This window comes from Canis aureus, chromosome 1 (genome assembly GCF_053574225.1).
Source record: "Canis aureus isolate CA01 chromosome 1, VMU_Caureus_v.1.0, whole genome shotgun sequence".
Taxonomy (NCBI): Eukaryota; Metazoa; Chordata; class Mammalia; order Carnivora; family Canidae; genus Canis; species Canis aureus.
This window is the reverse complement of record NC_135611.1, coordinates 42,359,914-42,504,092: the sequence shown is the minus strand read 5'-3', so window position 1 is coordinate 42,504,092 and position 144,179 is coordinate 42,359,914. Positions and strand designations below refer to the sequence as shown.

The 144,179-nt window shown below is 39.8% G+C and overlaps 1 protein-coding gene and 1 long non-coding RNA gene across 9 annotated transcripts; one reads left to right on the top strand and one right to left on the bottom strand.

Moving 5' to 3' along the window:
* Positions 1–38,492: 38,492 nt before the first annotated feature.
* On the bottom strand, positions 38,493–137,507 carry CCDC170 (coiled-coil domain containing 170). Of its 8 annotated transcripts, XM_077896895.1 has the most exons (12): positions 137,390–137,507; positions 115,419–115,533; positions 97,457–97,585; positions 95,451–95,707; positions 91,153–91,297; positions 85,053–85,238; positions 75,370–75,687; positions 66,620–66,820; positions 60,052–60,225; positions 57,112–57,354; positions 42,814–43,050; positions 38,493–40,526 (listed from the first exon to the last, which is right to left on the bottom strand). In XM_077896895.1, exons 2-12 carry the CDS (start codon positions 115,449–115,451, stop codon positions 40,326–40,328), a joined length of 2,124 nt encoding a protein of 707 aa, XP_077753021.1. In that variant the 5' UTR covers positions 115,452–115,533; positions 137,390–137,507; the 3' UTR covers positions 38,493–40,325. The 8 variants fall into 8 exon arrangements, 7 of the variants coding, with proteins under 7 accessions (XP_077753021.1, XP_077753011.1, XP_077753037.1 ...); XR_013379332.1 differs by lacking the exons at positions 115,419–115,533; positions 137,390–137,507 and having other exon boundaries at positions 38,493–38,715; positions 40,157–40,526; positions 97,457–97,980; XM_077896885.1 differs by lacking the exons at positions 115,419–115,533; positions 137,390–137,507 and having other exon boundaries at positions 97,457–97,980.
* LOC144313723 (uncharacterized) lies at positions 94,273–96,450 on the top strand. The gene is made up of 4 exons (XR_013379351.1): positions 94,273–94,791; positions 95,341–95,546; positions 95,650–95,756; positions 95,869–96,450. It is a non-coding gene; the product is annotated as an uncharacterized LOC144313723 (long non-coding RNA).
* Positions 137,508–144,179: the final 6,672 nt, after the last annotated feature.

Below are 144,179 nucleotides of genomic sequence, written 5' to 3'. Positions count from 1 at the left end.
TAAATGGTCTTAGGTAAAATGGAAATGCAAATTAGGTCCTATAGAAAATTGTGCATTATTTTTTATAATAGAACAATCTTTTGGTTGTAACGAATATTCAAATTAAGCATATTGGGGATACACAGTCTTTAAAAAATGGAAAAGAATGACATGGAATTTTTTATAGATTATCTGGATAAACTCAAGATTGAGATATTATAGTCTTAGAAAGATGAATCCAAAGGCCCGCTACTACATGACAGAAGCAGAGGTGCCTATGAGCTATTAAAAAGAGTAACGTTAATACTATACCATTTTGGGCAGCCTGGGTGGCTCAGCGGTTTAGCGCCTGCCTTTGGCCCAGGGCGTGATCCTGGAGACCCAGGATCGAGTCCCGCATCGGGCTCCCTGCAAGGAGCCTGCTTCTCCCTCTGCCTGTGTCTCTGCCTCTCTCTCTCTCTCTCTCTCTCTCTCTCTATGTCTATCATGAATAAACAAATAAATAAATCTTTAAAAAAAAAGAAAGATGAATAGATAAAGAAGATGTGGTCTATGTATACAATGGAATATTCCTCAGCCATTAGAAACGACAAATATCCACCATTTGCTTCGACGTGGATGGAACTGGAGGGTATTATGCTGAGTGAAGTAAGTCAATCGGAGAAGGACAAACATTATATGGTCCCATTCATTTGGGGAATATAAAAAATAGTGAAAGGGAATAAAGGGGAAAGGAGAAAAAAATGAGTGGGAAATATCAGAAAGGGAGACAGAACATGAGAGACTCCTAACTCTGGGAAACAAACTAGGGGTGGTAGAAAGGGAGGTGGGCGGGGGGTGGAGGTGACTGGGTGATGGGCACTGAGGGGGGCACTTGATGGGATGAGCACTAGGTGTTATTCTATATGTTGGCAAATTGGACACCAATAAAAAATAAATATAATTTTTTAAAAAAAGGAGAAAAAGAAGAAAAATAAATTAAATAAATAAAAATATACCTAAACAAAGAAAAATAAAATAAAACAGAATTCTCAGGCCCCCTCTCCAGGAACTTTCTTCTCCACTCCCTGGGGGCATAGCTGCTCCATGTTCTCTATGATTCTGTAAGATAATCTTTTGAGATCTATTCTGAGTGCAGAGCCTCAGTCTCACCCCTGTCCTTTCTTTTTTTTTTAAGATTTTATTTATTCATTTGAGAGAGAAAGAGAGAGAGTACAAGCAGAGGGGAGGGGCAGAGGGAGAGGTAGAAGCAGACTCCCTGATCAGCAGCGAGCCCAATGTGGGACTCAATCCCAGGAAGTCCTGGGATTAAGACCTGAGCTCAAGGCAGAGGCTTAACTTACTAAGCCACCCAAGTGCCCCCTTTCCCTCCTTTCTACATATTATTTTACTTCATGATTTACAGAAAAAGAAGAGTAACATGGCTCCAATTCCTCAACATCCTAACTCTCCACTTCAAAATCTATCTTTACCTATACTTGCTTCCCATTTTTCTCCCATATTCATTCATTCACTCCCACTGTGTGTGTAGAAGGAAACCATGACTGCAAAATATAAGAGGCCCCTGCCCCACTGAAGCTTATATCTGGTGCAGAGAGGCAGACATTGAACCAATAAATAAACAAGAAAACATTGAGTGGTGAGAAATGCAATGTAGAGATGGAAAGTGAGTAATGGGATAAGCACTGCACAGCTGCTTTGGATTGGATACTTAGGGAAGGTCTTCACAAATTTAAAGAGAGAGCTAACAATAACAAAGGGGCCAGCCAAGTAAGGACCTGAACAAAGGGAAGTGAGCAGAAATGAACTTGCTGTAACACACATCCAGCCACCTCCAGAGGCTCAGTGGTTGAGCATCTGCCTTTGGCTCAGGTCATGATCCGCAATTCCTGGGATACAGTCCCGCATCAGGCTCCCCATAAGGAGCCTGCTTCTCCCTCTGCTTATGTCTCTGACTTTCTCTCTCTGTCTCTCATGAATAAATCAATAAAAGCTTTAAGGAAAAAAAAAAAGAATAATCTCCACAGGGCTGAGAAAACACAAGAAATATAAAAGACAATAGAGTTATCCCCTTTATCCCCCAGGGATATGTTCCAAGACCCCCGGGGGATGACAGAAACTGCAAATATTACCAAATCCTAAATATGCTATCCTATATATACACTCCTACAATAAAGCTTAATTTATAAAGTAAGAGATTAACACCAATAACTAATAATAAAAGAAAATAATTATAACGACATACTGCAATACAAGTTCTGTCAATGTGGACCCTCTCTCCATATCTTATGGCACTGCACTCACCCTACTTCATGCAATGATATGAGATGATAAAATGCCTACGAGAAGAGATGAAATGAGGGAATCACATAGGCACTGTGACGCAGTGTTAGGCTGCTGTAGACCTGATGCTGTGTCCAGAGGGTCATCTACTTCCTGATCAGATCACAGTTGACCCAAGGAACTGAAACCGGAAAGTGAAACCACCCCTAAGGGGGAACATCTGTAGGGAAAAATGGGAGGAGTTATAGCTGGAAAGCTGACAGAAGCCAGTTCCTAGGTTACTTCCAAGGCCCAGGTGAAGAGCCTAGATTTTATTCCAGGAGCAAAGTGGGGCCATTCTTCCTCCCTCTGGAACTACATTTACCCCCATGGACTTACTCTATAGCCTTTGGCCTGTGTCTGAATTTACTTCCAACAAATCCTCTTCTCTAGCTCCCATTTCTCCCCTCTTCCATATGTCCTTCCCTTCACCTTTAAACATGCTTAAAGATCTCCCACTAATTAAAGGAAAGAAACTCCCCTTGATTCTGCTACTCATATCAGCCAGACCCCTTTATACCTGTTTTCAATGAACTCTTTAAAAAGCATCCTAATGATAACAGACACAGATAGTACAAAGATTTATGTTTAGTAACCCATTTAATCCTTACAACAACCCTATTACATGGCTATTCTTGTTATCCCCATCTTACAGATAAAGAAACTAAGGCTTACCCAAGTTCACGAAGCTAGCAAGTGGCAACCCGTGATTTCAACACAAATGTCTTAGTGTCAGGGTGCCTGGGCAGCTCAGTCAGTTAAGTGTCTGACTCTTGGTTTTGACTCAGGTCATGACCTCATAGTTGTAGGATTGAGCCCCACATCAAGCTCTGGCTCAGCACGGGATCTACTTCAGATTCTCCCTCCCTCTCTCTCCCACTTGTGCTCTTTCTCTTTCTCAAATAAATAAACAAAACAAACAAAACAAAAAAACTTCTTAGTGTCAAAGTCTTCACTCTTAATCCAGACTTGGTGCCCCTGGGGCTTGCGGAGTATGTCCCCTCCCTCTTTGGAATCAGACTTTTGTCTCAAGTTCCTCAGACAATTTTCTCAAGGGTGTTGGGTCCTTTTCTCCTTTACCTTCCTCAAGTCCTCTGTAGATTTCGTATTGTTAAAGACCTACTCCACTCCTCCTGTGGTTCCTCTGTAGCCCACATTTAATTGTTCTCCTTCCTCCACAATGGCATGGCCTCATTTCCAGAAATCTGCACCCCAACCTGGACCTCTATAATAGTTTCCACACGCATCCTATTCCCAGCTCCCAGCTTCCCCACCACAGCTGTTGATCTTTCTGAAACCCAGCTGCAGCCAACACCCTACTCAGATAACTGCTGTGATCCCACGGATTCCTATAGATCAAAGTCCAAATGGCTTTAGCCTGGTCACAAGCCACCTTTCCAAATTAATTTGCCATGAGCCAGCTTCGTGTAATCTGCTAGAGCTGAATGGGACTCCCACCCATTCCCAGAAATGCCAGGTGCTTTTCCATTCTCCTTGCTTCTCTCTTTGGGATGTCACCTCTAATCTCCAAATGCCTAAACCCCACCATTCTTAAAGGCCAGGCTCAAATATCACTTCTTTTGTCACGCAGTAGGAGGTAACATTCCTTTCCCGTTAAAGCCTTAACAAATGGGAAAACCAAATGGGGAAGACTGACAGCCAGGAGGAATATCTGTCTCAGTCCAGTTACCATCGTCTTTGCTATATTCTCAGTATGCATAGGTTTTTCCTCCCCCACCAGATTTCATTATCCTTGAAGTCCAATTTATCTCTATCCCCTTAGCACTTGCCCAAGAGTAGAGTCAATAATATTTGCTGGCCAAACAAATATATACATACAGCAGTATATGCAAATAGATATAATTCATTGCCCTTTCCTTTTCTGGATCACTGTCCCTGATCACTCTGAAGGATCAGGCTTGTCTCTGCAGTGAACTTGCCGAAGTTCATCAACATATCTTCACATTCATGATAGATTGATGGGCAACTCGGTCTTTCCATAGAAATGACTCATTCCTCTCTTCCTCTCCCTGATAATAAGGACTGGTCCTACCCTCCACACCTCCCCCCACCCTGGCCCAGGTGAAGCTCATGTATGAACAGTCTACCAGGCAGCCACAGTTCGCATCCCAAGATCTTCAATGTCTTTACAGACAACATCCCTGTTTTCTTGGGTACCATGTAAGTACAGAGTCATAGAAGACCAATGCTAGGCTGGCATGTTGATTTATCAACCTGACCAATTTCTTCATAGTGCAGATAAGGTCCATGCAGTCCAGAAACCTGAAATGACTTACCCCAAATGCTAGCCTTTCAACAAATATTTAGTTATTTACGATGACCAGCAATCACTGTGCTAGGTGTCAGGGTCATTATGGTTTAAAAAAAAAAAAAAAAAAAAAAAAAAGACCCTTCATGAAATTGTCTAACAGGAAAGAAAGCTAACAAAAAGCAATTTTAATAAAATGTCAACTAGTGTTCTGATATGCAAAGCATAGATTTACATGAGAACCTACAGCCTCCCAGTGGAAGAAAAGCAGGTGGAGGTAAAGGGTGAGCAGAGATGAGCCCGCAGGGATCCCTGGGTGGCTCAGTGGTTTAGCACCTGCCTTTGGCCCAGGGTGCGATCCTGGAGTCCTGGGATCGAGTCCCACGTCGGGTTCCTGGCATGGAACCTGCTTCTCCCTCCTCCTGTGTCTCTGCCTCTCTCTCTCTCTCTCTATGTCTATCATAAATAAATAAATAAATCTTAAAAAAAAGAAGAGAGAGAGAGATGAGTCAGCAAAAAGGAGAGAGGATGTAGTTAGCTAGTGAGATCTGGACCAGGTAGCAACTCCATGAACTTTTGTCTCTTGCACTGTTTTTGACTCTAGCTCTGTTTTCCACTAATCCTCCTCTTCTAGCTCTGAATTCCTATGACATTCCAACTACTCTTCCATCTTTCCACTGCCTCCCTCCCGTCCTCCTTTCCTGCCTCTCCCCTAACCCCTCCCATCCATCCTCCATGTATTCCCATGAGCATACAACAGTCCCTACAAAAAGAGTTCAAGATACTTCATGGAGTTGAGGGGCTCTGAGAGTGATAACAGAGCCTTCTTTCTCTAGCACCTGCAGTGACACTCACTGCCAACCATGTGTCTCCTGGGGGCAGTAGAAACATCATCAGGGTGGGTAGGAATTGGCCAAGCAAAGGTTGGCCCCACAGTGGACATGCTTTTGGCCACAGAAGCAGATGTGTGAAGACCAGGAGCCCCAGCACCTTCCAGGAACTCAGAGATCATAGAGCTAGATCATTTGACGATTGCAGTAGGCATGGCAAGGTCAGTAGAGGTCGGATAGAGGAGACAAGTGGCCCAGGAGCTGTGGGTACCTCTGGGATACTCATCCACTGGGAACCTGATTATTACTTCCACAGGACAGCAGGAACATGCAGCTCTCTACAGAAATAGTTGAGATTATTAACCAAAAATTCTCTTTAAAAATACTTTTCAATACAATAACAGTTAAAGGAAGCATGTTTCTCTCCCTCCACACCAGCTTTGTGACTTCTTTTTCTCACTTCTGAACCAAAGGGCCAGTATTTGGGATCCTTTAGGCAGGAGACTTTTTTTTAATATCTCCAAACCTAAGATTTAATTTTTTTCAATGTAGCTTTTCTTCCCCTCTACAGCTTGAAATCAATTTCAAAATGCCAGTTACTTAGGGTTGATACATTTCAACAATTTTCTATGAAAAGCCCAAAGAAAGACACTGAAATTAGCCAATTTCTTCTGATCACGATAGTTGTGCTAATGGAATTCTTTTTCAATAATTTCTTAGTTTTTCAATGCAATTCTTTAGACCTCGACAAAGTAAAATATAATTTTTAAGTGATACAAGAAAATACAGAAGGAAGTAGCTGTCCAAGAGATTTGGAGGAATTGAAATAAAATAACTGAAATGATTTGAGAAGTAGAATGGTGCAAAATTCTTGTCTCTATCTCTTTGGAGTGATAATTTGGGATAATGTCTCTATATCCCTAAAAGAGAATATGGATAAGAATGAAATCACTTCTTAATATGCCATTCTGCTTTTGGAAATGTGATAAAACATTTTATGTTAGTAGTCTGAAGTGATTTGGAAATCATTTATTTTTGAAGTATTTGAAACTTTTTAAGTCTTGCCACTAGAAAAGAGAGGAAAGATCTATTTTTTTTAAGAAAAGAAGGCATCTTAAAGGTGCTGGGAATGGTGGAAAGAACAGAGTTGGCCTGGTGAGATGACGGCAGAGCTAGCCATCCCCGTCACTGTGACCAGCTGGTCGTCACGCCTTCCCCTCACCTCCAATTAGGGCATCGATACAAAGAGGGAGCACTAACTCAATATTTGCCAAAAATCAAAATTCACCCTGAATATAAAACAGTCAACATTAACTTCCACTAAGCTCAAGGCAGGCTGAAAGAGGAGGGAGAGGAGGCATGAGCAACTATAAGTAAAAGTTTGTGCAGAGGGGAGTGGGACCCGCAGACAGGAAACAAACCTCTGGCCCCAAACACCTGGAGCTGCACCTGCACAGGTTTGCAGGTTTAGGGCTTCCAGCTCTGGAATCCTGCTCTTCCCAGTTTGGGGCTCAGGATTCTCTATTTGCATTGTCTCTTTAAAACAAAATGTCTCTAGGGGCAGCCCCGGTGGCGCAGCGGTTTAGCGCCGCCTGCAGCCCAGAGTGTGATCCTGGAGACCCTGGATCGAGTCCCACATCAGGCTCTCTGTATGATGCCTGCTTCTCCCTTCTGCCTGTGTCTCTGCCTCTCTCTCTCTGTCTTTATGGATAAATAAATAAAATCTTTAAAAAAAAAAATAAAAAAATAAAACAAAATGTCTCTAAAGCTAGTTTAATGATGACCTTAACAATGATTTATATGTCGTGACAGACTCTTCTAAAAAACAAACCAGTTAAAAAAATCAATGGACTGGAAGATACTTGAGTTCAAGTTCAAATTCCCTGTTACCTGCTATGTCTCTGACCATCTCACCCCCCTCCAAACCTTGTTCTCTTGAGTTAATAGAGGGGGCTCCCAGCCAGGAAAATGAGATCATGAAAGCAATTGTGCAGGACACAGCTGTGAACAAGGAAGAACATTATTTCTGTTACTTCAAAACTACCCTCCCCACCACCACCCCCCACACAAATGGAATTTGGGGTGTTCACAAAACTTCATTTGATTTTTATCACTGCTATTTCTGTTCATAATAATAATAGTAATGTTACAAAAAATATTTAGGGACTGCAAGTTTTTTGGCAGTTAGATTTGGCATGTTTTCTACCTAATTTACAGTTGAAGGCAGTAATTTGGAAAATGCTTTATTACTTTGTAAACCCAAATTTTTCATAAGAATAAAACAATTATGAGTGTTATCTCTTTTTTTTTTCAAAGACCATTTTAGAGACAATTCATAGTCTTCCTTTCCTAATTTCCTTCTCAATTTAGACATGAGAGAGTTCTGTGAGGGGTGTTTAAGAGTTGAAGGCAGAAAAAACCAAACACATCACACTCATCTTCATTGATGCTCAGAACAACACTGACCTGTCTCTAATATGAAAAAAAGAAAATAAAAATTTACATACAAGATTGAGAAATTCAATGTATTGTTTTCCAAACTCTAAGAAAATGGCGCAATTTGGGTCAGGAAAAACAATTTCACTGTTTTTGTCAGGCAGGTGCTGTGTGTATGAACTTGTTTGGGTGTTCAGTCGTTGACCTTTATCAGATGGGCTGGAGAGCAAGGATTTGGGCAGGTCACGTTGTCAAAGATAAATCTGTGCCTGGTATTTTTCTGCCTAAAGAAAAATTACCTTCTCATGTTATCTAAAGCTTTGTCCTTATGATAGCCTGCTACATTTGAAATAGTTCTTTCGTGGTAATAGTTTTCCAATAAGCTACTGGGTTTAATAGTAGATCATTTAGAAACTATGATAAAATCAGTATTACTTAAGTTCTCCAAATTAATTTACTTGAAGATATGGTAATGGTGTCCTTGTTTATTTGCTTGTACAGAAGGTTGACCTTGTCCCAGTAATCTGTAAAAGCAGCGTTCACTTCATCTGGTGGTAATATGAGTTTTCAGCATGGTCTACAATCTAAAATAAATATGATTTTCTCTATGGGATCTGTATTTACTCTGTTCCATATCACCATTGTTATCTCTTTTGTTAATTGTCCTTTAAATTATGCTTACCTTTACTCACCTAGAAGAGTGTGATGCAGCTGGCATGGCACCAAAGAACCTAAACCACAGGGCAGTGGGAAAACTGCTGAAACACATCCATGATCCTTCAGAGAAAGGACATCTCCAAAGAACAGCGTGTGAGGCAGAGAGCTCCATCCAACACAGCCACCACTAAGAATAGCCCACACTCAACAATAGAGCTTCGATGAAACTTACATGTTCTGACTTCTCTTTTAATTCATTTCACTTCTAGGTTGCCTATTCTTTAAGTCTTATTTCTTCACAATCTGGAAGAACTGGTGATTTGTTTTAGACCACAGTCATAAAGCACATACAACCCAAACTTCCATTATGTGTTATTCTGTCTCCTGTTCTTCTTCCCTTGTTGTTCCATGTGTAAGGCTTTTTATTCCAATGAGACTGTCATCTCTTTGAATATAAGACCCTACTTTTTTAGGTCATGTTAGCACATCACACAATTCTAGGAACACAGTGAAAGCTCTGTAGGAAATGAAAGGCATTGAACAAAGAAGAACAAACCTAATTTTCCTGTCAGTGATTAATAACCCAAAGGAACTGCACCAATGTTTCAATCATTATGGGGAATTAATGTGAAAAAATTTAGAAACTAAAGGTACCAACCGTTCGGAGGGCAGAGTCTGCATCTGTACTAGCCTAGTTCTTCCTAAACATCCTGAGCTGATGTGGATAATTGTCCAGAATTCTCAGTCACAGCCGAAGAAAAGGTCTTGAAATAAAAGTGATGAGTAGGTAAAGGTGAATGAGATTTTGAAGTGCCCAACTCCTGTAATGATCCACAGGCCCCTATTTATTTAACTAATTTCTAAGTCAACTCCTTCCTATAGTGGAGACACAAGTTCAACGCCCTGTGTCCCAGACTCTGTATAAATGCTCTTCTTTTATTGCATCATGTAACTGAATAATCACTGAAAAGGAAACCGAGGCTCAATACATGAAAGAACATGTCCAAGAGCCTGCAGTCAGCAAACCTTGCCAGTAGACTAGCCCAGGCCCTGGGTTTATTGGATGAGAATCATGAGGCTCAGGTAGTTGAAGTAACTTGGCCAGTGGCAGGGAATTGGGGACTGAACCATTCCGAACACCAAGTCTCTTGACTCACACTTCAGGCACTCTTTCCATTACATAGAATAAACAATGACTTCATTTACTAGCTGCACAAAGGTTTAACAAGAATTTTCCAGAGAAGCCTGGGAACTCTCCACATATTTTTTTTTAATAAACAAAAGCCTTTGTTTTCCAAACACATGTTAAAGACTTTAATTGTATTTTGAGAGAGAGAGCGAGCGAGCAAGCGAGCATGGGGCATGAGGGTGTAGGGTGAAGAAGGAAAGAGGTAGAGAGAGAGAATCTTAAGCAGACTCCACGCTGAGCATGGAGCCCAATGAAGGGCTCAGTCTCACGACCCTGAGATCATGACCTGAGCTGAAACCAAAAGTCGGACACTTAACCGATTATGCCACCCAGGTGCTCTTTTGCTAAAGATTTTTTTTAAAAGATTTTATTTATTTATTCATGAGAGACACAGAGAGAAAGAGAGGCAGAGACACCGGCGGAGAAAGAAGCAGGTTCCATGCAGGGAGCCCAATGTGGGACTCGATCCCGGGACTGCAGGATCATGCCCTGGGCAGAAGGCAGGTGCCAAACCACTGAGCCACCCAGGGATCCCCTGCTAAAGATTTTTAAATCTATTGCTTTTTTAAAAATTCAATTTAGTTAACACATAGTGCATTATTAGTTTCAGAGGTAGAATTTAGTTCACAACTTATTTTGAATAGAAACTGAGAAGTGGTGCAATTGTTACTCATTTCTCTCTACTTCCTGAATCCTGGGGCCAAGGGCTGCTCCACAGAAGAAAGAACAGAGCCTCTAAGCACTCTTACTGATCTGGGTCCTCTGACTGCTGTCACTCACTCACCTGTGGCCTTCTCTGCATTTCGTGTCATGACCCATTGATTTGCTGATGCAGAAGTAAGGGACAAGGAGCCAGAGAGAATTGGCAGCAGCACTCCTGAACAACATGCTACCAACTCCAGACTCAGCTCAAGTCTCATACAGACCTGGGTTTGAAGTGTGCTCCTTTCACTTCCCAACTGATGATTGGGGGCAAGTTATTTATCTGTTTCCTTCTTCTTTAAAATAATGCTTATCCCAAAGGTTGGTGTGAAAGTGCAATGGAACAATAGATTCTCAAGAATGTTAACTATGACTATTATTTCTCAGAACTGGAAGTAATGTTGTTGCCCATAAACTGCATGCTAGTGGATAAACAAATGGAGAAAGAAAGGACTTGCAGTCCATAAGTGGCAGGCAGAGCTAATAACTACTCTGTACACACCAGGAAGGCCATGTGGGTTGTTAAAATATCAAAATAAATATCCACACACCAGTTGTTAAAAGGCCACTAACTTAAATGCCTGGAGTGCCCTTTTGAGCCACCCTAGCTGCCAGGGCTCCTTCCATCTGACCCCTCCCAGGAGCTCAAGGGTTCGTACCTGGCACGGGGGTCAATGAGCGGTGGGAGAGACACCCCAGCCCCTGCTCATGTGCCACTGGCCACATCCCTTCTAGTTGGTTGGTGTCTATACTATTCAGGCTGTGCCTGTAACTATTATGAATATCTATTTGTGTCTCAAAGAATATTTTGTGACATTCAGTAGTGGTCTTAAGCACCAAAATGAAAGCCATGCCTATGGGGCTTAAGTAAGCAAGCACCTTTGGAAGCTGGGTGTTAACAAGAAAAAGCACTATTTCCTCCTCTTGGACGCAACCCCACACTAGGAGACACACATTGAGGAGACAGACACTTTGGGGAGCCAGCCAGCTAGACTTTAGCTAGCCCTTACCTTTCATCTAGACACCCTATTGCAAGACACGGTCTCATTATACAGCAGCTCTCCACATGGCGCCCTAATCCTCTGTATACATACTTCAAAACAGAAGCAACACTAAGTTGCAAAATCTTTATAAGGAAGTCCAACAAAGTTACGGTTTTTCCCATGATATCTACATGAGTGCTTTTTAAAAATCTGTAATATTGAACTAGTTTAATTAACCCATATTGCACTAATTCTTATTTTTTTTTTTTTTTTTTTTTTATGATAGGCACACAGTGAGAGAGAGAGAGAGAGGCAGAGACACAGGCAGAGGGAGAAGCAGGCTCCATGCACCGGGAGCCTGACGTGGGATTCGATCCTGGGTCTCCAGGATCGCGCCCTGGGCCAAAGGCAGGCGCCAAACCGCTGCGCCACCCAGGGATCCCTGCACTAATTCTTATAAAGCAATTCCAGTATTGGTTAATTTTAACCTCATGTGAGAATCTCCTGGAAAGATTTGATACAAATATTAATGCCTGGTCCCAACCCCAAATCAATTAAATTAGGATGTTTGGGGGTGAAACCTGAGCATCACTATATGTGTTAAAGCTCTTCAGAAAAAAAAAAAAAAAGAAAGAAAAAAGCTCCTCAGAAGTATCTAATGCAAGTGAAATACACATACAAAAGATCCCACATGATATATGTATATATTTTTTGAATTACAACAGGAAGAAGAACAGCCAAAACACTCAAATAGTTGAGTGGACTCAACTAAAGAACTGGAACATTTCAAAATCTGTAAAGCCTATTTTTTATTCCCCACTTTAGTGTTCTTTGTTCTTTCTGGCCAGGTAACCACTATCTAGAATTTTGCTTCTTTCCTTCCTTTTTTTTTTCCTTTATGATTTTTTTCATAGATTTTGTACTTCCAAAAAAATATCATTTGCTTCTGCCAGTTTTCAAATTTTTATAACTTATTTCTACTAGATATATTCTTCCGTGCCTTGTTAGTTTTTGCTCAAAATTATATCTGATTAATTTTATACATTTTTCATTTAATGCCCCCAAAAATCTCAATATGGGTTTGACACAGAAGCAAACTGAAGCTTGAAAGAGCCACTCTTTTTAAAAATTTTATTTGTTTATTCATGAGAGACACAGAGGCAGAGACATAGGCAGGGAGAGAAGCAGGCTCCCTGTGGGGAGCCTGATGCGGGACTCGATCCCAGGACTCTGGGATCATGACCTGAGCCAAAGGCAGATGCTCAACCACTGAGCCTCCCAGGCATCCCTATACTATATGTTGGCAAATCGAACTTCAATAAAAACAAATGAAAAAAAGAAAAAAAGAAGGAGCAAGTACTTTGACCAGAGCCACATTCTAACAGTAGTAGAAATAGATCTGAACATAGATCTGTTCATCTCAAAGCTTACCTGTTGAACTATACTAGCTAACCATCGTACCGAACTTGCCACATAATTGTGAGGAACATGGGAAGTCAAATCTCTGGATAGCAAAGCTGAAAATTTAGAAACACAAACTATGCTATTTCACCATGCCTCAACTATGCTATGCTTACTTAAGTTGCCAGAGCAAGCCACACAGTTCTGTGCAGAGTTTATTGGGAATTTTACATCTTTCCATAGAATGGATATATGCATTTCACCTACCAAGCAAGTGTATAGAACTGATGTCCATTCTGATTTCTTTGAAACTCTTGAAATTTAAAGTGCTACACTGGTGACTTACACAGACATGTCTACTACTTAGATATATTAGGTATAAATGCTATCAATTCTCTTATCCTTTTGCCATATTAAATAAAGATAGGTTTTTCTCACAAGCAACTGTGAAAAGTAATGTGTTGTTTTAAAGGCAAATTATGCCTAATAATTCCTTTTCTTTCCATATCTGTTGCCTCCTTAATTTGGCCTTAATGATCAGCCATAATCTGCTATAAATTTCAGTGGTAAACATTATGACTTGACATATACATCATGTATATTCTTTCCTGGGTTGTTGTGTTTTTTTGGTTTTTTACTTAGTTGAGATTCACCCTATAAACCTTCAAACTTGTTTTGAAAAGAAATGTCTTGGTGAAGTTAGGAGTCTTGACCAAGAAGACTTTTGTTTTGATTAATTACTCCAATCAAGGATCTAACCCCCAGACCTTGCCTATAGCTAGGGCGTGAAGCCATCTTTAACAGGCTGGTTTACAGAGTCCTACAAATAAACCCAAATACCAATTTATTCCTTAGCCATGAGAAATTCAATGGTAAAAATCTGGGACACTTGCATCATTGGGCAAACCAAATAGGAAATCATTTTATGAATGGAAGTTTGCAGGAAAAGCAATGCAACCAGAAAAGCGTGGGAGTTGCTAGCTGATTCTATGTAGGAAAGGCTGCCACAGGGACTGAAAAAGTGTGGGGTTCTGGTCTCCCTGTTTATTGGTCAAGGTTTGCCTTAGTGCTTCCTGGTTGATGCTCCTTGCATCTCCCTTTAGTAAGCCCTGAGCTGGCTATTTTCAGGAAAACTTTTTCTAGCTTAATCTATGCACATTTGAACTATAGTATTTAAAATTGGATTTAGATGTGGGCTTGGCTGCTTTGCTAACTCTGTAATCTTAGTTAGATATAAAGGCTTTAAATCTGAGTTTCCTCACCCATAAAACGACAATAACATTCCTTCCTCTCAGGATTGCATGAGGATTAAATGAGATAATAACTTTAATGCACTTAGAACAGTGCCTACAACACATTAGGTGCTTACTATACATATACTATTATTTTTTATAAAACAATTTTTAAATAGAAACAGATATTATTTACAAATATCTATTTAATACTGGCATCTAACTTTTTCACAGAAGGAAAAACAAAGCAATGTTACCAGCTCATTGAAATGAACAACAGTCTTTAGAATAGTGCTTTGTGCAATCCTGGGGAATCGCTGATTTTTATTTTAAAAAAGGACTACTCATGGGCACAATTTTAATAAAAGAAGAAAACAACAACACTGTGTTTGAGTGTAAGGATTATAAAATACATCTTAAATTTAGAGTTCAGAAATGCAGAAAGGAAAAAGGACTGCAGAGTTAAGAGGTGCTTTTGTGGGTTGTTTCCTCTATATGAAAGAGAATATTTAGAGAAACTAAAAAGGTCAAAGTAACCTGAACTCAAATTTTATTGACAAAAGTTTAAGTTACCTTTAGCATATGTCATCACACCATAATCACGACCATCAACTAATATTTACTGAGTGCTTACTGCACTCAAGACATTTTTGGTTAAGTGATTTGGAGAATTACTAAGAAGGATACAATAAGGTACCTGTCTTGAATGATTACAACCTAATTTGAGGGAACAGAATATAATACAAAAATAAATCCATTAAATAAAAAAAGCATGGTGAAAAAAAGCCAGCCTCCAAAATTTTCCAATGTTTTTTAGAATGTGCCTGTATCACTCTAACATAGAAAAAATATTTTAAAACATAAAGCTTCTGAGAGAAAGAGTAAACAGTTCTCTAGCTATTACAAATTTTTTGTCAATGGCCTCACAAAAGAAAGATTTTAGATCGAATGATATAAAAAATGCCAATTTCAACCTTTTTTTTTTACATGAGCAACTAAAACTTTTATATGGTTCAACTTTCATTTCAACGTGTTATTTTTTTTTTAAGTCGGTACATACCGGTCTACTGTATCCGCTCTAAACTCTTGCTTATTTCTTCTAGAGCCTTTTCAGATTTGAGGGAAATTGGGGGGAGAAAAAAATTACATTATGTTTAAACTCAGGGATTGAAAAACTAGCACAAAAAGTTGATCAGTTATGCAGAAAAATTTCACCCAACACATTTCATAAAAAACAAAAATAAACGTGCATGGTAGATCTACTCCAGTAAACCATGTTAGTGCAGTGAGATCATCTAACCATCAAATTTGAGAATAATTTCCTCCAAAAAAGAATTGTTTTGTTTACAAGATTATGCAGATTGTGAACATATATGGACTACAATTGCCACCCTAAATATTTAACTTCACAATGAATAGTTAAATGTTTCAATTTTCCATATAATAGAAAAAGGTTTTTTTAAAGGTTCATATCTTCAGAAGTTGTGCGATTTGACCAATGTCCCTTTTTCCATGGTGCAGTGGATCTTAAAATCTGAAATTCATCTATATTTTGCTATACATTTTAAAAATAATTTTAAATTTCCACACAACAGTGAGTTATTTACAACCATAAATCTAAAATCTGAATTTTTAAGAATGACAGGTGATAACCTTCCCTAAATAAACAAACAAACAAATTAAAACAAGCAAGCCAACAAAAGATATTGACTTATTTAATATAGTTAAAGAGCTGTTTGGCTTTCATTCCTTGATAATCTAAAAATTCTCCTAATGAAAAAGACTGTCATTATAATTTATGAGCTCTGAAAATCTAGGAATCATATATCAAATCCTTGAAGACACCAACCACTGTGCCTACATATATCCCACATTCATGTCTCAGCATCATTTTGTAAGAGACGAGTACTCTTTCTGCTTTACGTGATTTTAAGATAATATGCAAGGCCATGGTCTGATTACATCTTTTCCTTGCAATTCTAATATTTGATTATCTGAGGTAAATTTAGTAGCATAGGAAAAAAAATATAAAACTTACCTTCTAAAAAAAAAAAAAAACTTACCTTCTTTGAGAGCTACAGAATGTAATTCCTAATCAAATGGATTGGTACCAGATTCTGAAAATATTTGAAGCTACATGTTCATTTATCTGACTGACCAGAACCTTAGAACCTACCAAAATAAGATCTATAAATCAAATAATTTTTTGGACAAAGCTAACACTGTTTATTTAGGCATTGATAGCATGCCTGAGAGACTCATTTCTGCTTTCAGAAAGCACAGAACAACTATCTCAAAATACACCAGTAATTTTTTTTCAAAAGATGGCACAGGGAAAGGAGGTAGAGATGGCCACTGGTGTTCAGGGTAGACACAGCACAAGCTAGTGAAAAAGTTGGAGTAACAAGTAACAAGTATTTTGCATTCTGAGCCTTAGAGGTGAAAATGTATATTGAGAAAAGAGATGCTGCAAAATACTAATTATAACAGACAATGGCATAATATTTTTACTATATAAAGTGCTCTTTTAAATATTTTTCTTTTTTTTTTTAGATCTTATTTATCCTTTGAGAGAGAGAGAGAGAGAGAGAGAGCTCATGCACACCCAAGCAGAGACAGAGAGAGAGAAAGAGGTTCCCAAGCCGATTCCATGTAGAGCACAAAGCCCTAAGTGGGGCTCAATCCCAAAACCCTGAGATCATGACCCAAGTCAAAATCAAGAGTCAGATCTTAACCAATGGAGCCATCCAGGCGTCCCTGAATCTATTTTAAAAATGGAACATGTGTAAAAATAGATATGCCCTACAGCCCAGCAATTGCCCTGCTGGGGATTTACCCCAAAGATACAGATGCAGTGAAACGCAGGACACCTGTACCCCAATGTTTATAGCAGCAATGTCCACAATAGCCAAATTGTGGAAGGAGCCTCGGTGTCCATCAAAAAATGAATGGATAAAGAAGATGTGGTTTATGTATACAATGGAATATTACTCAGCCATTAGAAACGACAAATACCCACCATTTGCTTTGATGTGAATGGACCTGGAGGGTATTATGCTGAGTGAAGTAAGTCAATCAGAAAAGGACAAACATATCGTCTCATTCATTTGGGGAATACAAAAATTAGTGAAAGGGAATAGAGGGAAAGGAAAGAAAATGAGTGAAAAATATCAGTGAGGGTGACAAAACATGAGAGACACCAAACCCTGGGAAATGAACAAGGAGTAGTGGAAGTGGAAGGGGAGGTGGGCAGGGGGTTGGGGTGAGTGGGTGATGGGCACTGAGGGGGGCACTTGGCGGGATGAGCACTGGGTGTTATTCTATATGTTGGCAAATTGAACTCCAATAAAAAAAATTTTTAATAAAATTAAAAAAATTAAAATGGAACATGTGACCAGAAAAACTAGCAAAAGACTTACAGAAGACTGAAAACTTAAAGTCTTTAAACTTAATTTTTTTAAAGTTCAACCCAACTGGTAATCAAAGAATTGTAAATTTTTAAGGCTGTATGTGATCATTTGTGAAATTACATTTATGGTCTGATGATGTAGGAAATAAGCACTCTGACACATTATCAGTGGAAGCACAAATTGTTATAGCCTTCCTAGAGAGAAATGACTTCAGCTCAAAATCTCAACATTGAAGGGGGAAAAAAGCTTTCCTATTGTCTCATCTACATTTCAAAATAATATAATTGAAAAAATACCTCATTCATGAAAGCAAAACCAAAAAAATCTATACACATAGAAAATCTCTAAAAATACACAATGTTATAGACTCAGAAACTTAGTATTATAAATGTGTTTTTATTTTCAAAATTAGTTTCTAAATTGAGGCCTCCTGAAGAAATAAGCACATGAGAATAAGCCTAAATATATCTGAAATGGAATAAGAAGAGTTACCCTACAGGTTATAATCAAGCATTGCTTAAAACTAAGATTGATGCAGTGAAAGACAGTTCATTCATGTGACCAAATTATAAGTTTGGGTTTTTTTTGTTTGTTCATTTGTTCTTTCAAGTAGGCTCCACACCCAGTGTGGAGCCCTACACAGGGCTTGAACTCACAACCCTGAGATCAAGACCTAAGCATTAAGAGTAGGACACTGAACTGACAAGGTCCAGGTGCCCCAAATTATAAGTTTAAAATGGAGCTGTTATGGACTAAACTGTACCCTCAAAAAATTCATAAGTACCTCAGAATGTTGATTGTACTGAGGAAAACTCTTTAAATAGGTAATTAAGGTAAAAGGTCATTAGGGTAGGCCCAATCCAACATGACTGACATCCTTATAAGAAGAGGAAATTAAGACACGTCAAAACCGGCAAAACCAGAATAATGTCTGTAGTTCAGTTAATAATAGTATTTTACCAATGACAATTTCCGTATTGTAATAATGTTCTATGGTTTTATATGAGACATTATCATTGGGGGAAGCCAGATAAAGCTTCCACGGGAACTCATTGTTCTGTTTTTGTAACTTCTTGTAAGTCTAAACTTATTCTAAAAGAAAAATATTTCAGAAGTATACATTGTAATGGGCAATTCTGAGGGGAAAAGGGGGCCTGCTTAAGCAGCCATTCCTTCTTTCTGAGATCATTTCATTTCCTTTTGGAGTAAAATGGTATAAATATTCCCACACTGCACACAAGGCAATGGAATTCTCAATCAAGGAGCTTTTATACTTTCAACCCAAATGCATCTAGATTGGCCATCATATGTGACTTCAGTAAGAAAATTCTTCTCAGAGCCAAGGCCTAGGGACTCAATCCAAGCTGGTCTAACTCGACCATCTCTCCAGGGCTTTACATCTGATGTAATGAAGGAAAGACAGTCAGAGATTATTCATTCCTGAAGGGTCACATGGCACTTGCCCTGCTCTTCCAATGGCTTGTAAATCCTGTGATCTCCCGAGCATTCTTCCAGTATATTCCCTTTTGTTTGAGTTACCTGAAGCTGGTGAGCAAAGAACTATGACTATAGTTATATAGAATTATAATGGTGTCTTATCCAGGCTTATTTTAAGTAAAGTGTTAAGTGAATTTTCCTCTCATAAATTCTCCTCCATTTAGGGACAATTGGTCATAGATTATAATTTCTTTGAATAATAAAAGCTCAAATTAAAATATTTCCAACTCTGCCAAAAATTAACAGCAGATCATTTGTGTCTTATGGGTCTCCAGACTGGAACTTTCACCAACCAGTTTTCTCTCCCAGATCAATTTTTTGGTCAGATGGTCTTCATTCTCTGGCATTTTATTTAAGCAAAGGAAATCAATAAATTAATCACAAGTAAGGCTACAAAGTTTGGAATCCAACAGACCTCACTGGACACCCTGGTCATCAATCACTGTGCTGGTATTAAGAGCTTGTGTGACAGACCTGACCTCTTTGAGCTTCTGTTTCCTTCTCCAAAAACTGAAGGTAATATCACTATCTCATGGATTATTTGGAGTACTAAATAAGAGTTTCTATAATAATACTCCTGAAACTGTCAGGCACAAAGTAAATATTTCTTAAGACTTTGGCCATGCATCAGATAACTTAAAGATGAAGGAAGAAGAAGAGGAAGAGGAGGAAGAGGAGGAGGAATGAAGAGGGGAAAAAAATGCTCCTTCCTGTCCCCTAAAGACAAAAGAACTTATGATGCTTTAAGTTTTCATGTCACTTTATCTATATCATTCATTGTGTCCTTGCAACAGACACATGAAATAAAGCAAATATTCTTTTTCCTACTGTAAAGGGAAAAACTGAAGCATCATGTTGAGTAAAGGACAGAGCCAGGTCCAGAATCAAAGTTCTGACCCTACTTTTCTGATTTCCCCTGCCTGGTTCATATTTTTTTTCTGGAACAATTATTTTTGGCACACCTACAACTGTCTAATTCAGAAATATCCAACTCCCATGCCAAAAATCACGATATAACTATTGCTGGTATTGTGACTTAAATAATGTCTTTGGCTATGTGTGAAGAAAAAAAAGTTTTATATGTGTATAAAACAAATGGATACTGGAACTGTTCCCTACTCTAGTCCTAAAACTGGGACAGTTATATACAAAATATTTTGGGTTATGTTACCTAAAGGACATAAGCCTCAATGGTACTCTACAAGGATGGCATATAATATGACATATCATTCTGCACTGCATCAGCTGTCAAATAGGCATGGACATTTGACTGTGTGACAGTATCAGGCCAGAACAGAATCTGGTTTCTTAGTGCTCCTCTGTTAGAGAAAAGATGGCCTTGTAAAAATTCTTTCTCCATGTTTTGTATTTTGCGATTTCAACAATATCCCATTTGGGGTTGGAAAAATAGATCATTCTAGCAAATGTATCTTGCAATAAAGTACATCAGTGAAACGAGACATAGGCCATAAAATAGGAGCTAGCTCTCATGATGATTTCAATAATATAATTAAGAGCCCAGAGTAATTTATTAAAACTTTTTATCTATAAATGGAAATTCAATTCAAGGTAGGCTCATAAAATGTTAAATTTGAAGAACATTAGAAATTGTTACTCTAGCCATCATACCCCTCCTCTGTTTTTAGATCATGAACCTGAAGATCAGAGAGGTTACGTAACATTCCAAGGTAACATAGACCCAGAGAAGATAGCAGAAAGATTTCAAAATTTAGGATCTGGAATTTGAGTTGTGTCTCTGCTTCATGCCAGTTCTATCACCTTTTGTATGCCATTTAATAATATATACATAATCTGTAATAATTTATGTTTTGACAGTTGGGGAAAATAGTCCAACTGTTTTCTCATAGCAAAATGGTATAATGAAAAAAAACACAAAAACAATATGTACATTTTAGGTTGTAGTGAGAATTAACCAAAAACTCCCTCTATTAAAAAATTTCTTTTTTTTAGAGGGTTTTTAAAATTAATTTATTTATTCATGATAGAGAGAGAGAGAGAGAGAAGCAGGCTCCATGCTGGGAGTCTGACGCAGGACTCGATCCCGGGACTCCAGGACCACGCCCTGGGCCAAAGGCAGGCGCCAAACCACTGAGCCACCCAGGGATCCCCAAAACTCCCTCTATTAAAAAGCACTTTGTAACCTATAAATTTCCACACAAATGTTGGTTATAAGTAATAGAATGCTAAGTGATGGAAATTTCTGTTTTCTCAACCTGTTGGATTCCACTGAGAGTTCCTAAAGAGCCAAGACTGTCTTATTCATCACTGTGTCCTGAAAACCTATCACTGTGCCTGGCATATAAAAGGCAGTCAACAACTATTTGTTAAATGGTTATTTTTGGAAATTATGTTGTCAGATAGAGATTGAATAAATCTTGTTTCCATAATTCACATGACAAGATAATTCTATGATGACTTTCTTTTTTTATCTCAAGGAAAATGTCTGTGTCCACCAGAAAGGTTTTTTAATTAGGTAGGAGGGAAATAAGATGGTGGACTGAACTGCCTCTTCCCAATTGCACATCCCTAAAATTGGGGTGGAAAAAAAAGGAAAGGTCTAGTTCCTATTTCTTATTTTTAATGTCCTGTGGACAGGAAGTAGACATTTCAATGGTCATAATACAAATATTTCTAAACCCAAGCAAGGTGTAAGAGCAAATTATCAAACTTGCAAGGTTATAGAAAGTTCATTAGTCACCAACTATCATTTAAAGCATTACTGGAGATGTTTTAAAGAAAATAATTAATCCAAGACAGAGATGTGAGACCAAAACCAATGATGATAAGCATAATGAGAGACATAGATAAATGGACTAGAACTGAAATAAACACATGCAGTTATGGTCAACTGATGTTGGTGAGGGCACCCAAATAATTCAGTGAGAAAAAAGAAGCGTCTTTTCAATGGGGTATTTCTAGATAGTGGCATGTAAAAGAAAGAAGTAGGGCAACCACCTTACCTCTATACAAAAAACTAACTCAAAACAGATAAAATAGCTAAATGTAAAAGCTAAAATTATAAAACTCTAAGAATTCAGAGGTGTAAAACTTTGTGGCCTTGGATATGCTGTCTTAGATATGACACTAAGAAGAAACAATAAAAATTTAAAATAATGATAATTAGGACCGCATCAAAATTAAAACTTGGGCAACCCTGGTGGCTCAGAGGTTTAGCACCGCCTTCAGCCCAGGGCATGATCCTGGAGACAGGGGATTGAATCCCATGTCAGGCTCCCTGCATGGAGTCTGCTTCTCCCTCTGCCTGTGTCTCTGCCTCTGTGTGTGTGTGTGTCTCTCATGGATAAATAAATAAAAATTTTAAAAAAATTAAAACCTTTGAATTCAAGCATACTATCAAGAAAATGAAAGACAGAACAAAGAATGATAGAAGATATTTTCAAACCATATAGCTGATAAGAGACTTGTATCTAAAGAGCTACAACTCAATAAAAAGGAGACAAATAATCCAATTTTACAAATGGCCTAAAGCTCTGAACAGGTATATTTCTAAAGAAGATATACAAATCTCTAATGAGCACCTGAAATAGGCTGGATATCACAAGTCTTTAAAGAAATTCAAATCAAAATCACAATAAGATGTGGAGAAATCAGAACCCTCATGCATTGCTGGTGGGAATGTATTACAGTGCAGCTGCTTTGGAAAACACTTTGGCAGTTCCTCAAAAAAGATAAACATAAAGCTACCATATGACCCAGCAGTTCCAGTCCTAGGTGTAGAAACAGGAGAAATGAGAACAGGTATCTACACAAAAACTTGTACAAAATGTTATAGCAACATAACTCACAAGAACCAAAAAAGGTAAAACAATCCATATGTTCATCAACAGATAACCAGATTTAAAATGTATTTATTGTGTCATCCATACAATGGAATAATATTTAGCCATTTAAAAATGAAGCACACTGTAGTACTTGGGTGGCTCAGTGGTTGAGCGTCTGCTTTTGTCTCAGGTCGTGATCCCACACGCATGATGGAGTCCTGCATCTGGCTCCCTCCTCAGCAGGGAATCTGCTCATCCCTCTACCTATGTCTCAGCTTCCTCTGTGTCTCTCATGAATAAATAAAAATCTTTTAAAAAATGAAGCCCTGATATATTCTACAACATGGATGAAACTTAAAAACGTTATGCTAAGTGAAAGAAGCTAGTTACAAAAGGCCACTTTTTATAGGATTCCATTTATATGAAACATCCAAAATAGGCAAATTTATAAAGACAAAAAGTAGATCAGTGGTGGCTCAGGAGTGAGGTAACGGAATGGGGTTTCTTTTAGGGGAGACAAAGAAAATTATAAAATTAGATTGTGGTAATAGTTGTACATGCTGCAAATATGCTAAAAAATTGAATTCTACAAAAAAATTGAATTCTAAATTTTCAATGGGTAAATTGTATATCATATGAATTATAACTCAATATAGCTGTTTTTTAAATAACTAGATAGTTCCATAGATAGTATTATGAGCATTGGTGTATAATGAAAAGGATTACAATAAACTATGAAGAGAGGAAAGCCAAGGGTGTGCCACTAAAGCAGTATTCAGATAAAAAGTCAGTGACTTAAATGTATTCACTAGAAAATCAAAAAGACTAAAAAAAAGAAAAAGAAAAAGAAAGAAAACCACAAAGACTAAAAAATGAGGTAAGCCTCAACTCAAGAAATTAAAGAACAAAACATTCCCCCCTTAAAAAAATACAAGAAAGGAATGAATAAAGAGAAAGGCAGAAAAAATAAATCTACAAATAAACTAAATAGTTAATTTTTAAATAACTGACCAATCAGACTTACTGCTTTTATTTTTCTTTCTTTTCTTCGAAAAGAACAGTAAGGTAGGATAATAATATGAGGAGGTGCTCTCTGTATGACTTGCTTTTTTTTCTATCTCTCACTGCAACACTCCCCAAAGCACTGTCCTCCCACAACGTACCTTTCCCCCAACCCTGAAAAATCAGCATCCATGTGCTTTCACCATCATCTCCTCTGATGCTCATGGAAACCACCTCAGCCAATGTGAAAGTTCTCCCACATTACAATATCCTGAAGGTGGTGAGAATACCCAGAATGGGGAGTAAAAGACCGTCAGTGGGATGGCGGGGACCACTGATGGGCCTCACTCTGAGACCTCCTCTTAGAAAGCCCTCAGCGATCTCTGGTATTGACACAGTCATGAACCCACATTTGCTTAATTTCACAAAAGAACTTTACCAAATGCACATTTATGATTATGTAAAATGAATCAAAGTCAAACCCAAGGAAACAAAACCATATGGAGTGCAACCTTTACAAGCAGAGCTGTGGAATTAATAATATGCCATCAATAGGTAGTACTTAGGCATGTGGGGCATAAGTCCTTTATGTGTATTAACCCCTTTAATTGTCAAAATATGGCTATATAAATGCTATGGTTGGTTCCATTTGACAAGTAAGAGCTTGGACGGAGCAGTTAGTTCATTTGCACTAGTTCACAACGCTAGTAAATGGTAGAGTCAGGATTTGAATACAAGCCTCTGGCTCTCCTGAATCAATGCTCTTAGCCACTTTAAATAATCCCAGTACTTTAAAAAGCTAACAGACATGAATCAAAAGAGCAGTAGAACACCTTGACTCAGTAAATGATTTTATTTATGAAGATTTTTAAAAAAGAAAAATATTGGGATGCCTGGGTGGTTCAGTGGTTGAACATCTACCTTCAGCTCAGGTCGTGATCCCAGGGAGCTGGGATCAAGTTTCCCATTGGGCTCCCAGCGGGGAGCCTGCTTCTCCCTCTGCCTCTGCCTATGCCTCTCTCTGTGTGTCCCTCATGAATAAATAAATAAAAATATTTTTAAAAAGAAAAATATTAACAAATTTGGCTGATAAAATTTCAACATAATGGCTATTACATTTCCTCATCCACAGAACAACAAGATTTAGACAAATGAATTGATATCACCTTGAGCTCTATACATTAATTTTGATTTATATCTATTTGTAATTAAGGCTTTTAAAAAGAGTTAATGTTGGTTATCCAAAACTAAAATATCAATTTTTTTTAAAAGTAGAATTAAAAAGATGGTAAATATAGAGACTTTGAAAAGTAAGGGCAGTCAAGGTAAAAACTGGTAGCAAGAAAAGTGAAATCTATGGATTATGATTAACTTCAAAAAATATGAATTATCAATATTGGTACATAAATAAATAAAGCTAAACATTCCAGTAATTACAGAGTAAAGTAGAAAATTAGTCAAAGTCTATCTCCTAAGAAACACACTAAGTCTGAATAGTTTTACAGACAAACTCTACAAAATTCTCAAGTAATGGGTAATATAAACTAACCAACACTCAGGGAACTACATAATAGGTTGGCCCCTCACCTGCTTTTGTAAATAAAGTTTTATCGGAACACAACCACACCCAGTCGTTTTGCACACAGGCTAGGGCTGCTTCACTGCTACAAAGGCAGAGGCCTAAAATATTTACCATCTGATCCTCTACAGAAAAACTTTACCTAGAGGAAGGAAATCAAATATTCAACAAACATACATGGTGACCATGAAAATGCACCACTCAGATCTTCTGCTGTGGTTGTGTCAGTTGTGTCAGCACAACTGACAGACATCCTGGCTACTGTGGCCAAATCCACTGCTGTGTTCACACTGAGGCCATGATTCCCTTACATTGCTTCAAGTCAGTGACTAAGAAAGGCAAGGCTGCTAGGCACAGATTTCCTGCAAGGCACAAGCACAGGATTCCTCTGACAGGTGACTTTGGCTCAAGGGTGAAGGGTTCTTATAACCACACGCTACCTTAAGAGTCAGTCAGCCTACCCTACTTGCCTTCTCCCTTGTCCTCCTCCTCCCCCTCCCCCTCCCTCTTTTGTGAGCCTAGACCTGCATGGTGTTCTGACCACCACATCCTTTGCTCTCTCCCCTTTTCTCCTCACAAGAATTATCCCTAATAAACCTCTTGCACATTGAACCTTGTCTTGGTTTCTGCTTCTCAGATGACCTGAACTAGCATCACATGTAAAAATTGCTACCCCTGACTGTTTTTGCATTAGGGAAATGCAAAATAAAACAACCACACTCCATTTTTCACTCACTGAGATCAGCAAAATTTATCAATTGGACCATATCAATTATTGGTGACTGTGGAGAAACAGATTTTCTCATACTACTGGAAGTAAATTGGTTTAGCCACACAATAAAGCAACTTGAGAAGTGAGTACACATGTTAACCTAGCCATTCTGCATCTTCATAACCATCCTAGAGAAATATGTGCAATGAGGATACATAAGGTGTTTCACTGCAACATTTTTGGTAATAATGTAAAACTGGGAATATCTAACCGTATCATTATACAGGTCATGAAATATCTATGTTATGAAATTCCATGCAGGACATTATAGGAAGGAAGATAGATCTACATGTACTGAAAGATCCAAGACATCCTATTAAGTGATGAAAGTAAGATGTAAAGCAATACATACTATGTAATACCATTTATGTTTACAATACATTCAAAAATCTATACCTCTCCTTCCCTCTTCTCTCTCTCTCTCTTTTTCTCTCTCTCTCGCACACAAACATACACACACACACACACACACATTTACAAACTGGTATCAGTGACTGTATTTAGATAGAGGAATGGAACTAAGCATGGTGAGGGAAATTTTACTTTACCTGGTATTTTGTTAATTTTCATATTTTATTTTCATGGGGAAAATATACATATTTTTTAAATTCAAGTGATAGCAATTCTTCTCTCCCTTCTCTCCTTGAGGCTCTGGGCAATATCTGAGGCTTCATGAACAATGCATGTAATGGTATATATTACACATATGGGATCTAGAAACTCCTTCAAAGATCAAGGCTGCAAAGAAATCACATTATCTAGGAGTTCTGTGTCTAATTCGAGAGAAAAACACTGCATGGTTATTGGAGAAGAATCCATAGAACATTTAATTCTAGAAAACTTTAAAATAGCTAAGAGAGGATTCATTCAAGATTAAGTAGGTGGATAGATAGACATATTGCTGATAGACAAGAAGAAACACATATATTCAATAGCTATCTAGATACATTAAAATACACATTACACATAAACATTACAAATTGTTTGTAATTTATATTTCTTGTGATCCAGCTTAGGCATCAAGTAGAAAAACCTGACAGGTCAGGGGCTGTAAGAACCATTGGCTGTCATTCTTTTAATGTGGTTAATGCTTCTGTCATTGAGACTCAGAAGTAGATAAAGAATTTAGTGAAGAACATGCCTGGAACCACAGAATCTTACCCAGAATGGATCCAGTTCTGTCTCTACTTAAGTGGCCTCACATTCATGGGACTCTTTATTGAAGAGGAATAATTATTTATCTGCCTGAAGTTATCCATCTGCCCCTATTATCTCTTCAGTGAAACCTTTTAATACTACATGAGCCGCACATCAATTCCTAATAGTAGCAAAAGCACATATCTTGGCTTCCTCTGTAAAAACATCAATAACTCTAATAGTTAACTTCTTGTCACCCTTAGTACTCTCTTCCATATTAGGCCACAGAGAAAACTGTGGAGCAGGACTGAAAATCACGTAATCAACAATGTTTTCTTAGTTTTTGGGGTTTTATGACTGTCGATAGCAAACTAAGAAATCACCGGTTATCATGAATCGATCCGAATCCCAGGAGCTAGGGACTCGGGGTTCTGTAGGAGCCTTGTAGGGTCTCTAAAGACTAGTGGGTCACTGTAGGATGGCAGTGACTTCTAGGATTGAAGTTGGCTCATAACCTTGCCCCTTTACCTACTCCTGCCCTGCCTACAGTTAGGATATGCCTGTGTCACAGGAACCCATAAGAGCAGTGTCCTTGCCTAAATTTAACTACGATATAGAGAAAGAATCTCAGCAGAAAAATATGCTCACCCAGTGCACCCTGTACCAAGGCAAGGTTCACTCTTGCTTCCTAGAATTTTGTGTTATTCTAATTTTACCTTTCGACTCCTGTCCCTACCAGGAGTAGGCCTGCCCCAATCAGTAAGAGTTGGCATTCCTCCTTCAGCTTGTGTAAACACAATTTTATGATTGTTTATGCATCAGATTAGTCTATTTTATTTATAACATAATAATGGTCACCATCTGTTGAGCTTCTACCATAGGCCAGGCACTTTCCACCATTCATTCATTGCTGGTGGTAATGCAAAATGGTACAGCTCCTTTGTTAGACAGATTGGCAGTTTCTTACAACACTAAATATGCTCTTACCATATAAACCAGAAACCATGATTCTTAGTATTTACCCAAAGGAGTTGAAAACATGTCTACATGAAAACTTGCACACAGATGTTTATAGCACTATTATTCATAACTGCCAAAGATTGGAGCAACCAAGATGTTCTAGGAGTAGGTGAAAGGATAAATAAACTGTGGTAATCCAGACAAGGGAATATTATTCAATGCTAGAAAGAAATAAGCCTACCAAGCCATCAAAAGACATGGATAAATCTTAAATGCATATTTCTAAGTGGAAGAAGCCAAACTGAAAAGGCTACATATCATATGATATGATATGAAAGGCTATATCATATGATTCCAACTATATATGACATTCTGGAAAAAAACAAAACTATGCAGACCACTAAAAAAAAAAAAGACAAATGATTTTTAGTGGTTGAGAGGAGGAAGGGATTAATAGGTAGAGCACAGAAGATTTGTAGGGCAGTGAAACTACTCTGTCTGCTACTATAATGATGGATATGTGTCATTATGAATTTGTCAAGACTTCATAGAATGGACAAAAGCAAGAGAGAAACTTAGTGTAAGCTATGGACTTTGGGTGATAATGATGTGCCAATGTTGGTTCATTGATTGTAACAAATGTACCACTCTGGAGGGAGATTTTGACAGTCAGGGAGGCTGGGGGGAGGGAGAAGGAAGGGGAGGAGGAAGTATGTGAGAAATCTCTATACCTTTCACTCAGTTTTGCTGTGAACATAAAACTCCTCCAAAAAGTAAAGTCTATTTTTTAAAAAACTATTCATTCAAAATTTACTTTATTTACTCTATCCTAGTCATGGATTATTTAATCCCTAAGGATTTTTCCCCTAAGGATTTATAATCCTCTCCAATGGCCAAACTACTCAATTCATTCCAGCTAAATGCAATGAATAAAAGAAGTTCCAGAAAGGGAATATGAATCATTGAGATCAGTATGGTTCAGTGCATGTACCTGAGTTGGCCCATGTAGGAAGACTAAGTTGCATGTCACATCTATTCAACAGCCACAGTACGAACGCTCTCATCCCTTCAAAATACAAGAATGTCCAATATTATGTAGTCAACTTCTTGGAGCTCTCTGGAAATGACCGAGTCCTTACTCTACTCTTCTTACTAACCACATGTTTTGGAAAAAAACCATTAGGGTGCAACTGGCACTGATATTTTCCAAATAAAACATTTATTTCTGAAAGTATAAATTGTCTTATTTTTCTGTTGTAAGCACTGGTTTTGTTGGCAAATGGAAATATGAGTTACAATTATTGTGGCAAGGCAGTTGGAGTGCCTGCGGTTTTCTTTTTCTTTTTCTTTTTTTTTTTTTTTCATATTTCCATAGGCTGGTGGCCACAGTGATGGCTTTCTCATCAAGCAGGAGTCCTGGCAACTCTCCAGGGACCTTCTGATAGACTTCTTGGCAACAGGACCCAGGCTCATGATGCAGATGTGCTACTTTAAGGTCTTTGAAAACTCTTCTCTTTCTCCACAGCTGTCCATATGCCATAGGAATTATAGTATTCATGCTGTATTCTTATTACTACAGGTTTGGCAAATAGTCATGTTTCACAGTATTATGCATGCAATCCAGAGGATGTTTCAATCATGTACTGCTGCACAGCAAACCACTCCCCAAAAATCAGTGGCTTGAGACAACACTGACTTTTCCTTTCTCATGATTCTATGGGTTGTCTGGGCACTCCTGTTCATTAGTTAGGTCCCCCATGTAGTTGCATTCAGCTGAAAAAAATTACTCTCCATGTGATCTTAGGATCTCTTTCCAGATCTGACTTGTGGGTCCCAAGAGGGCAAGCCTCAGTGTGTAAGCACTTCATCAAACTTCTGCTTACATCACATCTGCTAATGTCCCATGGTCCAAAGCAAATCACATGGCCAAGCCCAAGGATTATACAAGGGCATCAATAGCAGGAAGTGTGATTCTGTGGTGGCTGTCCATGTAACAGTCTACCCAGAGGGAGGAAAAAATAATTATCTGATTGAATGGATTTAGTTTAGGAACAAAGACATTAAATATAAAAACAATGGTTGGACATATAAGGGCCTAATATCAATAATAACTAATATACAAATTGACAGTTATGACATGCCAGGCATTGAACTAAATATTTCATGTTTACTATTCCACTTTACCCTCATTCCAACTTTACAAGATTAGTACCTTTACAAATCCTCATTTTATGGACCACAGAACCAATGCTCAGATATGGAAGCCAGCAGTAAAAGGTAGGGTTCAGGGTGAGAATCCAGTGAGTACAATTCCAAAGTTCATGCTCTTAATCCCCATATTATCATACTTTGAAATAGATGGTATAGAGGTCCCCAGTGTAGTGACAGTGGCATGTCTTTAAAAATTACTCTTTAACTTTAAATTGAAGTCAATCACCCCAAGTCCCAAACTAGTGAGTCAGAATGGCTTCCTGTCAACAAAGACTTCTGCTGAGCAGACTTCTATTCTCCTTGTCCAATTCACCTGACTTCAGGTGACACACATCTAGATACAGTTCCCTCTCATTTAGGGTAGAACACAACCTGGCCAGCCACCGCCGCTTCAGAGCCTGGCACTAGGCTCCTCTGTGGAGGAAGCAGAACAGCACAGTAGGAAAAACACCGGTTAGACCACCCAGCAGCATGATCTGACACCAGTCACTTAACCTCCCTTGGACTGTTTCTTCAGCTTATAAAAGAGGCTAATAACAGTGTCTGCTTCAGGGAGTTTAGGGCAAGATTAAATTAGATAAAGCTTACAAGGAACTCAACTGCAATCTCTAGAACATAAATAGATGGTAACTATTGTTATTAAGATTAAGTGCTTTTCAGAACTTCTTTGGAAGTCACCTTTTCCTTGCCAGTCATATACTTTGAGAGAAGCATTTCTGGGGCTTTATCATTCCTGTGGTGATCCTTCTAAGGATAATCAGCAAAAACATGTAGATTCTATATTAGCTTATTTATAAGAAATAATCAAAGGAAACTTTTAAGGAAGCTACTTGACTTGGCCAGGAAAAAAAAAAAGAAAAGAAAAAAACAGGCAACGTGATTCTCAAAAGTATGCAAACCATGTTTCCAAAGTCATAGATTATATATCCTGTCTGTTTGTATGTCAGCTCAACCTCTGTACTAAGGGTAATAAAATCAAATCACATGGGTGAAGAATCACATGGAAATGCATTCTTTTAAATCTAATATTTTACTTAATTTTATGTATTATTGCTAAAAGAAGAAAAATTCAAAAACAAGTACTGAGTTAAGAGTCTAATGTTTAAAGACACATAAACACTTTGTAGATTTTCTCATGTATTTTACAAGACTAGCATTCCTCACATTGCTACAATTATGCACAACTAGAGTTCCACATGTATGATGGGCATTGTGTGAAGTTTACAAAATGAAGGTGCCTAGGGAAGTTTTTGTGTCACGTACAAACTCTTCTGGTCCCTTTAAACACTGTCACAAGCAAAAGGAAGCCATGAAAGATATGAAAGCAGAATAATGCCCACAAATAATCTTCACAATTCCCTGTTGCTTACGGAAATCAAGGTCCTCTAAAGAGTTGAAGGATGGTTTAGGAAACTTTTATATAAAGTGGGAAACGTAAGTATCCATTCAAATGTCTCTTTTTCTAAAACATGAAAATTTCAGTCTTCTCAATAAGGTCTGTTTTGAATTTTTTTCACTTTCACGCACCTTGAACAAATAATGAAAGCAATTGAGACATCCTGGTACAGAAGGAAAAGCGAGAGCTGAATCTGCTGGAACTAACTGCAAACTCCACATTCATCCACTTGCTAGTTTAGTGACCAAGAGTGAGCCCCTTTATCTGTAAAAATGAGAATCATAATTCCTCCTTTGAGAATTGACGTGAGAATTATATGAGTCATTGTGGATGAAAATGCTTGGTACACCATTTGGCACAGAACAGGCATTTATTAAATGTTTATTTTGTTCTGCCTTCTTAATAGGCTTTTCTTTCTTAACACCAATTACCTTCAAATCTGCACATTAGAAAAAAAAGTCCTTATTAAAAGCCTTAGTCATTGGCAAAATATAAGCTTTTACCTAAAAGCTCTACATTAAGGGATTAAATTCTTTGCAAACCTTAACAGAGAAATTAACAGTTGCCTTCCAAACATGGAGCACATGAACTAATCATACAGTTCACCAGTACCTACCATCATGCTTCTAGAATGAATCATTAGATTTTACACCTATGTGCATAACCAGGAACATAATAAAAGCCAACTAATACTTTTTAGGAGTACAACAGTTGATGCAAAAGTGCATTTGCTGCCAAGAAGGCCTCATGAGCTTCATCCATCCTCTACAAAAAAAAAAAAAAAATCACAAGATACCAATCACCCTTTCTCTCAGTTTTTCCAGGTATGGATCAGTTGGGTCATTAGCACACAGAGCTTTGCAATGCCCTCATTTACAGAAGGAGAGACAGCTGCTGGAAGGCCTGGAACCCATTCTCCTGATTCTCAGTCCACTGCACGATATGCACTAAGTCCCTCTATAAGCAGCCTTCAATCCTTTTTGTTAACTTAGGGGCAGAAGAGGGAATAGTATAGTGTAATGAATATTGTGGATTGGCACTCAACATCCACTCCTCCCTTCTTGTGGTCCAGTATTTTTTTTTTCCAAACTGCTGGTTGCCATCCATTAGTCTGCCATGAAGTCAACTTAGGGAGTCAAGATTGGCATTTCTTAATGGAGTGGCATATCCTAAAGTAGCAATGAATTGCACAGCAAATACTAAAATAGAATCTATCAGGGCATCCCATTGTCTTGTGAATCTTTTATCTCAGGTAGATATGAATGTGACTGTGTGTACGTGTGAATTGAATTTTAGAGTAGAGTTTATCAAACAGCTTGGAAAACACTGTTCTGGCACACATTTCTGTACCTCTGACATTGAGACACTAGATACAATATTTCCCAGAATCCCTCCAGAAAAGACTCCAGGTGTAATTTGGGTTTTGCCAGTTAGATGCCCGTATATGAGATCTGGAAAATGACAGTGGTAATGCCTCTACTCCACAGCTATTTCTGTTGGCAAGCACGTGGTGGACACTTGTGGATTTCTGTGGCATCCTTGGCGGAGGATGCAGCATACAGTCATAAGACACGTGGATTCTGAGAGGCAAGGCACAAGGCATCCATTTCCTGTTGGTCCAGATGGCAGCAGGAAATGGATTTAGCAGGAGAGGAGGCACTGTAAAAGTGGTAGCTTCCAGATCTTGGTAGTATCAATGAGATTCTGGATCCTCTGGTGTTCTGACTACAGAAGTAGCAGCAATCTTGGTGGTTTCATTCTACGATGTGCCTTTGGGAATTGCTGTGGAAAACTCAACCTCAAGTCTATTCTTCAGCCCTCACATGATTCTGCAAGCCACTTAATACCCTATAATAAATCCTTTCTTGGTTAAGCTACTTGGAGTAGTGTCTATTCTGTACTCTACACTGTTAAAACTAACAGGAAATGGAAAAATAGAATAAAATCTTCTTTTGGTACTCAACACTATACTGGAACCTAGTTATGAATCTTAACAGAGAATTCTGAAAAGAAGGAAAAACCCAAATAATTTAAAGTCATAGATATTTGGGGAGTTTTTGTTGTCGTTCTGGTTTTTGTGGGTCCTATACCATCAAGTGATCAATAAACAATTGTTCATGGATTAAAAAAAAAACATACACAATGGAAAAACACCAAATGGCTTCATACTTTCATAACTAGTTGCAAGGAGAATGAATGAATCTGTCTGAACTAAGACCGTAAAAAGGGGTCCTGGAAAGATCCTGAGATGGGAATATGGAGGCAGGGGGTTTGTTGAACTGCATGCTCAGGATGAAACCTATACGAAAGTCAGAAAGCAGGACTAAGCAGAGGAAGCAGTTGAAGTGTGATGCAGGTGCCATGAAGGCCTTGGCTGATCTCATGGGCAGGGAGACAGGCGCAGGGAGGTGTAGTTCTGAATCTGACATGACCCTTCAGGGTAGTCCTGAATTGAGGCAAGAAGGCCAGGTCTTTGTAGCCCCACATTGACCAGTCACTAAATACAAATTGCCTTTGGGAAAAGTCTGTAACCCAGGATGAGGTAGCTCCCTTCAGTAAGAACAAGTCCTTGCAAGGAACTCAGCCATGGGTTGTCAAGAGCCAACAGCTCTGGGAAGCTGAAGAAGGAGCACTTTGATCCTAAAGGGGGAGACCTGGGTGGTGAATCACAGCATCTTCTCAGAGCCCAGAGAGGTGTGAGTGAGGGAGAGAAAATGAGGTATAAACTATTGTTGTATTAATGTGGAAGGAAAGAGTAGACAGATAAAAGACAGGAGGTAGAGTAGAAAGGGCATTGTGATTTATCAGCTATGGGAGGAGGGAGAGGGACAAGTCAGAGTTCCCTCCCTTAACCCTGCCTTGGACATTTGAGCAGATGCCAGGCTGTTGGCTGAGGCAGGGAGCCCAGGAGAGTAATAAGTTATCAGTGAGAAGAGGATGGAGGCAGAAATTATAAATTCACTATTGCCTATGTCAAGTTTGAGATATCTGTAGGATGTAACAACATTCACTGAGCACTTGCAACATCCACGTTCTAAGCTACTCATCTTATATACATTGACTCATTCAATCCTTATATAAGGATTCCTTGGGCAGCCCCAGTTGGCTCAGTGGTTTAGTGTCACCTTCAGCCGAGGGCCTGGTCCTGGAGACCCGGGATCGAGTCCCACATTGGGCTCCCTGCATGGAGCTTGCTTCTCCCTCTGCCTGTGTCTCTGCCTCTCTCTCTCTCTCTGTGTCTATCATGAATAAATAAATAAAATTAAAATATATATATATATATATAAGGATTCCTCATTGACTCATAGACAAAACTAGTCTTATTATTCCTATTTTAGTCTTGAAGCACATGGGTTTTCAAGTGGTTAATTACCTGGCCCAAATTACTCAGCAGACTTTATTTTTGAACCCAAGTCTATTTTGCTCAATTCTTACAGGTGTCCTCTCCACACCATCCTACAGATGAGAAGAGAAGGACAGGAATCTGATCTAGACAGATAACAGTTGGCATCATCACTGCATAGATGGTCATCAAAGCCACAAGAATAGTTGGAACTAGTTAGTGGTATTGACAATAATGTATTTGCTAACATGCAGTGAGTACTCTCCACGTGCCAGGATATCTTTTAAATGCTACATTACTTAATCCTTAGAGCAATCTTGTAAGGGCATAGGTTCTTAAGACTACAATAACAAAATCCCAAAAACTGTGTGGTTTAAACAACATAAACGTTTTGTCACAGAGGTTTGGAGGCCAGATGTCTGAGATACCAGCTGAAACAGTAGAAGCAGAAACAGAGGGAAGTTGAGTCTTCATGGCATCAAAGGAAACCAGGATGTATAGGACAAGCAAGAGCATCCAGCCATGAGAGCCTCACTGTATCCTGCATTTGGCAGTTGTTGGACCATCAACTACATTCTGGTTTCTGAGATGTTAACTGATCCTCACTCAGTTCTGACTATGAGGTCAAGATTCCCACCCACACTTATACCCATACTTCTCCTTACTTTAAACTTTCATTTCACTTCTGCTTCTTATAACCTTAAAATAATTTGACTTAAGCACCCAGAGAGGCAGGGGGATAGAAATGAGTGAAATGCCGCATCATAGAAGCTAATGGGAAAGAATGGTTGAAAAAGGAAATGGTCAATTGTATCAAATGTTACAGAAAGACCAAGATAAGCACATTAAAACTAACAGAGGTTTGCTAACAAAAAATGTGAGAGCTGGGTGAGTGGAGACCAAAGCCATGGATGGTGGCAGGAACCAGTTGACCAGAAAGACAGCCACAGAAACCACTTTCAAGTACCTTGACTCTGAAGAAAAAGAGGGAAGTATGGCCCTACATAGATGTTGTTGCAGAGTAGAGGGACTGATTTAAATAAATACATTTAAATGCAGAGGGCAAGGAGGCATAAACAAACATGAGGTTGAAAACACTTTGGAGAGAGGACAACTGATGGGTGAAGTTGCTGAGGATTTGAGCAGCTGGGTGGAAGGAAGAGTCAGAGACAGGAATGGGGAAGGAGACAGTGATGGGTGTGCACACACAGCAGGCTATTTTAGGATCTGATATTGAAGATATTTCCTGTAATGACTTCTATTTTGTGGGTGAAATAGGAGACGAGATTATCTGCTGACAGTGAAGAAAGAGACAGGTTAAGAGCCTTGAGGAAGTGAAGAAGATTTGCAACAGTCATTTTGGAAAATGGCAGTGAGCTCTAACTGGAAAAGTGTGAAAGATTACCAGTTAGTACAGAGGGCTCAGGTGAGACCACAGGCTTGAGTTTGGCATGCCCACCTGTGATTTCGTCCAACTTCATCTGGCAGGGAGGGAAAAGCAGCAGAAACATTGTTAGTTGGGATTAATTGAAATCTGAGGGGAAAGGGGCTAGGGCACAAGGAGTTCAAGGTGTTGGGAAAAGAAATAATTGAAGAAAGGAACCAGAGTATCTAGACAGACCCCAGATGGCAAGGCTACTAAAGAGAAAATATGAGAACCAAGGATACTCAAAGAATAGCTGTGTGGGAGTAAGAGATAGAAGTCTGCAATAAGACTTTACGGAAATTTGAAGATTCCAGAGGTGGAGAAGTTGTAAGTGATTAGAAAATCCTAAATTTGACCATGTTTCATAGATGGGTGCTGTGTGCCTGTCCAGCTTCTCTTCCTTTGGGAGCTTTCCTTCTGTCCTTGCTGAACAGATCACCCCAGAACCTCACCCCACTTCACCTCTGCTGCAGAGGGGTTGGCATGGGATGCAGGCCAGTGAGTTCATCCCCTGGCTAAAGTGTTTAGTTCAGGGATGAGTACATGACTAAGAAAAGATGATCACACTATTCTTTCCTGACATCCCTTCCCTGAATGTTGGAGGTGGACAGTCTCCCATTTTCTAAGCTCATGAGTTGTAAAGACCATGTAGCTACTTGTGACCAACTTTCCTGGCAGCATGGAGGAACCACCTCCAGAAGGAGAAAGTGAGACCAACATGCAAAGATAAGCAATCAAGGAGAAATGAAAGATGGGTAGAATCAAGAAAAATCCAAATAGCAATTTGAAAGTGCTAGATCTAGCCATGCTGAAGCTAGTCTACCCTCTGAATCTTTCCAATGAGTGCCCCACCCACCTGCCACCACCACCAATTCTCTGGCTTTAGGTAGTCTAAATTGGATTACTATAAAACTGCAATCTAAGGTTTAAGTAACTGAAACAAAAGGAGGTAAAGGTCTGAGGGTCAAGGTCAAGAAAGCCAAGGAACTAAAGACAGTGTTGTATGAGTTTTCCTTATGGGCACTAAAGTCATCCAAGATGAAGGCAGTATTTAACGGGGGTGAAGAAGACACCTCTGAACCACCTGCAACGGTCTTAAGTAGGAAGAAGAGACAGGATGTTAGTAGGTAACTACAATGAGGGCAAGAAGAAAGTTATATATCAGTCAGCAGGAGACTCAAATGAGCAATGGTTTTCATACAAAGGTGCAGGCATAACAGTATGGAGGTTGCATAGGGGAGAGAGAAGTGTCCAAACCCCACTTACTGACGAGAAGCTAAATGGAGTTGTGCATACAGTGGGCAGAGCCTTCCTGATCCAAGATTATATAGCCATGAAATGCTTCCCAGTGAAAAATAAACTCCACTTCTAAGTACTAAGTATTATAACAATATAAATAACAGACACCCTTTAACCACTTTTCAGCCCACCACACCTTGACCTTGAAACACTCATTGCTCATCTGTAAGACTAGAAGGTAGAACAGAAAATTTAGATAGCTCAGGCTTAATTCTTTTTTTCTTCCTAATTGAGGTTTTTATGCATACATTTAAATGTCTCAGACAATGACCAGAATAATAATCTCAAAGGCAATTATCACTCAAGTGTATTCGGTAGGAGAGTTAGTGTTAAATATTTTAAAGCTCTATTTAGAAAAATCTCATCAGCCTAACACATTTTATTGGCCAACATAAAATATACATGGATATTATGGAAGAACAAAATCTAACACAAAAATGTGAGGCTGGGCTGCCAACTCCAGAGTGAATGCCACAGAGAGAAAGCCAATAATCAACTGGCATTTCAACAAGGAGGGAGATGGCTTTATTAGGGATTTCAATTTGTCCAAATGACAAATAGTTAATGTGCATATGGCCTATATACATAGGCAGAACTTACCTTTCTTACGCCATGTAGTCTTTCTGCCAGAAATGGAAAAAAAATTATGACAGTTGATGTTTTTTTCTTAAAGATTTTATTTATTTATTCAGGAGAGACATAAAGAGAAAGAGGCAGAGACACAGGCAGACGGAGAATCAGGTTCCATGCAGGAAGCCCGATGTGGGACTCAATCCCAGGACTCGGGGATCACATCCTGAGCCAAAGGCAGATGCTCAACCGTTGAGCCACCCAGGCATCCTGACAGTTGATGTTTTTAAAGTGATGTTGTCAAAAGTGTCTTTGAAGAGTGTTGAAGATGAATTTACGGAGAAAAGAAATGAAGTTCATTAAAGACTGTATTTGGAAAATGAAAACAGAGGGAAGGTATAAAAACAATCCCTGCATCTATAAACACCTCCACCTTTCCATGGTGTGGATGAAGCAGAGCTATTCAGCAATTCAGGCTTCCAGAGACCCACATGGTAAAATCACTTCCTCCACTCTGGGTGAATGTGGCTTTGAGCAGCAGCCACTGTATCTCTGGATCATGTGAGGGGTCTCCAGAGACTGCAGACCTTCTGCTGGGAAAATACAAGGCCACCTCTCCTGCCTGTTGCAAGTCTAGCTCATGTCCTCAATCAGGGCTGTGCAGGTATGTGTATTCTATCATAAATACTATTTCATACTGTCCTTGCACAAGAGGAAGAGGCTGGGTGACCATGATCCATCCCCCAGGGAACATATCCTTGATCACTCTCCCTCTGTGTGATCTGTCATTCAAACTCTAAGTGTCAAATGCATTTCCTTTCCTCTAGAATTTGCTTTTCCTCTTAATTTTGGGTCTAATCTATTTTCCCCTTTCCCTTAATCAGACCCTAGTGCTTTCTTTAGAGACTCTTAAAAAAATTCCACATGGCAAAAATAAGATAATCACCCCCAAAACGTAAAAATTTCTGTCAATAAAGTTAAGAATACAGTTTCCTGGAAAAATACTTGTGGAATAGAAATTTAAAAAGAAGGCAGAAAGCGATGGAAATTCATAATAAAACCCCGATCCTTAAAAAGTACTCTTGCCATCAGTACATGTGATATATTGGGGAATAAACCTGTGCAGGATTCTTTCATTTTATAAGGTTTCACATTAAAGGTTTCATTCTTAAAGGACAGAGACCAACCCATCAAACATGAAAAATTACCACCAAAGGCAATCTGGCAGCAACATTTAAAACAGGTAAGTTTCCTATAGGACCTCAGACCTATGTATGTTTTATACAAATAATTAGGTAAACTGCTTTTTAAAGAAATCATATGGGTAGCAATCATGAATCTCAGTCACTTTTCAGACATCCTCAGTCCCTTATGGGGGCAATTTTCACCAGGATCACAGGATCTCGGGAGAAGCTAGAGGAGCGTGGAATAACAGAGAAGGCACAGCCTTTGATTTAGAGCCAATGTGGTAAGACTGTTGGTTTAATCACCACCAATTGCGATCTCAGAGTAGGTAACACCTTCTGAGCCCCAGAGAGGTTGTAAAATGAAACATTAAAGCTTCTCCATGTGGCTATTATGAGAATTAAATTGGGTAGTAAAGCCCCTAACTTATAAAAGGAATCCCATAAATGTTAATTCCCAACTGCCACTGCCCATCTAGATATTCAATCTACTGGAATCCTTCTGGGTCCCATAGTGCTAGCAAATAAAATAATAGGTGTGAAACATTTTAGTGTGAAACATTTTACCTACAGCTAGAACCTCTGAGATCTTCTTTTGCAAATGATGGATTCTCACTCCATCATCAAAGTATATATGCTATTCACACACTGATCACATTTCAAAGGTTTGGGGAATTTGTGAAATCAACAGTTGCATCCCATCTCTTAGCTCCACTTCCCCCAAGAGAGATGGTATTTAATGAAGAAGTTTTAAGTGGCTCTGTGTGTGCCTCTCTCCTCTAGGCGGCACATCTTGGAGGCAGGCACAGGTGACAAAATAATGCTGATGTGAATGGATCAGTCTTTCAAGGCATCTGATGATTTCATAGTCAGGAAGTGCAAGACTGGTCATGTTCAAGCCCAGCATCTTGGAAATCACCTCTCTGAAGTCCACCAGCTGCAGTATCAAACACACACATTAAGGGTGAGGACTACTGCTAGTCCAAACAAACAAACAAACAATAAAAAAATTAAAAAACCCTGTGGAAAACCCAGGTGTGCATGAGGTAGGTAAATTACTCACCATCTTTAACCTTAAAATAAGAAGGCACATCTACTAAATTACTTCTAAAATGCTTTCATCCCCAACTTTCAGTGATTTCATAACTTCTTTTCTGATGAGCCAATTAGTGTAGCTTTGGCTACCAAGTCAAGAATCTCAGTTAAGCAACCATGAATGAGATCCTCCATATTCTCACTTTCAGGTGGGAATAACCATATGTCTACTTCCCAGGGATGTTCTAAAATTTGGATCAACTGAAACAATGACTATGTATGTGTTCTGCATACTAAGAAGTGCTTTACGAAGGTGTGGTTGTGTCCATGGGTGATAAGTACCTACCCACTGGAATTTTATTTATTTTTTTAAATACTTAATTTATTCATTCATGAGAGACACAGAGAGAGAGAGAGAAAGAGAGAGAGACAGGCAGAGGGAGAAGCAGGCTCCATTCCATGCAGGGAGCCTGACTTGGGACTCAATCCCAGGTCTCCAGGATCACACCCTGGGCTGAAGGCAGTGCTAAACCACTGAGCCACCCAGGCTGCCCTGGAATTTTTTTTTTAAGATTTTACTTATTTATTTATGAGAGACAGAGAGAGAGAGAGAGAGAGAGAGGCTGAGACACAGGCAGAGGGAAAATCAGGCTCCATGCAGGGAGCCCAACATGGGACTCGATCCTGGGTCTCCAGGATCATGCCCTGGGTTGAAGGCAGGCACTGAACCACTGAGCCACTCGGGCTACCCTGCACTGGAATTTTAACTGAGCATGGAACTTTTTTTTTTTTTAAGACTGATTGATTGACTGATTGATTTTAGAGAAAGAGAGCACATGCATGAGGGAGAGGAGAGGGACAGATGGAGAGAGAATCTCAAGCAGACTCCATGCTGAGCGTGAAGCCTGATGTGGGGCTCGATCTCACAACTGTGAGATTATGACCTGAGCCATAACCAAGAGTCAGACACTTACCTGACTTGAGCCACCCCTATGCATGGAATCTCTTAAACTAAAAGAACAAAGGGCAAGAAAGTCTTAGCTGATAAACACAGAAGGACTTCTAAATAATGACCAGATCACATCACATAAACAGCCTCCTTCACAACCCATAACAACCATCCATCACGAGAGGAAAAATGAAGAGGTAGGGGGTTGGAGACAGTGGATGAAGATGTACCTCACACCCTTTCAAATTCTCGTAGACTGGTTGCTGTGATTCTGTGCAAAAGTGGAAGCAGGTAAGTCAGGGCTATCTGGGTAACCTCTTGCTAGAGGTACCTTCCAACAGATGTTCCCTCCAGGAAAACTGCCTTCCAAACATTTTCACCATGTGTTTATTCACTTCCCAACCTCCTTCCTATGCTGAGTCCAATTTAGGGAACATAATACTCTCTCCAGCCTAATGTCCCTGATGAAAAAGTTCCCCTCAAACTTTTCTCCACTTTCAAATACAGTCAAAGATCTTAATTCCTGGGAGGTTTCTCTCTGAGAACACGCACTTTATAGTTTAGCCTTCCTCAACTTTGCCTGACACATGAGCCAAAGCAGAGGCAAAGAGAAAAAAATATCCTAGGATCAGAGTCCACTCCCTGCCCCTTTCAGCTTCAGAAAGAGAGGGAGATAAAAGCCAAAAGCAACGGGGGTCAGGCTGCCCAGTACAGTCTCTTTATGACTGACCTCCCGATGTGCTCACCAGATAAAACTCTCCTCCTTGCAACCAGCCAGCGAGTACTGTTTTATGGCTTACATCTGGGCTAGATTGGCCATCGAGTCTGAGTGCCACTGTTTCAGAGTTGGGACTGTTTCCTGCCACTGATCTCTCCTGGAGATAAGCTTTCCATCCTAAGGTTGAAGCCTGGGATGATGCAAACTTCAGAGGTCATCAGTGAACATAATCAAAACCTCTCCACTACCAGAACCTGGCTCTCCATAGGCTTTCCACTGCTTTGATGAGAATGTCTTTTTGTTTCCTAAGATTCGTGTCATGAAAATGTGAATTGCTTTTCTTAGCAGAATAAATCATAATGGTTATTTTAATTCTAAAAAGATGCCAGAGGGCAAGCAGATACATTGGAATGATAAAGCAAGCTTTGTAAATTGTTTTTGAAGAAACCTATGAATAATTATCTAGCTTTCGAATTGTCCTATCTTTCCTAAACAAGATTTCACCCCCAGATTTCTACCCACCTGCTTTTCTCTCCTTTCTACTTCTTCCAGAGATTTTTTTAGTGTCTTCATTTCGTTGGTTACCACTTCTATCATGTTCTTGGCTCTCTCTTTATCCTCCTGAGCCTCGCGCTCTGTGGTATCCAGTTCTGACTTGACAGACGTTAGCTTTTTCTCAGCTTTCTCCTTCATCTTCTCAAGTTTGTCTCTCGATTTATTTAGATCTTCAATGGCTTTGGTCTGTTCCAAAGTTTTAATCTAAGAAATCAAGGGAATGCTAATAATTTTTTTCATATTTGTTTATGACAATTGTATCAACAGGATACACTAAAAGTCAATGAGATTCATTTAATAACTTTTTATGAATTAAGAATGGAATCCATCCCAGTTAAACAGACTTTGTTAAACATACACACTGGACAAACATGTCTTAAGGCAGTTACAGTTTATCAACATGTCAGAGGACCATTATTTGGAAAATCAATGAGACAAATGGTAGGATGATTATGGGGTTAAATATTAAAATAACGTCTGCTGGTACTTATACAGACTCTCATGAGCTCCATAGGCAAAAGCAACTTGTACTTTTGGCCCTACCAAAGGGTCATCCCTGGCATAGAAACACTACAACAGTAAAGTATCTCCCCTCCAAGTAGTCTATGACAAGGAAGCTCATCTAAAATCCCCTCAGTAAGTCTTCATTACTGATGTAAGGAAAACTTAGAACAGTGGTATTTCAGAAGGTCTTCTGAGTTTACCAATGAGTATGGAAGGCTTGAGGCAGCCATAGCATTCCACTGCAAACAAGGGGGGAAGGGTCTCTCTCTAGGAAGCTGTCCCAGGATCTTAAAGCCAAAACAAAGAGCATCCTGGAGCATGAGGTACATTTTCTTTATTAGCTTAGTATTTAAATTTTTGCCACATCTGCTTACAAAAAGAATTTGAATTTGAATTAAAAAGAATTTGAATTAAAAAGTTGAAATTCTGACAAAATTCAAAATTCTGACAAATACTACAACATGGATGAACCTTGGACATTACAATAAGTAAAATAAGCCGGACACAAAAGGACAGATATTGTATAATTCCATTTATATGAGGTACCTAGGATAGACTAATTCATAGATAAAACGTGGAATAGAATTCCATCCCCGCGGGAGGAAGGAGGAGTTATTTAATGGAAATTGACTTTCAGTTTAGGATTATTAAAAAGTTCTGAAAACGGATGGTGGTGATGGTTGCAAACACTGTGAATATACTTATTGCCACCAAATTGTACACTTAAAATGGTTTAAATGGTAATTTTTATGTTACAGATATTTTACCAAAATTTAGAAAAAAAAGAATTGGAAGTAGTTTTATATATCTGACACAAAATTTTTAACACTGACCATTAAAAATAAAAATGAATGGGCTACCATTTAACATCCACTACGGCCACAGTCAAAAAAGAGAGACAGTGACAAGTGTTGGCGTGGGTGTGGAGAAATCAGAACCTTCACGTTCTGCTTATAGGAAGGCAAAATGGTGCAGCTGTGAGAAACCATTTACCAGTTTTCAAAATAAACACAGAGTTAACACATGAGCCAGCAATTCTACTTCAAGGTTTATATATTCAAGATAATCGAAAATGTCTGTCACACACAATCTGTACACAAATGTTCACAGCAGCACTATTCACAATCATCAAAAAGTAACAATAACCCAATATCCATCAACCAATGAGTAGATAAATAAAATGTTGAATTTCCATGCAACAGAATATTACTCAACAATAAGAAGGAGTGAAGTACTGATACAAACTATGGATGAACCTTGAAAACCTGCTAAGGGGCAAAAGCCAGTCACGAAAGACCGCTCCTTGTATTATTCCATTCAAATGAAAGATCTAGAAAAGGCCAGGGACTGGAGGGAGGGGAGATGGGAAGGAACTTGGGTTGTTTTCAGGGATGATGAAAATGTTTTGAAATTGGATAATGGAAATGTGCTTTCATCTACTATCATACACACAACTTAAGATATTTAGCTCCTTTTCCAGCAGACAGGAGGCCAATGGCAACCATACTTTGAACAAGTTCAAAGCTCTGAACTGATTTCATTCAGGAGAGAGGAAATCCTTGAGAAACTGACAGCGGCAAGAAAGGTGGAAAGCACCACTGCAGCTTGAGAAATCTGCCAGCAATACTATCCCAACAATAGTTGGGGGAAGGAACACGGACTCAGTTTTTGAGCCAATGATATGACACTAGAAGACCCAGCACCTGAGCCAAGTTAATGCCACCGACTAAGCACAGGTCTATGAAGCTGACCTTGAAGATCATTCATGGATTCCAAGCTATCAAAACCCATACTGGAAAATGAACAGCACGATGGACACAGTATAATAAACAATTGCCCCAGCATTGCTTCCTGGGTATGACGATGTACAGGGGTCACATCGGAGAATTCTCTCCTTCGTGCCACTGTTCTATAGATGTGAAATTTTTCAAAATAAAAAGTCAAGAAAGGGAACTGTCCCATGCATGACCAATACAACATGAATCCTGCCAGTAAAGATTTTGAATATACATGTATGTTTATTTATAAATTACATAAGCAACTGTTCTAAATAATATAGTCTGTGGATTATCAAACATTTTACAAATTGAGGGACATTACATGAATGAAATCTTTATCAATTTTAAAACAAAGTTATCTCACTTTAAAATAAGGAGCTTCCCTTCGTGTGCAAACTATCACACTGTTGCAGAGAAAATATGTGGCCAAATGGGAAGTTGCTGGGAATGGAAATATTGAATTCAAAACCTTGTATTAACAGATATGTTCAGCCTTTCTGCTCAGATTGGAAAAACATTTACAGTGGGCTATCTACCAAAAGTGATGGAACACAGCTTGGAGAGCTAGAAGTCCATAAATCAGGTCCTAATGAGAAGAATCCATAGCCAAGAATGTCTGAAAAATATGAGACTTTATCACAATCTTAAGGGCTGCCTCAATACTTGTCATCAGTGAGCAAAGGCAAGTAATAGAGCTCTGAGCCAAGCCACCAGAACAGAACTGAAAGCCCGAGGATGATAGAGACCTCGGATTCCTAAATCAAACCCAACAAACAAGATTCCTGGAAGTGGGGCGTGGCTAAGGAGCTTCCCAGATCCAGCCCAAAGTTCAACAAGAGCCTGTGCCCCTAATGTTCTTCTAGGGGGGCCAGAACTGGTCATAAAGAAGACCAATATGCCACCCAGACCCCCCAGCAGAGATGGAGAAGGCTCCAAGTGTGCTTAACTTCCGGTAAACACCATATGTGGTGTCAGCCTCCTGGAGTGAAAAAAATTCCAAAATCTGGTGAATAATTTTCTCTCACGTTAAAAGGGCCCAAGGCCCTGAAAGAGATGGTGATTGAATTTAAAATGTAGTGTGCTGAATCCCCCAGAGGATCTGAAGCCTCTAGCTGGAGGGTTTGAAAATGCAACCCTGCAGGAGTGAGGCAATGTCCACAGGCTCCCTGAAGACAGTGGGACCACCAAGTGGGAGACTCTCCCCTAGGCCCAAATACATGTGGTGTCCCTACCATAGAGAACCACGAAGATTTTACCAGAAGGAAACTGAGGCAGACCACAAAGGAAGGTGTTTGACTTTGCAGCCTAAGCACACTCCCATACCATTCTACAGCCCAACGAGTTCTTACTATAGGGTTCTTCTTGGTAGGGAGAGCTCAAAGCAAGTCCAGGTCCAGGATGGTAGATTACAAAAAATGCATATAAAGAAAGGCTGCACTGACTGGGCTGGAGAAGTTCTAGAGCAGAGAAGGAGCATGGGGAGCAGCTGTCTTGCGTGGGAGATTATCAAGAGAGGTAGCAAGGGGAAGAGACCTTTGCTGTTGGCTAAAGGATGTTATTCCCTTTCAGTGTTTCCTTGGGAGACTACAGGGAAGATAACAATGACTTTCCACTAGTTTCTGGTTGTCTGGCTACTGATTTGGGGACACAGCTCCCTACTAAAATCGGGCCATATGATACAGACTGAAGCTGACACCTCGCCACCAAGTATCTATTCTTTCTTTTGTTCTTACTGCCCAGGGTAGATCCATTTCTCAGGCTGATTTCATCTCAGTGAGGCCCAGAGACGGTCTGGCCAGTGGGATACAAAGCATTGTACTGTTCCTGGAAAGTGGCCTACAGCATGTCCTCCCACCTCTCCTCTGTGCTGGTGGCTGGGATAAGGCCAGAGCCCCAGCAGCAAGCTTGTGTTAAGAAGCAGCATTGAGGGATCCCTGGGTGGCGCAGCAGTTTAGTGCTTGCCTTTGGCCCAGGGCGCGATCCTGGAGACCCGGGATCGAGTCCCACGTCGGGCTCCTGGTGCATGGAGCCTGCTTCTCCCTCTGCCTGTGTCTCCGCCTCTCTCTCTCTCAATGTGTGACTATCATAAATAAATAAATAAATAAATAAATAAATGAATAAATAAACAAACAAATAAATAAACTATCATAAACTATCATAAATAAATAAATAAATAAATAAATAAATAAATAAAATAAAATAAAATAAAAATTAAATTAAATTAAATTTAAAAAAAGAAGCAGCATTGAGCAGGCACCTGGGGACTCAGTCTGTTAAGCATCTGCCTTCGGCTCAGGTCCTGATCCCAGGGTCCTGCATTAGGCTCCCAGCTCCACAGGGAGCCTACCTCTCCCTGCCTCTGCCTCCTCTCTCTCTCTCTGTCTCTCATGAATAAATAAAATCTTTCAAAAGAAGAAGAAGAAGCAGCAGCATTGAGGATGAAAGCTATCACTAGGACAATGAAGGAGAAAGAACAAGCCAGGGTTGCTGATGACCATAGAGCCATCCTGCTAAGCATGGCAGGTCTTCTTTTCTGTGAGAAAGTAATAAATATCTCCTCTGCCTAAGCCACTGTTATTATGAGATGTTTAAATAATTTTAGTGGAAACAAATCATAACCAATGCAGGCTAAGAGGCAACTAGTGTTATATGAGTTACACAAAGCATTTTCTGGATCCTCTGGAGTTCTATCATATGATTTCAGTGTCTGTATTTGCATTTGTGCAAAAATCTGTTTGTGCCAATTAGTAGTACTACTTTAATTATTCTAGATTAATGAGAAAAGAGCAAAGGTGGAGTTAATACATAAATAATGTATTCATGCCAAGTGAAGGCCAAACTATGTCACGGTACATATACAAACAAAGTATCTGCAGCATTCTATTAAAGCACAGAGTAGAATAAATGCTCTGTCCTTAGACAATACAAACCACAGGCATGCCAAACTCAAAAGAACCTGTACCACAAGCAATTGATACCACACATTCTTAATGGTGACTGTAGTGAAATAACATAATCTAGCATATTGAATCAATAGCATTAATATTTTTAATTTGATTTTTACACTTCATTTTGTTTTCCAAATTGGTTTGAATTTTATAATGGTAAAAAATTAGCAAGATTGGAGCATTTATGTGGCTCAGTCAGTTGGGCCTATAGCTCTGGGTTTGGGCTCGGGTCGTGGTCTCGGGATCATGGGATGGATCCCCATATCACACTCCATGCTCAGCAGGAAGTCTGCTTGAGATTTTTTCCCCTTTCTTCCCCCTACCCAACTTGTGTGCTCTCTCTCTTTCTAAAATAAATAAAATCTCTAAAATGGTGGGGGGGAAAATCTGCTGACCACTTTTAAAAAATGTAGCAAGATTAAGAAATTTTTTTAAAGATTTATTTATTTATTCATGAGAGACAGAGAGAGACAGACAGACAGACAGAGGGAGAAGCAGGCTCCATCCAGGGAGCCCAACGTGGGACTCAATCCCAGGTCTCCAGGATCAGGCCCTGGGCTGAAGGTGGCATTAAACCGCTGAGCCACCCGGACTGCCCAAGCTTAAGAAATTTTTATATGCTATTAAATTTGTATATATGAAAGCAATATTATAATAAAATTATTTTGACTCAACACAGAAAGGGCAATCCATGAAAGAATATTTTTCTTTCCAAAAGATTTTCTACAATCATCATGTTTGCCTGCCAACTTAAAATTTAATAGTTTATCTGGAAAGGTCCACATTTTCCTGGTTGAGAATTCAGGGAGAAATGTACTGCATGAGTCTTAAAAAGGAAGACTGGGATGACCTAGAAGTCAAGGTCTTCAAGCATAGTTTTGCAACAGAGAAATGCACACAAAAACTCCATACAAATGTTCCTAACAGCCTTGCTCATAATAGCCAAAAAATGGAAACAATCATGTCCATCAGATGCTGAATGCATAAATGATGTATGGTATATCCAAACAATGGAATATTATTCAGCATAAAAAGGAACTGTGATGGCTAACGTTACATGTCACCTGGGCTGGGCCACAGAGCCCAGATATTTGGTGAAACTTGGATATTTCTGTGAGGGTATCCAAGAGAGAGGTCAACATTTAAATTAGTGGACTTTCAATAAAGCAGATTTCCCTTCCATCATGTGGGTGGGCTTCATCCAGTCCATTGAAAGCCTGAATAGAACAAAAGTGACTCGCCCAGAACAAGAATGAATTCTACAAGAATCCAATCTTTAGACTTGAATGGCAACATCAGCTCTTCCTGCCCATCTATTCTATAGATTTTGAACTTAACAAATTCCATTATCATGTGAGCCAATTTCTGAAAATCAACTAATCCCTGTCGCCTTCACTATCGCCCTCCTCCACTTCTTCCCTCCCTTTCTCTCTGATATAATATATATGATATATATATATTAAGCCTGCTCCTCTGGAATGCTTGGATGAAATACATGTTTCATATATATATCAGAGATAGATAGAAGATATAAATAAGTATATAGAGAAAAACCCTATTAGTTCCTACATATCCTATTAATTCTGTTTGTATGTAACAGACAGGGTGGGGAGAGACAGACACCTCCTATTAGTTCCGTATCTCTGGAGAGCTCTAATATAGGAATGAAGTCCTGACACGTGCCCAATGTGGATGATCACTGAAAGCAAACTAAGTGAATGAGGCCAGAGGCAAAAGGCCACATGTTGTACAAAACATTTATAGGAAATGCCCAGAATACGTAAATCTAAAATAAATTAGTGGTTTTTAGAGGTTGGGGAAGGGGAAAATAGGAAGTAACTGCTACAGGTATGAGATTTTGAGGGGGAGTTGGGAGCAGAGTAGAAATGTTCTAGTGTTAGGAAGTGGTGATGTCTGTACAACCCCATCAATGTATTAAAAACCAGTGAATTGCGGGGCACCTGAGTGGCTCAGTCAGTTAAGTGTCTGCCTTCAGCTCAGATAATGACCCCGGGGTCTCGGGATAGAGTCCTGCATCCTGCTCTCTGCTCAGAGGGGATCCTACTTCCTGCTTCTCTCCCTCTCCCTCTGCTCCTCCCTCCCACACTCTTTCTCAAATAAATAGAATTTTTTTTAAAGTGAATTATACACTTTAAAATGGCAAATTCTATGGCAAGTAAATTATATCTTGACTTTTTTAAAGGCACAGAAATGTAGTTCAAATTATTATTTTTTATATCAACCTCCATAAGTGGTGAAATTCATTCTTTTTTTGGAATATGAAATTTATAATTTAAATTCAATTTGCCAACATATAGTGTAACACTCAGTGCTCATCACATGTCCTCCTTAATGCCCACCACCCAGTTACTCCATCCCCTCACCACTTCCCTTCCAGCAGCCTTCAGTTTGTTTCCCAGAGTTAAGAGTCTCTCATGGTTTGTTTTCCTGATTTTTCCCCATTCAGTTTCCCCTCCTTCCCTTATAGTCCCTTTCACTATTTCTTATATTCCACATATGAGTGAAACCATGTAATTGTCTTTCTCCAATTGACTTTGGTGAAATTAATTCTTAACTTAATAAGTGTAGTGAGCTGAAGTGTGTGTCTCCTTTCTCCCAAATAATAAATATATATCCATCCAGAACCTCAGAATGTGACCTTATTTTGAATAAGAGCCTTTGGGGGTATCATTAAGGCAAGGATCTCACGATGAGATTATCTTGGAATAGGGTGGCCCGTAAAACCAATGATGGATGTCCTTATAAGAGACAGAGAAGGAGGGACACACAAGTGGATGGTCATCTACGGGTGGCAGCAGATAGGAATCCTGCAGGTGCAAGGTGAGGACTGAAAGCAGCAAGCAGAAGTCCAGAGAGAGGATGGAGCAGATGGGCCCTCAGCCTCCCCAGAGGGAATCAACCCTGCCAACACCTTGATGTCATATTCCTGGCCTCCAAAATTATGGAAGAAAAAGTTTCTATTGTATTAAGCCACCCAATTTGTGATCACTAGTTATGGCACCTGTAGAAAATTATACAGAAAAGCCATCTTTGCTAACATTCAGAAATGTTACCTTATGAATAATAAAGTCAATAGAAGGACAAGCACAGACAACATACAAAGATAAATAGTTGATAGTATTAGTCTTTCCTGGACACTAATATATGTCTCAAACAAAAAAAATAAAAAGTTATTTGTACCTAAGATCTCTGACAAATTCATGAAGTCAGCATTCACCATGTTAGTAAGTTAGAGAGATCTCTATTCTCTAGTGGAAGGCAGACTTAGCATCCTATTTGGCAAAGGCCTGAATAATTCCTGACTCAGTCAAATCACACCTCTCCTACACCTTTCCCATAATCTTAGCTATAAAAAGGTGTGGATCTCTTTATGCAACATAAAGCAAATAAACAAGCCAACTTTATTTTCCCAACTCTTCCCCTTTTCATCCAAGTATCCCAGAAGAGCAGGCCACTGACTTTTGTTTCTATTTATCCTTCATCCTTCAGCATACTGGAATTTGGTCTATTCTCAATGCCCTCACCCACAATCCCAACTATCTACACTACAGGTGCTTGAGCCATAGGTGTCCCAGCGCCAAGTACAGTGGATAGTTGTTCAACCTCTACCTTACTGCTGCACATGATGCTGTTGGTCACAGCCTCATTCTGGAGACCCCCTGCTCTCCCATGTCTTTGTTTCCTTTTTCCTAGTCTCTTCCCAGATGATTTAACTCTCATGCCTGAAAGTCTGCAATGGCTTTCAGGAACCAGAGGACAAGTCCAAGCATCTTAGGAAACACATGAGGCCCTGGGTGATCTGGCCCCTATGTGCTGCCCAGCTGCTTCTTCCACCACTCCCTGACTCTGGAAATCATCCTGGTGTCAGGAGCAACTGGCCAGAGCTTCTGTTCACCTGCTTACTGCATCTGGTTATCACTGGTATCATTCCCTTCTCCCATCTATTTGTCTGTAGTTCTGTTACTCCCATTCCACACCCACAATTCTTCCCATATCCACATACCACCTATGAAGATAATTTTTTAACTCAACCACCTTTTGAACTTACCCAAATTTATTTCTATTAAAAAGAATTCTGTATGATTTCCATAGAATTTTCCACAACTGGAAGATAACAAAAAAGCAAATACTATACAACATACCATGGGGAGCACTGAGTAATGTATGGAATAGCTGATCACTATATTGTACACCTGAAACTAATGTAACTATATGTTAATTATTCTGGGATTAAAATGTTTTAATACAAAGAAAAATGGGTGCCTGGGTGGCTCCGTGGTTGAGCATCTGCCTTTGGCTCAGGTCCAGGGTCCTGGGATCGAGTCCCACATCAGGTGCCCCACAGGGGCCTGCTTCTCCCTCTGCCTATGTCTCTGCCTCTCTCTCTGTGTCTCTCTAAATAAATAAAATCTTTAAAAAAGAGAGAGAAGAAGAAACCACTGTATAATAAAAATAAAACAGTATTACCAGGTACTATTGCTTGTTCCCAGCACTGAGCTTAAAGGCTTATTCTTTATTTAAAAAATAGACTAGTAAATGTTCAAGGGGCATAAAAACACAGTAACCTCTATGATTTTTCTCCTTCATTGTGAAAGAATTGGAAGAAAAATGAAAGGGAATCCATTTTTCACCTCATGACTGAACTCTATAATGCACCACCTAGAAGCATTTTATATGCCACAAGAGCTATGTGCCCCACACTTGAAAACGTTGCTTTACACCACTGACACTGGCATAAGAAATTGTTAAGCCTGACACTGTCAATAGAACTACATGTTGTGTAATCACATCACCCAAAGAACAAAATTTAATTACAAGAATCAAGTTTGCTTGTGAAAGGTTAAGTGGAAAGACCACTTGTACATAATTACAGTAATCCAGGCAAAATATGATACAGATGTGCAGCAGATGTTGGGACCAAACAGGAACATATTCGAGAGATAGAGGGCTCAATTCCCACTAGCTGTTTCCCTTCTTCTGCTACAGAAGAAAGTGTGGGCTACTGTCTCCCCAACACCACTTCCAGTTTATGGGGCTGTCTTGACTAAGGGTTCCCAGCACTACTCTCAATACACTTAGCCTAGAAGACCCCCTCCTCAGACCCACACCCCCAATGGACCCCCCACACTGCCATTCACCAAGAGCTGCCCCACTTCTAAAACCACTCTTTATCCACTCTCCCCCAGCAGATGCTGGGCCTGGTTCCTGGGTGTCACCTGGGGGGAATCTCTTGTTCTGTCATTATCTCCTTAGTGGCTGAACTGTGGGCTGCTACACTCCACGCAGGCCAATCTTACTCAGGCTCCTCAACTGTGGCAATTCTAAGGGCTCCTCCAACCCCACAGTACAACTGCCACCCTCGGCAGTGATAAAATTAGCTATAATGGCAACTAATGTTTGCACCAGCTTTTATAGTATCTTCATTCACCATATGATTCTATTTTAGCTTTCCAGTATCTAGAAACATGCAGAAAGTGAGCTGGAACCTGCAAGGTAATGTCACGGAGTCCTGACAGCCCTTCTTGGGCCCAACCCACTTCATCCAGAGACGGAATCTCCATTCTTAGCAACTGGCAAAAGCAAGGCAGGCCTCTCGTATCAAGGGAAGCAAGGTTCTCTGTGATTATAAGGGGATGGGTGGAGTAGAAAGAACACAACAGCCACCCAATTATGGAGAATAGATGCTCAGCCACAGAAGCGATGCAGATTTCACAACCTAGGTTAGCAGTAAAATACACAGCGAGGTTGAGTCAACCCTGACTTTTTCAATTAAGCTTCTTAATTTCTCCTGAGGACAGAAAACCACAGTATATGAGAAGGGGAAAATTTGTTGGTAGGGACCAGATGTCCCTAGCTATAGGGTGGAGGGAGTTTGGGATAAGAAACCAGGCAGCTCATACTGTACCTTCCAGAACCACCGCACCTTGTTTCAGAAACACAGTGTGGGGATCCCTGGGTGGCGCAGCGGTTTGGCGCCTGCCTTTGGCCCAGGGCGCGATCCTGGAGACCCGGGATCGAATCCCACGTCAGGCTCCCGGTGCATGGAGCCTGCTTCTCCCTCTGCCTATGTCTCTGCCTCTCTCTCTCTCTGTGTGACTATCATAAATAAATAAAAATTTAAAAAAAAAAAAAAGAAACACAGTGTGGTCATTTTTTTTTTTTAAGATTTTATTTATTTATTCATGAGACACACACAGAGAGGTAGAGACATAGGCAGAGAGAGAAGCAGGATCCCTGCAGAAGAGCCTGATGGGGGACTCAATCCCATGACCCTGGGATTAGGACCTGAGCCAAAAGATCCTCAACCACTGAGCCACCCAGGTGCCCCACAGTGTAGTCTTATTAGGAAATCCTCACTCAGGCCCTTCCTCTGGGAAGTGCTAGTGCCCCCCACCACCACTGCTTAGTTATCCTTAGCAATCACTCAGACTGTTCCATGTCACTCCCTTCTTGGGCTTTGTGGAGTTCTGCAGCTCAGTGTATGAAAATCCGCAGTGCTATTTGCCCTTTCTTCCTGTCACAGATTTCTTTGAAGAATTTGAACTATTCCACAGACATATGCTTACAGTGAAACATGTCCCTTCCTTTATGGCTGAATTTACTTCCCTGTTTTCAAATCTAAGTTCACTTTGTTTATGCTTCTAGTCTGTGTTTTGCTACCTGCATATTTAACACCAATTATGGGAACTGTTCTTATCTTTCCTTCACCACGAGGAAGCCAATGAAGAGAACAGATTCTTCCTAGGCCCAAGGCCAGTGGTATAGCAATAGTAATAGTAAAGACACAATAACTTCTAATTAAGATTTTCTCCTTGACAATGGAAGAATTAGAAGAAAAAAAATTAAAAGTAACCCATTTATCATTTAAGGACGGAACATTATATTATGCCCCATCATGCACCACCTAGAAACACTCTGTATCCACCATAGGACATTTGAAAACCTGGCTTTACAACACAGATGCTGCCTCAACACCTCCTGCAGCCCCTTCCAGACCTTGCTGGGAGGGGTGGCTTGCTGACTCCAACCCCAGCACACCACCACCCTCCCCCACCCCCACTGCAAAGATCAGTCTCAAGGTGTGAGAGGGTGTGGAATACATTTACCCTGATATTTGCTCGCCAGCTTTTGCACCCCATCAGATGCTTGCTTTTCCTTGCTTCCTGCTTTCCTTATTTTTAATTCTGTTCCCTCCCCTCGCCTATGTCTGCCCTTTTTCCTCTAGGGAAATAAGCCTCAACTTAGAATGGTTTCAGAGGAAAAGAGCTAATGATTCAGGAGAAAAAAATACAAAAGGAAATATTCCCTAAAATAATGTCCTCACAACACATATGTAAGTGCTAACTTAATACCAGATTCCCGGGCAGCCCTGGTGGCTCAGTGGTTTAGTGCCTCCTTCGGCCCAGGGTGTGATCCTGGAGACCCAGGATCGAGTCCCACGTCAGGCTCCCTGTGTGGAGCCTGCATCTCCCTCTGCCTGTGTCTCTCGTGAATAAATAAATAAAATCTTTAAAAAAAAAAAAAACAGATTCTCTTTCCCTACTAGTCTGTTTCCTGATTCAGAAACATTCCAAAAGTCCAGTACAGAGCACTCATCTGCGAAGAACCAGGACATTTTTCGCATCTGTACTCACAACACACACATCAGCCAGAAAGGATATGTGCATATGAAGTAACACATTCTTTCCAGTGGCACACATACAGGACATTTCAAGATTTTGATTAAATTCTTTTAAGTGTTCGGGACACCTGGATGGTTCAGTGGTTGAGCATCTGCCTTTGGCTCAGGGCGTGATCCCAGGGTTCTGGGACCGAGTCCCACATCGGGCTCCCTGCAGGGAGCCTGCTTCTTTCTCTGCCTATGTCTCTGTCTCTCTCTCTGTGTCTCTCATGAATTAATAAATAAAATTTTTTAAAAATTCTTTTAAGTTTTTTTTTAAGATTTTATTTATTTATTCATGAGAGATGGAGATAGAGAGAGAGAGAGGCAGAGACACAGGCAGAGGGAGAAGCAGGCTCCACGCAGGAAGCCTGACATAGGACTTAATCCCGGGTCTCCAGGATCATGACCTGGGCCGAAGGCAGGCGCTAAACCGCTGAGCCACCCAGGGATCCCCTAAAAATTCTTTTAAGTTTTAATGCCTTTCTTATCCATAGTGATTAAGAGTTGAACACTTCAAAAAAATTAAAAATAAAAATAAAAAAAAGAGTTGAACACTTCAAATCCAGGAAGCACACTGTCCCGACCTGGGTACCAGCCTCACTTCATGGTGCAAGTCATCGCATGGAGCTCATGAAACACTGTTACCTGGCTGACTTCTCAGTGAAGAGGTGTGCTCATTTGCTCATTTCTTCCTGAGCAAATTCCTACATAACTCCCTACATGATCCCAAATATCAGTTACCCACATTAGGAAGAAACGTTTATATTTTCTGTACTTAATATCACCCCTTTTTTCTTTTTCTTTTAATTCCAGTACAGCAAATATGCAGTGTTATATTCCTTTCAGGTGATAAGACAGTGACTCCACACTCCCATAGCTTACTCAGTGCTCATCACAGTAAGTGTCTTCATCCCCTCCACCTGCATCACCCTTTTTTTCACGTAGCAACTATGGCTTCATTTCAAATATGGAAGAGACACTCAGTTGATCTCATATGCTGATTTGTGGGCACCTGGGTGGCTCAGTCTTTTGAGCGTCTGCCTTCAGCTCAGGTCACAATCTCAGGGTCCTGGGATCAAGCCCCACATTGGACTCCCTGCTCAGGAGGGAGCCTGCTTCTCCCTCTCCTCTCTCCTCCACTCATGCTGTCTCTTTCTCAAATAAATAAAATCTTAAAAATAATAATAATTTGCTGATTTGTGTAGCTTTTGCATTTCCCCCACAACTCTAGAAAATCAGAGGAAGATTTTGTCCCTTTTTCTCTTCTGGTTGTTGTAAGACTGCTGCTCTTTCACATAAACTAAAAGAGTAACTTGCAAAAAGCAATAAGGGAAGGAAGCTGAGCACTTGCCTTAAGCTCACTGGTGTCAGCCAGCTTGGCTTTGAGCTCCGTGTTCGCTTCTCGACACACACTCAGTTCCTTCTGCAGCCTCTCCACCTTCTTCTGCAACTTTCTTAGGGTGAGACTGGCTTCATCTCTCTCCACTGCTAGGGCCGAACGCACCTGCTTTTCCCCCTCCAGCTGGGCGATTTTCTGCCGCAGGAGGCTCATATGCAGTTCTTTGCTCTCCAGTCTTTCTTTCTGAGTCCTAAGCTGATTTGATATAAACAGGGTTTTTAAAAAAATAATCATTGAACAGGGGAACTTGGGTGGCTCAGTCAGTTAAGCATCTATCCTCAGCTCAGGTCATGATCCTGGGGTCCTGGGATTAAGCCCTGCTCAGTGGGGAGTGTGTTTCTCCTTCTCCCTCTGCCCATCCCCCTGCTCATGCGCTCTCCCTCTCTCTCACTGAAATAAATAAAATCTTTTTTAAAAAAATAATAACTGAACAGTAAATATAAATGAATCACTCAGGTAATGTTGATCTTTATCTACACTTCAATCAGACTAATTGGTAAACCATCAAAAAAGGCTATTAGATTCCTTTTCCTGGTTGCATTTTTAATTCTTATTTTTCCAAGAATTAATTTTGTAGCTGGAAAGGATGAGACAAAAGAGCCACAGAATGCACAAAAAAGTAAGCTTTCAACATGTGGTTCCTTCCAACACTACGTACATCATAACAGACATGTAAAATTACTTTTAAAACTACTAAAGAGGGATCCCTGGGTGGCGCAGCGGTTTGGCGCCTGCCTTTGGCCCAGGGCACGGTCCTGGATATCCGGGATCGAATCCCACGTCAGGCTCCCGGTGCGTGGAGCCTGCTTCTCCCTCTGCCTGTGTCTCTGCCTCTCTCTCTCTCACTGTGTGCCTATCATAAATAAAGTTAAAAAAAAAATTTAAAACTACTAAAGATCAGAATAGGGTAGAGAGACAAAATCCTCTCCACCACCCCATGGCAACTACATTCACACTAGTCTTTTTAAAAGAAGAGAGAGTGCAGGTTAATACCAAAAACCTAGACTAATTTCAATCCCTTAGGTCCAGACCAAGTGACACCAAACATGAGAGTTGATACGTCTGTAAAGTAAATAATACCAGGGAGAATTTAAAGAAAGCTTTGTTTCATGTTTAAAAACTCTGAAATAGAAGGGACTTCAATAAGATTTTAGTTCATTGGTGTTTATTATATGCCTGGCCTGTATCATCCACAAACCAAGCAGAGAACAAGTTTTTCAAACAGCACTTATCATTCACACTCAAACTTGATGAAAGAAATTATAGTGGTTTTTAGAAAAAGATTATGGACTCTAAGGGTGGAAAAAACCCTCTTAGGCTTCAAATATCACAATTAGTGAGTAGAATATTAAATGCAGAAACCTCTTTCATCTGTTGCAAACATCAAGCTTTGGAATCTAGAATGTTAGAGCATAAGACTGTCGCATTTTCCCTAATTATATACTCTGCACACTTGTAAAGTGTTCAGAGATGTGCAGGGCAGACTGAAACACAGGCTTATAGATCTTGTCTAACCACGACAGCATGGTCTATACCCAGATCCATCTTCAACAAAGCCCTTTTCATGTTTCTCTAACCAAGTTCCCTTCCTTGAGCTTCTTCACGTCAAATTCCACTCGCCTGCAAAATTGTACTGGTAAGTTCTGTACACTGGTAATTTTAATAATTATATAATACTTAAAGAACAGTGTTGGATATCAAGGAAGAAATCAATGATCTGAGAACTGAAAGAACTGTAGCTCAATTCAATGTCTCTGGTGGTATTGGGTTATCTACTTTCTTTAAAAATCTAATAAATGGAGAGTAGGTCAAATGTGAATAGAGTACAACCTATAAGCCAAGAGTTTAAAAATGTATTTTATTAAAAACGAACAACCTCACAAGGAAGACATTATCACTATCTTAAATATGAGGAGACAGAGAGGTATATAATTTGCCCAAGGTCACACAGCTTGGTGGAACCAAACTGGGGTCCCAGATGTGACTCATTACACAGTCTGTACACTATAATTCCACCATAGAATTTTCTCCTAAGAACTATTATAAGAACACATCTGTGTTTTGCTCTTTCTTTCACCAATGCCAACAATTATATAACTAATAATTATATTTTTATCCTTTTCATCTACTCATTCATTTCTTTCATCTAAACTGTTTCTAACTCTTCTTTTGGGTGAGTGGAAAATAAGCTCTTCTTGCTTTACTATCCAAAGCAAGAGGGTTTATCCAAATGGAAACTGCTACATGTTCCCCAGTTCTCCTCATCCCTCTTAACAACAGAAACAGTGAGTTTCTTAGCTAGGCAGGTGGCTACCCAGAGTAAAGACTACAGTTTCCAGCTTCCCTTGCAGTTAGTTTCAGCCTTCGGAACTGTGGAATATAAATACAAGTTCACATAGCAAACTTTGGAAGGCTCCATCAAAAGACAGCTCACACATGCTTTCGCATCCTGTTCTTCATCCCTTCTCCAAACTTCTGTCTGGAACACAGACATGATGGTTCTAGGTACCATTCTGAACCATAAGAATGGGGACCACCCTAGGGATGAGAGGTTAAGGAGCTGGCATCAACCTGACCCTTTGACGACTTTACAGAGCAGACCTACCGCACTCACCCTGAGGCCTACCTCCAGAAATTTATGTGAAGTGGGGGAAGGGACCACTTCTAGTCATTTAAGTCACTTTTATTTGGGGTCTCTATTACTCACAGTCAAATATAACCTTAGGTGATACACTTACCATCCCTCACACTTGAACAGAGACTCTAATTCTAAATACATATTTTCATGTTTCCAAACTACAGTGGCAAATATGAAGGAGTAAATTATTTCTCAATATTTAAGTATCTCAGCAATTCCTTCTATCAACACTAGCAAGTTTCAATATCCCCTACCTTTCTCTGTAAATTGTAGGCAAGTGTCTTGTTTTCAATGACTGCATTGCTCTCAAGACGGACCAGCTGCTCCGTGCGAGCTAAAACTACATCCAGACGCATGTCAAAGCCAAGTTCAGCAGCCATCTGGTCCAGTTTCATTTTCTCTGAGAGCTGATCCAGAAACTTAAGATACTAAACCCAAGAACAAAAATAAAAATGAGACACAAAAACAAAGTTATCTGGTGATCTCACAGCATCCTTCTCTTCATCTGAAGCTTACAGACTGGTCTCATTAAACCCAGCACGTAGCTTAGCTCCTGACCCCAGTGTTTGGTAATGAAAGCCTCAACATCCTGCCACTTCCATGTCCTGCTTCTTGTCCAAATTCACTTGACTCTCCTAGTCGGCGATCTTGATGTTCAAGCTAACATTACACACTCGTCTGGCACTGCCCTGACTACATCTACACATCTCTGTTTAGGCTACTTGCTGCTGTCACTATGCCTCTCCAGGTTAATCCAGCCCCTGGGATCTCCTCACCCACAAATCTTCCAAGGCAATTTTTCTCACCTAAGTGGACTCTGGCCTCAAATGTGAAAAAAAAATGACAACAGTCACCACTGTACTTTCCTTGGGTTCTACAGATCACTCCAAAATCAAAGCTCTCCATAAAAACACACGTGGACAACATTTTTGCTTTTTTAAGTTAAAATCCTATACCAAAGAAAATGTCTTTAAGAATCTTTAATGTATCACACTTTAAGGAACACCACCATAAAATAGAGCTGTATTGAGGAAGTCAAGGTTCATAATTTAATAGGTTAGCATTACAAAACTGTTCTAGGATCTTTATCCACTTGATTTCCTTTTTTCTTCTTCCAAGTTTTTCTTTAAATTCGTTAGTTAACATATAGTGTAATATTAGTTTCAGGTGTAAGATTTAGTGATTCATCACTTACGTACAGCACCCAGTGCTCATCATAAGTGCCCTCTGTAATGCCCATCACCCATCTAGCCCACCCTCAACCATCTCCCTTCCAGCAGTCCTCAGTTTGTTTTCTATAATTAAGAGCCTGTTTGATGGTTTGTCTCTCTTCCCCCCCCCCTTTATGTTCATTTGTTTCTTAAATTCCACATATGAGTGAAATCATTTGGTATTTGTCTTTTCTGACTTATTTGCATAATACTCTCTAGTTCCATCCATGTTTAATTATCTACACACACACACACACACACTCCCCTCCCCACATCTTCTTTACCCACTCACTAGTCAGTGGACATTTGGGCTCTTTCCATATTTTGGGTATTGTTGATAGCGCTGCTATAAACACCAGAGTGCATGTATCCCTTCAAACCAGTATTTTTGGGGTCCTCCATTTGATTTCTGTGGTTTATCTGGCCATATCAGACAGAGGAATGCTTCTTAAGTGCTTACTGGATGAGTGAACCAATCAATGAGTTTTCTGTATCATCACTTCATGATTTGGGTTCTTTGAGCTTTCCTCTCATTGCAGTAAATCCTCATCTATCTGGCATTTTTGAGGCATTTATATGTTTAAATAAGTATAATTTCTTGATGACTAAAGCATGCCAGTGTGAAGCCCAGAACTATCTATACTTTTAGGCATCAAGATGAGATGAAATTGTATTTTCAAATTTTGCTGAATGGCATATTTAAAATTTAATCTCTTCTTCGAGAGGCACAGCCATGGCAAATATTGTTTATTTTCTGTGCTACCAGATGCAGGTTACTGTGTTGTGTTATAAGACCATGGGCTCCTGTGTTGTGCTACAAGACCACAGGTTGCTTTTGTTTCCACGTTATCAGTTTATTACTTCTTAATGCTCTTAGCTCTCCCCTTGGAATTACTCATTTATTTTCTTTTTTTTTCCTTAAGAGAGGGAGAGAGCCCATATATAAGTTGAGGTGGAGGCAGAGAGAGGGGGAGAGACAGAAACCTAAGCAGGATCCATATCCAGTGCAGAGCCCAGTGCAGGGCTCCAACTCATGACCCTGAGATCATGACCTGAACTGAAAGCAAGAGTCAGATGCTTAACAGACTGAGCCACCCAGGTGCCCTTGGAATTACTCATTTCTAATATGTATGAATGAAGGGAAAATAACTACTATTGTTTGTTTTATAAATAAAATAGAATCAGTACCTTTCACGTGGAGGTATAAAGCCTTTTTTGCTATGTCTATATGTGACCCATCCACTTAGCATCCAAGGATCTATAAGAGGCAAAAAAGGATAAAGAAAGGTCCAAGCCAACACCCCACAGAACAAGATCCTATTTCAAGGATCTTGGCTGTGCCTAGAAAGCTAGGGTTACTAGAAGGATTTACTGTACATCTTGTTTCTTTGAGTCACAGATTAGTCACAAATTTTTTAAATATAAATTTTTTAAATATATTCTATTCAGTGTGAACTTCAATCATCTGTATCTAAATCTAAACTCTGTACAACTTAGCTTTTTCAGTTTACAGTTATCTACAGACTATTCACCAGGATGGAATCTGTTTACATAATTTGCTTTCATAACTGAGAGTTCTTTTGACACAATCTCAATTAAAATTAATGAGTCATTTCTATGAAAAAAAACAGGAAAGAGACATCAATCTACCTAAAATTCCTGCCTTTTATGTTTCTTCATAATTTATTTATTTTTATTTATTTATTCATGACAGCACAGAGAGATACAGAGACACAGGCAGAGGGAGAAGCAGGCTCCATGCAGGGAGCCCGACACGGGACTCGATCCCAGGTCTCCAGGATCACACCCCGGGCCAAAGGTGGTGCTAAACCACTGAGCCACCGGGGCTGCCCTGTTTCTTCATAATTTAAATACCATTTATTGACCCTTCCCCCTTAGTGCTGGAGAAACTTAGAAAACAAATATTTCCCCTGGCCTCAAGAATCTTGGAGTTGACTAGAGAAAAACAATTAAAAACTGAATACAAGATGTGGGGGAGGGCCTGAGTGGCTCAGTCAGTTAAGTGTCTGACTCTTGGCTTCCACTCCATGGTGATCTCAGGGTTGTGAAACTGTGTCCCACCACAGGCTCCACGCTGAGCACAGAGTCTGCTCAAGACCCCCTCTCCCTCTCCTTCTGCATCTCCCCCCGAAAACACATGCTCACGATCTGCCCCCCCCATAAATAAATAAATAAATCATAAAGGAAACTGAAGACTTAAGTTGGCAAAGTGCTGTGATAGACATAGGTGTGTGTTGCCTGAAGGAGAACCAAGACTCTCTCTCTTTTTTTTTAAGATTTTATTTATTGGGGATCCCTGGGTGGCTCAGCGGTTTGGCGCCTGCCTTTGGACCAAGGCGCGATCCTGGAGTCATGGGATCGAGTCCCCCATCATCCAGCTCCCGGCATGGAGCCTGCTTCTCCCTCTGCCTGTGTCTCTGCCCCGCTCCCCCCTCTCTCTGTTTCATAAATAAATAAATAAATCTTTAAAAAAAAGATTTTATTTATTTATTCATGAGAGACACAGAGACATAGGCAGAGAGAGTAGGCTCTATACAGGGAGCCAGATGCAGGACTCGATCCCGGGACTCTAGGATCACACTCTGGGCTGAAGGCAGACGCTCAACCACGCCACCCAGGCGTCCCAAAGGAGAACCAAGTCTACAGGACTCCCAGAGGAAGTGATACTGGAGCCACATCATCAAGGGACAGCCACAGTTGAAGAAGATAAGAAGGACATTTTCTCAGAAAGAATAGCAACATGCAATATGTAATGCTATAGGGGCTCTCTCTCTCTCTCTCTCTCTCTTTTTTTTTTTTTTTTTTTTTTTTTGCCAGGAAAGTATTTTTTACAAATTTGAATGTGGATATCTTTGGACTCAATCACCACACACCCTTGCAGGGCCCGATGATTCTCAGAGGCCTTGAGTTTGCCATCGTGGGCTGGAGAGATGGCAGGTGATGGGCAGCCTGAAGAGGCAAACTGGTCAGGTCACAGAATGCTCAGCCATGGAACAAAGGAATCTGTAGCTGAACCTGAGAACCACAGAGAGCCCCTGGCCAGTTTTAAGATGGAGAAAGGTAAGATGAGACATACATCTTATTGAGCCCTCCCCAGCAGCAGTGGGGAGCTGTTAGAAGGTTGTTTCTGTAGCCCATGGAAGTGATCATAATGCTTGGAATCAAAGCACTGCAAATACACAGTGTATAAATATACAGTGGGGGTGAGGGAGTATGTGAGATACATTAAGAAGAAATTTATAGTGTTTAGGAATTGGTTAAAAAGAGGAAAGCACTAAGGATGACTCTGGGGCTGTCAGCTCCAGCAACTGGAGGCAGATTACCTCATCATCACTGAGGCAGGAGGGGACAAATTTGTGGAGAAGTGATCACTTCCATTTGGAAAATGTTTAGTGCAAGGTGTTCATGGAACATCTAGGTGGACAGTCCATCAGTCAGACTTCTTCCAGTTTAACATATCGTATTCAGATGCAACGTGTCCTTTCAAACTCAATATTTTAACCAACACACCTTTTTCAGGTAGCCTTCATCCTCCCAAAGTTCTCAAATCTACTCCTTCATTCATAAAACCACTATTTGGTCCAAATAGTTATTATCTTCTATTCTGCAGTTCTAAGAATCCCCCAGCTGGGCTCCCTACCTTTAGTCTCTAGACCCTCAGAGAAACCTTTCTTTTACTCAAAAACTTTCTATGGCATCTCATCACTCATAGGATAAAGCCTTGGGTAATTAATTAGCCTTCCATATTCCCGTTATCCCTCCATACCTCAGGCCTCTAGAGCTACCTCATGCCTCTGGCCTCATCATGTATCGTGTTCAATCTCCCAAGCACCCTGTCACCCCTCTGTTCCTTTATCCCTCCTACTGTTCCCTGTACCTTGAACCTCTTCCCTACCTCTTCTGCCTGACAAAGTCCTACTCCTTCTTTAAAGCCTCTCGTGAGGGACACCTGGGTGGCTCAGCAGTTGGGTGGCTGTCTTCGGCTCAGGTCATGATCCCGGGATCCAGAATTGGGTCCTGCATCAGGCTCCCTATGGGAAGCCTGCTTCTCCCTCTGCCTATGTCTCTGCCTCTCGCTCTGTGTCTCTCATGAATAAATAAATAGAATCTTTTAAAAAATGAAATAAAAAATATAGCCTCTCGTGAATGCCGCCTCCTGTGTGAAGAGGGCTTACTTCATCACACACACAAATAGGAAACTTTATCCAAGCTCCTGTTGAATTGTATGCCTATCTCCATCAATTAATTATTATGTCCTCATTTACCTGTCTCATCCACTGAGACTAGGATTTTCTACAGACTCCTTACGCATCTTTGCCTCGTATAAGGTATATGTGTTGCGTCTTTTCCCAACCCTCAATGCAGGCATGATGCTTCCTCAACTTTTTTAAGTACACAAAAATGAGAATGAATGAGTTTCCAGAGTACAAATTTTTTAACTTAAGAGCACTTTTCATGCCAAATGAAATCTCATTTGTCTTTTTCTTCCCCTGAAGACTCCTGTGACCCACAAATATGTACCTTCCTGTTCCATCCAATAAAATCTTTCTTTGGTCCTCCTGCTAATGCCTCTTTTTCTCTGGTCACCAAACTTCATAAGAATCTACTTCTACAGGTGTGCCTGGGTGGCTCAGTCGGTTACATGCCTGCCTTCAGCTTAGGTCTCGAGCCCTGAGTCCAGTAGGGCTCCCTGCTCAGCAAGCTGTCTGTTCCTCCCTCTCCTTCTATCCCTAGAACTGCCTCTTGAAGGCCATAGAATATCTTCCCATGGTCAAATACATGGGGATCCGTCCTCTTCTCATTCTCCTCTCCTTCTCACCCACTGGGTTTGCACCATTAGCATTTCTGAGTCTGAAAGTTTGCACTTTCAGCCTCACAGTGACATCACGCCAACTTTCTAAAACATCACAATGCTCAAAGTCACTTACAAAGCAGAGAATAAAGAATCTTCATAATCCAAACCATTCTTGCCTTCTCTCCTGCCACAGCCCCATGAAGAGTGCTGTGCTGCAGCCAAACTGGAACAGTCGCTCTGGACTGACTGTACTAGGCACCTACAGGCTTTCATTCCTTTGCTCAAACAATTTGCCCTTCAGAATCTGCTCCCTCCCCCCACTAAAATCCTACTTCTTCAAAGATGAACTTCATTATTCTCTCTCCTGTAAATCCTCCTCTTATCCAGAAGTATTCAATCCCTTCACTGAGTTCCTATAGCATTTCATCAATCAATACATCTTACAACACATACAGCTTTATAGTCACAGCAAACTACTAATATGTCTGTCTCTATTGAATTATGAGCCTTTAATGATCAAGAACTCTGTGTTATTCATACATCAGCCCTCAGACCTTCAGGGTCTCATATAGAATAAGCAACAAATATCTGCTGAGTTTTAACTGGATTATTTTGACTCAAGAAAGACCCCAATAATAGGAAGACACCCCAAGACAATATCTGTTGTTCCTTGACATTTACTCATTACTCAGATGTAACCATTCTACTAAAGTACTATAAATTTAGAATAGTTCAGGTAAAATTTTACAATGCAACAGATGTTTTCTACCCATGGATGTACCCTCAGGTTATTACTTTTTGTTTCTCAAAATTCAAGTTATCTCGCAAAACATCTCCAGAAACCAGCTCTCCCTCCAGGTGTGTCAGCTGACCCTGAAGAACCTCCAACTTGTTTTCTGCTTTCTGGGCTCTCTGTAGAGCTTTCTGGTGAAACCCAGACTCATTTCCCAACTGTTCAACAAGCTCAGATATTCGGGCTTCAAGCTGGGAGACCATCTGGAAACAAAGAAAAAGACAAGGATAAGCCTTGTTTTAGATGCAACAAAGTGTTAAAATCTAGTGCTCAGACCAAGCAACATAACTATTTATAACACCAACTTCCAGATTCTTTGTAAAATTTTAATAAAAAACAGGTAATGTGATAGCTGTATTTGCCTCTCCTTGAAAGAAATCTGCATTCATTATCTAACAAAATATTTTATTGGTATTTTTGATTTTTATATAATTTCTTAAACAGGTTACTCGATAAATATTTATGGATAATATTTACTTACTCCTAAACTGCCATTAATTTAAGAGTTTCAAAGCTTAGCTAGAATAAGAAGTTCAGACAGAAAGTGCTTTTAAACCCATGTAAGTGTCATTCTCCAGAAAAAAATCTTCCACCATATATACTGTATTAAAGGTTATACAGTGAGTTCATTCTGATAGTAAACTTATCAGGAATTCAAATGCATAAAGATATTTTTCAAGCCTTTTCAGTTTCCATTGAATATTGGTTATTCACGCACCAAACTTCAGTGGTGCTACCTCTGAGCCGCGTATTTATGTAGTGATATTATCATTTTAGCACTTGAAAGGTCAAATTTAATACAGCGACTCTACATACAAGAAGGCAGGAGAATCTGATTACTACCTCCTTTCCTACAAAATGAAATCACAGTTTCTCCATTAAAAGTCCCAATCCTCTTCACACACCCCTACCTTGCCCAATGCTTCCATCTTTTCCTGAAGTTTCTCTTTTGTACTCATCTTCCCTTAATGAAGAACATTAGTTTACCAAAGATCTCAGGTACACTCTGAGAATACTCATGAGAATTGATTCTACCAAATCCAGTTTTTATGAAACACTGAATTCAATAAAAACACCAGTTTGGGGTGATAAAATTTGTTTTGTTTTGGTGGTTTGTTTCAAAAGAGGAAAAGAAAAAAAGTAGATATTTACATAATACTCAGGACCATTCTTACAAAAATTGAAATATCTTGATGGTTTCAGGTTTACAATTTCAGTTTCAAAAAAATTCTGATTACTTATCAGTAACCATTTTTCTTTTTTAAGTAAGCTCCATGTCCAGTGTGGGGCTTAAACTCATGACCCTGATATCAAGACCTGCACACTCTCCCAACTAAGTCAGCCAGGCACCCTATCAGTAACCATTTTTAAAAGCAAGAAAACACTCAAGCCATCCTCAATTATTTTGAAAGGCTATTATATGGAAGAACAATAAGGTTTGTTCTGAGTTGCCCTCAGAGCTTAAGTTAAGGACCAACAGACAGAAATCAGAGAAATGATTCCACTTCAATATAAGGAAGAATTTCTCCTGGTCCCTATAATTACAAAGTAATACATGGCCACTATAAAAGATTCATTAAGGATAAAAAAAACTATAAACAAAAATATAATAATCTCCACCCAGAAGCAACAACTATTAATGTTTTAAAATAGGGTGCCTGGGTGGTTCAGTTGGTTAAGTATCTGACTTGATTTCAGCTCAGGTCATGATCTCAGGGTTGTGAGATCCAATCCCACATCTTAAGCAGGATCCATGCTTAAGATTCTCTGTCTCAAAAAAAAAAAAAAAAAGATTCTCTGTCTCCCTTTCCTCTCTCTTTCCCTCCCACCCTAAAAAAAAAAGTATTTATGCACTGTTAAGACAGAGTTAAGATACTATATTTGCAATTTTATGTCTGTGTTTACCTCATTATTTTAAGCATCTTCCCATGTCAGCTAGTGGACTCCCAGTCACCATAGATGGTAGGAACTGGCCAACCATGTGTTAACAGTGTTATGGAGTGAACTGAAGTGCTCCAATCAGGAATGGTATACTACTGGATCTCTAAATGCTCTAATCCTGTGCTTCTATGGCTCTCAAGTTCCCAGGCCTATAACTCAATTAATTCTACACTTCTGTTGGGGCTTGAAATAAAATATTTGATGGCAAGCTGTTAGCATCACATCCAAGGAATTATATTCTCCAAGGAAATTTCTAATTTAATTACAGAATATGAGCCTCAGAGAACCCTCATGTCGTATTTCCTACTGTTCGCACTTCCTAATAACAGATATGATCTTATTGCAAGAGAAAGATGTGCTTGTCTTGGTACAATATACAAAGTAACCTACAAAACAACAGCCATCAAAAAACACTCCCAAGATACTGTCTTGGGGTCCAGGGGACTGTTTAATGATGTTATGTTACACAAGGTATGGCCCGTGATTCTGCACAGTAGGAAATGTGGTTTCATATTCCACGAGGAGGAAGTGAGTCTTTCCACCTGAAGGTCCTTCAATACTTCTCGTATCTCACAGCCAACCTAACAAAGAGAATGAGACCAAAGAAAAAAGAGACACAGGGAGCCTCAGCTAGAGAGACAGAGGACCGTGTGACCACTGCACCACCATCCACACGCAAAGGACCTTCCCTGAGGAAAGCAGTGCCTATCATAGAAACTGATCAGTAAAGACTCCATTAAGAAGATGACCCATTAGGCACCTGCAGGAAGTTAGGCTAAGAAAGTGGTAATGACCCTGAAGAGAAAAGATGTCTCGATGGAGACCAGACTGCAGCATGGTGTCTTTGGAGTCAGATAATCCCAGTCTAGAGTTCCTTCCCACTCTACCACTCACCAGCATGTTAACTGAAGCAAGTTAATCACCTCTCTGAAACTGTGTCTTTGCCATGATGATCAGATTATAATTTTTTTTGATCAGATGATAATTTAGATCATTTGAGTAGCACAGTATTTTACACCCAATTGAAGTTCAACACACTGCATCCCTTTTTATCATCAGCATTACTATGCCAGTATGCTGGTTCAGTCAATCCTATGCTTTTGTCATAGGGAGTTAAAGGGGCCCTTCAGGAATTGTCCTATGTCAGGTTTCTCAAACCATTTACAGCCTAGAGAGCCTGTTTTTCAAGTAAAAACAAATGAGCAGTGACAAATAAGGGACAATGTGCTAAATCAAAGATGAAGGGTTCTTCCTGTATCCTCACTCTGTGTGGACCCAAGAGTGTTCCACAAAACCTGAAGACTCAGCAGAGTATAACTTTTAAAACCACCAGTATGGGGATGGCTGAACAGTGCAGAATCTACAAACTGCTCTGCCAAGATTCTGGTGTCCAGAGAAGAGCAAACAGCTGAGACGCTCTTCATTTTCTATGCATCCCAGCACTAAGCTTATTTAGGTCTCAGTACGTGTAATATCACAGCATGTTTTTTCAGAGATAAATTTACATAAATTTATTCAAATAAATTAACATTCCAATCTGACTTCGTCCTTGGGAACATCAAATGTCAGTGCCTGGGTGAACATACAAGTCGTGCCAAAACACGTTGCGTTGTTTTTGCATTGTGTTTTTCACACCAAAAACTCCAAAGGACAGTAACCTTTTCTTTCTTTCCTTTTATTTTTCTTCTTTTTCTCAGTATCATCTGTTAATACATCCCTGATATTCCATGGGACAAAATATGTAAAGGATTTCAATACTAGCGATGTAAGGCAGGGAGGGGAATTATAATAAAGAAAACATACTTCATTTTTTAAAAAACAAAAAAGACACTGAAGTAAATCACATTTCAAAAACAAGCTGACTTGGGACACCTGGGTGGCTCATGGGTTGAGTGTCTGCCTTCAGCTAAGGGCGTGATCCTGGTCTGGGGATCAAGTCCCGTATCAGGCTCCCTGCGAGAAGCCTGCTTCTCCTTCTGCCTGTCTCTGCCACTCTCTCTGTGTCTCATGAATAAATAAAATCTTAAAAAAAGAAAAAAAAAAAAACAAGTAGACTGGTTTTTGGAAGTCAAGTCATAATGTCCTAAAAGAATTCACTTCCCGGGATCCCTGGGTGGCACAGCGGTTTGGCGCCTGCCTTTGGCCCAGGGCGTGATTCTGGAGACCCGGGATCGAATCCCACATCAGGCTCCCGGTGCATGGAGCCTGCTTCTCCCTCTGCCTGTGTCTCTGCCTCTCTCTCTCTCTCTCTCTGTATGACTATCATAAATTAAAAAAAAAAAAGAATTCACTTCCCAAGGACAAGTAGTTGTCAATTTCACGAGAAAGGCACTTTTGTCCTAAAATTAAGCCAAATGGAAGCATAAGAACTCTAAATGGAGGGAAGAGCCACTTGGGTCACTTAAGAACCAGTGCCTTTTAGACATAAAAGTCTTTTATTATTCAAGCTGTAATTTTTACTTAGGAAATATATAAAATATGTTGTCAGAACCCAGGAATAAAACATCAATCAAATTCTCCTTCCTTCATACCAGTTTATATGGCCAACCCTACTGACATGCTATCCCTACTCCCTTCATCTTTGTGCATGTCAACTTTTATTACAGATTAAATGGGGTCCTCCAAAAAAGAGGTACGTTCAAGTCCCCCAGTACCTCAGAATGTGACCTTATTTGGAAATAGAGTCTTTACAGGGCTGGGCCCTAATGCAATACGACCGGGGTCCTTATACAAAAGGAAAAATTTGGACACAGAGACACACACAAATGGAAGGGAAATAATGTGAAGATAGAGAATGCCACCCATAAGCCAAGGATACCTAAGGCTACCAGAAGCTAGGCAAGGGGCCTGGAACAGATTCTCTCTCACAGGCTCAGAAGGAACCAATCCAGCTGACACCATGATTTTAGAATTGTAGCCTCCAGAACTGGGAGACAATACACTTCTATTGTGTAAGCCACCAAGTAAGTAAGTGGGACTTTGTTATGGCCATCCTAGGAAATTACTACACTGTAGATGGTAGGAGAGCCAAAATCTCTACCTTTTCACTCTCCCAAATGCTCCTGTAGCCAGGTGTGACCACGTAACATAAATTGGAGCAATGAAATGTCAGTGGGAGTCCACCAAAGCTGGTATTGAAGGATTAAGAACATAGCAGAATGATCAGAACAAACGAGGGAAGCAGGGGGAGGAGGTGGAACACATCTCTGGTCCTTTAGGGCATCAGGCTGGATCCCTAGAGCTCCCACAGAGCCACTGGACCAAGAAACACTCCAGTGGGGGAAATAAAGCCCTATGTGTGCCTAAAGAAGAACAAAAGAGCCATGTAGATAAACATTTGTGAGCTTGTATGAATTCTTTAATGTAGGAAATGACATAGAAATCAATCATGGCCATTTATTTTCTGTACATAATCATTTCTCATCCAGAGAATTAGCCAATTAGGAGATATCTAAAAGGAAGACAAAAATGTTTGCCTCAATTGCACACTAAAATGTCGCAACTTTCTGTCATTGTGCAAGACATCATCATTTCAAAAACACCTGTTACAAAATGTACTGAAATTTCAAGGCTAAATAACATCTATGCTCATTTAAAATTGCTAGGAACCTAACAGTAGGGCATTCCTCGAAAAAAGTGGTTTCCAAGTGGGAGCAATTCTACTGTCTGAGGACATTTATCTGGAGACATCTTTGGTTGTCATAAATTGAGGGGAAAAGTGGTGCTACTGATACCTAGTGGGTAGATGCCAGAGATGCTGCTAAATAGCGTACAATGTACAGAATGGGACCCTGACAAAGGATCATCCAACCTGAAATGTCAATAGTGCTAAGATCTAGTAAAGCTTTTAAAAAGAGAATGTGGTTTTGCTCTAAGCAGAAAAAACCAATTAAAAAAGTCTGGGTGGTGTCCGAATTCTGAGAATTGCAAACATAGGGGAATCACAATGAGTAGCAACTAGGTAAACAAGAATAGCAAGGTTCAGAAAGTAGGAGTTGACCTGAAGCCACGAATTTGCCAGGCCCAGCTTAAACTCAGCCTTGGGCATTCCCATGGGCATTACTCAACAGCTGGGTGTGCGTTTAACCATGACAGCTGGCAGGGGTGCACAGCCTTCTCAACAAACAGGTTCATCCATCTGCAGAGCTCCCATTCTGCAGAAACATTTCTCAGACAATATATGAAATCCATTTTCTCCTGATTTCACTTGAAGATGAGTCACACAAGACCTCAGCTATATGCTTGATTTCAGGCTTTTAAATAGTGAGAAGAGCTATTGAAAAAAATTACATGGTAGAAAAGGCACACAAAGACACTAAAAAGACTCTGAATCATTCTGATTTTTATGGGGGGCTGGGGGAGGCATAGCCAGCTTAACCAATTTACATCATTTTGCTTTAGAAAATAAACACATACATCATGCTGACAATTTTGTGCCATGTACACATGCTGAATTAAAATAATTTTGGGAAAACAGAAGAGGGAAGCAATAAAACGAAATGGTAAAGAACCATTAGCGATTGAAGTACATCAACTGCTAGTCAAGGGGTCACTTGGGTTGCTCCTAAGAATATACATGAATTTTGGAAAAAAATTTTTAAAGATTTATTTATTTGAGAGCATGTGCATCTGCGCAAAAATGAGGGGAGGGGCGGGGGGTGAGAGAGAGAGAGAGAGCGAGAGAGAAAGTGAGACTTAAGCAGACTCTGTGCTGAGTGGGGAGCCCCATGCAGGGCTAAATCTCATGATCCAGAGATCACGACCTGAGCCGAAACCAAAAGCTGGACATTTAACCAACTGCGCCACCCAGGCACCCCAAATTTCAGATAATTTTTATTTTTTTTATTTTTTTTTTCTTCTTAAAAATTTTATTTTATTCAAATTCAATTAATTAACATATAGTATATTATTAATTTCAGAGGTAGAGTTCAGTGGTTCATCAGTTGCGTATAACACCTAATGTTCAAAACATCACATGCCCTCCTTAATGTCCATCACCAGTTACCCCATCCCCCCACCCAACTCCCCTTCAGCAATCCTCAATTTGTTTCCCAGAGTTGAGTCTCTTATGGTTTGTCTCCCTCTCTGATATCATCTTATTTTTTTATTTTTTTTATTTTTTTTTTATTTTTTTTTTTTATTGGTGTTCAGTTTACTAACGTACAGAATAATACCCAGTGCCCGTCACCCATTCACTCCCACCCCCCGCCCTCCTCCCCTTCTACCACCCCTAGTTCGTTTCCCAGAGTTAGCAGTCTTTACGTTCTGTCTCCCTTTCTGATATTTCCCACACATTTCTTCTCCCTTCCCTTATTTTCCCTTTCACTATTATTTATATTCCCCAAATGAATGAGAACATATAATGTTTGTCCTTCTCCGACTGACTTACTTCACTCAGCTCAGATAATTTTTAAAGAGAATTTAAAATGTTTGATCATTAAAGAAAATTGTCAAATGCAATCCCAAACTCTGAGTGAGTGGTTGCTCTGGGTATATTAGAAACATCAAAAGAGAGAGAGAGAAAAAAAAAAATTTCTCCTTCAAACCAGCATGAACTCACAGAAGAAATTGATCACAATGGAATTATACCATTGGGTATAATTTACTTGGGTATTATTTACTTTAAAAACTCATTAATTAGGACTTCAATAATTTGGATTTGATGGTCATTTAAGCGGAGTCAGGCTGAAGTTGACTCTGCTAAGCAAAGCTATACAGTAAAGAAGCATTATTAATAGTATAAACGAGATAACAAAATTCTACAATCTTCAGTCATATACATGAATTAAAACATCTTTCTCCACATGTTAAATAACTTCCTGAAAAGGCTGCTCAGGCACCATTACAAAGAGGAGAAGAGAGAGGAGGACAAGCAGGGGCAGCAAGAGTTAAATTTATCATTATTGGCCAGGCAGTGTGTTAAGGACTTCCTAACAATTTTTTTTTATTTAATATTTTCAATAAACAATAACCTAGCAAAACAGGTACTCCTCCAGGTCTATGAGTATCTTATCTGCAATTCCAAAATTCAAATGCATCTGAAAACTGATGGCTTTTTCATAACTCTTTGATAAAGGGTTTGGCAGCAAAGCCTGACCCGAAATGACAGGAACCTCTTCAGTCCCGCTACATTCGTGTGATGGAGTTGCCATGGGTTCGGCTGCAGAACGATGAATGTGGCTGAGTATGGAGTGCTGCCCCAGACCCCACCGAGGGGCAACGTGCAAGAGCGTTTTCACCATTGCCGTTCTGTGTTACTATTTTACCTTTCTGAGTCCTGAAAAATTCTAAATTCAAAAACACATTGCACCCCAGGGGGTTCAGATGAGGAGTGTGGCCCCAAAGCCTTCTCTGTCCAGTAGATTAGAATACAGAATCTCAGGGGCAGTCGTCTTAGGAACCTGTCCATGTCACACCTGGCATGAGCAAGTGTGCAGTAGAGACAGGATTCAGCACAGGTAGCTCTGACTCCAGAACCCTCCTCCGTAGTCAGCTGTCACTTAAGTGACTCTCTAGGCTCCCTAAATATGGTATATAATTGAAAGTAATAAAAACCACTGAGTGGCTCAGTGGTTGAGCGTCTGCCTTTGGCTCAAGTCCTGATCCCAGAGTCCTGGGATCAAGTCCCGCAACAGGCTCCCCACAGGGAGCCTGCTTCTCCCACTGCCTATGTCTCTGCCTCTCTCTCTCTCTCTCTTTCTGTCTCATGAATAAATAAAATCTTAAAAAAATAAAGTAATGAAAACCACATTTAAACGCTACAGCAAATTACTGTCCTTAAGAATCTTACAAGTGGCCATTTCCCACTCGCCTTTTTCCTGCTTTCCTCTTGGCTGGTCATTTCTCGGATCCTTTCCACAATGGCATCCTCCTTTGGCCCAGTCGTGCCCCAGCTGCCTCTAAGCAGGGCTGCGACTTTCTCCCTAAATGAGAAGTACTGGCTTCGCGAGGCTGCAGCCGCATCCACGCTGGCCTCTAGACTCTTCTCCAACTCACAAGACCTTTTCTTCAAGAGGTTCAGCTCCTGCTTCGAAGCATCCCAGACCTGCTGGCCAGCAAGCAGCCGCTCTTGGAGGATCCTAACTTCCATTTCAAGAGCTTCCTTTGTCTCTACAGCACTGAGCAAGTCCTGAAACAGTTACAGATAGTGAAGACAGGAATGTTAGCGACCATTGAGGGACACCTGCATTTGCTTCTCATTTACCTTGCTTACAGACTTCATGGAGTAAGGATTAACTTCATTACATTGTTTACTTTTTAAAATTTTATTTATTTATTTGCCAGAGAGAAGGAGAGCACAAGTAGGCAGAGTGTCAGGCAGAGAGGAGAGGGAGAAGTAGGCTCCCCAGTGAGGAGAGAACCTGATATGGGGTTCAAGCTCAGATCCCTGTGATCATGACCTGAGCCAAAGGCAGATGCTTAACTGAGCCCCCCAGGCACCCCTACATTCCCAGTTTAACTGTAAGTTCCCCACCATCTCATCATGAAGTTATTGAATTGTAAAGGCTATGTCAGGTAAACTCAGGTGCCTAGGAAAGAGAAGGGATATAAAATCACAGCTAGGAAAGGAAGGAAACTGACCTATAACCCTTTTCTGTGTAGACCTTGAGAAAGAGTTAATAAAAACAAATTGCTGACTAGCATGCTGGTAGAGGCAATCCACAGATAGAAATGTTTACAGAATTATCTGTTCTAGGGCACCTCGGTGGCTCAGTGGTTGAGTGTCTGCCTTCAGCTCAGATCCTGATCATGGGGTCCAGGGATCAAGTCCAGCATCGGGCTCCCTGCATGGAGCCTGCTTTTCCCTCTGCCTATGTCTCTGCCTCTCTCTGTGTGTCTCTTGTGAATAAATAAATAAAATCTTAAAAAAAAAAAAAGAATTATCTTCTCTAAAGCTTGATATACATGGAAATTGATTCTGAATAAACCATAAACCCTTAGAGTCCTACCTACTAAAAGTCCTACACACTAAAAATTGTTTAAAGAAAGATGCCTCCTTAACACTATTCTAAGTAATAGGGTAGCATTTTCATAAAAACATCAGTGCATAAAAGAGAATCAGATCTTTCTTTCAATACTCACTTACTGTGTATCTCTTTGTCTCATAAAACTGATAGATCCTAAAGAAAACATACAGAAATATCCAGCTATTTGGTGGGTGGAAGAATTAAAAGTAGAGGGAAATAAAGTACCACACCAAAAATAATAATTTGAAAGAATATAATGTGTATTGTTAGGTTCACAAAAATAAATGAAAGGCATAAAGGAGGCTACCTGTGCACCTACTTCTATTTACTATAATCTAGAATGGTCAAAAGAGGCATAAAAGGGACATCTTTAAAAGTAATTTTAAAGGAGCACCTGGGTGGCTCAGTCGGTTAAGCATCTGTCTTAGGCTCAGGTCATGATTCCCAGGGTCCCGGGATCAAGCCCTGCATTGGGCTCTCAGCTCAGCAGGGAGTCTGCTTCTCCCTCTGCCCATCCCTCCACTCCTGTTCTCTCAATGCTCTGTCTCTCTCTCAAATAAGTAAATAAAATCTTTAAAAATAATTTTTAAAAACTTGTTGATATCAATTTTTAAAATACATGAGTTCACATTAAGTAAGAATAAGTAACTTGATAACCAGCATTGCTACAGTATCGTAGCCTAGTTAACTGGCAAAAAAAAAAAAAAAAAGTTTTTTTTTTTTAATTTAAAAGAGCATGTTAGGGTCAAATATCTTTGAATCACAGATTCTACCTCTAAACTCTAAGCCAGTAACATTTCAGGCTGCCAGTTAAAATACACTCATACCTTTTGCACCAGAACTGGACTTTAAAAGGAATTTATCTCCACCAACAGCTTGGAGACAAGAAAGACGTTCTTTAAAATGCTACTTCTTTACTTTTTATTTTATAAAAAGAGAATATCTTACTTTTTTTCTGGTGATTTCTTTTTTTAAATCAAGGAGTCCCTGGCATCAATTTGAAATAAAAGTCATCGAGTGTGGATAGGTAAGTTAGAGAAGCCTGGCCTTCAGAAAAGTAATGGCTAAACTAATTGTGGAACCTATTTTGTGAAATGCTTTGCTCAAGTCCTGGCAACAGCTCCCAGTTTCCCCATTCCCTTTAGATACCAGTCCTCTTTGCAGAGAAGCCCCACTGCTGCTAATTAAATTACGGCCCTCAAAGTAGAGTCAAGGACACTTTATCCCAAATACAATATTTTAACACTTTACAGATTTCTTTTCGGAGAGTAATACAATAGCTACTCAATTCAAGTAACCAGGATCCGTACTAATGATAATAAATTAGGCCCGTGTTTCACTTAGAAACGACCATCTAACATGCGGTTAGAAAACTCAAGGTTCCAAATTCAATGATGTAAAAATGAAAATTAATACTAATCCCCTTTAAGCTCTAGAATATTATATATTAACTTTTATGGAGAGAAGACCCCTAATGCAAAAGACAAGTTTCCATGACCCAGAGAGTGACATTTTTAACTAAGTACAAAAGATCCTCAAAATACACACGCAAAAAAATATATCATTCATTTGAGTACTATAGACTGTCAGTTTGGAGTGTACTAATCAACTGGCAGCTCCACCCAGAGACCAATAAACATAACACTCCCTAACAAATCCAAAGCAGAAACCCTTACGACTGCTAAAAATCAGAAAATGCATGTGTGGGCATAAAATACAAAGGCACATGGCAGCAGGCCAGACTTCTTTTCTGGGCACGTTTCAGCCCAGTGAACTGTATGGTGCTTCTCACATGCAGTACAGGCCTTGGAAGCCACTGACAAGGCCTTAGGGATGGCCGTTTCCTCAGTGCTCTGATTAAGTGATTCAGGATTTAGAAGCACTAAGCCGATCTGCTGGAAACAGATGTCCTCAGACTACCAATGCAATTACCCACAGAGCTAGCAGAGACAGTGCTGGAGTGGAATCTGGTTGCATGGCTACCTCAAGGATACACTCAAGTAATGTGACATCAGTATCACTGGCCAGGTCCTGAAGACTGTTGTCAGACCACACTGACACACAGAATAAGAAACAAGTAGCTCCCTCGGAGCAAAAATCAGGGCTGACCTCCACATAGGAAATCACATTTGCAAAAAAGGACAGCCCTTATAGAGATAGTGATAAGGATCACCTGGTAAACAAAATTTTTTAACTTTTCATTTGTCTTTAGCTTTAGACCTACCAAATGCAAGAAATGAATAATGACCCCTTCACAATTACTTTTAACAAAAATGGTTGTAAATAATATGATTAAGGCATTCAATTTACCTTCCCAATTAAATGCATGTCTTTATCAATTCCCAACGAAAATCCATTAAGTGATGAAACCATTCAAAGGTTTTGTTTTGTTTTTTAATGCAATCGTCTCCTATTTTAATGGTGCTAACTATTATGTGGATTTGGATATGCCTGAGATCAAACTGCCTCTCAAAAATACATGATTAATTATCATCCAGTGGAAAACCTCCAGCTCGAGTTTAATTCATCCAACCCTAGACAAATTTTATAAAATTAAAAACCAGTTGACTACTTTTACCTACTGCAGTTAAAATTAACAAATAAACTTAGAAATTCTCCCCAAATAGGTGCTCTTATACATTGTTAGTGGGAGTGTGAATAGGTGTTATTCTGGTATAAACACCTACCAAAATAGAATATGCACATAACCTGTGGTCCAAGAATAGATCTGTAGGATGGATTACTAAATGTGGAAAATGACATATCTGCAAAGCTCTTTCATTAAAATACAGCAAAAAATTAGATACTACACAAAAATTCACTGATATGTGGGACACGTGGGTGGCTCAGTGGTTGAACGTTTGCCTTTGGCTCAGGTTGTGATCCCAGGGTCCTGTGATCAAGTCCTACATTGGGCTCCCTGCAGGGAGCATAACCCTCTACCTATGTCTCTGCCTCTCTCTGTATGTTTCTCTCATGAATAAATACACAAAATCTTTAAAAATAAATAAAGTGCTGAGTCAATTGTGATAGGAATACACACACACACATACACATACACCCCTTAGGCTGTCCCACTAGCATCATCAACCTTTGAAAATACTAAGAATTCAACTTAAATTTGAAATTCCTGTTATTGACAAACACAACACAAGTTGACAATGAATTTGGCTGCACATGAGGCCAACGAGTTCCTGGGCTTCACTACCATACTGAAAACAGTCTGCCCTGAACTGGTCAGAGTGTGCCTGGAGCACCATGGACAGTTCCCAGCTGGAAATTTTAAGAGGGACATTGTCAAAATGGAATGGATTCAGCATCACATGCTAGCATTAAAGCTGTAATAAAAATATTTATTGTAATTGTGTTATCTAAAATACTATTTTTATTTATTTTAAATGCATAGAATGAACCTAAGGCAAAGCTTGGAAGACTCAATTATAATTATAGAACAAAATGTAAATATTACAAACCTTGACAATGTAAATACAATAATAAAATAAAGGGAAGTAGAGTGAGAAGTAAAAAACTAAGAGGCATTAAATTCCTCTGACACTGTAGCAAAAAGTCTAAAACTACTATCTCACATTGGTGAATCAGTAATAGAAATGTATTCCTTTAAAAGTCTCAGTGGTAACTATCAGAAGCTAAGACATGAATGCCCCAGTAAGGCTAGAAGTGGAAGCAGAGAGGGTTTTAAATTTTACTTCAGAGTCTTATAACAGTTTAATGTTTTATAATATGAGCAGATATTATTTTAGTGTTTATTTTCATTTTAATTCCTCACCCAGAGGCTAGAATTTTCCCAATCTCACACAGATGATAAGAAAGAAGGTTCAAAGTTTGAAAACTACAGGCTGTTTAACCGAAAGAAAAGACTTAGAAATCCATGATAAATGTCTTCAAATGCTTTAAAGTTAGCCATAAGAAAGAAATTTTATTTTATTCTATGAAGTTTCATTAAGGAAGAACCAGGATGAGGATGTAAATTATAGGGATGCTGATCCTGACTTGCTATAATGAAGAACAGTCAAACAATTAGAACTACACAGAGAGGGGCAAGGCACCTGGGGGCTGCAGTGGGTTGAGCAGCCAGCTCTTGATTTTGGCTCAGGTCATGATCTATAGTCATGGGATCGAGCCCTGCATCTGGGCTCCTAGCTCCATGCAGAGTCTGCCTGGGATTCTCTCTCCTCTCCTTCTCCCTCTTGCCCCTCCCACACATTCTCTCTCTCTCAAATAAATATTTAAAAAAGAAGAAGAACTATAGAGAGAATATAGACCTCCTTGTCCAGTAGTGAGTTCCCTGTCTCTGGAAGAGTTCAAGGGAAGGCTGGAAATTAGCTAGACAGTAACATTTTAAAGATTCTGATTTCACATACAGGGTAATGTGATCTAGATTCTAAAAGGCCTTAAGGTCACTTCCAATGTCGTGAATCTAGGATAGTAAAGAGATCTATTCCTTTAGTAATTTATCCTAGTAAGTCCTCACTTCCAGGAACTTATTTCCATATGCCCGTACCCTTAAAATAATTTTTTCTTTGGATCCCTAAGTAAAAGTACATAACTAGGAAAAGGAAATAGGGCAGCCCAGGTGGCTCAGAGGTTTAGCACTGCCTAGGGCCTGATCCTGGAGACCCGGGATCGGGTCCCACGTCAGGTTCCCTGCATGGAGCCTGCTTCTCCCTCTGCCTGTGTCTCTGCCCCCGCCCTCTCTGTGTCTCTCATGAATAAATAAATAAAATCTTTAATAAAAAAAGAAAAGGAAATAAAAACACTAAGCATCAATTATGTGATGGGCATGTCCTGACTACTTCATGTATGTTATGTCATGTCATGCAATGCTAAGAATAATTGTAAGAGATAGATCCTTAAATTATTTTTCTATTTTACAGACAAGAAACTGAGGTTCCAAGAGGTAAGGTCATGTGCCTCAGATCACACAGCCAAATGATTCTGGAGCCTGGATAAAAACCTGACAGCCTAGACTCTTAACCCCTCTACTCCCTGTTAACTGTTTTCATTCTGTTCTCTCTTTCATTCACTACTTTAGAGTAACAAACCAAAAAAAGCAAAAGGGACATCCTTCCAAACCAGACCTGCCTGACTCCAAAACCAATATTCTTTCTTAGCTTCAATGCTAGCTAGCAGAATTAAAGGAAATGTGAACAGTAAGAAAGAAATGAAGCTGTCTGAAATCCCATAAGTAAGTTTAGTTTCTGATCTGCTGATCTGAACTTATACAGTCTATAGAAAGTGCATGTGGCTTGTGTAAGGAAAGTGCTTACGTTTTTCAACACTAGATTATTTCAAAATAACTGAAAGAAAAAGTGCCAATCTTTGATAGTTGTTAAAACATACTTCAATATTAACTCAAGATTTTCAAGTAATATATTTTCCATACATATAATAAATCATCTTGATTTTTACTTGGGAAATTTTCATAAAGTAAAAGTCATTAAGTGAACAAAGTAATTAAGAAAAATGACAAAAGTTGAGTTTCGTAAAAATGGCACCCCAGCCTGCAAATACTACTACTTCTGAAGTCATTCTGGGCTTCACTAATAAAGCAAGTTTCCTAGCTCAAAAATAGAGCTTTAGAAAGCAGTATGAAGACCCTTCCTAAAGTCATTAATGTGTCACTAAAACCACATGACAGTATTTTTCAGTAGTAAATCTCTAGAGTCATAATCCTATGAATGAGCACTTTATTAAAGACCTCAAGTTTTTTATTGCCCATATATTTTTTTACAATTTTTATTATTTTGGCAGGAACTTCATTCCAAAATGAGTATGAGTTCCAAGTCTGAACAACATGGCATCATTTACAAGTAAAGGCACATATATGAAAAGAAATAGTTCTGGTTTTTGTTAAGGTGCTCTTAACACATTTTCTACTGCTAATCTTCAGAAATGTATTTTTATAGATAAATATTAAATTCTTCCTAATTTTCAAAGCTTGCTAATTTAATAATTACTATTTGTAATTGAATTAAAGTCATTCATTCACTAAGGAAATCTGCATAGCTACTTATTGCTGTTGTTCCACCAACAAGTAATTTTTGGCATCAGACTGGTATGTAAGAGATAGCTGTGAATGTACATGGCAAGGGGTTACTGATGATAACATAATCATGTAATGACCAAGATTAAAATCGCAGCCTTGCTTCTTTGCTGCTACGTGAACATGGGCAAAGTACACTTAGCATAATGACTGTGCTAATGGTAAATGATCGATAAATGGTGACCATGTTAGTAATGACTGCTGATAACATTATGCAAAAATTCTGAGAGCCTTAAACTTCACTCAGAAGGCTAACTTGTATGTAAAATATTAAAAGTTTAATTTTGAAATAACTTTATATATACTGTAAGGCAAAGCAAACGAGTATATATTATGATTAGATTCAAAAAATATAAAACAAAAAGATATTTTAAAACTCTAAATATTGCTTTTAATTAAAAATACCAGTATTGGGGTACCTGGGTGGCTCAGTGGTTGAGCATCTGCCTTCAGCTTAGGGTGTGATACCAGGGTCCTAAGATAGAGTCCCACATCAGGCTCCCTACAGGGAGCCTGCTTTCCCTCTGCCTATGCCTCTGCCTCTCTCTGTGTGTCTCTCATGAATAAATAAAATCTTTTTAAAATAAAAAGATAAAAAATAAAAATACCAATATTAGTTTACTACTAAAAATGTATTTCTAGCTTTTTCCACCAAAAGAAATGATACCCCAACAGCAATGAGCACACCTACAGCCTAAATCTTGGTTTTAAGCACCATTCTCCAGTAAAAGGAACTAATGCTCCCTACGGAACAAGTTGATTTTAGTTTTGTGGTCTGAAAATTCTAAGTGAGCCTAAAATGCTGTATTCGGTCAGAAAAAGCAAGAAGTGTTAAAGGACTAGAGTCAGGTTATAAGATCACAGAGACCATCCAGAAGGGGCTGCTGCTGGGCCAATTTAGTGAATCTGGAGTACAAAAAAAAGTGATTGTAACATACTAAATAAATGAAAATCCATGTGTCCATAGAACTGAAAAGAAATAAAAAGCTATTCTCTACAGGAGAATAGAGCTAATAAGGAAACGGAATAGTAAAATTATAATACTACCTTTTTGCAATCCATGATGTAAATTAATCCAGGCAAGAATCAATGATGATAACACCACTTAGTAAAGTTAATGAGGAACAGAAATAACCTGCCAATTATCAGAAATAATGTCCCTTTATGCTAAAGAGATGGGCAATCAAATTTAGTGTCAGCCAATGAGTAATAACTAGCATTACTTGCCTACAACATGAAGTATACAACTTAACCTTTGAAATATCCTTGCCAGAAACATTTAACCTGAATCCAGTCTAGTCATTAACTAATTTTAAACTACATCTCCTTGGGACACCTGCGTAGCTCTGCAGTTGAGCATCTGCCTTCGGTTCAGGGCATGATCCCGGGATCCACTCCCACATCAGGCTCCCCAGAGGGAGCCCGCTTCTCCCCCCTCTGCCTATGTCTCTGCCCCTCTCTCTGTGTCTCTCATGAAAAACTAAATAAAATCTTAAAAATATGTATATACTACATCTTCTTTACCTCTTAATTGTCTCTTATGTATTTTCTTAACTGATTGCCCTGGCTCACTTTCACTTTTGAAAATTCATCATTATTATTAATCCCATTATTAGTTTCTTTGTTGCAAAAATATAAAAATATAACTGAAAGATTATAGAGTGTTCAAAAATCATACAATTTGCATGCTCAAACAGGGTTTTAGGTAATTTGAAAAGAACAAACAATTCATTGTGCAAATAAAGGTCTAGTTAGCATTGAGGCACTTCCTTTTGACAGTATCTTCTAAATAATACCTATATCCTTCGTCCTCGCAAGTATATGTCAAGGGTTTTGTCTAATTATTGATACATTCTCATGCATGACAAATAATAAATGATTATGCATAGCAGCCTTGCTCATAATAGTGCGTGGCATATTACCATTTTGTATTAAAGATAAATATAATGCAAAAAAGAAAAATATATAATGCAGAGCCTGTTGCCATTTGTATTAAAATTAAATAAAAAAGAATAAGTATATAAATCATAGAACATATCTAGAAAGGTATATATAAAATAATTGTTGACAGAGAACAACTGGGTGGGTGGTGGGAGGGGGTAGGGGAAGATTTTCACCATATACCCTTATGTCTATTTGGAACTTTGTATCTGCTGGATGCATTACCTATTAGTCCAAAAAAATTAATGTGTGAGTTTTAAAAATCCTTCAAGTCTAACTGAAGTCGGACATAGTCTCAAAAAACTCTACTTTTAAATGTGTTGTATTTCTTTTTTTTCTAATTAGGGAAAAACTGTATCAAATGGCCTGCTCAGGTCACTGAGTTCCCCCCACAGGCCTCCTGCTGACAGCAGCCTTTGGAAACTGTGGTCAGTAATGCCAGTGTGCTCACCCACATCTGGTTTTCAATTTCTGCTTTATAAACATGATCAGAGATGCACACTCACACTTCACATACTGTACCTGGTTCAGCTTGCCTTTCTCTTTAGTGCAGGAGGCAGCTTTTTCCTGCGCTCTGTTTACTTCTGAAACCAGCCTCATGATGGTTTCTCTGCTAGCTTTTGCTTCCATCTCATGGACATTTATAGTCTCTTCAAGAGTAACAATCTGTCCTTTGACGAATGCATTTTCTTCGCACAGCTCTCTAAGCTGAAGAGAAAGCAATTACAGCTATCATATAAAAATTAACAATTTCATACCGCTTCCTCCAAGCAACTCTGATCTACATACCCTGCTGACTGCACTATCACATGAAACCACTGAAAGCACTATTCCTCCCTCCACTCAAAAGAACACATTTTCAAATGCAGCTTCTAAACTCTGTTGTTATGCACAGACCCAGTGATCAAATTAAAATTAATCAAAAGATAGCTCCAGGGCAACATTGCTGAGAGTCTTGCCAAATGCTTCCCAACAGAGCCAGCGTCAGCAAGCCCCCAGTTTAAATAATCAAGGAAAGGTGATGGTCTACAGAGATTACAGCGGGCGAGGAAGCAAAGGAGTTCTATTCTGCCCACGTCCACTGGCACCAACTGCATGCAAGGCACTACCTGGCACAGGGAGGAAATACGGAGAAGAAAGCCGGACTCTTTTTAAAAAGAAAATCTTTCTAATTAATACAAGCACAGAAAAATCCTGAATAACATGCTCATACAGTGGCTACCATTGGGATTAGTAGAGCTTTTCACTCTCTATGTTGTGCATTTGGATTGTCAGCTGAAAGCATTAATAAGATTTGTTAAGATCTACAAGTAGAGAAAATGAAATCAGACACGCTCGTTGGCCCAGGGAACCAGCCCTGTAGACACCTTAGCCTGTTAAGGCCATGAGGACGCCTACAGGAAGAGCTAGGACCCCACATTACAGAGTCAGTATCTGTGTTATGACACTCTGGGGGGAGGAACACAGCTTTCAGCCTCAGCACCTGGCCAACATGGTGCCCTGCTCCCAACTCAGGGCTGTTTCCACTCTCTTAAATACATTTCCACATATGTGTATGCTCAGTCCCCAACATCTTTCAAAGTCTCAACTTCAGAAGGCAAGCTGGTGCAGCCACTCTGCAAAACTGTGGACTTGCCTCAGGAAGTAGAAAACAGAGCTACTCTAAGACCCAGCAATTGCACTACTAGGTATTTACCCCAAAGATACAAATGTGATGATCCAAAGGGGCACTTGTACCCCAATGTTTATAGCAGCAATATCACAATAGCCAAGCTGTGGAAAGAGCCAAGATGTCCATCGACAGATGAATGGATAAAGAAGATGTGATATATGTACAATGGAATATTACTCAACCATGAAAAAAATGAAATCTTGCCATTTATAACAATATGGATGGAACTAGAGGGTATCATGCTAAGTGAAATAAGTTAATGAGAAAAAGACAAATACCATATGATCACTCATATGTAGAATTTAGACACAAAACAAAGGTTCATAGGGGAAGAAAGGGAAAAATAAGACTAAGTCAGAGAGGGAGAAAAACCATAAGAGACACTTAATCATAGGAAACAAACTGAGGTTGCTGGAGGGGATAGGGTGGGGGATGGGGTAATTGGGTGATGGGCATTAAGGAAGGCATGTGATGTAATGAGCATTGGGTGTTATATAAGACTAATGAATCACTGAACTCTATCTCTGAAACTAATAATACACTATTGTTAATTAATTGAATTTAAAAAATAATTTTAATAAATGTCCCTACCTCAAGGGGCACTCCTCAGCCTGTCTCCCTAAACTAGCCTGCCATGCCTCTAAATATGCCTCATTCTCTATCTCCACATCCCCATTTGTTTTTCTTCACCTTTACTATGTGGGATATTAGTTATATATTTCTTCATTATCTCACAGTAACAAACTTCTAGAAGAGCACAGATTTAGTCTTATCTCATTCACTGTGGCACCACCAGCACCTGGGACCTCATCTAGCAGAGAGTAGTCACTCACTAAATATCTGGAAAATGGGGGCACCTGGGTGGCTCAGTCAGTTAAGCATCTGCCTTCAGCTCAGGTCATGATCTCAGGATCCTGGGATCAAGCCCCACATCCGGCTCTCTGCTCAGCAGGGAGCCTGCTTCTCCCTCTCCTTCTGCTTCTCCACCTACTTGTGCACTCTCTCTCTCTCTCTCTCCCTCTCAAATAAATAAATAAAATCTTTCTTAAAAATAAAGACAAATAAATATCTGTGAAATAGATCAATGTCAAATAAGTCCTTAGGAATGCGTTCTTGGTTTCTTGGGAGCGTGTGTGCACATGTGGTTAGGAAACCATTAGGAAATGGTCTAAAAACTGAAGGAGTGGTTTTGTTCCCCTTCTCAGGGGAACTCCTAGTAAATATTGATCAAGACAACAGCCCTTCTGCTCTTGGCCAGTGACTTTTTTTTTTTTTTTTTAATTTGAGATGCTGAAGCCCTAGAATCCCAGAATCTGTTTTAAAATATAGTTTCTTCTGTTATTCAGGTACATGAGGTGAACAGATCTAGAGAGAGCCGCCATTGAAAAACCATGTGTTACTCACAGTTCTCAAGAGGAGGGGGCACAATCGCTTCTGGGCCTTTTGGCTAAGATCAAGTGTAGTAAGAAGAGGGGGCACACCATGCCATAGCCACACAAGGAGGCACCGGGTCAGTCAGGAGATTTGGACAGCAAGAGAAAACCAGGGGCAAGAGTCCCTACTGCAGTTTCTCCGGGAAGTAGTAAGTGAGGTGAAGGAAGCAGGTTTGGGTCTGGCTAGTTTGAGAAATCTGAGGGGTGCAGGGACTGTTCCTAGTTGTCTGGTACCTAGCCCTGTGGTGATTAGGGGAGCTGGACAGTGGCCCAGAGCCTGAGACAGAAAATGGCTGCAATGTGGGAGCAGTTCGTTTGCATATTGAAGCCCTGCTCCTGGGAGAGTCATTTATAAGGAACTGGCTAACCCTCTGAGTCAGTCTCTCCTGGGTCAGCAAGGAGAATGTCAAAGCATTTGAAATACAGAAAACAATGAGGCATAATTCATACAGTATCAACTCCCAGACTAGCATGTGGAGCTAGGCTCTGATGTGGGGAAAGTGTTTCATAAAAGGAGAGGTTCTTCATTCTCTTTTCCCCATCATGTGGCTTTACAAACAATCTCCCAAGCTACACTGCCCTGTGGACTTTTATAGCCAGGCTCCTGGTCACTATTGAGCAACAAGGAAGAGGAGATGCATCCAGAACTCTCAAGGTTATCAGGCCTGAGCTTTCAAAACCCATTAGTGACGTGGAACACTTCTTGAAGTTAACTGAAATGATTTTACAGCTTTCAGGAAATACAGTGGGGAAGCTTACTAATAAAAGTCTGAGAAGTGGCCTTTAAGAATGGCTGCATAGAAGAAAGAAATTGAAGAAGACACAAATAAATGGAAAGGTATTCTGTGCTCATGGACTGGAAGAGTTAATATTGTTAAAATGTCTCTATTACTCAAAGCAACCTATAGATTCACAGTCTCTTCAATAAGCAGTGTTGAGAAAACTGGACAGACACATGCAAAAGAAAAAACTAGACTACCATCTTATAGCTCATACAAAAATGAACTCAAAATGGATTAAAGATTTGAATATAAGACATGAAACCATAAAATTCCTGGAAGAAAACACAGGCAGTAAGCTCCTTGACATCAGTCTTGGCAATGTATTTTTTTTTTTTTTTATCTGACTCCAAAAGCAAAGGCAATAAAAGCAAAAGTGAACAAGCAAGATTACATCATGGCAAAGAAAACCATCAATAAGATGAAAAGGCAACCTACTGAATGGGAAGAAAATATCTGAAAATCATATACCTCATAAGGGGTTAATATCGAAAATATATAAAGAACTCATAGAGGAAAAAAACAGGCAGAGGACTTGAATAGCCATTTCTCCAAAGATGACATACAGATGGAAAAGAGACCCATGAAAAGATGTTCAACATCATTCACCATCCAGGAAATACAAATCCAAACCAAGTGAGGTTTCAGTTTACATTTGTCAGAATGGCTAATATCAAAAAGATAAAAAATAACTGTGGGAGAAGATGTGGAGAAAGGGGAAACGTTGTGCGCTATGGCTAGGAATGCAAATTGGTGCAGCCACTATGGGAAACAGAATGGAGATTCCTCAGAAAATTAAAAATAGAATTACCACACAATCCAGAAATTCCACTTCTGAGTATTTATCCCAAGAAAATAATAACACTATTTAGAAAAGATTTATGTGGATTGCCTGGGTGGCTCTGTAGGTTAAGCATCTGACTCTTGATTTCTGCTTAGGTCATGATCTCAGGGTCCTAGGATCAAGCCCCACATGAGTCTCCATGCTCAGCATGGACTCAGCCTATCCCCCTTCCTCTGCTCCTCACCCTGCTCATGCTCACACGCTCTATCTTTCTAAAATGAATAAAGAAAATATATATGCACTCATATGTTCATTACAGCATTATTTACAATAACTGAGCTATGGAAACAACCTAAGTGTCTATCAATAGATGAATAAAGATACATGTATAAAAATTACATATATATGTAAAATTATATACATAAAAAAGTATATATATAAAATCTGCAATACTACTCAGCCATTAAAGAGAATGAAATGGAGTGCCTGGGTGGCTCAGTCAGTTAAGCATCCAACTTTGATTTTGGCTCAGGGTCATGAGATGGAACCCTAAGCTGGGCTCTGTGCTGGGCATGGAACCTGCTTAAGATTCTCTCTCTTCTGGGATGCCTGGGTGGCTCAGTGGTTGAGCATCTGCCTTTGGCTCAAGGCATGATCCCGGGGTCCTTGGATCAAGCCCCGCATTAGGCTCCCTGCGGAGCGCCCGCTTCTCCCTCTGCCTCTCTCTGTGTGTCTCTCATGAATAAATAAATAAAATCTTCAAAAAAAAAAAAAAAAAGATTCACTCTCTCCCTCTCTCTCTGCCCACCCTACCAGAGAGAGAATAAAATTTTGCCATTTGTGACAACATGGATGGACTTTGAGAGTATTATGCTAAGTGAAATAAGTCAGAGAAAAATAATTACTCTATGATTTCACTTATATGTGGAATCTAAAAAACAAATGAGCAAACAAAACAAAAGCTCAAGAATATGAAGAACAGAGCAATTGTTGCCAGTGGGGGGAGGATTGTGGAGTGGGTGAAATGGGTGAAGGTGGTTGGGAGGTACAGACTTCCAGCTGTGAAATGAATAGGTGATAGAGATGTGGTATGCAGCATGGTGATTACAGTCAAAGGTATCATAGTACATATCTGAAAGTTGCCAGAAAAGTATCTCTTGAAAGTTCTCATCCCAAGAAAAAAAATAATAAATTTTTTCTAACTTTTCATGGTGACAGATGGTGACCAGACTTATTATGGTGATCATTTCACAGTGTACACAAGTGTTGAATCATTACCCTGTACCCCTGAAATGAATATAATGTCGCATGTCAATTACACCCGAATTTTAATTTAAAAAAAAAATTGGCTGCAAGAAGATCTGTCAGGAAGCAAGGGTATGAAAGGTGTGAAATGAGCAAAGACATGGTGAGAGCTCCAACACTGTCAGGTTCCCTAATGAATCACTATGTGCCAAGTGAATTATTCACTTGATATAACTAATTTCCTTCTTACTGGCAACCTACCATTAAAGTAGGATTTCCATTATTTGGTTTCAATGGAAAATTAAAAAGTACTTTAGAACTAATCTTAACCTTATACTAAGTAAGTATCCCAAAACTGACACAGTTGGTTTTGGTTTGAGTTGTATGTATATGTCCTTCTGTTTGTAACTAAAATTTTAAAAAACTCCCTAAAACTCATTGCTATGATGAATAATTAATTGTATTTGGCAGCGTAAATGTATTTTGGACAAAACAATCCTTTCCAGAGAGTATTAATCCCAAATAATGTTAGAAAGGATTTTGGAACTCAGCTCAGAGACATAAGATTTATCCCAGGTCGCACAGTCAAGTAATGCTATACTTGGGCTACTATCCCACTCTCCTGCCACACACAGATTCAACCACAGCACTTCCTTTCATGGCACATGTCGGAATGACCACTACATTTATCGTCTTGTTCATGTGCCACCTTTAGAATTAAATCTTCATATGATGCCTTTTCATTCTTCTTGTCTGGATCTAAGCAGTCACCAAGTTGAGCTAGAAATTCTTCATGTTGCCTGCAATTCTTTGAGACTTGATTCTTATTCTCCTCAATTTCCTTTAAACACTTTCTATAAGGCAAATAACACATAAGTCAAGTTGTAACACAACAGAAGAGATCATTCATAAAACAAAGTTCAACACTTAAGCTCTCTGATCCAATCATCATTTTTATCATAACCCCAGTTTCCTGGACACAGAGCACATCATTGTCACGCAAGCTCTGTGAGGGAAGGAGAAAAGTGAAAAACAGGCACCTACACTTTGCAGAAATGTAGAGAAATCTTCATGGCATCTTAGATCTAGTAACAGCAGAGGAGATAGACTCTGCCTCTTATCTCCTACTGTTTAGAATCTGTAAAAGTGGCAGTAAATCTCTAGGTCACAATGGATGTATCTAGTCATGAGTCTCTGTTGGGTCCTCATGAAGGACAGTGCTGCTGTATTTCTTCTATTCGCTTGTTTTATTTTCAGATGTTATGCAGTGATCTATATGGGTAGCTTAGGGCATACCCTAGGTAATGGCCAAGCATAACTATAATAAAAAGTATAACAGGAGCAGGGGATTTTCTCCCTATAGAAAAGAGATGTTCAATCATCAGCAAAGATCATTATTAGTTTTCACACATCCAGAGTTTTTAGAGTATTGATATGGGCCAGTCAAGGAAAATCCGTTGATTATACTCTGCTCTGAATATTTCATTTCAAATCTCAGATAAGTTTGCTGAAATAGCACAGGTCTATTTCTAATGAAATATCAGAGACTAAAAGATCATTAAAAAAATGGACATACTTTAAAAGCAAATTAGAATCATTTTGGTAATCTGGTATCATTTTTTCAGTATTCAAGATAATAAACATGATTATTGCTTTCTCTTTTTACCATGTTAAGTGTTTACTGCAAATTCTTTCACTCTATTCAAAGATTAACAAAGCATATAATTGCATACATTCAAAAGCGTATATTTCTAGTTAGAAAATGTATAACAATAAAAGACCAACATCAATATATCTCTAAGTTCTTATTTGCAGCATTTAAAGGTAATATTTATTCAGTCTCTCTGACTCATGAAAGGCACAGCTAATGCTATGACATGGGTTGATTTATGTGTATGATTCCACCCATTCACTCCAAGACTTCAATCTTGCTTTCTTCATCCTAAGGGTGGCCGAACTATTCTCACTTCTATTTGCATTTCACTTGGACCCAACAAAGTTCTAGGAATCTACCCTAAGGACATAATCACATAAATATGAAAATATGACTATACACGAATATTCATTGCATCTTGGTTTATTTTTTTATTTTTTTAAAGATTTTTATTATTTATTCATGAGAGACACGGAGAGACAAGCAGAGACACAGGCAGAGGGAGAAGCAGGCTCCACGCAGGATGCCCAATGCAGGAATTGATCCCGGGACTCTAGGATCACGCCCTGGACCGAAGGCAGGCGCTAAACCACTGAGCCACCCAGGCGTCCCATGCATCTTGGTTTATAATAATTTTTTGAGTGAAACTAATTCTATTAGAAATAACAAAAAGAATTGATAAGTAAATTATGATATTTTACGCATTGGGTACCATGGGCCATTGAAGATGATATAATGAATAACTTTTTAAAATATCTACAACATAAGGGCAATTGGGTGGCTCAGTTGGTTAAGCGTCTGACTCTTGATTTTAGCTCAGGTTATGGTCTCAGGGTCGTGAGATCAAGCCCCACATCGGGCTCCATACTCACTGCAGAACCTGCTTGAGATTCTATCTTTCCTTTTCCCTCTGTCCCTCCCCCTGCTCCAGATCTATAAATAAATAAATAAATAAATAAATAAATAAATAAATAAATAAAATCTTTAAAAGTATGTATCTACAACATATTATTCAGTAAAAAAAAAAAAAGAATTCATTACATGTCATCATAGATGTACAACTATCTGAAAACCCATTCACTAAAATCTGAAGTATGGCTTCTCAGGAATCATAAGGTCTTGAGTAATTTTAATATTTTTGGCAATTTTATATATCCTAAAAATATTTTTTTACAATTAGTACGTATCATTTGTGTTATTCATTTATTTGATAAATATTTATTGGGTACTCACTATGCATCAAGCCCTATTAAAGGTACTAAAAATACAATAGTTAAAGAACAGATGGACATCCTTGCCTTCATGGAGCTTACGTTCTAGCTGGGAAGAGGGATAGTAATCAAAATCAATGTATATGAAATGTATACTGTTACCAAAAAACCGCTGGAGAGAAAAAATTAAGCAGGAAAGGGAGTAAGAAATATTTGCGGTGGGGGGAGAGGAGCAGAGTAAAATTTTAGATGTTGTCACTCATAGAAGACCGCACTGAGAAGGTGACTTCTGAGTGAAGACCTAAAGGGAGCAGAGGGACAGCCATGCAATATTTAGACGAAGAGCTTTCCAGGCCAAGTGATTAGTGAGTGAAAAAGTCCTGAGGTAGGAATACACCTCTTACATTCAAAGGACAGCAAAGAAGCCAGTGAGCTGAAATGGAAAGAATAAGAGAATGGAAGCAAAACCAGGTCAGGATGAGTCTTCTAGGTCATAGAATATCCTTTGTCTTTTCCGAGTAAGAAGAGAAGTCACTATAGGCCTTTGAGCACAGGACCGACAAGATCTAATTTGTGTTTTTACAGGATCACTCTGGCTGTGAGGGGCACAGGCAGCAGCAGGAAAATCACTTCGGAGGCTACTGCAAAAATCCAGGAGAGAGATGGCAGTCCCTTGAATCAAGTTAGTGGCAATGAGGGCAGCAATGGGAAGTAGTTAAAATGTAAATTTATTTTGAAGGTAGAGACGAGGGGACTTGAAGGAACAGACACAGAGTGTGAAAGCAAGAGGGCCAAGGATGATGACCAAGATTGTTGACCTGATGTCTAGAGGCATGGGATTATCGTTAGAGACGAGGAAAGGAGCAGGAGGGTTCTGTGGGAACAGCAGGAGTTCCGTCTTGCCCATGTTACGATTGAGATGCCCATTGGACATCTGCATGACAATTCCCACCAGGCAGTAAACTGTGTGGGTCTTTCTTGAGCTCTAAGAAGACGTCCAGGAAAGATAGAGAAACGTGGGTGTCAGTAGCATTTAAATCATATTTAAAGTCATGGGACTAGATGAGATCATCAAGAGAGTGAATTTAGATAGAAACCAGAAGAGATTCAAAGACTGAGTGCCAGAGCACTCCAGTCTTTGGAAGTCAATAAGATGAGAGGGGGGAAAACAAAAGAGACTACAGCACGGCATCTAGAAATGAAAGATAGAAAGCAGGCATGTGTCATACCCTGGCAGCCAGAAGAAGAAGGTGGTTCAAAGAGAGAGACCAACTGTGCCTGATATACTGGTGGATCAAGTGAGATAAAGGCTAACCATATCATCTGCAATGTGTGGTCACTGGTCACTGTGGTGAGTGGTTTCAGGAGAGGAGACCCAAGAGAGAAGAAAGGAGAAGAACTGAGACTGTGAGTCTATGCAAACATTTTAAGGAGTTTTGCTGTCAGTGGAGGGAGAAAAAGAAAAAGAAGACAAGAGTTGGAGGTATTGATTTTTTTTTTAAGATGGAATAAGTAAAATAAAAATAAGATGGAATAAAAATATAAATAAGTAAAATAAATAAAAGTATCATATTATTAAAGTTATTTAAGTTATTACATGTAAAATTTTAAAAGTATATTTTAGGAACAACCAGTTCCCAGTTTTGTCTCAAAATTACCTTTTGCCAGAACTAAGTGTGGAAAACCCAGGTCTCATGAGTTTTCTGCATATAACCTGCAATAAAACCTAATGAGGAGCGTTCGGGGTGGTCTGGAGTGGTCTGGGCTTCCAGGGTAGTTTTTACAGCTAGCTTCTGAATAAACACCTCCCTCTGTGTGCTACTCCACCACCTCTGGTTAAACCTCTACTTACAGAAAATCTTCCAAATTCTATATATGAACATTTGCAGCCCTAATCAATCGTACATAAACATGCTTAGGACAATGCCTTATTTGTTAAGATCCCTCGTAACATTTGGAAAAGAGCTTGAGAAAAATTTTCAAGACTCCAAAGATATTTGAGGTTCAAATTTTTTTTTTTTTTCAAATTGAGTTTCAGGGCCAAATACAACAACAACACACCAGTACCTTCCAAGGCATATCCAGCTACAGGAGCTAGTATTTTAATGCTAACAACTAAGAAATATATTGAAATACCCTTACTGGAAGCTCTCATCTAGTTCTGCAACTTTCTTCTTTAACTCCTGGTTCTCCTTGATTGCAGTGTGAGCTGTGATTTCCGTTCTAATTTTAGAAGCGGTAAGTGCTGCTGATTCTTCTTCCAGCTCCTGAACTCTGTCTCTCAGAGAGGTGAGGAGAGATGATTTTCTAGCATTATTTTCTTTGTAATTCTCCATTTCAGCTTTCAACTCTTGACAGAAGGCTTCTTTAGACAGCAGCTTGGAGCGGAGGTCTCGAAGCTAACACAGAAAAAACATAAAAAGGAGGAAAACGATTTCAATGGCCTAAGTATGATGTACTTTTAAGGAACCCAAAACTGTAATTTCAAATCTCACTCTTTCGTTCGTGACTTAATCCAACTTTCTTTTTTTTTTTTTCATATGTGTATTTGCACCACCAGATGGGAACTTTTGCCCAAATAATGGACTTCGTATCCTGTCTCTTTCGACATCAATTGAGCAATGTCTTGGAATGATTTAGTGTCACTCAGAGACATTTATGGTATACTTTGCAAAAAGCAATGGAATATTTTGCAATGGTAACTCGTTTTCTAAATCTATTGCTGGGGCACCTGGGTGGCTCATTCGGTTAAGCTTCTTTCTACCTTCAGTTCAGGTCATGATCCCAGGATCCTGGGATCGAGCCCAAGTCGAGTTCCCTGCTCAGTGGGGAATCTGCTTCTCCCTCTCCCTCTGCCCCTCCCCCTGCTCAATCTCTCTCTCTCTCTCTCAAATAAGTTAATAAAATCTTTAAAAAATAAATAAATCTGTATTGCTGCTGACAGACAACGAAACAAGAAACCTACAAGCTGGGATCCCCATGTGGCTCAGCGGTTTGGTGCCTGCCTTTGGCCCAGGACGTGATCCTGGAGTCCCAGGATTGAGTCCCATGTCAGGCTCCCTGCAGAAGCCTGCTTCTCCCTCTTTCTGTGTCTCTGCCTCTCTCTCTCTCTCTTTCTCATGAATAAATAAATAAAATCTTAAAAAAAAAAAAAAGAAAGAAACCTACAAGCTAAGATATTTGTTATTTCATGGCCACAACTGGTTCCTAAGAAGATACAGACTGTTTGATATATCACTGTATTTCTCCCACTTGCCTTCTGGATGGATCCTTATTGTGGATGGTAAAAATATATATATTAATAATAAGAAAATAATATTCAGATTTCTGAGAAAAATATGGAAGAAAAGGAAAATCCTTATAGAATTTATATAAAACAAGCACTTTAACTTTCATGAATTCTATGGCATCAAAATACTTAACAATGTATGTACCCCTATTAAAATGTCAGGTCCACCCTATGTGAAGACTTTATGAATGCATGTACTTCTTTGCAACTGTGAGTATACATGCATACAATTGTTCAACACACACACACACACACACAAGGTATAAAATCATCACTCAGTGGATTCCTGGCAGCACTCGTTACCTCACAGGCAAGCTTAGGATGTCTCAGGGCCACCAGGCTGTGAGCAGAATGGATCTAGAGAGACTCTCTCAGAAACTCCACAACAGACCTGATCCAGCCCAGATGATAGATGGATCCCAATCATCGTCCTTCGTCCTAGAATCTTCCCCAGCCAGTCAGAACCAGCACTAGAAAGGGACCCGAATTCTATCCTAAGAGATCCAGATTGCCAAGCAAACTATATTAAATGTACATATTCAGGGTGATGCTAAAAGTGCCCCAATGCCAAGCTTCAACCAAAGTCATCAGGTGTCCCCAGGTCTCGCAAGGTTGTGAAGCATCTCTGACCTCTAGGATCCAGCCCATGTCACCATGCTTTGCACCATGGCAAATGCATAACCTTTCAGGAATTCTCTACAGTGAGGGGAGCAGGTGCACCATAGGAGTAATTATCACCTTTGCCAAAAGATATAAAGCTGTGTCCTCCCATCCTATTTCTACTCACTTCTACATTCTGCTTCACTCTGTAAGATGCTAAAATGGCCCATTTCTAAGTCATGAAGATGCATAGTCTTACCTCAGACTGAGCACATTCAAATTTGACCAAAGTTGCCGCCAGTTCACTTCGAGCGTCTTCAGCCACATTCCGATAGTGGTTTAATTGGTCCCGAGAGACTGGGACTTCCAGGAGATGGTCATAAATTTCCTGACAGGGTTCCCCCAAAAGACAGAATGCAAAAAAGAGTTTTAAACAATCTTTTCTGTGCAGCTGTGCAAAGTAAGATAAACAGAGCATTCTTTGTAGTGCAAATGTCTCAAACATGCTGCCCAGGGAAGTGTCTCATCCAGAACATTTCATTCTCAAAATTCTGAAGGAGGCAGGAGGCAGCCCAGGAATGAATGATGTGCTCTCCCAGGATGGCATTTAAGTATTGGCCTTTGAGGGGCACCTGGGTAGCTCAGTCAGTTACACATCGTCCTTCAGCTTAGGTCACCATCTTAGGGTCCTAGGATCAAGACCTGCATTGGGTGCCCTGCTCAGAGGAGAGCTTGCTTCTCCCTCTCCATCTTCCCCTCACCCCCGTTCACGCTCTCTCTCCCTCTCCCTCTCTCTCTCTAAATAAATAAATAAAGAGTTGACCTTTGCCACTTTAGAGAGCCTCCTTCTACCCAACTCAAATGCCATTTGACCTCTGACCAGAACCAACAGAGTCCCCAAAGAACTGTCAGAAGAGACACAATGTGACAAGGTCCACAGCAAAGAGGCAGTTTTCATTGTCCTTCTGTTTCCAGACTACAAAAATTATCAATTCCTCTCATTTGAAAATGAAATGTGTCATTTATCAAAGAGATCATCTGAGTTAAATGCAAAAGGCTCTCTCCTTCCTAATATTTCATTATACCACTTATTCTCAACCCCATAGCCCATCTTGGGATCATGAAGGTGACACAGATACAGGAGACCAGCAATAGTGGGGCAGTGCTTGAGGAGTCCTTGCCCTGGCCACAAGGAAACAGCTCTCCGCTCCATTGATGGCTGCCAAATGCAGGAACGGGGATCCCAGCATGGCCAATTTTTTTCCAATTCTTCAAGACAAGTTATATATTCAGAATTTTTTAAGTAAAAATTCACAGTTTTTGCAGCTTGGCAATGAATTTCAATGTTTAAAAAAGAAACACCATATGATCCAAATAAACACATCTGCAGAGCAGATTTGATGGGTTTGGCCTGTGGGTTGTAGTCTGCAACCTCTAGTTCTTTTTCCATCTTACTCAGGCCATGAAGCCTGCTTCCTTCAAGAATTATTCCTGAGCTTGGACAGATACCTATGTGTCTACCTCTGTGAAGTTTTTAGGGCCTGTGGTCTTTGCGAAAGACACACAGGAAAACCATTCCTTTTTGAAGGAATATGAAAGAGGTCACATAAAGGAGAGTTTCCTGGAATTATCCACAAGGCCACAGGGGACACACTAGTAAAACTGGTTTATGACTGCTCGGCTACTGAACTGCCAAAGACTACTGTTTGGAAATACTCATGAATGCAAAAGTCATCTCAAAGTCCTTAACTTTACAACAAGCGTTGTCATGACTAGTGTGTTTCAATGCACAAAATGCCAAACAAAACCTTCAATGCACCTAGTGACAGCCCGTATTTGCCAATCACAACATATCCCAGAAAATGGTAGGTATGTACTCCTGGGGAGAACACATAAAAAGTTTAACTACATCATAAGAGAACCACATCCAGTTCAGCCTAGCTTTATATTCAGAAGTGATTTCTCTACCCTAACCACCACAGCAAGATTTCCTACAACAGGCCACATAAGGACCTCTGAGATGTTTGAAGTAGAGTATGCATGGCACATCATTTCGTTTTATATTTTTAAAGATTTTATGTATTTGTCTATTGAGGGGGGCAGGAGGAGGAGGGGCAGAGGAAGAGAGGGAATCTCAAGCAGACTAAACACTGAGTGGGGAGCCTGATGCAGGGTTCAGTCTCACGATCCTGAGATCATGACCTGAGCTGAAAACAAGAGTTGGATGCTCAACCAACTGAGCCTCCCTGGAATCTTTGTATGCACATTATTTTATAAAATTCATCAGAAGAGTTAAGTTCTTCAATAGCTATGATTATTTCTTTCAATGACTAACATCCTTTTTCAGGAAATGATATAATCATTCCATAATCTTATATTGCCTTCTTATAAAAAAATAGTATCCTTGGACATGATATTAAAAGCCATACAGGACAGCTCAGATATGGCTCTTCATTGTAGGAGGTTACAATCTAATGCAAAACACTACCAAAAATCACTTACATCTTCAGATGGGCACGGGTGAAAGAAATAACACATTAAGATCTCAGTACCATGGACACCAGAACAGGGTCCACATTGTGCAGACTCCTGAGTACTGAGTTCAGAGGAGAGTTGCTGGGTCTAAATCACCCTTCAAAGTCCAACAGAGAGGAGATTATTTGCCAACAAATATTTACTGAAAACTTACAGTCAGGCACTGGGCTTACACCCTACTTAGAAAAAGAGCATTGATCAGACAACAACACTAATCGTTGCATAATTACAAACTGAAATGCGCACAAGAAAGAAAGAAGAGAACAAAGGAAAGTGACTTATGATCAGAGAAATGGGAAGGAAAGATTTCTCTCAAGGAGTGATGACTGAGCAGGTATTAAACAGGCAAGAGGTAATGAAGCAGGCCAAAACATACATCATGCAAGTAGTCAAAGTCTGAGCGAGGGTCCTGTGGCAGGAGCATGCATGGTCAAAGATCTGAGCAAAGAAAATGAGGCTGAAGGACAAGAGCAAGTGGGAACAATGGCTTGAAAGGCAGCTAGCTCAATCACACACATTACTGCCAGGTAGGGTTGCTTTTTCAGAATATTCCTGGCTATTCTAACTTGTGCATTCTGTTATACGAAATTTAGAATCCGCTTATCAAATTCCCAAAATCCCGTTGGTATTTGTATTGGGATCGTGTTAATTTTACAAATAAACTTGAGAACGGACATTTTTAAATACTAAGGCTTCCAACAAAAATCTCTCTTTTTCCCATTTGTTCAGGAATTCTCATGGGTCTCTTAGTAGTCGGGATGATTCATTTTATGCGTCAACTTGACTGGACCACAGGGTGTTCAGATATTTGGTTAAACACTATCGTGGGTGTGTCTGTGAGAGTGTTCCTGGTGAGATGAGTAACTGAATTGGTAGCTCGAGAAAAGCAGACTGCCCTTCCCAGGTGTGGGTGGGTCTCTTTCAATCTGCTGAAGGTCTGAATAGAACAAAAAGGCGGAGTAAGGAAGAATTTGCTCTCTGTGTCAGACTGGCTTCCAGCTGGAACATCAGTCTAGCCCTGCCTTTGGACTCAGACTAAAAGTCACACCATCAGCTCTCCTGGGTCTCCCGCTTGCTGGTTGCAGATCATGGGATTTCTTAGCTTCCGTTAGGCACAAACCAAATTCCTTTCATAAATTTCTTTCTATGTATATATATTGGAAGAATATATAATCTAGAAAACTCTGAGCATTAGAGATGCCTCTGTGCTGAGAGGGCTCTGGAGTGTGCCACGGAAATCCATTCCTTCAAGACACTCGGAGGTAGCCTGAGTGAGAAGAAATGAATCTCGGTAGCAGGAGAGGGTTACAGAGACAAGAAAAGACAATACAAGAGCGGCAAAGAATAATACCTGAATGTATTTCTTTATGACAAAGCTCTTCAGCACCCCCGATGGATCCTTCTGTAGCATTCATACTATCTCCTAGAAGTCTCTAGTTTGGTTTGGAATTCTTCTTTCACCTGAGTTAAGAGCTTTGCTATTGTTACGGCTCTTTACTTGCCAGGTTTGTTATGGATTTCTACTTCCATAGAAGTAGACTATGCTACTTCTACTGCACTCGGAGCTCCTGGTCCACATTCGGGGCTGATGCTCACTGGTGTACTTCAGTGAGGTGGGCCATGTTCCACTCAGAACTAGGTCTATTCGGACTGGAAGGTACCTTTGCTCTACCAGCCAGGACCTATTTTCCCCATCATCCTTGTCTATGTTATTTCTACTTTGGGGAATTTCTTGAGGTTTCTGTGAATGCTCAATTTTCTAAATGTTTTAGGGGCACTTGAAAAGAAGGTGTATTCTCTGTCTTCAGGGCATGGAGTTCAACATCTGTCAATTCTACCTTACTTATTATTTTAATTGGGCACTTCTAGCCCAACCTCATTTCTATGCTTTACTCTCTCATGAGCTGAAAGGTGAGTTTAACCTCCCAGCACTACTGTAAATCTCTATCACCTTGTACCGCTGTCTTCTTGCTTTAGGGGTGCAGAGCTTTATCTTATGATGTAGCATCATAACATGCTCACTTATACCTTTCTGTTCTGAACCCAGCCTTTTCTCATATTAAGACCATGATCCTTGACTTCTTTTTGTTTGCATCTGATGACATATATCTTTGATCTACATTTTTATCTTCAACTCTCCTGGATCACTTTGTTTTTGATGTCTCATATGTAACACAGTTGGGTTTGGCTTTGTCATCAATCCTAAAATTCTTTTTCCCACACTGGATGACTCCACCTTTACACCCGTTCACATGACAGATAAGTTTTGGTGTTAGCTCTGTTGAAATATTTTATGTTACGCTTCTTGTTTTTATCGCTCTTCCAAAAATCTTTCACCACGAATCTGTTTGCTTTACTTTGTTTGGTCTGATCATTGGGAAAGTTTGTATTTTTGTTGTAGGTTTAAGTTTAAAACTATAACCTTTGGGATGCCTGGGTGGCTCAGCTGGTTAAGCAGCTGCCTTTGGCTCAGGTCATGAACCGAGGGTCCTAGAATTAAGCCCCGTGTTCATCTCCCTGCTCAGCGAGGAATCTGCTTCTCCCTTTGCCCCTCCCCCTACTAGTGTGTGCATGCTTTCTCTCTCTCACAAATAAATAAACAAAATGTTTTTTTAAAAAACCTGTCACTTTAAATAATACCTTTTAGACAACATCTGTTAATTCATTACAAGTGTATCTTCTCTTCCTTGCTCTTCTCGTTCTTCCTTTACAACTTCTAATTTTTTATCTCTATATTCTCATTCTAAATACTTGCTAGTGTAGCAGCAAGTTATTAGATGGAAGAAACCAAAATGCTTACACTACCTCTCCCCCTTTCTTCCTCTCTTGGTGGTGTCTCCTTTTCAGAAGAATTATGCACAGGCTTATTAATCTCTTCTGTATGTATTCCATTTCACTCACTTCCTCTCTGTTCCTTTCTATTCTTTATTTCCATTCCAATTCTCTTATTCTTCCCACTTTTTTTCTATACTTGCCTTCTTCCCTGTGTACCTTTCAGTCTTGCTGTTATTTCTGTGATGGCTTCACTTTTTTTGTCTTTTCTTTCCTGAGCCCCGCCAGGTATGTTTTATCTTCTCTCCTCACCTTGCTGTATCTTTCTTGAAGTCCTATGGCTCTTGCTTTCTGATCACACCTCAGGTACATGTTGGCTTTATTCAATTGTTGTTTTGTTTTTATTCAATTGTTTTATTCATGATGAATGTTTGGTCGTTTTTTCTTCAATCACAGCAATAGTTTTCTGGTGGATATTCTTCATCTGTCACATCTTTCCTATTCTACCTCCTTTTCTTCCTGGGGGGGTAAGGAGGGTTTGTTGTATCTTTAAATAATTCCTGTGTTGTTTCCTTTTTGATTGCTCAGAAGGTGAGTGCTTGCTGGGCCAGCTGTGGAAGAGGTTAATGTGCATACAGGGATGGGAAAGTGGAGTCACTCATGTTCCAGCCAAGCAGGAGTTTCCCTAAAACACAGGATTTGTGTACAACTTCATCTGACCTGTCTGTCATTCTGCCCATGGAGAAAGGCAACCAGAGAGCTTATCACAATGCAGACTTTCCACAAGTCCCCTGCTCCACAGCTTCCTATAAATCTGGTTTGTGGCATGGTTTTTATTTGGCTTTCACTCTCCTACTTTTTGGAAGCCAGGAAACTGCAGAGAAGCTCCCATTGCCAGTCCACACACCTCCACCCTCTCCTGCAAACAAGAGATTTTGGCTTAATTCCTCCGAGTTTGCCCTTCATCTTTGCAAAATAAGCTTTCCCAACAATTCCCACGCTCTGCAGCCGTGGTGTGTCCCACATGCACCTCCCCTCAATATCTGCTGCTTTAGAAAGGCCTGCCACCTACTTTGTGTTGCAAGATTTCAGCCATCACCTCCTGGATGTGCCAACAATGGAAGTTATTTCTCATTTTCTTTGTTGCTTGTGGCTAGTTTCCAGGAATAGAATAGAGAAATGATACCTGCGTATCATCACTTCTAAACTAGAAATACCTACACAGATAGATTTTTTTAACTAAACAGCCCTTTGCTGGATTCGAAAAAAATACCCTTTTAAAATTTTTCATTTTGAAAAAAAAAATCAAAAGCAATCATACTCAGCAGGAAATCAACAGAAAGACCAATAGAAACCCCAGAAACAGTCTTTAGTCTCTAGTGCTTAGAAGAATTTAGTGTATGACAAAAGAGGTGATGCTTTAAATAGTAGGGGAAAAATACCGGTCAAGGAATAATAAAGCTGATTACTAAAGAAAAAAATTTTAGAGCTGTATTACACATTATAAGCCAAAATAAATTTAAGATAGACTTGAAGTACTGAATATTAAAAATGCAATCATAAAAAGTACTATAAATTTATATGTATCTTATCTTGAGAAGAATTTTCTAAGCATAAAAGCAATGAAAGAACATCAAGAAAAAAACATATGACAACAAAATTCTTAAACTTCTAGATACTAAAAAGATAAAGACTTTATTTAAAAATATAGAAACAGAATTTAAAGTGAAGAGCAAACTGTAAAAATATTTGCAAAAGTAATATAAAGAGTCAAAACTGTAATATGCAGGGGCGCCTGGGTGGCTCAGTGGTTGAGCATCTGCCTTCGGCTCAGGTCATGATCCCAGAGTCCTGGGATCGAGTCCACATCAGGCTCCCTGTGAGCCTACTTCTCCCTCTGCCTGTGTCTCTGCCTCTCTCTGTGTGTCTCTCATGAATTTAAAAGATAAAAAACACAAAAACTATAATATGCAAAGAACCTACTCAAACCAGTAAGAAAACAAATACCCTAGAGAAAAATTATATAAAAGGACTAACAGTTATCCGAAGAACTATAAATGGCTAATAATTGAGAAGTATCCTTCTTCCTTGGTCATCAATTAAGTACAAATTATTCTATCAGTGAAGTATTATTCCTGATCTTTAAAACTGACATCTTAAACATACTTAATAATCAGCTATATTAAGAGATAGTTCTAAAAAAAGAGAGAGAGAGTTCTGTGAGAAAGACATGCTGACATACTACTAATAGAAAGATAAGCTGGTACAAAATTTCCATAAAAAAATTTCATAGTATGTATCAATGAAATTTAAATTAATATTATTTGCTCTAATAAGTTTCCCTCTTATAATCTTATCTAAAGAAATGGAAATACACCCAAAGATTAAATAAAAAGATATTCAGAAAAGTAATCATTGGCAAAATTTTCCAAAAATATTCAATAGCAAAACTGCAGACACAATTAAGAGCTTAACAACAGAAGCATGTTAACATGAAGGAAAAAAGAAGAAAAATAAAATGTTATATTCACACAATAAAATTTTATTGTCATTAAAAATCATTTTGTTGGAGACTCTTTAGTGATAGGGGAAAATGCAATATAATTTTAGTGGAAAAAGACAAAATATAAAATTGAACATACAGTTTCATCCCAATCATGTTCAAAAATTTATACAAATCACTAAACAGACTGAAAGAAATTGTTTTATATGTACCAGATGAAGGATTAAAACATAGAATATTTTTTAAAGATTTATTTATTATTTTAGAGAAAAAGTGAGGAGGTAGGGGAGAGGGAGAGCAAGAATCTCAAGTGACTCTCCATTGAGTACAGAACTAAAACCTAGAATACTCTGAACACCTACAAATTAATAAGAAAGTCACAAGCCAAAAAAATAAATATACATATAAATAGAGAATTCTCATTAAGACAAATATAAATGGCTGAAAAATATATAAATAGATCATCTAATCTCCTTAATAATCAGGTGAATAAGATTTAAAACAAAGACACGCGTTGGCAAATTGAACACCAATAAAAAATAAATTTATTATTAAAAAAAATTAAAAATAAAAAAAATAAAACAAAGACATGCCATTTTGGTACATCAGTTTGGAAAAAATAAAAGGTTTATAATAAGTGTTAGCAGTATAAAGAAAAGGTTATCTTCACATGTACCTCCTAGGAATATAAAATGGCTAAACCCTTGGATGTTCTACTGGTTTGGCTGTATTAAAATCAATGTATTGAGGTGTCTGGTTGTCTCAGTTGGTTAAGCATCAGACTCTTGATTTTGGTTCAGGTTGTGATCTCTGGGGTCATGAGATCAATACCTATGTCAGTCTCCACACTGAACGGGGAGCCTGCTTGGGATTCTCTCCCTCCTTCTCCCTCTGCACCTTCTCCTGCTCATGCACACTCCCTTGTGCTCTCTCTCTCAAAAATTAATTAAACAAATAAATAGAAGAAACAGGAGTTTAAAGTAAAATAAAATAAAATCTATGTATTTTATCTATTAAATGTAAACACCATTGTACTAAACAGCTCTACTCTCCAATTATCTCCCCATGAAAAATATTCATACATGTGCATAAAATATGTATAAGGATAGTCATCATACCATTAGTTATAACAGCGAAAGAAGGAAGTGAGAAGGGCTAAAACCATATAAATTCCCATTGACAGGGAAATTACTAAAACAAGGCATCTCCATACTATGGAATACCATGCAACACAAAATGTGAACTAGATCTGTATGTTTGAACATAATAATATCTCCAAAATATATCATTAAACAAAAATAAGAAAGTGTCAAATAAATAAATAAAATCTTTTAAAAAAAAAAGAATGAAAAAAAAGAGCAAGGCCAAGAATAGATAAAAATCACAAACCCTACTATGAAGTGTCTTTATAGGGAATATGAATACGATGAAGCCACTAGGCAGCATAGAAGGCTCAACACATGTGACAGCAGACATTCCAGGGGATTTACTCTCTTAATTAAGTTTCTTTGTAGTTGGCAATAGTTTTTTTAAATTCTTCAACTTTTTCTAATCTCCACTTCTAAAAAAACTAATTTTACCCTATTCAAAATGGCAAGATTAAAAATTCACCCATTTAGCCTCACATGAGGATAATATAGTTATTAAGCATCTCTCAGCTAAGCCATGAAGCAATTTCATATTAATTTTAGAAAACCAACTACATATTATTTGAGTCTGCTGATATTATTATGATAATGACTGAAATTGACTCACAGGGTGGCTCATAATCTTTTCAGAATAAAGGATGGTTCCAAACCTCAATGGCATAGAAGAGATATAAATTTATTCATAATTTAGTACATAATGTGCCCAGTTATCTGACCTGAGGACAGCATCTTGGGCAGTCTTACTACTATGATACTTAGTTGTCTTATTACCCCATGGACAAAAAAAATGACAAGAAAATCACTGCCAACCTGTGACACACAAAAGCTCCTAATCCATTCCTATCTCTCTAGGCCATACCTAATCTTCCCTTTGTTCCGGCATTATCCCATACCACAGTGCACAAGTGTGTGACCAAGGCTCCCCCAGTATGGACTGCTTCCAGTAGCCGTTCTCTCTCTCCCTCCCCCTTCTTCAAGCTTCCAATGCTGTGTCAATGAGCAATCCCTTCTCTAAGACCCTCTCCTCTGCTCTCCAATTTCTTCCCACAAAATAAAGTTTCTTCCCTAATTTACAGTGTATAAATTAAGTCTTGCAAGTTGTATTTCTCTAACATCATCAGTGCTCTGGTTGATTTTTGACCACTCATTAGTTCTTATCCCTAATTTGAGGGACTTTTCTGGTCCTGCTACTTTTCTTTCTTTGTATACGTGGATTCGGTTCCTGGGGCTCACGAGTGCCTGTAGGGCTTAGTGTGATGGGTGCGGCATCCAGGAAATAAATCTGAGCAGCTATGGGAAAAGGTTCAGAAGAAGGCATATCTACACAAAATCAAGTTTTGTGAAAAAGCTTATCTATTGCTTTTACATTATTTTCCAATTTCTTGCCACTTGGATGTCACTCTTGTTCATTTAAAAACCCTTCTGAGGAGGATGGCAGAGTAGGAGGGCCCTACATTCACCTCATCCCATTGATACAACTAGATAACAGCTCCATCAGTGTAAATGACCCAGAAAATGACCCAAAGACTAACCAAACACAGTTAAATGTAGAGAGGAGGCCACATGGAAGAGGGTAGGGAGAGCTGAGACAAAGTTGGGAGGAAACAGACCTACAGAATTGACCCCAGTAGTGAGAGTCACCACAGGTGCCGAAAGGGCAGGAAAACAGACTCTCACAAGAGGAAGCCTGCACAGGGAAGATTAATCCCCATAATATCTGGCTTTCAAAACCACAGGGATCAAATTCTACAATTTCTACAATCAGTGGGACTTAGGGGCACCTGAGTGGCTCAGTGATTGAGCATCTTCCTTTGGCTCATGGCGTGATCCTGGGACCCTGGGATCAAGTTCTGCATCAGGCTCCCTGTAGGAAGCCTGCTTCTCCCTCTGCCTACATTTCTGCATGTCTCTGTGTCTCTCATGAATATATAAATAAAATCTTTAATAAAAATAAAAAACAATCAGTGGGGTTTAAAACCTAGAACTTTAAAAATAGTAGGTTTGTGGGAGAACCAGGAGCACAAGAGGAAACCCCACAGAGATAGAGCATGGAAGCAGGAATTTAAGAATATCTGGGGTATATGGAACAGAGATTTCTTTACTAATCTCAGAGCACGGGCTAGTGGGGCAAGGACCATTGGGAGACTTCTCCAGGAATATAGGAGCTGGTGGCACACATCATTTCCTAGCCCCCTTCCTCCCAATAACCACACAAACACCTGTGGAAACAAGCCCTGAGCCAACATTTGCTACCTAACTTGCTATGTGCCCTGCTCACATGTTGTCCTGTGGAGCCACACCACTGTAGAGAGCATTACTAACACCACACATCCAGCCACCACACATCCTGCAGAACCAACCCAGATGCAGCTCCTCTCCCACTACTACAGATGTTGCTAGCTCTGTGCACCCCACCACCACACTCTCCTGAAGGTGAGTGCTACTGTATCTCTGTTAAACACCTAGTCTGACTTAACTTAATCCTGAGGTGGCCTCAGATTGGCCCACTAACACCATAGGAACCAAATACTACCCACAACAGGCAAAGGGAGCCATTGCAGATGACCAGACTAATGGTAAACAGAGCTCAGCCACAACAGCAGGGTGCATACAGCACACATAGGAGATACCCCTGAAGCTCCAGGTGCTGGTGACATTGAGCTGCAGGGCACCACAGGACATCTTCTTCATAAGGCCACTATTTTCACTAGCAGAAGACATAGCTGACTTTCCTAACACATAGAAACACACACAGAGAGTTAGACAAAATGAGGAGACATAGGAATATGTCCCAAATGAAAGAACAGGACAAAAACCATAGCAAGAGATCTAAACAAAACAGAGATAAGTGATGTCTGATAGAGAAATGAAAGTAATAGTCATAAAGATACTCACTGAACTTAGAGAAGAGTGGAGGACCTCAGAGAGACCCTTAACGAAGATATAAAAAACATAGAAAAGAACCAGAGATGAAGAACTCAATAACTAAAATTTAAAAACACTGGATGAAATAAGTAGTAGACTAGAGGAAGTAGAAGAATGAATCAGTGACCTGGAGTAATTGCTTAATGGAAAGCAATCAAGCTGAAGAAGAGAGAGAAAAAATAATAATAAAAAAATGAAAACCAACTTAGGGAACTCAGTAACACCATCAAGTGTAATAACATTTACATTATAGGGATCTCACAAGGAGAAGAGAGACAAACAGGGCCAAAAAAAATATTTAAAGAATAGCTGAAAACTTCCAAAATGTAGGGGAGGAAACAAAAATCCAGATCTAGGAGGCACAGAGAATCTCCCAAAAAAATCAACCAAAGGAGGTTCCATCAAGACACATAGCAATTAAAACAGCAAAGTGTAGCAATAGGGGAGACTTTTAAAAGCAGTAAGAGAAAACAGTTACATATAAGAGAAATCCCATAAGGCTATGAGCTGATTTTTCAGCAGGCACTTGCAAGCCAGAAGGGAGTGACATGATATATTCAAAGTATTAAATGACAAAAACCTGCATCCAAGAATATTCTATCCAGTAAAGGCTGGATCATTCAGAATAGGAGAAATGAAGAGTTTCCCAGATAAACAAAAGCTAACAGAGCTCATGATCTAAAAATGTTAAAGGGGACTCCTTTAGTGGAAAGGAAAAAACATAAGTACGAGTAAGAAAAACAGGAAACACAAAAGTAGTAAAAATAAGCATATCTATAAAAATCAGTCAAGGAATTCACAAAATAAAAAGATGTAAACTATGACATACTATACACCTAAAATGTGGGTAAAGAGGTGAGAGGGTTGAGTGGGTGAGAGGAGTGAAGAATGGGTTCAAACTTAAGTGAGCATAACTTGACTGCTATATGCATAAGATATCAAATAAAAACTTAATAGTAACCACAGACCAAAGACCAGTAATAGATATGTAAAAGTAAAGAGAAAGAAATCCAACTATGTCACTAAAGAATGCCGGCAAACCTGGCTGGGAGAAGAGATCAAGAGAAGAAAAGGAACAGAGAAGAACAACAAAACAACCATAAAACAAGTAACAAAATGGCAATATGCACATACTTATCAATAATTACTTTGAATGTAAATGGACTGAACACTCCAATCAAAAGACATAGGGTGATGAAAGGGATTAAAAAAATAGGACCCGACTGTATCTTGTCTACAAGAGACTCATCTCAGACCTAAAGACACATGTAGATTGAAAGCAAACGGATGGAAGACCACTTATCATGCAAATGGAAGCAAAAAGAAAGCTGGGTAGCAATAATTATATCAGACAAAATAGACTTTAAAACAAAGGCTGTGGGTACCTGGTGACTCAGTCAGTTAAGCATCTGCATTCAGCTCAGGTCATGATCTCAGGATCCTGGGATCAAGTCCCACAGCAGGCTCCCAGCCTGCTTCTCCCTCTCTCTCTGCCCCTCCCCCCACTTGGGTATACTCTCTCTCCCTGTCAAATAAATAAACAAACAAACAAACAAAAAAGACTATAACAAGAGATAAAGAAGGACATTATATAATCATAAGGAGAATAATCCAACAAGAAGATATATCAATTGTAAATATTTATGTACCCAACATAGGAGCACCCAAATATACAAAGCAGTTAATAAATATAACAGAAGTAATCTATAGTAATACAATAATAGTAGGGGACTCTAACACCCCACTTCCATCAACGGATAGATCATCGAAACAGAAAATCAACAAGGAAGCAATGGATTTGAATGACACATTGGACCAGATGGATCTACCAGATACATTCAGAACATTCCATCCTAAAATAGCAGGAAACATATTCTTTTCAAGTGCACATGGAACATTCTCCGGAATAGATCATATATTAGGCCACAGAACAAGTCTCAACAAATTCAGAAAGACTGAAGTTATGTCATAGAAAAGTTATCTTTTCTGACCACAATGCTATGAAAATTGAAATCAACCACAAGAAAAAAATCTGGAAAGAATATAAATACATGGAGGTTAAAGAACATGCTTCTAAACAATGAATGGGTCACCCAAGATATCAAAAAAGTAAATTAAAAAAATACATCAAGACAAATGAAAAGGAAAACACAACAGTCCAAAACCTTTGGGATGCAGTAAAAGCTGTTCCAGGTGGGAAGTTGATAGCAATACAGGCTATCCTCAAGAAGCAAAAAAATCACAAATGAACAATCTAACCTTATACCTAAAGGAGCTAGAAAAAGAACAAACAAAACCAGTAGAAGGAAGGAAATGATAAGGTTAAAGCACAAATAAACGAAATAGAAATTTTAAAAAAAGAAGAAGAATAGATCAATGAAACTGGGTACTGGTTCTTTGAAAAGACTAACAATTGATAAAACTTTAGCCAGAGTCATCAAAGAGAGAGAGAGAGAGAGAGAGAGAGAGAGAGAGAGACTCAATAAACAAAATCAGAAATGAAAGGAGAAATAACAACCAACACCACAGAAATACAAAGGATTGTAAGAGAATATTAGGAAAATGAAGTGCCGATAAATTGGACAACCTAGAAAAAATGGATAAATTCTTAAAAACATATAACCTCCCAAAATTTAATCAGGAAGAAATGAAAATTTTGAACAGACCAATTACTAGCAGTGAAATTGAATCATTAATCAAAAAACTCCCAGCAAACAAAAGTCCAGAACCAGATGATGGCTTCACAGGTGAATTCTATTTAACATTTAAAGAAGAGCTAATACCTGTTCTTAAACTATTCCAAAAAATAGAAGAACAAGGAAAACTTCCAAATTCATTCTTCAGGCCAGCATTATCCTGATACCAAAACCAAATAAATAGACTAGAGACAGAGAGAGAGACAGAGGGGGAGAGAGAGAGAGAGAGAGAGAGAGAGAGAGAGAGAGAGAGAACTACAGGTCAATATCTCTGATGGACATAAATGTAAAAATCCTCAACAAAAATTAGCAACCAGGGGTACCTGGGTGGCTTAGTCAGTTGAGCATCTGCCTTCAGCTCAGGTCACAATCCCAGGGTCCTGGGATCAAGCCCCATCAGGCTCCCTGCTCAGTGAGGAGTCTGTTCCTCCCTCTCCCTCTGCCTCTACCCCTGCCCATGCTCCCTCTCTCTCTCAAATGGATAAATAAAATCTTTTATAAAAAATATATTAGCAAACCAAATCCAACAACACATTTAAAAAATCATTCACTATGATCAAGTGGGATTTATTTCTGGGAAGCAAGGATGGTTCAATATTTGCAAAGAAAATGAAAACACTAATTTGAAAAGATATACACACCACCTCTGTTTATTACAGCATTATTTACAACAGCCAAGATAAGGAAGCAACAGATGAATGGATAAAGATGTGGACTGTGTAAAGGAATATTATTCAGCCACAAAAAAGAATGAGATTTTTGTCATTTGCAACCACATGCATGGACTTAGAGGGTGTGATGCTCAGTGACAGAAGTCAGACAGAGATAGACAAATACCATATGATTTCACTTATATGTGGAATCTAAAAAACAAAACAAACAAGCAAACAATCAAAAACCAGACTCTTGGGATCCCTGGGTGGCACAGCGGTTTGGCGCCTGCCTTTGGCCCAGGGCGCGATCCTGGAGACCCGGGATCGAATCCCACGTCGGGCTCCCAGTGCATGGAGCCTGCTTCTCCCTCTGCCTGTGTCTCTGCCTCTCTCTCTCTCTCTCTCTCTCTCTGTGTGTGTGACTATCATTAAAAAAAAAAAAAAAAAAAAAAAAAACAGACTCTTAAATACAGAGAACAAACTGATTGTTGCCAGAGGGGCGGTGGGTGGAGGGATAGATGAAATAGGTAAAAGAGATTAAGAAGTACAAATCTCCAGTTATAAAATAAATGAAGATGAAAAGTACAGCACAGTGAATATAGTCAATAATTTTGTAACAACATTGCATGTGATAGATGGTAACCACACTTACTATGGTGAACATTTGAGTAATTATAGAATTGTCAAATAATTGTGCTGTATATTTGAAACTATTCTAACATTATGTGTCAACTACACTTCAATAATAATTTTTTTAAAAGCACACAATATATATATGTATAGGAACAGTACTATAAAGAAATGTACCAAAATATATTGGTAACGTTTTTTGATTGGTAGTAATGGGGGTGACTTTTTAATTGCACAGAGAATTATTAACCAAAATAGATAAAATGAGATGAGGATGAAGGCTGAAGTGGCAATTGGAATAAAAATTTCTTTCTGGGTGTCCCATGAAAACTCTGCAGGAAAGCTAATTCCAACTCTGGTCAAGTAGAAAAGGAGCCTGGGAAGGAGGGCAGAAGGCACCATGGACAAGAAACAGTTATACTTTAAGTATAACATGGCAAGCTTAGACAAATCTAATCTCCCAAGTGACTGAAGGTTTGGCTAGATATTAGACGCTGGTAACGTGATTTGGCTGACCCAAGGAGCCTTTGTATTCTTCACCTTGTCTAAAGTGGACAGCACTTGTCCACCAGAGGAGGGACCTAATCAAGTCTGCATGTCATTGTATCTCCTCTGTGGTGTTGAAAAGATTAGATCAGTGCAAAGGGAGATGGACGAAAGGGAGAACAGCCAGGAGGTGATTAGATCAGCCTACATTTATTTTTGGATGAAGCTTTGGCAAGGACATTTTCAAGCCTAATGTTGAAATGCCTTACAATCATTACATCAGTTTAGAATATATGCCATAAGTTGAATTTAGACAGATGAGCTCTCTACCCTCAAGTGACAGGATATACTTCCCTGTTGTCAGCAGGAAGCCAGATCCAAATGATGAGGAATGCAGCCTTCATACTCAGACAAGAGGTTCAGAAATATGTTTCTGATATTAACCAAATTAATGTTGTCAAGTGGTATTTAGAGAATTGGCTGAAGAATGTGCATTCATGCATCCTAGGCTCTACTTCAGAATTATCCTTGAAAAGCCAGAACCTCAGAGGGATGTCTATTTGGACCCCATTGCTTTGACTCTGCTATAAAAGTGCTTTTATAAAAGTGCTATAAAAGTGAACAATGGTTCACATTAGGCCACTGAACTGTTTCATGGGTTTTGAAATTTGTCAAGATTTCCTGTAGTGAACAGGTATGCTGTTACTGAGCAACTTGTCTGCTCCACCTTGTGGTCTTAGTGGATTGTGTGACTCCTGCTGATCTGCTTGGAAGAGCCAAATCAAACGGTGGCATACCTTGCATAAGTGCACAGCACCAGTGGCATATGCGTGATACTCTTTCACATCCTCTCATGCTTTCCCTCTTTTAATATTTCTTTTTTTTAATATTTCTTTATTGCCATTTACTGTCTTTTTTTTTTTGACATTGGATGAGAAATAAATCTGAAACTTTGGATGGAAGTCAGAAGTTACTCTCTGAGAGCAAGACCTTCAGTAATCTGCAAAGATTATGGGAAAGGCTAGCAGGGTGGGGGACTTGCTTTTAGTTTATAATCCTGCCATGGTATAGAAGCTATTCGGTTACTGGGGAGGATGTTTCAGAACACCTGCAACTTTGGTTTGTTAATGCCACTGGAGAGGGACAGGGTGAAATGGGGCACAGTGTTAGAATCTGCGGGCTTCCTAAACCAGCCCACTGCTGGGGCAGGGGGCTCCAAAGAGGTCAATCAACTGCACGGGCTGATGGAATTTAGTACAGCAGAGGAGAATGAGATGAGGTTGTAGGATGAATCAAATGGGAGGACTGGGGTACTGGTAAAAAGGAGTGGTCATCTACCCATCCATTCATTCACTTATCCTACAAATAATTGTTGAGCATTTTCATTGTGAGGTCCCAAGTAGCGCTAGGGACGACTCCTTGAACTTTGCAATCTTCTGAGGGAGGGAGTCATTAAATACTTAATTACACATATAATTTATTATTTGCCATTGTGTTAAGTGCTGTGAAGGAGAAGCCTTGGTTGCTATGGAGAATAACTGAAAGACAGCAGTGTGGTCAGATTGGTCAGGTTCTGTGGAAAATTAGAGGGAAAATGGGTTAGGGAGACTAATTTTAAATTGCAAATATGAAAGGAGGGACAGGATTGCTAGTTAGGTGAATACACTGCCCACTAGGGGACTTTTTTGCTTGGCTCTGATCCCTCCTTCTTCTGCCTTGCCCAGCAACCTCCTGCTGTGCTCAGGTCAGGCCTGCACTGAGGGTGTGATACAGGTCCTGGGGAGAAACACTCCCAGGAGGAGCTCCAGTTATAAAGGAGATCAAGGGCTCTATGTTTCAGAAGAAAGGGCTTCCCAAATGGGAGTCTACTCACTTTAGTCTGTGCTACACAGCGTGCCGAGGACATCCTTAGCCTCTTCTTGACAAGCCACAAAAGTTGCTCAGCATGGAGGTTTAGGATTTGAAATCAGCCATTAATCCAATCTTTCCTGGACAGAAAAGAGAGAAAAATTAATTCTAAAAACTTAATTGTGGATCTGGCTTTGTTTCCCTGCAGAGATGCTTACAGGAAGGTGAAACATGATTTGATTTCTTTCTAAAGTGAAACCTGTGGGGATTATATATATTGCTAACATTTCCCTGCCATCTTTTTTTTTTTTTTTTTTTTAACAAAGCAGACCTCTGTGGAGGCTTTGTTGCTATCAGGAATGTGTAAACTGGACATCATGGCTTTCTTCTCACAGAACAATGTCACTAGAAGTAATGAAGCAGCAACATTTTTTTTTTTTTTAAGCAGCAGAATTTTTATTGAGTTTTCTTTGGGCCGAGGTAAGGGCCAGTCACCTTGGAAGAGAAAGCAGGGATCTAGCGGCAACACACAAGCTATGTAGGTCACATTCTCTCTCCAGCTTGTCCTTTGTTAGTTGGAGATCTTTTTACAGTTAATGAAAATATTAGAAATCACTGAATTCTTGTTTTAATCCTTAAAGACACTTACTATTTAGGCTATACCATTTTTATATTCCACTTATTTTCATGGTGAACTTCCTGTCCCAAATGTAGTCAAAACGATGTACTTGCATAACAAACACATTCCAAGTATTGCTGGGATCTCAGTGATTCTGCTTCCTGCCTCTGCCTTCTTTGTGCACACTGAGGTTCAAGTTTGGGGTTTCCTGTTGCCTCTGCAGCCAGGAAGGAATGCACAAACATAATATTCGGTTTCTTAAGGCTGGAGATTGGGATGTGAAAATTGAGAACCTAGTAAACTAGACTCTTTAAGCATACTTTCAGTTGTCTTTGACTTAATTAAGAAATTAATTTTAATATTAAAATTAGAGTCACTTTTCTTTTAAGAATTGGAATATCACAAATGGAGCTATAATTTCTTTTCCCCATGATCTCTAATCTTTTTTTTTAAGATTTTATTTATTTATTCATGATAGACACAGAGAGAGAGAGAAGGAGAGAGAGACGCAGAGACACAGGCAGAGGGAGAAGCAGGCTCCATGCAGGGAGCCCGAAGTGGGACTTGATCCCTGGTCTCCAGGATCACGCCCTGGGCCAAAGGCAGGTGCTAAACCGCTGCACCACCCAGGGATCCCCTATGATCTCTAATCTTGACCCTCTTCTTCCAGTCCAGAGGTAATTATTTGATAAGTTCATTGAGTATCCTTCAGACCATTAAAAAAAAGTATTTTGGGTGAGTGCCTGGGTCACTCAGTCAGTTAAATGTCCAACTTCTGATTTTGGCTCAGGTCATGATCTCAGGGTCATGTGGGGCTCTGCGCTCAGCGGGGAGTCTGCTTTTCCCTCTCTCTCTGCCCTTACCAAACCCCATTCCCCACCCCCCCTCAAATAAATAAATAAGTCTTTAAAAAATTTTTTTCCGGGGCATCTGGGTGGCTCAATGGTTGAGCATCTGCTTTTGGCTCAGGTCATGATCCCAGAGACCTGGAATAAAGCCTTGTGTTGGGCTCCTGGCTTAGCTGGGAGTCTGCTTCTTCCTCTCCTTCTGCCCCTCCCCTTGACTCGTGCACTCTCTCTCTCAAATAAATAAATAAAATCTTTAAAAAAAAAAAAGAGTGAATGGAATTAGTTTCTGGCTCAGTGAATATTAGTTATGTATGTGTATATATATGTGTGTGTATACATATATATCTTATACATATATACATCTTAAATACATATCCTATATATATAATGTGTTTTATACACACACACACACACACACACACACACACACAATATATGGGGATTTTTCAGAATTACATCAGAATGATATATATATATGAATTACACCAGGATTAGCATGTGAAACAAATCTCCTAAAGGTTTGGCATCTCAGTTTTTCTAACTGCAGCTCCTCCCCACCCAATGAAAAGACTCAATTTCTTTCAGTGGACACTTGGGCTGCTTCTACAATTTAGCTATGTAAATAATTCTGCAATAGACATAGGAGTACATATATCCTTTTGAATTAGTGTTTTTATAAATACCCAGTAGTACAATTACTGGATCACAGGATAGTTCTATTTTTACTTTTTTGAGGAACCTCCATACTGCTCCCACAGTGGCTGTACCAATTTACATTTCCACCAACAGTGCAAGAGAATTTCCTTTTCTCCACATCCTTGCCAACACTAGTTGTTTCTTATATTTTTTATTTAAACCATTCTGACAGTGTGAGGACATCTAATTGTAGTTTTGATTTGCATTTCCCTGATGATGAGTGACGTTGAGTATCTTTTCACATGTCTGTTAGCCATCTGGATCTCTTCTTTGGAGAAATGTCTGTTATGTCTTCTCTCCATTTTCTAGATTATTCTTTTTTGTGTGTTGAGTTGCATAAGTTCTTTATATATTTAGGATACTGACATTTCATTGAATATGGCATTTGCAAATATCTTCCCCCATTCAGTAGCTTGCTTTTTTGTTTTAATAGCTTCCTTCACTGTGCAGGAGTTTATTTGGTGTAGTTCCCAAAGTTTATTTTTGCTTTTGTTTCTCTTGCCTGCAGAGACATTCATAAATATGTAGCTAACGCCAATGTCCAAGAGATTACTACCTATGTTTTCTTTTAGGAGTTTCATGGGTTCAAGCCTCATAGTTAGGTATTTTATACATTTGGGATTTTTGTGTATACTGTAAGAAAGTAGTCCAGCTTCATTCCTTTCCATGTAGCTGTCCAGTTTTCCCAATACCATTTAATTAAGTTGTGTGGGGTTTTTTTTAAATTATATGTTTAAAAAAAGCATAATTGGGATTACGCTATAATTTTATATCCTATCTTCTTCACTAAATATTACTATTTCCCCAAGTATTCTTTAAAAATATTAAAAGCTGTACAATATTCCATCATAAAGTTGTAATTTAACCTGCTATTCTCCTATGTTTGGACATTTAGTTACTTTTTTCCTATCAGTCACTATTATAAATCTATTAGAATTCTGATTGTTTCCTTAAGATAAATTTCTGGAAGGGAAACAACCGGGTTAAGGCAAATAAAAATTTTAAGGATTCTGGTATATAAGTGCATAAAAAGTAGCACTGATTTACATTCCCAGCAATAATTTATTATAACAGTTTCATGGCACTAGGGTCACAGCTTAACCAGTCCCTTCTCAAAATTCTCTTTATCACTTTGAAGATGCCTGTATTTTAATATTGATCACATAAATAATAACAATAGTAACATTAGCCATCATTTTTTTGAGGATTTGATATAAACAGACACAATATAAGCACTTTACTAACATTATTACAGCCTACCCTTACAACATCTCTGTAAGGATGCAGAGCTCTGGCTAGCCCAAGGACCCACGTGTAGTAAGTGATGGAAACTGACTTCAAACTCATAAGTCCGTCTTATTCTAAATCCATGCTTTCCTATCTCTCTCTCTGTCTCTCATGAATAAATAAATAAAATCTTAGAAAAAAAAAAAACCCGGTTTAGCACTGCCTTCAGCCAAGGGCGTGATCCTGGAGACCCAGGATCGAGTCCCACGTCGGGCTCCCTTCATGGAGCCTGCTTCTCCCTCTGGCTGTGTCTCTGCCTCTCTGTGTCTCATGAATAAATAAATAAACAAAATATTTAAATAATAAATAAGTAAATAAATCCAGCTTTCATCCTGGGGTCTGCAAATGTTTATCAAGTATGAAATTAATGAATTTAAATATTTATTTATGTTTAAAGGGTGTACAAGCACTACTATCCAGATTAGGTATATTACCAAATATATACAAAAATATAAATAAAGCAAGATGAGATTAAGATAAATAAAAATCAAAATATTTTCTTCCTGAACCTCTCATAAATAATTTTGTACACTCCCTGTAGTCATCAGAGCACTTTAGGAAGCACCACCCTAACCTTCTACACTTGTTTTCAGGTCTACCCTTGAATATAAGCTGCACCAGGGCACACCCTGTGTCTGTGTCCAATATCTACTACAGGGCACATCCTGTGTCCAGTGTCTACAACAATGCTGGGCACAGAGAAGGCATTCATGAAATATATGTAGAGTACTAATAAATGAAAGAACAATTTGGCTACAAAGTTGTACGTTTGAAGGCAAAACCTAGAAATCAATTATATTTGTATCCCTAGAACGAGGTACCTTTCCTAGGACATGATGAACACCTCCATAAATGTCCTCTGAGTGGATATCTATTCAATATTTGTGGAATAAGTGAGTGGATGGAATAAATAAAACAACAGAATGGAAAGGCTTCTTCCCCTTTGTTCACATCTCTAAGGTTAACATATCAAACATAAAAATATCTCATTGAACTTATTTACTTATTTCTAATAACATCTTACTAGCACTAAACCATGGCCCCTCAGAAGAAGTATAAATGGAATTTTACTCACCTCTTATAAAAATAGAAAATAATAGACCTCATATTTTTAAAATTAACCCTGGCTAGAGGTCAACCTAGAACAGAGAGATGAGCTTTAGAAGAAGTTGGAGAGGACAGGAGATAGTTAACCAAGGTATAGTGGGGAGGAGAGGCCATGAACTGTTCATCCACATCTTGTCAGATAAGGATAAAAGTACAAAACATTTATAAAATGCTTCCCTTGAAGGAACCAAAATAATGAATCTTAATCCTTGTTACAATGAAGGTCCATTACTATTTAATTTATAATTTTTCTGGATTTTTTTAGGAAAATATCTTAGCTAACAAGTTTGCAATTATTTCTTTAACTCATCCTGCCTTTACAAGCTTGCCAGGGCCCAAGCAACAGGCAGTCTTGATCTTGAGGTTTTACAGATTAGATGGATAAAGTTTTATACATGGGAAATTACATCAACTATAATTTCAGTATCTTTATTCTGTGACCTTGCTGATATGTCACTTAAGTTCACTCAGAAAGCATTAAGATGTTTTGTCTTGCCTTTTTCCTTCAGTTGTGACTGTAATGATTAACTCATTTCTAAAATTACTAAAAATGTAGAACTTTTCTCTGAAGCTCTTTAAGCAACTGTCAGTCCCTCTTTGCTTATTTCCATTCCTACAGTGGAGATTATCACCTCACCAGAATGTAAACTCCATGAGGGCATTATTATTATTATTATTATCATTATTTATAGCCACCGGGTAGTAAATACTTATCATGCTAGGTCTGTATTAAGCATGATTCAAATACAACGTTATTTGATTCCGAGAACTATGTGCAGCTGTTACTCTCTCTCTGTCTCTCATGAATGAATAAATAAAATCTTTAAAAAAAAAAAAAAAAAGGAAAACACTGATTAAATCTTACAGCTGTATTTTTGACTCATCCCCTCCTCTCTCAGTCTCTTTATTCCGGTTCCCTCTACCCAGCCACCTTATGGTCTGCTTTCATTCCTTACATTGGCCTTCAGGAGCCTCAATCTAAATTAGTTCTTGTGTTATTTGATTTCATGACACCCAGTACTTATCCTTAACCATTATTTATATGAATATTTATTTCATACCCACTTCCCGTGCTAGACTATGAGATCCATAGGAGGCAGGAAAATGCCTGTTTTTTTCACCACTGTGTGACTGGGTTTCAGTTAAATACTAAAAAAAAAAAAAAAGGAATGAAGGACTGAATGAGATGGCACAGCCAAAATCAAAACCAAGGCTGTCTGACTCCAAAGCCCATGCTTCTAGTCATACCTCTGTTGTCGCATATATATCTCGTTAAATGTCAAAACGATCATTTTTCTCTAAACTGAATTATTTTCTCACTCTCAATATTGCTGTCTGCAAATCCAGCAGTCGTAATAATGAGTTGCATTTCCATAAGTTATGTCAAGTTCAAAGAATATGACTTTAATAAATTCATAATTAAACTTTCCAACTACATTTTGGAAGGTGCATTCTGCTTTCTACAAGTTCATAAATATTGTACAGATCAAGTCCAGCCAATCCAGCCAATTTAGAAGCTAATAGTTTAGTTCAATATAAAGTTCTATGAAGTTGTTTTAAATCTATTTACATTAGCAAGATAACTTCTCAGACTGAATGCAAGGAAAATCACAGCAAATTAATTAACTTCAGGCGGTATTTTAAGTGCTAGCAGTTTCTCAGCATTCATATTGAATACAGCCTCATGGGAGGTACTGGGTTTGACTGTCAAGACTGATAATGAATGCAGATTTGAAAACATGCCACATATGGATTAGTTTTTGTGAGAGAAATGGTGGAAACAGAAATCTCCATTGACAACCAGGTGGGATATTTTATTTGTGATTATCATACATATATATATGTATGATATATATATGTATGATACATATATATATCTTTTCACATGTTAAAGATTTAGAACTCTTCCCAAATGAGATTTCTTCACTCTACCTATAAACTTGGTAAATAAACTAAAACACTTGGTAAATAAACTATTGTAAAGCGAAAAAGATTTCAAGATGTAATATTTTAGCTGCTATGCAGAGTAGTGTGCTTCAAACTTTAAAAAGCTGTTTACTCAAACAGGCTTCTCAGAAATATTTCCCTTGTAAGAGACTTGAGACATAGTTTATCCCATCTTCCAAAAAATCAATTCTTTAGCACCAGAGAACTGCCATGAGGAGACTTAATTCCTGTGGGACCTCATTTCAGTACTCAACAGCTCTATATCAGCCTACGGAAGGAGCAAGCAATGTTAAGATAATTTTTCCATTACCTATCTCTTAGTATTACCTCTTCTATTACTTATCAATGCTTTCTAGACAGTGCTTCCATACACAGTTTCATCTCCCTAATGTCATAAATACATAGAAATATTTTACTATTGCTTTTAAGGAAATGCCAGCCTACCCATTTGCCTTCATGAACAGGAGTCTAAGAAGTCTAAGTCTTCTCTACCCAGATAGCATGATTTTAAAATCATGAACCAAAAATGGATGTAAAATACTTGGCTAGGGGCACCTGGGTGGCTCAGTAGTTGAGCATCTGCCTTTGGCTCAAGGCGTGATCCCAGGGTCCTGGGATTGAGTCCCACATCAAGCTCCCCACAGGGAGCCTGCTTCTCCTTCTGCCTATGTTTCTGACCCTCTTTCTGGCTCTCATGATAAATAAATAAAATCTTAAAAAATAAAAAATAAATAAAATACTTAGCTAATTATTGGGGCACTTGGGTGGCTCAGTTGATTAAGCATCCAACTCTTGGTTTCAGCTCAGGTCATGACCTCAGGGTCCTGGGATGAACCCTGTGTTGTATCAGGCTCGGCACTCAGCAGGGAGTCTACTTGCCTTTCTCCCTCTGCTTCTTCCTCCACTTGTGTTCTCTCCCTCAAATAAATAAAAATCCTTAAAATAAAATCTTAAAACTTGGTTAATTACTATCAAAAAAATTTAAGAGCCAATATGGCCAAAACCATAATCATTGTTTTGGGCAGCTATTCCCTAAAATTCTAATTGTCAATTCTAGGTTCTTCTATCCAGTAAGTCAACTCATTCCATTACTTGGGAGTACATCATATGAGTAGATACTGCCAGTGGGTCCATGGACATGTAGCTCAGACCCATATTTAGAGGATCCAGGGAAGCTTTCAAGAGCTATCATGGGGATGCCTGGGTGGCTCAGCAGTTAAGCATCTGCCATCAGCTCAGGGTGTGATCCTGGAGTCCTAGGATCGAGTCCCACATTGGGCTTCCTGCATGGAGCTTGCTTCTCCTTCTGCCTATATCTCTGCCTCTCTATGTCTCTGTGTCTCTCATGAATAAATAAATAATCTTAAAAAAAAAAAAAGAGCTATCATGTTCTGTGTTTTCAGAACTGGGCTTTCTGAAAGAGAATTATTTAAAATATTTAAAATTTCAAAAGCACAGCTTTGCATATAAATAACAAATCCTTGGGATTCACAGCACAAAAATTATTCCTTTAAATTGTAGAGAACAGTCCATGCTGGAGAATCATTTTCCCACCCAAAAGAGGATGTGTGGCTCCAGTACCTGGAAAAAGGAGACATGACCAGTGCCTAGGTATTACCTGCCCTCTTGGGACCTAACACCTGAAATAAGCAAGGAGAATAATAAAAACTCCAGCTAACTCCCTAGCTTCCCACGCTGTTGCCCCTGGAGATGGATGGCTGCTGGAGAGCCCTACAGGCAGGAGCACAGCTCCTGGGAAATGAGTAACAATGTTTGAATGATATGCCCATGGGGCCTGCAGGCAGCTCTGCCTCCTATACTCTCTCTTTTTTTTTTTTTTTTTTTGTGAGATTTTATTTATTTGAGAGAGAGAGTACCAGCAGGGGGAGGGACAGAAAGAGAGGGAGGGAGATGTAGACTCCCCACTGAGTAGGGAGTCCAACACGGGGCTCCATCCCGGGACCCCAGGATCACTACTTGAGCTGAAGCCACCCAGGTGCCCCCAGAATTCACTTCTCAAGCACGTAAGGGAAACCATAGCCTGGTTCCCCATTTGTCCCAAGGAAAGCAAAAAGGTAGACATAGAGAAGACTCTAGACATAAAGGGGGTTGAGGTGGGAATAAGAAACATGCCACACTGATGGACCTTCAGAAGCCAGAGCGAAGCAAAGGACTTCAGCAGAGACTGAGATCCAAGTCAAGGGATGGTGGGGAGGGTGGTCTTCAGCCCAAAGTGCCAAGATCCTCAAAACTACACCCACTCCCACCTGCAGAAACTTTGTTCACCTCAGAGAGAGAGTGAGGAAAACAATTGGAGTAAGTTCCTCTGAATTGACAAGATGATATTTTTCTTCTAAAGGGAGGAAACAGTGTCTCCTGAGTTAAGCCAAGTTGTTACAAAAAGTTTCATTTTTACCAGCCTAGGTGACAACACACTTTATGCTCACCGCCTATGTAGTATCTGTACTTTAGGCACTCACCTGAGAGAGCCATCGATCCTCTGCTAAGTACCAAAAACTTAAAAATTTAAATATAAATTTTAAAAAATATCCTCATGTGAGCAAGAAAGTAATAGAAACAGGTAACTAGATATTGCTCGGGTTCTCTACATTAGAATGGCAGAAAGTATTTCACCAGAGAAGTAACTTCTTAAGGCACAGGTGAATGTGCTTCAGCTTTACGGATAAATGTGATGAGAAAGCTTCCCACGGAGAAAGGTTCTGCACTGAAGACACCATCCGTTGTGTGTCATCAGAACACTTCGTATCTGTTTGGAAGGTTGTGGCCCGAAGTGGGGAGGGCTGGGGGTGAGTTCTGAGGATGAGTGGTTAGGCTAACTTTTGCAAAGACTGCCTATTCATCAGGTGGACTGCTGTAACGAAATACAGGTGGACTGGGTGGCTTCAGATACAGATATTCATTCCTCAGTTTCTGGAGGCTGGGAAGTCCAAGATCAAGGTGCCAGCTGACTTGGTTCCTGGTGAGAAGTCCCTTCCTAGCTAGCAGATGGCCATCGTTTCATAGTGTCCTCAACAGGCAGAGAGAGCTCTAGTCTTTTCCTCTTCTTACAAGGACACTAATCCCATCATGGCGGCCCAGCCTCATGACTTCATCTAAATCCAAATACCTCCTGATGGCCTCATCTCCAAGTACCATCACACTGGGGGTAAGGGCTTCAACCTATGAATTTGGGAGGGACACAAGCACCCAATGCACAATGATTGCAAGCTGAGTTTGCACAGAGTGGGAACAGGTAAATCCAAATTATAAGCAGTTGTGGGGCGCTGGGGATTTAAGTAGTTGACCACATCTCCAATCATCAATTATTTCTCCCCAATTTCTGCCTACTTCCTAATAATCTATATCCACATTTGACAATTCCAATCATGGAAGCTTCCAGAAGTTTCTGGGAAGAAAAGTTCTACCTCCACTGCTGCCTTCTCCTCTGTCACTGATATACCTGATGATGCCACTGCTTTTATATTTTCCAGAATGGGCACACAAACACACACACAATCTGGTCTTATTCCCAGCAGTCTTGGGAAATTATGCTGTCCTCTCTTTTAATTCGGTTCAGTGAAGCAGTGGACATAAGCACATATGCTCAGTCTATCTTGAGTGAAAAGCCCATATCAAGTGTTCATGCTCCAAAGAGGACAGTGAGGTCTGGAAGGGTTAAGGGACGTTCATAAGGTCTCACTTTTAGCAATCAGTGGGGCTGACTTATACCATATGTTCTAACTTACTATTTTATATAGGTTTCTGGTATAAAATATTTTGGAAGCTATGATTAGTTTATTAGTATTTCTTAGAAAATTTGAAGTGGAAGTGAATCTGACAACATAAAGAAACCAGACCTGGAGAGATTAAGTCAGCTTGTTTCAGAGTCAATAATATCCGGGTCTCTTCACTCCAAGGTTAATATTCTTTTTAGGCCAGCAAATATTTGCTCAATAAATGAATAAGCTTATGAGTAAACAATTTTCCTTTTTATAATTTTTTAAATTTTATTTATTTATTGGAGAGAGAGGGAGAGAGCTAGAGACAGCATGAGCTGGGGGAGGGGCAGGTGTGGAGGGAAAGGCAGATGCCCCGGTGAGCAGGGAGCCCAACATGGGCTAGATCCCAGGACCCCAGGATGACCTGAGCACCTGAAGATACCCAGGTGCGCAGTAAACAATTTTCTTAATAAGTGCCTATGATAGGAAGAATTTATTCCCTTCAGACCTTTTCAGTTTTCCTGTCAGCTCCCCCTCAACCATGACATGGTCAAATTTAATGGTTTAAAAATTCCTCCTCACTATCTCCTGGGAAAACCTCTTATTTCTCTGACCTTCCTGTATTCCTGACTTCAAGACCCACCTATGTACTGAGGAGCCTCAAGTATATGATGATCACTACACAAAACCTCTCTATTAGGTTCAAAATCTAGATCTAACTGCCCAGTGGATATCACCCAGATAACGCAGACACCTCCCATCCAACATGTCCAACACTGAACTCATGCTACTTTCCCCTAACCTGTTCTTTTTCCATCTCAGCAAAAGACAGCAAACACCCACCCAGTTCCTTGGGCCAGAAGCCCATACTTTACGATCTCTCTCTCTCTTTCTCTCTCTATTTCTCTCTATTTCTCTCTCTCTCCTCCCAGTTCCAAGGCCTCTATCTTGATTCTCACACCTAAGTAACTGTTGACTTTCAACATCTGTGCCTACCATGCTACTCTAGATTACCACAGTAGCCTCCAGAGTCTCCCCAACCTCAGACTTATCCCCACCCTACCCCACAAAAAGGTGCTAGTCCATTTGTAGCCAAAGGCATCTTTTTATTTTTATTTTTTTAAGTAGGTTCTAGCCCAACACGGGGCTTGAACTCTGGACCCCAAGATCAACAGTTACATCCTCTACTGACAGACCCAGCCAGGTGCTCCCTAAAGGGATCTTTTTTAAATGCAGAACTGTTCAATATATCCCAAGACTTAAAATTCTCCAGTGGCATCCCTCGCCCTTAGGGCAAAATCCAAACTCCTATAAAGTCCTATATGATCTGACCCTTGCCTACTTCACCAGCTTCTTCACCCATGACTGTTCTAACCTCACTATGCTCTCCAAGCACACTCCAGCCACACCAGCCTCCTGCAGTTGCCTGAGGGGACTTTGCTTCCTCCTCTCGCATGGCCATCAGCCACACTTTGTGCTATTGAGAAGACATCCAACACAACCATCTCTGATCCTCTGCCTCACCAACTCTTACCTTGCAAAGCTCAGCTTAAAATTCACTTCCTGGAAGAAGACTGCCCTGACTACCAAACCCAGGGAACATTTTTTTTTTAATTAGCTTCAGGGGCAGAATTTTGTGATTCATCAGTTGCATATAACACCCAGTCCTCATCACATCTAGTACCCTCCTTAGTGCCCATCACCAAATTGCCACATTTCCCCACCCACCTTCCCTCCAGCAACCCTCAGTTTGTTTCCTAGAGTTCAGTGTCTCTTATGGTTTGCCTCCCTCTCAATTTTCATCTTCTTTTTCCTTCCCTTCCCCTATGATTATTTGTTTTGTTTTTTAAATTCCACATGAGTGAAATCATATGATATTTGTCTTTCTCTGACTTATTTCACTTAGCATAATACCCTTTAATTCCATCTGTGTCATTGCAATTGGTAAGATTTCATTATTTTTTATGGCTGGGTTATATTTCATTGTGTATATGTACTACATCTTCTTTATCCATTCATCTGTTGATGGACAACTTTGCACAGTTAGGCTGTAAACATTGGGGTCCATGTGCCCCTTCGGATTACTATGTTTGCATCCTTTAGATAAACGCCAAGTAGTGCAATTGCTGAATCACTGGGTAGCTCTATTTTTAACTTTTTGAGGAATCTCCATACTGTTCTCCAGAGTGGCTGCCCCAGTTTGCATTCCCACCAAGAGCGTAAGAGTGTTTCCAGGGAACACTCTTGCTCCTCATGACTTGACCTCCCTGTGGCATGTGCCACACAAAGCACACTCTCCTTGAACCTCTCTTTACTTGTCTCCCATGCCTCCCTGCATTGCTTCCTCCTCTGACTTCCTGGCCCTCATCCTCTGTCCCTCCTGCAGCTCATCATCCTTCACCATTCTTTAACCTGATGGGGTTCTGTCCTCAACCCTCTGTTACTGAAGATACTCTTTCTGGCCAACGTCCTGAACTGCTGAGATTTCAACCATTCCCAGTGTCTGATGGCTCCCAAACCTGCACCTCTGGCTAGAGATTCCTATTTCCACTGTCTACTGAACATCACCTACATGTCCTGCTAGTACTTCAAAGTCAACATCATCTCCCTGCCATCACCAGAAGCAAAACTTGCCCACCTCCATCCTTGCCCCTGGTCTACTAGAGAAGACTGTGTAATTGCTTTTGTATTTCCTGCTAGATCCTTTTCTGAGACCATGCCTTTACCCCGGGCATGCATTCCTCCAGCCTTTTTAAAACTTTTATGTATTACCATTCTTGTTTACTTAACTACACTGCAAGCTCAATAGTTAGAAAATGTCTTCTACTTTGTCACTCCATTTGTTGCAGGCATATGTCTTTTAAGTTTTGTTTCAGTCTTACAGAAGAGTTGCAAGAATATTCCAATAAACCCAAGTATATGCTTCACTTAGATTCACCAACTGTGAGAACATTTTGCCATATTTGATGATTCCTTTCTCCATAGGAATAGTGTTTATTACAACTATGATCACTGAATCATGGGTAATTTGCCGACATCATGGACCTCACTACCAAATACTTCAGCATGTATCTCCTAAGAACAAGAGCATCCCTTTGCATAAAACAGTCAAATTTACAGAATTTGACAATGACATCATATTATTTACCAATTATCTCAATAATATTCCTTGGAGCAACTTTTATCTGCATGGCATGTATTGTCAAGTACCTTCAGCCTGTCTGATGTGCAATAGGTCCTCAGCCTTTCTTTGACTATCATAACATCAGCAATGAGATAAACTGACATAGGGCTCCTAACGTAGTATACAGAGAACACATCTCTCATAGAAAATCACCATAAATGCCAAAAAGGATTGAGTTGAATCTATGCAGGAACACTGGACATACCCCAACTGAGGAACATTCTACAAGCTGGGCTCCTTTTAAGCACATGGCCGTCATTTCCAGTGCCAGTTTCAGAATACAGCTCCACTTTATAGCTGCTCAAGGAAAGAATTTATCTTCTGTGCCTAACAGAGAGCCAAGGATTCAATGGGAGATTGCCAAATAGGTGACTAACTCGATGTATAATTCACTAAGCAGAATATTTCTGATTCAGATTTCCTCTCAACATCTCATTTTTGCTTACGTCAAACACTCATAAGATGTCAACACTGAGGGGCGCTTTGGTGGCTCAGTCAGTTCAGCATCTGCCTTTGGCTCAGGTCATGATCCTGGGGTCCTGGGATAGAGTTCTGGATCAGGATCCCTCCTTAGCAGGGAACCTGCTTCTCCCTCTCCCTCTGCCTGCCACTTCCCCTGCTTGTGCTCTCTTTCTTAATAAATAAAATCTTTAAAAAAAAAAAAAAAGTATCAACATCAACACTTCCTTTGTAGTATTCTCCACTACTACCCATTTCTTTTACCTCAAAGTGGAAGAGACTTAGGGAAATGTGATAATTATAGTGAAACATAAATATAGTCTGAAAACTTCCCCTTTGCACTGACACTAAGGTTAGGCTATGATGGCCTGACTATGCTGAAATATGCATTTCTGTACAATGTTAACAGGGAAGATTCAAGAGGGAAATCACAGGGTAAATTCAATGAAAAGGAAGTTATTCCGGTTACTCAAAAATAGAAGGCATGTATTTGTTTTTATAAGCAATATTTAAGATATTCTATTCAAGCACTATCTAAATACATAGATAGAGAAGCCATAATCAATAGGTATGCTGGTATCAGAAAAAAGAAAAGAAAAGAAAAGAAAAGAAAAGAAAAGAAAAGAAAAGAAAAGAAAAGAAAAGAAAAGAAAAGAAAAGAAAAGAAAAGAAAAGAAAAGAAAAGAAAAGAAAAGAAAAGAAAAGAAGTTTAGTGCTACTGGTCCACCTCAGCAACACCTCTGAAGTTCTCTGCGTTAGATCTAAGCCTCCAAAGTACTAATTTCTAAAAGAAACTGCAAGCAAAACAAAGAAAAAAAACCTTGGATAAAGTACATAGCATGAATAATTCCTGGCGCGGCAAAGGTAAATCCCTTGTTCAGTTAAATGTTTTTAAGTTGTCCTTCAACACAGAAAAAGAAAGTCTTCATAATGAGTCAACCTAATTCAAGTACAAACCAAGGAGCACTCACTATGGCTTCAAATACATTACACATTATATTTGGGAACATTAAGTAAACACACACACATTTAAAAATATGCAAAGAAAAACTTGCTCTGTTTGGTGTTCAAAAAGCTCTACTACCTGTCCTTTGAACTTATCCTTATGTCTTAATGCTGCATTCTAAAGCCAGGTAATCAAAGAGTATTTAGGTAACAGGAGGAACCAAGTATTGTAGTTAAAAGAAACAAAATTAGATATACAAATAAACTATTTATTTTAAAAAAATTCTTTTTAAGGTTTTATTTATTTATTCACGATAGTCACACAGAGAGAGAGAGAGGCAGAGACACAGGCAGAGGGAGGAGCAGGCTCCATGCAGGGAACCCGACGCGGGACCTGATCCTGGGACTCCAGGATCGTGCCAAGGGCCAAAGGCAGGAGCCAAACCGCTGAGCCACCCAGGGATCCCCTTAAACATTGTATTCTGAAATAGTTTTCGACTGAGAGAAAAGTTGCCAAATTAGAAGAGTTTCTGTATATCCTGTAGTCTGCTTCCCCTAATGATAATAACTAGGATAACCAAGGCGTCTATTTAAACAAGGAAACTAACATCGGTATGGTACTATTAATTAAGCGACCATTTTTTTCACTAATGTTCTGCTTGTGGTCCAGACACAGGTCCAGGCCCCCACATCCCATGTAGTATCCTGTCTTCTTGATGTGCTCCAATCATGTCTTTCACATTTCAGAGTCCTTTCCGTTATTTTCCTTCAAGGTGGGTGCATCTACTGTTTTCATTGATCAGACTGTCATCATTTGTTTTTATTTAAGATTTTATTCATCGACTTGAGAGAGAGCGAGCAAACAAGAGCAGAGTCAGAAGCAGACTCCCCACCCAGCAGGGAGCCTGACACGGGGCTCAGTCTCAGGACCCTGGGATCATGACCTGAGCCAAATGCACATGCTTAACCAACTGAGCCACCCAGGCGTCCCTCAGCATTTACTTTTGATAGTAGAAAGTCCTTACTTATTTACAAGGGAAAAACATCTTATTATTTATCTAGTTCAATCCCTACCAATAGAGTATATTTTCTAGGATTTTGTCCAGTTGATTCCTAGTCTAATGGTGTTTTTCTCCCTTGGACAAAAAGAAAAAGTAATCCTGTTAACTTTCACAGCCACATCCCAAAAATCTTATACATTTTAATTCTACTTAACCAAGTTTGTATCTTTAGTAAGTAGCTCTCTTACCAAATTTTTCCCTGGTTGCTATTTCAGATAGTAACAGAGGAATACTGAAAAAGTTCTACTCTAGTTTGATTTGTCTATATGTCCTTACAGATTTTTGCTTCTGACAATTTTTATTTTGCATATTTTAATACCAAGTTTAGATGCCATGTTATTGCATATATATCCATATATATATATATTTAGAATTCTTACACCTTCCTGTTGAATGAAAATTTTTATTATTATGCGGTAGTGATATAATCTGTATAGTGACTCTTTACATCAGTAATGCATTTTTCCTTAAAAGTATTTCTAATCAGTTTTCTTTTATTTTTTTACCTGATAAATTTTTAAATTTTATTTATTTATTTTAGAAAGAAAGACGTGGCAGGGTCAGGCAGAGAGAGAGAAAGACATAAGCAGACTCTGAGCTGAGCCAGGAGCCCACATAGGGATCCATCTCACAACCCTGAGAACCTGAAGGGAAACCAAGAGTCAGAGGCTTAACGAACTGTGCCACCCAGGGACCTCATGCCTAATGAATCTTTTTATACACTTTGCTTTCAACTTCTCCATGTACTTTTGTTTACATGTCTTTCACAAATATCACGTGCCTAGATCAAAAAAATTCAATCTGACAATTCTGTCAGTTGACTGAGCATTTCGTCCTTACACCTTCATTGTAATTACTAATACATTTATTTCCACCATCATTCTGGGTTTTTTTTTTCTCTGCTTTTTCTGTTTCTTTTTTCTTTCTTGCCTTTTTTGGGGGATATAAGCTTTTTTCAATAGGGATGTTTCTAATTAATCTTCTAATCACGAAGAAGATTAGGTATCTTCTAATCACGAAGACAGGTGATTAGAGTCATGTCTTTTCTTAAACTTGAGTTTGATTAAAAAGAAGAGGGGAAACAAAAAAGCAAACCAGAGAGGGAAGAAATGATTCTTTAAAAAGTAGAAATGGAGGGACGCCTGGTGGCTTAGTCAGTTAAGCATCTGTCTTGGGCTCAGGTCAAGATCCCAGGATCCTGGGATTAAGCCCCATGTCAGGCTCCCTGCTCAACCTGGAGCCTGCTTCTCTATCTCCCTCTGCCCCTCCCCCTGCTCATGCTCCCTCTCTCTTGCTCTCCCTCAAATAAAAAAACTATTTTAAAAAATTACAAATGGACACTGCCTTATACCTATTAGGATGGATACTATGAAAAGAAAAAAGGAGGCAGGAAAGAAAAATGTAAGTGTGGATGAGGATATAGAGAAATGGAGTCTTTGCACACTGCTGATGGCAATGTAAAATGGTTTAAGCTACTATGGAAAGCAGTATGGTGGTTCCTCAAAAAATTCAAAGTAGAAACATCATATCATCCAGCAATCCCAAAAGAATTGAAAGCAAAGTCTTGAAGAGATATTTGTGCACCCATGATCAAGCAGAATTACTCACTAGAGCCAAAAGGTGGAAACAACCCAAGTGTCCACAGACAGATGAAAGGATAAAGAAAATGTGATATATACATACAATAGAATATTATTTGACCTCAAAAAGAAAGGAAATTCTGCATGCTACAATATGGATGAGTCTTGAGGACATTATTTTAATAAAGCAGTCACAAAATGACACACTGAATGATTCCACTTATATGAGGTACCTTGTATAGTCAAATTCAGAAACAGAAAATAGAATGGAGATTTCCAGGGCCAAGGAAAAGAGGAGAATGGGAAGTTATTGTTTAGTGGGTACAGAGTCTGTTTTGTAAGATGAAAACGGTTCTAAAAAAAAAAAAGAGTTCTAGAAATGGATGGTGGCAATGGTTGCAGGATAATATAAATGTACCGACTGCCACTGCACTGTACATGTAAATATGGTTAAGATGGCAAAATTTATGTTAGGTGTATTTTTTCATAATTTTTTACAGTTGGAAATATTGGGGAAATCAAGGGAAAACTGACTGTACTTCCTTCATAATTATACCTGACCAGCTCCAGGGCCTTTGCTTTGAGGAGCTATAGCTGTTGATAATCTGTGTTGCTATTTACATCTTCTCATAACAACCCCATCAGACAGTTAGCGAACCTGTTTTACAGAGAAGAAAGTTGTTCAAAGTCTCAAAGGTGCTATATACGAGAGCCTCAACTTGGTTCAGGTCTTTTAGGTATGTGAAAACACTAACAGAGCAGAGCCACCATATATTTGTGGCCTATGATCCCAAATCCAATCACTTTTTACCAAATGGCTGATACACCTTTTTGCTAACTCGTATTATTTTAATAATTTGGTAACATTTTTCAGCTTCCATTCCTTATTTCTCCCCCCACCCCCAATACCTTATTTCAAACACCACAACAAAGTTAACCTGTTCCGCTCAAAGCTATATTTGTAAATTTCCCCAAAGGGTGTTTCTGCCCTCCATGCTTGAGCTGTTAGACTTCAAGTCACATAATACCACTCGCAGTATTCACAACATTTTCTAGGCTAGTACAGCTCTGCTGATGACTTGATTAGAGGTAAACCCACCTTGAGAAAAATGCAGCATTAAATTTGGTTCATGGATGATACCAACAAAAGCCATCTGTTTATGTGTCTGTTTCTCTTGATTATGAACTCTTGATTCTTCACTGAGAGCAGAAACTATGTCAAATTCATTTTTTACCTTCAGTACCTTGTACAAATCCTCAATTACTGATTGTTGAGTTGGCAGTTGTGGAGTAAATGCTGAAGCATATTCCAAAAGTTACAGAGAGATAGCTAATAATAATAAGCACTTACTCTCTTTCTTGGATGCATTATCTATATTAACCGTGAAGTCCCAAAACTACGCTCTGTGGTAAGTGCTCTGATCCCACGATTCAGATGAAGAAACTAAAACTCAGAGATATACATAATTTCTTTGCCCATGTCATCACAGATAAGGGATATAATCAGGACTGCTTCAGCCCCAAACTAGCACCTTTGGTCTCTGCAGTATTTTACTTCCTCATATAGCTGCATGCTATTATATTTTAGTCTGCTTTTAGTGCATGATAGTGTGGTCAGAAAAGTACTAAACTTTGACAAGATGTTTAAGAGGGATTACCTGGGTGGCTCAGCGGTTTGGCACCTGCCTTTGGCCCAGGGCGCGATCCTGGAGTCCCGGGATCGAGTCCCGCATCAGGCTCCTGGCGTGGAGCCTGCTTCTCGCTCTGCCTGTGTCTCTGCCTCTCTCTATGTCTATCATAAATAAATAAGTAAATCTTAGAAAAGAAAAGAAAAGAAAAGAAAAGAAAAGAAAAGAAAAGAAAAGAAAAGAAAAGAAAAGAAAAGAAAAGAAAGATGTTTAAGTCCCAGCTACATCAGCTGCTAATTGGGTAAGCCATTTTAACATCTATATAATGGGAAATTATTGCCTTGCCTACCTGAGTTATAAGATTATCTCAGATATAAGTATTTAGCAAACTGAAAAATGAACTATGATAAATGCTGCTCTTTCAGCTCCTACTTTTTGTCTCAGTAAAATGTAGGTCTTTTGGGTCAATTAAAATCTTGGGCTTGATGAGTATTTTCCCTTTTTTTTTAAATTTTATTTATTTATTTAGAGAGAGTGCATGTGTGTGAGTACAGGTGTGGGGGAAGGACAGAAGGAGAGGGTGTGAGTTATCTCAAACTGACTCATCCTGAGCATAGAGCCCCTGACGGGGCTCAATCCCATGATGCTGAGATCATGACCTGAGCCAAAAATCAAGAGTTGGACACTTAACTGAGCCACTCAGGCACCCTGAATATTTTCCTTTATGTAGGTAGTAAAATTTATCCTAAAAATCTCGACATGAATCAATAAGATTAATCAATATGATCACTTATTTATTGCTAAAGCTTATTTTCCCCACTTTTACAGTGGAAAACTCTGGCAAATACCACCCCCATCAGGATCACCAAAAGTGGGACCAAGTGACATCATGCACCTCCTGGTGTGATACACAGAGGCACATCACTTTATAGTATTTCTACCAAAAATCTTTTTTTTAAGATTTTATTTATTTATTCATGATAGAGAGAGACAGAGACAGAGAGAGAGAGAGAGAGAGACACAGAGGGAGAAGCAGGCTCCATGCCAGGCGCCCAACGCAGGACTCGATCCCGGGACTCCAGGATCGCGCCCTGGGCCAAAGGCGGCACTAAACCACTGCGCCACCCAGGGATCCCTCTACCAAAAATCTAATGAAAACCAATCAGACAAACTTACTCTGCAAGACAAATGACCTAGGCTCTAAAACTATCAGTATCGGGATCCCTGGGTGGCGCAGCGGTTTAGCGCCTGCCTTTGGCCCAGGGCGCGATCCTGGAGACCCGAGAATGAATCCCACGTCGGGCTCCCGGTGCATGGAGCCTGCTTCTCCCTCTGCCTGTGTCTCTGCCTCTCTCTCTCTCTCTGTGACTATCATCAATAAATAAAAATTAAAAAAAAAACTATCAGTATCACCAAAGACAAAGAAAGACTAAGGAACTCTTCCACATTTATAGACTAAAGATACATAACTAAATACAATGCATGATCCTGAAATGAAAAATATTCTGCAGCAAGTAGCATTATTGGGACAACTGGCAAAATTTTTGTGGATGGTGTACATTAGATAAAGTTACTGCAACAATGTCAAACACCCTGGATGTGATCATTGCATTTTGGTGGAGAATGCCCTTGCTCTTAGGAGATACCTACTAGAATATTTGGGAATGAAGACCCATGATGTCTATAGTTCACTTTCAATTGTTCTTCCAAACAAATATAAATAATACAAAAACACTATATACTTATGCACAGGCTAACATCTTTTTTCAAGATTTATTTATTTATTTATTTATTATTTATTTATTTCAAAGAGAGAGAGCACAAACAGCGGAGGGGCAGAGGGAGAAAGAGAATCCTCAAGCAGACTCTAGCTGAGCACGGAGCTGTGGTGGCTCCATCCTAGGACCCTGAGATCATTCCCTGGAGAAATCAAGAGTGGGCCACTCAGTGGACTGAGCCATTGAGGCGCCGCTGAGCTAACATTCTTAATTCACAGAGGATACCATATTGGGATAAAATTTGCAGATGTCAAATGGAAACAAAATTACTTTTATTTGTACAATATATTACTAATTTTCCACAATAAGCCAGGGAACAGAGAAATCTAAACATAGGTCCCATATAAGGCAGCAATCAAAGTTTCTAAATATTAGAATTCCTCTAACATGTTGGAGAATCCACCCTATGCTTGACTCTGAGAGCGTCCCCCAGAGATTTCTGTGGTCAGTATGGTTAGGCTGAGGACAACTCCTGGTTAGCAGCTTTGCCCAACACAATTCCTCCCCTGGCTCTGGCAACACCCCTAACAAACTATGCGTGGTGGGACCCTGATGCCAGGTCCAAAAGGGGGTACAAGCCAGCCCTAGCTTCATGTGTTTGTCTTAGAGCCTGAGGCCCAAAGTCCTCAATGCCTAAGCACCTCCTGAGAGTAACTGAGTAAACGGATCCAAGGACAACTGAACGTCTCTAGGGTCATCAGCAACGAAGGCCAGCGACTTCGCTGGAGCGTCATTAACCCAACCACACCAGATTCTGAAGACGTTGCTCTGAATCACTTCTCAGTAGGCAAGTAGTGTAAGTGCAATGAACGGGGGGGGGGGGGGGTCGCGGAGGGGCTACAGGCGCTGTCTCTCGAATTCCACCCGTTTAAATGCTCAGAGAAGCAAACTGGTACCAACTACAACTGAGAGGCACTTCACAGACTCACAGCCGGCCCGTACCTTCCCGGCATTAACCGGCCGCCGGCAGCCTCGGGCCGCTTCCAAGGCGGAGCCATGCCCACGAGGCACCCACGCCCTGGGAAGGAGAAGTCTGCAAGGACCCGGCGCCCAGGCGCTCGGCGGCGGTCCCTCCGCGGGTGCTCCGCGGCGTTCCGGGAGGCCTCGGGGCCGGGCGGGCGGGCGGGCGGGGACGTACCTCGGGCGCGGGCTGCAGGCGCTGCGGGCGGCAGGTGCTGCGGGCGACTCGCTGGCCGGGTCGCGACGCCTGCAGCGGGAGGAGCGGCCGCCGCGGACCCGACGGCGCGCTCGGGGCGGGGCGCGGGGCGCGGGGGGCGGAGCGCGGGGGGCGGCTGGGGGCGGGTGCGGGCGGGGTGGGGCGGGGCTCGGGACGCGGGGCTCGGGGCTCCGGGCAGGGGCGGGCGGCGCGGGCGGGGGAGGGGGGGCGCCGGGCGGTTCGGGGCGGTGCAGGGCGGGGCGGGTGCGGGCGGGGCTCGGCTGGGGGCGGGGCTCGGGGCGGAGCGAGGCGGCGCGGGGCGAGTGCGGGCGGGGCGGGGCGGGGCGGGGCGGGGCTCGGGACTCGGGGTGGGTGCGGGCGGGGCGGGACGGGGCGCGGGGTGGGTGCGGGCGGGGCGGGGCGGGGCTCGGGACTCGGGGTGGGTGCGGGCGGGGCGGGGCGCGGGGCGCGGGGGCCGGTGCGGGCGGGGCGGGGCGCGGGGCGCGGGGGCCGGTGCGGGCGGGGCGGGGCGCGGGGCGCGTCTCCCCGGGCAACCAGTAAACGCGGCGGGACGGCTCACCCCGGACGCTGGCGACGCTCGCAGGACCCGCGGGGCCCCGCACCCTTGAGCGTCTGAGATGCGCCCCGCGCGGCGGACAGACCCGGGTCCTGCCGACGGGGTCCTGGGCGGCGCAGGCGGCCCGGTCCGGCCAGGCCGAGGCTGGTCCCCGGTGTGAGAGGCGGGTCTTCGCCGTGGGACCCCCCCGCGAGCGCGGTTCCAGGTCGTGTCCTGCCAGGCAGGCACAGGGGACAGCGAGTGGCCAGTGTTACGGTCAACGTTGCCGTGCTGGTGCGCTGGAGCGGTAGGAGCGTGCTGACACAAAGGTCAAGAGCATTTATTTAGCACCTACTGTGTGCAAATGTTGCAGTCCTGCAAGCTCTGGGGCGGGGCGCGGGCTTCCAGGGGCGCGCGCCGAGCCACGGCACAGGCTCCGTGCTCAAGGGAGTGCGGCGCTTGGTTTAATGTTCGGCTGTACCAGCCTTGACGTGCTGAATGATGTGTGAACACGGGACCCTACATTTTCATTTCGTACTGGGCTCTGCAAATTAAGTAGCCTGTCCTGGTGAGCGTTCTTGCTTTTGAGCTTCTCAACAACCTGCAGGAAAATATAAGTAATAGTGATACTAGTGTTAGCAACAGCCATAGCTTCTCGTTATGAAATACTTATGTGTTCTTACAAGAGCTATTCTAAGTGCTTTCAGGTGTGATCTTATTGAATAAAACAAGATTATGAAGTGGACATTAGAATAATCCATGCTTTTACATTTTTTACTTATTTATTCATAACAGACACACAGAGAGAGAGAGGCAGAGACATAGGCAGAGGGAGAAGCAGGCTCCCCATGGGGGAGTCTGATGCAGGACTGGATCCCAGGACCTCTGGATCATGACCTGAGCCAAAGGGAGATGCTCAACCACTGAGCCACCCAGATGTCCCTAGAATAATCCATTTTTAAGGTGAGAAAACAATCACAAGGAAATGAAATAAATTGATGAGTATATAGCTGCTCAGGGGCAGAATGAGGATCAGACCCCAGACCACAAGACCAAAGCACAGAGAAGGTAAGTATCCTGCCAAGGTTCCACTCTTTGTAGCAGAACGTAAAAGTGGAGCCCCACTCACCTCACTTGTAGGCATGGTGGGCCTGTGTGCTATACCGAAATTAAACAAAATCGGAGAGATAGCAACTCTCCTTGGATTCCATCCAGGTATCCTACAGGCATCCACTGTTGGCTGAGGATTTCCTGGCCTTGACAATGGCTTCTGTTTTTACAGTCAATATTGCCACATATCCAATCCATAATCATCTCAAAGATTTTCACTTGGAGCGCCGTTAAAAAAAAAAAAAAAAAGAATCCTTGAGGGAAACTAAGGCATTCAGAAATCTCCTGTTAATGGTATAATTTTTATTTAAAAAATTTTTAGCATAGTATAGTTTTTAGTAATCCATGTTTTCGAGTTGCAGTTTTTCCTTGCAGTGGAATTACTACACACTTTTTAAATTTTCAGGGAAAAGACACCACAGGGGGGAAACATAAATTGATGAAACCCCAAGACATCTGGCAGAGAACCAAGCTGAGAAAGTCCCTTCTCTATTAACTCTGCATCTAGTTATTTCAGAACTCGATTTTATGAAGTCTAATTCTGGTCACTGTGGTCAACCTTGTAATTCTTCCTCCTGACAACACAAGATATGAATTCCCACAGTCTTTTTAAAAGTCCGCATTGGTTGGGGTGCCTGGCTGGCTCATTTGGTAGAGCATGCAACTCTTGATCTTTCAGGGTTGTGGGTTTGAGCCCCATGCTGGGTGTAGAGATTACTCAAAAATAAAAATCTTTAAGAAAAATAAAAGTCAGGAGCACCTGGTTGGCTCAGTCAGTTAGGCGTCCAACTCTTGATTTCAGCTCAAATCTTGATCTCACAGTTATGAGTTCAAGCCCTGGATTGAGCGCCACACTGGGCATGGAGCCAACTTTAAAAAAAGAAAAATCAGTGTTGGTGATGGATGCATATAATTAACTGGATGGGAGGAATCCTTTCACAATGCATACATAGATCCCTACTGTGCACACTTTACATATCTTCCAGCTTTATTTATCAATTATAACTCAGTAAAGCTGAAGAAAAACAAATATGCACAATAAAAAAAATTAATCAGTGTTAAACTTTTCTCTAAGTGATAGCAATGTACTTGTGTCTAAGTGGGAGCAAAGTGCTTGGCTGGCCTCTGCCCAGCTGCCTTTGAACTTTCTGGGATGTCAAAGCATGAGCCAAGTGAGTCTTCAAGACAGCATCTGATGATGTGTCTTTGAGGGTTGAGAGGGAGGACAGTCTGGATTTAGGTCTGAGCTGGACCCTGGAAGGGACTAGTTGGCATGATGATAGAATATGCAGGCTGGCAGTGGGCGCAGTGGGGAGGGCTGGACATGATGACAGTTTAAGCAAGGGAGGGAGGTGAAAATGCACAAAGCAAGTTCCAGGTCCAGATTTCTCACAAAACTGCATGCATGGACAATATATTAGGATCCATCATACCTCCATACAGACTTCTATTTTTCTTTGTAATGAGAAAGAAAGCTACCAGCTGAGTACACCTCATATAACTGCTCCTTCAGCATAAGATGCCAGGCTGAGTTTGGGCCATGGTGTCTAGGCACTCTTCTGCTGCTCAAGTTTTGGAAGAGCAGCGTTGGGAAGCTGCACAGAAAATCAACAGAGCAACAGGAAGCAGACGATGTCGGAGGAGCTGGAGGTGGAGCGAGGAGGTCTTCCAGAGGAGCTATCCTGGAGCCCCTGAGAGCTGGCACTTGTGCCCTGGGGATGGAGATGAGGAGGAGGGGGGAGGATGTGAACTCCGAGCTTCCAGCCCCACTAGGAATCGAGGGAGGCCTGAGAAGCAGCAAGGAGATAAAGTAGAGGAAGGAGGAGAGAAAGAGTTCAGCTTGGGACAAATTTAGTCTGAGGTGCTGATAGGAAAAAGGCAAACGTTCTGCAATTTGGGAACAGGAAGTCCTGGGCACATCCAGCTTAAACCAGAATTTCCAGCTCATTCTATAATGTTAAATTTTTATCCTGAATTGTGTTTATTAAACCTGGCATTGGGGGATCCCTGGGTGGCGCAGTGGTTTGGTGCCTGCCTTTGGCCCAGGGTGCGATCCTGGAGACCCGGGATCGAATCCCACGTTGGGCTCCCGGTGCATGGAGCCTGCTTCTCCCTCTGCCTGTGTCTCTGCCTCTCTCTCTCTCTCTCTCTCTCTCTCTGTGACTATCATAAGTAAATAAAAATTAAAAAAAAAAAACCTGGCATTGCTGAGGTATATGTTAAATAAACAGGCTCTCTTATAATGTCTCAAATTTATTGCTCTGGTTTCTCCTTTTGTTAGTTTGCTTGTTTGTCTTGCAAATATATTTCTCATAGGAAAATTTGTAATACGATAATAACTTTGGGGGCTTTTGACTTATATTTAGAAACCTGTCGCTGAAACCACCCCTATGACATTTTAGTTGTCTAAAGGTTGTTTAAAAAGACCATATTTGATTTAAATATTTCTCTAAACAATGGAATGAAACGTTGGCCAAAGGCTGCAAACAACTGTGTAGTTGAAAGCATCGTATTATGAAATTGTGAAAGTCTCTGAAGAAAAATGAAGCAATAATGCTTAGAAAAATATTTTGTCTGTTGTACAATGATATACTCTTAAAAGAGAGGTTTACAATATTGAAAGACTATTGCTGCCATATTATTTCAGTAGATGTATTACTGAAAAATTAGAACTTGATCCATGTAGTTGGCAGATTTTTCCAAGACAAAAGCCAGCCCTCCTTGGGAGCTGGAAATAATAGACTACCAAGAGAAAATGTTGTAGGGTCAAGCATTTCCCCTGCTGTAACAAAATTGGCAATCAGTAGATTCACTCTTAATTGAAATCAGATTATAAATGAGATCTAGGTCTTTTCACATACACGGGGGAAGAAAAAGTACCAGTAAAATATAAGCTTGTGTGAGAAATCTTTTTGTTTTTTAAAGATAGTAAAAGTCCTTGGGTTTATCCCTGGACTTTAAGGCCCTCAAATAGAGGTCAAGCAGATGGACCCTGGAGTCAGGCTGTGTGGGATGAAATCCTGGCTTTGCCATTGCCTAGCCTTAGATCTTGGGTATATTTCTCTGCCTCCTTGGGCCTATTTCCTGGTCTGTACTATCAAGATAATAATGGTACTTAACACATGGGGTTGTTGTAAAGATTACATGAGTAAATGCATCTCAGGTACCTAGTACAGAACCTGGAACAAAGTACAGTGTAAGTGTTAGCTGTTAGTACTGTTATTTTAAAACACAGAAAGCTCCTTCACAAAACACTGCAAAAAAAGGACTAGAAAGGCAAAATTGTTTACTCTAATTATTTTTTTTTTTAAGATTTTATTTATTTATTCATGATGGGGCAGGGGGCAGAGACATAGGCAGAAGGAGAAGCAGGCTCCATGCAGGGAGCCCGATGCGGGACTCGATTCCGGGGCCCCAGGATCACGCTCCGGACCAAAGGCAGGCACTAAACCGCTGAGCCACCCAGGAATCCCCTGTTTACTCCAATTCTTATTCTAAATTACCTAGAACTCTGGAATATCATAGTCTTTTTTTTTTTTTTTTTAAGTGGAGGAGAAAGAGAAGTTCAAACAGATTCCACACCCAGCCCAGAGCAGAACCTTTTGCGGGGCTCAATCTCATAACCCTGAGATCTGACCTGAGCCAAAATCCAGAGTTGGATGCTTAACCCCCTGAGACACCCAGGCATCCTAGAAAATCATAGTCTTAAAACAATTTTTTTAACTACTCAGTATATATGAACAAATTCTTAAAGTACTTTCTTTACTTTGAAAAATAAGGATATTAGATAGGGTTTGTAGGTAGCACCTGGAAGCAACAGAAGTGTCTTATCTCCAAAAATTTAGCAATCAATTGGGCTTTTTTGATTAAACCAAAACAGAGATATGCAAGATACTTTATAAGGAGCCATTTCTCCAGCCAAGATAGGACTGTAACTTAATTGAGTATCTTAACACACATAAAAAGGGAATGTGATAATCACAATAGAGATTATTCTATAATAGGAACTCACGGGAAAGACCCTGGAACTCAAATGTTAATGTTTTGTCCACGTGATACTTTATTTCTCATCAAAATTAATAAATAGGCTTTGGAGATTTTTGAAGATCCAGATTCCACCCTCAAAGCCTGCAAACCTGTGGCTAGTCTCCCCATTCATTCACAGGATGTGTCAGGAGTGTTCCAAGATCAGGACCCTAATGTCACAGCATACTCTAAAACAGCAATGAAAGAAAATGAATGCAGTTTTTCAGGTTCTTTTTGCTCCCACAAGTTGGAACAATTGGGCTTGCAGGACCAATGTTAAAAATTCCACCAAAAAATATGATAATTTGCCAAGCATTCCATTAAATCAACTTTCAAAAGCAAATATGGTTTCTAAATTAAGCAAAACCCCAGCCTCTTTTGGATCTTTAAAATGTCTTTATTATTTTGGAAAATCTTACGGCTTTGGGTGGGGGAGTGTGGGATTTTCCTGACCTCATTTTAGACATGCTTTAAATTTCTTTTAAAATAACGCCAACTTTCTTTCAAAAAGCAACAAATAATTCTTGTTAATAAAACGTTTATAAAAGTTGAGAGTGAAGAGTTTCTCATATGCACTGCTCTGGCTTCTCAGGATTGGTCCTGGCTTCCTGCTGAGGTTTTCACAAAAGTAATCAAAAACATTTTGATGATTTTTCTGATTCAGACCAGGCTAGATTTTATTACCAACTGAGGTTTAAACAACTATATTACATATAATATATATTAAAACTGATATATATAAATAAAGTGATCCTCCTACTCTTCTCAACAATATCATAAAATTAGCCTAATTTTTGAAAAGAGATTTTTATCTTCTCCTGATTCAGAGATTTGGCCTGAATTAAAATAACCTCTTTATAAACTTACATTACTAGTTATAAATGTCCTTGATCAACAAAGCTTCCTCTAATAAAAGAGAAAGAGAAGAAAGCAAAATACAGAAAGCTGAGCCTCAGATAATCTTTTTTTTTTTTTTTTTTTTTTTTTAATGAATGCCTTAGCCTTCCCAAAGACAGATGTCTCTTGAGGTTGTTTCTCAAAGTTTCATCCTTGATATAAAACACTGATTTATGAGGGTAA

Excerpts from the sequence above, each read along its gene's own strand:
- CCDC170 (XM_077896885.1), bottom strand. The coding sequence starts at position 97,702 with ATGTTTGAGACATTTGCACTACAAAGAATGCTCTGTTTATCTTACTTT. Across the intron at positions 85,239-91,152 it reads ATGAAGATTTAATTCTAAAG|CTTAGAGAGCTGTGCGAAGA; the intron begins GTGGCACATGAA and ends CTTTCTCTTCAG. Across the intron at positions 40,527-42,813 it reads TAGAAAGGAGAGAAAAGCAG|CTGGTGGACTTCAGAGAGGT; the intron begins GTGGGTAGAAAT and ends TTGATACTGCAG.